This window comes from Hemitrygon akajei, chromosome 16, assembly GCF_048418815.1.
Source record: "Hemitrygon akajei chromosome 16, sHemAka1.3, whole genome shotgun sequence".
NCBI lineage: Eukaryota > Metazoa > Chordata > Chondrichthyes > Myliobatiformes > Dasyatidae > Hemitrygon > Hemitrygon akajei.
In genome coordinates this window covers 33338607-33446508 of record NC_133139.1, presented here as the reverse complement: position 1 = coordinate 33446508, position 107902 = coordinate 33338607, and the positions used below count along the sequence as shown (strand labels likewise).

Here is a 107902-nt window from a genome sequence, read left to right as displayed (position 1 = left end):
TGTTGCGACAGCATTCAACCAGCTGATCTATCTCACTCCTGTACTCCTCGTCGCCATCTGAAATTTTGCCAAAAAGTAGTTGTCATCAGCAAATCTATAAATGGCGTTTTAGCCGTGCCTGGCTACACAGTCGTAGCTGTAGTGAGAGTAGAGCAGTGGGCTGAACACGCAACCTTGAGATGCACCAGTTTTGATGATCAGCGAAGAGATGTTATTTCTGATTCCCACTGACAGTGGTCTCCTAATGAGGAAGTCAAGGATCCAGTTGCAGAAGAAGCTACACTGGCCCAGGTTTTGGAGCTTGTTGATTAGTGCTGAGGATTTGATGGTGTTGAACGCTGAGCTGTTATCAATAAATGGCAGCCGGTCATAGGCGTTGCTGTTGTCCAGGTGCACTAAGTCCAAATGAGATTGCATCCACTGTAGACCTATTGTGGCGTTAAGTAAATTGCAGTGGGTCCAGGTCCTTGCTTAGGCAGGAGTTGATATTTTGGAAATATATTTACAAACTTTATCAAGCTTTGCCATGACTGATAAGAAATCATTGTGATTTTGTTGGGAGTAAAACTGCACAAAGTCCAACGTTGTTGAGTAGGTACTCTGTCATTATGAATATGAAGGATCCAAAACTGAAAATTTAATCAGACATTTCTTAATACTGCAAACAACAGTTCTATATATAAAGCAAACATGCCTTCCTCCTTTCTTCTTGCATTAGCATCATGTCTACCTGAAGTATTTTGTATCCTCCCGTTCATTTATTAAGAATATTTGTCTTAATATTGAATTGCGACAAACATTGCCACAAACTTCCCTCTGCTCATTTGTTTCTATTCACCTTTCCATTTCCTAGTTTTTGAACACACTCACTAATTATGAATCCATTGTTCATTCATTCTAACTAAATTTTGAGTTTGAACTTTAAAGGGCTTCACCCCTCACTGTTGCAATAACTACTGTATATCATTTTAACTAAATGAAAACTTTCACTGTAAATTTCTTTGAAATATCCTGAGGATTCTATAAGACATGGGATTCAAAAGGTAAATGGAAGTCTTTCCTTTTCACTACAGTTTTATAATTGATCATTCATGTGCTCTGTTTATACCATTGCTGTGCTCACTACAATAGCAAAATCCATAGTAATCACTATAAGTCCTACTAACTATGCTTATTATGAGACCATTAGTCATCTTTTTATTGCACTGCTTAAAAGGAGGGACAGTCATTCACTCCTGACCTTGGATGCTGTCTGTGTGAAGTTTACACGTTCTCACCGTAACGGTATGTGTCTCCCCAGGGTGTTTTGGTTTCCTCCTATGTTCCAATCATTTACAGGTTGGTGGGTTAAATGCCCATTGTATATTGTCCCTATTGTGTTGGTGAGTGGTAGAATGAGAGGAAAGTTGATGAGAGCATGGGGAAAATGAAAATGGGATTAAGATAGGAAAACTGTAAAAATGTACAGAGCTGATGGTCAGCGTGGACTCAGCTTGCCAAAGTGCCTTTTCCATACTGTAAACACAAGGGGTTCTGCAGATGCTGGAAATCTAGAGCAACACACAAAGTGCTGGAGGATCTCAGCAGGCCAGGCAGAATCCATGGTGAATAAACAATCAATATTTTGGGCTGAGATCCATCAACAGGACTGGAAAGAAAGTGGGAAGAAATCAGAATTAAGAAGTGGGGGGGGGAGAGAACAAACTGGCAGATGATAGATGAAGTCAGGTGAGGGGTAAGTGGGTGGAGGAATGGGGGATGGAGTGAGAAGCTGAGTGGTGATAGATGGAAAAGGTAAAGCGTTGAAGAAGAAAAGTATCTTAAAAAAGAGGGGAGTGGACCATGGGAGAACAGAAAGGAGAAGGCGCACCAGAGGGAGGTGATGGGCAAGTGAGGAAAAGGGAATGGGTAAAAGGGGAGCCAGAATGGGGAATGGAAAAAGAGAGATGGGGGGGGGGGGAGAAGTCAATGTCCTCCAGATTGGAGGGAGCCCAGATAGAATATGAGGTATTGTTCCTCCAACCTAAGAGTAGCCTCATCATGGCAGTAAAGGAGGCCATGAACCAATATGTCAGAATGGAAATGGAAAATAGAATTTAAACTATGAAATCAAGGTCGAATACCTTTGTTCTGTCCTCCACAACAGACTTAATTTCCCGGTGGCCTCCCATTTTAATTGTTTAACTTACAGTAATTTCTCCCCCTTCCTCTTCTCTCTTTCCATTCCCCATTCCAGCTCCCCTCTTAACCCTTCCCTTCTCCTAACCTGCCCATCACCTCCCTCTGGTGCTCCCCTCCTTCCCTTTCTCCTATGGTCCATTCTCCACTCCTATCAGATTATTTTACCTTCCCCTTTTCCACCTATCTTCTCCCAGCTTCTCACTTTATCCCCTTTCCTCTACCACCTGGTTTCACCTATTAACAACAACCTTTGTGCTCTTTCCCCTCCGCAAACCTTCTTATTCTGTCTTCTTCCCCTTTCCTTTCCAGTCCTAATGAAGGGAGTTGGACCAAAATGATGACAGTTTATTCCTCTCCATAGCTGCTGCCTGACCTGCTGAGTTCCTCCAGAACTTTGTGTGTTTTCCATATTGTACAACTTGTGACTCTGTTAATACTTCATAGCCCACCACCATGTGGCCATTGTGCTCACTACATGGTTAGTATTTGTACAGGAAATTGTGGAGCAAAAGCATACCTTTTTTCCACTTTATCAAACTGTCTCAGTTGATATACTGTGTCCCTTTTCCCCTCCTTTCTTTCCCTGGCTTTATATTAAAATAGAAGTTAAGTGACTTCTTCCAGCTTTGTATAAAGACATTAATTCAGTTTTTTTCTCACCACTGCATATCCTGTCTTTTTAAATTTCATATTTTCAGGATCTGCTGTATTTGTTTAGTTCTGTTTTGGGGTTAAGTGACCACACTCCGAATGTCATTTATATTATGCATATTACAGCCACATGGTTTAAAGGAGGTAAAGTTTCTGAGGCAAATGAAGAATCACCTGTATAACAACAATGCTGATGGTACATAAATAAAGGTATTATGTGGAATGATTGTTTGTTTTTTCTGCTTTTTTTCTGCTGAAGGATTTGACATGTGGGGTATTGGTCCACGGGTGTAGTTGTTATTCACTAATTTATTCAAAACACCATTCTTCATTTATATATCCACACAGTGACTGTCAGAATATTTGATCAATAGAAATATCTGATCATGCACAACTTTTCGCTGTCATTAATGGTTAAAAACTAAAGGACAAAAGGGTAATATTTATTTCTTCATGTGTGATCAGATAACAGTGCATTCACACACCAGTAATTTACCTAATGTGAATCACTGTGAATCTCACCATGTGGATCAAAAACTTAGTGTTGAACACGTATAAGGTTTTTCCCCCTTTAAGTGTTTGATTTATTGTGGATATTTAAAGAAAGAGAAATAATCCTACCTCACCAACAGAATACTAAGGACTATCTCCACCATGGTCTTCTTTCTGATTTTATTTTTGCACTAATGTCATGTTTTGCACAGAACTGCTTCTTATATTTCTGCAGTACTAGGCCATGCACTTTTCCTGTTGCTGCTCTCAGGTAGATGACATTGACCATTTATTAAATTCCATAAATGCTTGACCTGCGAAGTTCCTCCAGCATTTTGCGTGTGTTGATACTGTCTACAATCACATTTTCATTCCATAATAAATAGAAGAGCAACCCAAAGTTGTAATTAATGTGTAATTTTAATTCTGTTTATTCTTCCTTTCTAAATGTGCTATTAAACTGGTTTGTAATTTCCCTACTCTGTTTAAAATTATTTCTATTTTTTATTCAAAAAGTAATTTTTGGACATTCTCTAGTTAAACTTAAATCTCTGTTTTCTACTACTAAAACATCTTAAGATCCAAAACAATCTCCTTTAATTGGTTCTGAAGCAGAGGAGGTATGAGACCAAACAGCCATGAACAAAGAGAGACTGAAAATCTGAGAAGGTCCTGTGTGCTTTGGTACCCTCTGGCATTGCTACCACAGCATCGCTATCTCAATCACAGCATGAAACGAGGCAAAGGGACAATGTTGGAGAAGACAATGAGTTTGAGAATAGGATCATGACAGAAGAAAAAAAAAACTGCACCATGATGGAAACAGAAATAGGAATTCAATTTTGTAACAGAAATGCTCCAAATGGTACGTTTATGCTAAGTTACTTCGAATTGATTTTGCAATATAATAGAAATATTCTAAATGATATTTGGAAGAGTAATGAAATTAAGAACAGGTTACTTTCTCAAATAGTGATAATACGATAGAATGAATAACACAGAAACAGAACCTTTGGCTTACCATGTCTGTGCTGACCAGCAAATACTCATCCATACTAATATCACCTGCCAGTGCTTGGTCTACAACCTTCTCTGCCTTGGCGATTCAAGCACTTATTTGGATGCAGTTTATGTGTAGTAAGGGTTACCTGCCTCTACCATCCATATGGCAGTGCAGTCCAAATTCCAAATAACCTTTGGTTGAAAAATATTCTTCAGATCGCCTTTCATTCTTCTAACCCTTTAGCCTAAACTTTGCCCTCTAATTTTAGACCCTTCTGTGAAAAGGGAAGTTGGCCTTAGTGGAAACAGAAAAACAACCTAAAAATCCTTTTCGAATGATGAAAGATGAGATGGTGCAAACATAGTGAGGGTGTCAGAAATAATGAAAGGTGAATCATTGAATGTGGTAGCTGGTGTGATGGTAGATGAGAAACACATTTATTTCCAGGGTGGGAGGAATATGTCTACCAAAGATAAAGAGAAAAAAATGAATATAAAAAGGAGTAAGAGAATATGGAAATAGGAATTAAACCTTCAGAGGAACCGTCAAAATTCACATGCAAATGTATACATTGATAATCAAAAGCTAAATAGATTTGTTTACACATAAATTATTACAGTACAAAATTCTAGGGAGTAAATTGGGAATGGAGAGGATAAGGAATATAACATTCAGCGAAATCCGAAAGCTCTCAAATATTTTTACAGCCAGCTATTGTAACGCACTCAGCGGCAATATTCAAATAAATCGTTTGCTAATAATTAGACACACTTTTGACCAGGACAAACAATCTATGGTTTATGCCATTCTGAAAATTCTTAATTTGTAACTTTTGTTAATTAATAATGTTAATTTTAAAGATGGGCAGACATTTAATAACGACACAGTGTAATTTGAACATATAAATATCCATTAAAATCGAGCACGTCGAAATAAACTAAAACCTATCACTTGTAAAACATGTTGCTAAGGAGATATCTTGCTAAAATTTTAAGAAATACCAGTAATGTAAAATAAATAATGAATCTAAGAGCCGGAAAATATCAAAAAAAAGTAAATTTGGAGCTATAAGGATTTACACTTATCACATTATTCTGCTTTTATTTTCATACATTGTTCTAAACGCCCATTTTCAAACTGAAGTTACAGACGCATCCCTTTAATTGGGCAACTGAAGGACCCAATGTCAAAAAGGAGAAGCTTAAATCAACCGCCTGGAATAAAAAAAATAAACCTGCGTTATCTGACGAAACATTTAGTAATAATTTAAATGGCCGAAGCACCTGGCAAGTTGGTGAATTTTTAATTTCATTCGGATTTCAGGCAGCTCTTGGACAGACAGAGTGAGACACATGCGCCCTGCGCTAAGGCGCCTGTGCTCCGGGCGTAAGCGGAATCGCGCTAGTCGCGAACATGGAGGTGGCGTATATCTGTGAATGGGATAAGTGGCCGAAGAGCAATTACTGTCCCTCTGTGCCACTAGTATGCGCCTGGTCCTGTAGGAACCTAGTTGCTTTCACAACCGACCTGAAGAATGAGGAAGAGCAAGGTAGGTGTTGGGCCTGTTACCAGGTGTGCCCAATGTTTGCATTGTCTTGGTGTGATACTGGGGAAGTTTCACATTCAGACTGCTAGACTTCATACGGCATTCTTTGTACAGCCAGGGATACTTGCAACCCATTTTCACAGAACAAGATTCCAAATACATGTTTGATAATATTTGAGTAACTATAGTTTTATAACGGATAGCGTGTATCATTGAATAGGAAATTTGCAGATTCAAGTTCAGTTCCTAAACATGACAAAATCTAGGTGTCACTGATGGAGATGCCTTGTTTCCGTTCAGATGAATTGCCTTCTCTGAGGTGGATGTGATAACCTTTCTTTGCAGAAAAAATTGGGTCTTTGGTCAGATGTAAGAGTTGAGAGGGGAAGGAGAAATGCTTCGGGCCTCCAAAATATGCTGTGATTTTAAGCTTTGTCTTGTGCTTATTTTAAGTTGGTGTTTTTATTAATCAGGACTGCCAGCAGACGTGCAAGACACTTATGCCTCAGGCACAGGTACCACCAAGATTTTATGGGCTCCCTAAGAAACACAAGGAGGCTTTCCCCTTGAGGCCTATTGTGAGCATTTAGTGACCGCACTGCCTCCCTTTGTTGAAGGCTGTGAGCATCACATCACAAACTTGACTGACTTTGTAAAAGCAATAACCAGCATCCAGCTGAATCCGGAGAACATAATGGTCAGTTTCATTGTGTTGGCCCCATTCACAAGAGTTTCCATTAAGAACAGCTTCAAGGTTTGATAAGGATACCTTTGCCCTTTTTGAACACACCCATACATCAACATACTTCCTCCATAAGGGGAACTACTGCGAACAAATGGACAGGGTGGCTTTGTCACTGGTTATTGCTAATTTCTACATGGAAGACTTTGAGAAGAGGGCTCTGAGTTAATCGCCCTTGCGCCCCAAATGTTTTTTCAGATACATTGATGACACCTTCGTAGTGTGGTCTCATGGACTCCAGGCATTCCAACAGTTCCATGACCATCTAAGCAGTATACATCCAAACATTCAATTTACAGTGGAGATGAAGAAGAATGTTTGCCTCCTGTTCCTGGACATTCTAATACGACAGAAACCAGACAGTAGCCTCAGACACGGCGTCTGTTGGAATTCCACTCACACGGACTTGTACCTCAACAGTAACAGCCCCATCATGCCTCCAAACGTAGAGCAGTTCTTTCCACTTCGATTAACTGTGTGAAAACTATTTTGGACCTGGAAACTCTCCCAGAGGAAATAAGACAAATACGCATGACGTTCCTACAGGATGGCTGTAGGTGAAGCAAATCAATCAGGCCCTTAAAAGGACTGATGGAAAAACCAGGAAACCTAACAATGAGGAGGAAGCCGTCACTACTGCCTATCTTCCCTATATTTCTACAGTTTCTGGAAGGATTCCTGAAGAAATAATGGATTAGTACCATCCACAAACCTGTAAGGAAGCTCAAATCATAATTTATGCAGGTCAAAGATGACCTGGGACCCTAGTTGGCTGCCATTTTCAGGATTCCTTGTGAATGTGGAGCAGTGCATATCAGCCAGACGGGATGCACAGTGGAACCCTGCATCAAGGAACACAGGAAGTGTATCTATTTGGGTTACCCGGAGAAATCCATGGTAGCAGAATGCTGCATTCTCAATGACAATTGGATTGACTTTGGCACAAACTACTGGGCCGTGCCAGTGGCTTTTGGGACTGTCTGGTAAAGGAAGCCTTTGAAATAAAACTAGAGGAAAAGAATGTTAATAAAGATAAAGGTTTCACTCTAAGTAAGAACTGGAATTTGATTGTAAGCAAGGTGGGACAGCAGAAACTGGATGAGGACTAACCAATCAGAATGGACGGATGATGGGGGTATAAATACCACCAGACTCGACATGCCCAGGCATCATCCCTGATGAAGATGGCAGAGTTTGTCATCGAAACGTTGCTACCCGGCTGGAAGCCCATGAAGAGTTTATTTGCCATACATGCTGGGAAAGAAAGCATTAGATCCTTTTTCAACATCCACAGACTTTCCAACAGACTTGTCAGGCAAGGGTTCCCTTTTAGAAAACCATGCTGACTTAGACCTGTTTTATCATGTGCCTCCAAGAACTCTTGAATAAATCACACATTTTTCCAACCACTGATGTCAGGCTAGCTAGCTAGCCTGCGGCGACCCATTTTTTGTGCAGGTGAACCGGCTCACAAATAGCCAGCGAGCGGGGGGAGACTTTGGTAATGCACCTCTGACGTCATTTCCGCCCGGAGAGGGCGGGCACTAGGGATTAAATGCCAGCACCGCGAAGTTTGAATAAACTAGTCTAGAAACGACTTACCGACTGCGTGTCATTATTTCAGCGCTGTGTGTAGCACATCGCTACAAGCCTATAATTTCCTTTAGTAAACACAAAGTACACTGAAGATGCTGTGGTCAAATCAACACATACAAAAGCTGGATAAACTCAGCAGGTCGGGATCCATTTCAACCGATGCTGCCCGACCTGCTGAGTTCATCCAGTTTTTGTATGTGTATAATTTCCTTTGTTCTGCGTCCCTCCCTTCCTAAAGAGTATCTGACAGGTGTGAGATATTTACAATATTAAGAAAGACATTAGGAAGAGTGAGCCATCTGACCACAACAGTAGGATCTCGGAGACCGTTAAAGTTGGAGATGTGAAAAGGAATGCAATGCAAGTAGAGGACTGTACAGTTGGGTGATAGTTTTCTGCAGACTTGACAAGAGGTCTACATTGCCTGCTTGGGATGTTGACACATTCCCATCAGCGGGAGAAGTTGGATCAAACTGCCAGGGTTCACCTAGGATCTACTGACATGGTAGATCCAAAAACAAGGTTCTGTTCATCAGTTGTATAACAGATTGAAAGGAAATAGGGATGAGATAGGGACTAAATTAAAATTGAACATTACAGGTAATATCAGTATTGTTTCCTGATCCACATGTAAACTGGATTTGGTTTGAACAAATCAGAGATCTTCATGCCTTTGCAGAAAGTTGTAACCTCACATCTCATGTACTAACATCATTGGCAGACTTACCCAGAGAAATCCACGGTAGCAGAACACTGTATTCTCAATGACCATAGGATTGACTTCGGCACAAAACTACTGTGCCGTGCCAATGGCTTTTTGGACTGTCTGGTAAAGGAAGCCTTTGAAATAAAACTAGAGGAAAAGAATGTTAACAAAGATAAAGGTCTTGCTCTTAAGTAAGAACTGGAATTTGATTGTAGGTAAGGTGGGACAGCGGAAACCTGATTGGATGAATCTTTTTAGCAATGTCATTAAGAATAAAAATAGCAGAAGATCTAAGAATGTTGTGGCATGAGGGCAGTTTGAGTGGAAAAGAAGTTATTAGAATACACAAATGAAGTTGTGTATTTTGGGAAGAAGCGTAGAAAATAAAATCAGTTTAAATGATGAGTATCTAATTATTAGTAAATAGAGAAGTGTTAATGTTTTGACCGGGTTCATAGTGTACTACAGTGCAGAAATAGGCCCTTCGACCTGTCTAGTCTGTGTCGACCAGCTGTTTCTGTCTTTCCCATCTACCCACACTAGGACCATAGCTCCCTATCCATGTACCTATCCAAACTTCTCTTAAATGTTGCAATTGAATCTGCATCCACACCTCCGCTGGCTGCTCATTCCACACTTGCATGAAATTCCCTCTCAGGTTCATGGGATGCAGAAATTCATTTTGGTAATTAGGAAAGCAAATGTTCTGTTAGCCTTTATTGCAAAGGGTTGGAGGACAAAGGTAAGAAAGTTTTCTGAGATTGTACTAAGCTTTGATGATACTTCATTTGGAGTGCTGTTAACTGTTTTGGTCTCGATCCTTAAAGGGCAAGGTTCCATTCCCAAGTGGTTCTCCTATAGAGAGGGATTACTGTTGGGCTATGCTGACAGGAGTGTGTAAGTAGATCTCATTGGATAAGTAAAGGTTCTGTGAGGTTTATTATTGGACACCCAAGATTAAGGGATTTAGTTTCAGGAAAAGGATGGCAAGGAGGGCAAATTTTCTAACGAATACTCTTAAATATTTTGGGAAGTTTCTACATGTGGAATGTACATATTCATTGAGTATATTCAAACCTGAAGCTGTCTTTTCAATATTAAGGAAACAATGTATATGTGAATCGTGCAGGAGGGTGAATAAAGCACAAGATCATCTATATTTTTAATGAAAGAACATTCAAGAAACTGTTTGATTGACTGTTTCAGTCTAAATTATGGATGGTGTTTTGACCAGTATTTGCCTCAGCCAACATCAAACTACAGATTATTTGATTATTATTTGCTTCTTCTGGATACTTTATTTACCACATTGCAAAGTAATGGGCAAATATTCCAACAGAAGGTCACTAAGTCATTGATTTAGTATGTTTTTTAGGTCATGACTTTTGAGCAATTTGCTTTCAAAATAAAAGTTTCTGAAAGCTTTTTTTTTAGGAATTTTTCTTTTGTTGTTGGTTCTGCAATAGAATGCCATCTGGGGCTGTAGATAATCCAGTGACTGCAAAAGAACTATTTTCCTAAAAATTAACTGTAATACTGTCAGCAAGAGAAAAATCAACTAGTTAAGGATCATACATAAAATTAAACGAGGAACGTTATGTTATTGAGAACCAGGAGATGTCAACTGATTATAATAAAATAATGCAGAATAATAAAAATGTTAGTGGGAAATATTGGGCACAGTATCTAAAATCTATAGCATTTAAATATTGGGGTTAAAGCAATAGAAACCAGAAATTCCTCAAAATGGGAGAGATAAGAATAAAATATTTTTTAGTATAAATTAAATGTTGAGACTACATACTATTTGAAATACATTTTCATCTTTAATTTGTTTGTCCTAAATTCTAATTTCTATTTGTGGATTTGAATTTCTCAAAAGCTAGCAGTCTTGTGAGCTGAAGCTGAGTACCAATTGAACTGACATATAGTACATTTGTAATAAACAAAGGAATATTCATTGTGTTACCATCCTGCTAAATGATCACTGGTTAGAATTCTAATGAATTCTGTCATCTGAATACTTCCGTTTCATGGGCTTGCTGGCCTTGATGCTTACTAAGTGGTATTTACAAAGTGAAGATTTTTTTGGATTTTAAATATTTGTGGATTTATTTTTTCCCTTTCCAATAAAGTTTTCTCAGTCCTATCTGAAATGCATTCTCCTTATACTTGCAGACTGACATGCCAACTACTCCCGCTTGCCATTTTTTTTGACAGAGTTTGATTAAATTGAAAATAATTTAGAACATGAACTTTGTGACTAAAAATGTTTTCTGAAAACCTTTGATTTTTCTTTCAGATCTCACTTATATGATACACATTTTGGACACTGAACATCCTTGGGATGTCTACTCTATAAACTCTGGACACCATGAAGTGATCACCTCTCTGGAATGGGACCAATCTGGTAATGTGTTGGTGTGTCAATAAATAATGTCACATGATAGTGACACATGATTTTAAAATAATTAAATCTATTGCCCTCCCACGAGATTGTGGCCATTATGCCACTGAAGGTCTCAGGGCTAAGAAATGAATCATTAAAAGGTTTTCACAATATTTGCAACTGCCCCTTCATTTCTCAGTGTGTCTGGAGTTAACATTTCAACACTCTGATATCTCTGCTATATGTTATAAGTAGTGAAGTTTTAAAATTCTTTGAAGAACATGTTTGATTTTCACTACCATATCGTAGAGGGGAAATATTTTTTCTGTATTTAAACTCTCACTTTGGATGATACTTTTTTAAACAAATGTACATATTTCCTGTGGATAACTGGTGTATATTTTTTATTTTTATTTTGGAATGTTACATAGAAAATATCTACTAACTGAGTGAAGTTTTTCCATAATTATTGGGTACTAAAATGTATAGTTTTGAAGTGACATGTTTTCTAAAATGAAATTTTTGCTCCATCTCTCTATGTAAGGTTCCCGGCTGTTATCAGCTGATGCTGATGGTCAGGTGAAATGTTGGAGTATGACGGATCACCTAGTGAATAGCTGGGACAGCACAGTCGGGAGTTCGGTAGACGGCGACCCTATTGTGGCCTTGTCGTGGCTGCACAATGGTGTCAAGTTGGCCTTGCATGTAGACAAGGTCTGTGTTGTAATCAAAACCCTGAATAATATTCCTGTTACCTCCCAATAACAAAGTATATTGATAATTACATTTGATACCTTGGTCATTAACAGTAGGATGCAACTCTTAATAGTCTGTGCTGTTGAAGATACATATAATTAAGAGAGGTCAGAATTGTTTTGATTTTAACTTGTATGTAATAATTCAAAGTGATTTCATACTCATTTGCTTAAAATATTGTGCAATTATAGAAAAATGTATTGTAACAAAATAGCATGTTATAGTTTTATTTATATTGGTGCTAAGTGGTTACACTTAATTGTTGAGACTGGGTTTTCTGTAAATAATGATGCAATGGCAAACTTGCCTTTCTGTCACTCTAGGAAGAAATTCATTTGGGCAGCCCAGTGATGCCATTAGTAGAGCTGCTGCCACACAGCTCCAGAGACTCGAGTTTAATTCTGATCTCTGGTGTTATCGGAGTGGAGTTTACATGTCCTCCCTCTGACCATGTGAATTTCCCCTGAGTGTTCTGATTTCTCTCGCACCCCAAAGATGTGTGGGTTGGTGGGTTTATTGGATTTGGAATAAATGGAAACTAAAATGCAGATGCATTTCTTGCATCTGATTTCGCAGTTGCGGTGATTATCAATAATATGGTCCAAATAATTAACTGGCCATCTTCACAGGCTCTTTTAATTTACAGCCACAAAACCATTTTAAATTACTGGATGGTGTGCCTTGGGTAGATCAAAGCTAATTTGATCTACCCAGGCTTTTTAGAGCATTTTTACTGCTCTTGTGTTTAATAAACAAAATGTGTTGCTGTCCAATTACTTGACTTGGCACAGCATTACAATTTTAATTTTATTTTCTGTGCTGGTTAGTATCTTTTATCACAGTTATCTTTACAAGTGGTTTAACAGATTTAGAGATGACATGTTTTTCTGTTTTATTTCCCTGCCAATCAGTCTGGTGTAACCAATTTTGGCGAGAAATTTTCACGGGTGAAATTCTCCCCGTCCTTGACGCTCTTTGGAGGAAAACCAATGGAAGGTTGGATCGCTGTAACCATTAGTGGTCTAGTGACTGTGTCATTATTGAAACCCAGTGGACAGGTTCTCACTGCTACAGAAAGCTTATCGCGGCTGAGGAGCAGAGTTGCGCTAGCAGACATTGCATTCACTGGTGGTGGAAACATTGTGGTGACCACATCAGACGGCAGCAGCTCATCACCTGTTCAGTTTTATAAAGTCTGCGTGAGTGTTGTTAATGAGAAGTGCAAAATTGATACTGAGTTGCTTCCCTCGCTCTTCATGCGCTGTACGACTGACGTTGCTCGAAAGGAGAAATACCCCGTCGTCACTCACCTGAAATTTTTAACAAGAGAAACCTCTGAGCAGGTAAGATGTCAGTGTTGCTGTACTCATTAAGTGGCTCTGCAGCCACTTCTAAATACCACCTATGTGTAGGCATAAATAGTTCCCTTTTGAAGTCATTAATTTTGGTGGTTTGCCTGATTTTTGAGGCGGCAGCATTGTCCTGTGTTCCTGGTTTTTTTCAATTAAAACATACAGTTGCAGAAAAAGTTGGCAAACCCTTTGTAATTAGATAGATAGATACTTTATTCATCCCCATGGGGAAATTCAACTTTTTTCCAATGTCCCATACACTTGTTGTAGCAAAACTAATTACATACAATACTTAACTCAGTAAAAAAATATGATATGCATCTAAATCACTATCTCAAAAAGCATTAATAATAGCTTTTAAAAAGTTCTTAAGTCCTGGCGGTAGAATTGCTTGGTTTTCTGCATTAATTACTCATAAAATGTGGCTTGATCTTCATCTAAGTCACAATAATAGACAAACACAATCTGCCTAAACTGATAACATACAAACAATTGTTCTTCTTGTCAATACCATTTAAACAATCACAGTCTAGGTCCCAGCCCTGCAAAAGGGTCTCAGCCTGAAATGTGGGCTGTAGCCTTTTGCATAGATACTGCCTGGCCTGTTGAGTTTCTCCAGCATTGTGTGTGTGTGTTGCGTATAGTTATGGTGTTAGTTTTGTCATACAAAATGTGTGGGCTTCCAGTTATCTATTCACCTATCCATTTCACCTTCCATGGTATAAACTTCCTATCTGCAGTACATTGAATTTTAAGATTTTCATCAAATCTGAGACAAAGCTCCTCCACTCTTTCAGTCCTCCCTGCTTGTGTATCCTCTATTTTTTTGGAGCTGCAGTCCTTAACAATAAATGAATAATCAAGTTAATAAATTATCTCCCAAAGTTAATTGCCTCCGCTTATTTTGCTTTTTCTACAAATATTGATCTATATTTTTCATTCAAGCTTTCAGTCTCCTGAGATAGCAGGATGCCACTTTTTTATTATTAATTTTTCTTTATGAGAACTTTCAAGGTCAGTAGTTACTACATACATGCAAACAGCCTAGAACAGTTCACTTCTACCTGCTGACATGATGTGGCACTTGAAACAGTGCTTGAAGAACAATAGGAAAACATAAGATTTATGATAATAAGTTAATCTGGATAATGAGCAGTGAACTTCTGAGTTGAGGTTGGTGAAATTTGATTAGTCTAGAGTTTGAACATTATAGCTGAGTGTATGAGTAACTGCCATACTCTTACTTCCTGCAGGTGTTGCTATGTGCTTCCAGTCTGACGGGTAGCATTGTAGAATGTTGGTCGTTACGGAAAGAAGGGTTGCCAGTAAGCAATAGTTTTCAAACAATATCCCCAGTGGGTGAGTACGGAGATTGCTGCTCTAAGCAGGGCTTATAATTACAGATTGCGAACAATTCGAGTTAAGGTTTAAACTAGGGTTTCAGAGAAGTTGCAATCAATAAACTAGAAAATTTGCATCTTTTTCCTGTGTCTTGGTGGCTTACTTTTTGCCCTATATGGTGTGTTATAAATGAACTGAATGAAGTGAGCTCTTTATGAGGCAGATGGTGAGTTCAAAACTGTTTTATCTCCTTTGATAGACTAGCTACAGCTGTGCATGCTTACAATTTTATTGCCTGTATGTCAGTATTGACTAAATGGTTCATGTGACTTGATAGACATTAGGTTATTGAAATGCCATCAAATGTGCATGTTATTTTCCCTTCAATAAAAATCGTAAAGTTTAGTTTAAATAGAAACATAGAAACATAGAAAATGGGTGCAGGAGAAGGCCATTCGGCCCTTTGAGCCTGCACTGCCATTCAATATGATCATGGCTGATCATCCAACTCAGAACCCTGTACCTGCTTTCTCTCCATACCCCTTGATCCCTTTAGCCACAAGGGCCATATCTAACTTCCTCTTAAATATAGGCAGTGAACCGGCCTCAACTGTTTCCTGTGGCAGAGAATTCCACAGATTCACCACACTCTGTGTGAAGAAGTTTTTCCTCATCTTGGTCCTAAAAGGCTTCCCCATTATCCTTAAACTGTGACCCCTCGTTCTGGACTTCCCCAACATCGGAAACAATCTTCCTGCATCTAGCCTGTCCAATCCCTTTAGAATTTTATACGTTTCAATAAGATCCCCCCTCAATCTTCTAAATTCCAGTGAGTATAAGCCTAGTCAATCCAGTCTTTCTTCATATGAAAGTCCTGCCATCCCAGGAATCAATCTGGTGAACCTTCTCTGTACTCCCTCTATGTCAAGAATGTCTTTCCTCAGATTAGGAAATTATGGAATTAAATCCTAAACTTCTAAGGTCAATTAGACCCTGAAGTAAGATGAATTTCTGAATGTAATATTACACTTAATCATTGAGACCTCATAGCATACTTGCTTTCTGAATTTCAAAGATTCATTACCCATTGGGTGAAGAAGTTACTTCTTAGCTCTGCAGGGAATGGCCAACCTTTGGGCTTCTGGTACCAGAACCCAGCCAAGAGAAGCCCCTAGCCTGTCAAACCCTTAAAAATGTTGTATATCTATTATTCTAATTTCTAGAGAGCATAGACAGAGTGTGTTTAATCTTTCCTGCCATCCCAGGAAACCTTCATTGCACTGCTTTTGCAAATCCCTCAGGGTCAGGTGCCAACTCTTGCACTTTGAATCCTCTTACAATGAACATTAATGTATTGTTTGCTGCCTTTTTGCTGTAACTTGCAGTGATTTATGTAAAAAAAATCTTACAGATCTGATTTAGTTTTTTACTAATTATGTAACATTTGATTCAAATGATTCTTAAACTTTGCCCTTTCATTATAACCAGTTGTTTTTCACTGTCTTGTATTTGCCAGTTTTAATGATTCAGGCCTAATTAGAGTAACGTGATAGAAGTTTTGACTTATGAACTATTCTGCTCAGAATCTAGTTTTTTCGAAAGCACAGACTCAATAGATTGACTTGTATCTTTGTGTTTATGATTCTATTATATTTCAGTTTTATCATACCTGAAGATTAAAGGCAATAGAGTTTATGACAGTTACTGAATTAATTAGTTATAAGCCTTCACTTCAATAATTTTCATTGCTTTCCAGTTTAGTATTCTGAAGTTATTCTTCTGTTTTAAGTGAATTATTGAAAGGTGCTGGTGTTCTGAGGGGCCTGGAATCCTTGTACATAAATCATTGCAAGAAATGTAGAGAAATTTTTAAGAAGTAAAATTGTTCAATGAAATGGGTCAATAATTCATTATGGTAAAATATTTATTTTGTTCCTAAATTGCTATTGAAGGTAACATACCTTTCATTAGTTTTCTATTCACTCTACTGTTTTCTTACTCGCCCAGGTGATAAGCAGCCAAGCATCCTCAAATGGAGGATTCTATCTGCAACCAATGATCTGGATCGTGTAACAGCTGTGGCTTTACCCAAACTTCCCATCTCACTTACCAGCACTGACCTAAAGGTGGCAACAGACACCAAATTCTTTCCAGGCCTTGGTTAGTATTACAACTTGCATGGTCCAAAACGAAAAAAAAAGTTCTTAATATTATCCAGTGTAGATCCTTATGAAAGATCTTGTTTAGGGATTTACTTCATTGTTAAGTCGTATTTGATTTCAATGTCTGCACAAGAGGACCATGTAAATTGAATTATCTTTGATTTGGATGGGATGCTAGTCTGGGCACTCAAAGTAATTCTATTTTGGAAGTTTTAATCAATAAACAAATGACAAGTTAGAGTTTGTGTTGGCTTCATTACTACTCTCCTTATTGATCTGACTTCCTGGTTGATTTGGAGAACATATTCTAATGCAAAGCATTATTGAGAAGAAAATCTTTAAATGGTTCCTTGCATCACAATAGAAAGGATACTCCATTGTCATGTTTCTTTTACCTCTACCATTAATGAGTTTACAGTTCTTATATGGAGTTACTTTATAGTTTATTTTCATAACCTCTATCTCATGATTGCTTAATGCTGTTGCTCACTGTTTACCCAATATATTGACTTAAGTAAACATTATGCATAATAAACACTAACTATAGTTGTGATAAGTGGGTCATGAGAATGCATTTGTGTTTGTTGTGGAGAATTGACTAAATTCCACTTTCCTTCCTATTTCCAGGCCTTGCACTAGCATTCCATGATGGAACTATTCACATTGTTCACAGGCTTTCACTACAAACTATGGGAGTCTTCTACAACATGCCCTCCCAACGGTCAACAGATGACCAGTCTATTAAACGTCAGCGCACAACTGCATCTTCTGTGCACTTCAAAGCACTGCAGCTATCCTGGACTTCATTGGCACTAGTAGGAATAGACAGCCAAGGAAAGGTGAAAATACTGTTGAATTATGTTCAATATCTAAAGAGATATTTCAGTTTCTGAAGTTCAGTGATTGCACATGAAATGCTGAAACACAACAAAAATATTTCTTCCCACACATCAGTTGTGGACTGTTTCCATGTTTATATTCAATTTTCCTTCTGCATTTGAACAGATTTTTGTATCAAGCAGCTTGTAAATAAAGTAACTTTGGGGTTGGGATAGATTAACTGCTTAAATATGGTTTGCTTGGAAAATGTCACTACATGAGTGTTACTGGTCTCCCAACACTCTCCACTTCCTCCCCGTTCCATCCTCCCAGACTTCCCTCTAAGGAGTCTGATTTAGGAAATTTCTTCCAAATACGCTGTGCTAGGAATTAGGCCAGTAACATTTTTGCAGTAATGTAAATTACTGGAAGAGCAGCCAGAGATTTGGACAGATTATTCAGGGTGGTGAGTTCATGGCTGCTGCAGAATTTAACTTCCAAGTAGTTCAATAAATCTGAAATAAATTAATTTCAGCAACTGAAACCTTGCAAATACCATATTGTAATTTTTAACAAACATCCGGTTTATTAGTGACCTTTAGTGAAAGAAGTTGCCATCCTCGTACATGGCATCGGGCCCACATATATGGTTAATTATTAACTGCTTCTCAGTTCATGGGTGATATGGGGTTGTGTATATATGTGGAATTTCTGGCATCATCAATTTTCCTGAAATGAATTTTAAAAGATCTCCAACTGATTGGTGTCTTCTATTATCTTCTTTACAGTTTGAATATTTATGTTACTTAAAAATCATTGCAATTTCAACACAGCCAATCTATGCAAGTACTAATTAGTTTCCATGTAAGATAATGCAATTTTTTTTTTGAAGTGCAATTTTACGTTCTTGGTGAAATCTTGAAAGTTGATGTTATTCTTATTCCCTCATAGCTGAGCATGCTAAGAATCTCTCCTTCAATGGGTCACACATTAGACATGAACACCTCACTGCGTCATCTCCTTTTCCTATTGGAATACTCTATGGTGACTGGTTATGACTGGTGGGATATCCTTTTACATGTACAGCCTAACATGGTGCAAAACCTAGTAGAGAAGCTACATGAGGAATATACACGTCAGAATCAGGCTTTGCAACAGGTAAGAGTTCAGTAGAGTGGTAAGTTATGCAGTTTGGGTCTGTGATGTCTGCTCATTTTTGGGAAGTTTGCTTTTCTTTTTTGGTAATTAGTCCTGTAAATGTAAACTGAGCACCACAGAACAGAAATAGGCCCTTTGGCCCATGTAGTCTAAGCCAAGATGTTATTTTGCCTAGTCCAATCAACCAACATCTGAAACATAGCTCTCCCTACCCCTCCCTTCCATGTATTTATTCCAACTTCTCCTAAACGTTGCAACCGAACCTACATCCACCACTTCTTCTGGCAGCTCGTTCCACACTTGCACCATCCTCCGAATGAAGTTCTCCCTCAGGTTCCCCTCAAGTACTTCATCTTTCATCCTTAACTTATAACCTCCAGTCTCAGCCAACCTTAGGGTAAGTGCAAGCAGCCTTTTTCCCCTATCTATACCCCTCATAATTTTGTATAACTCTGTCAAATCTTCCTGCATTCACCGACTCAAGACGGTTGAGGAAGTTTGATATGGGCCCCCAAATCCTACGAACTTTCTACAGGGTCACAATTGAGAGCATCCTGACTGGCTGCATCACTGCCTGGTATGGGAACTGTACCTCCCTTAATCACAGGACTCTACAGTGAGTGGTATGGACAGCCCAGCACATCTGTAGTTGTGAACTTCCCACGGTTCAGGACATTTACAAAGACAGGTGTGAGAAATGGGTCTGAAGGATCACTGGGGACCTGAATCAGCCCAACCACAATCTATTCCAGCTGCTACCTTCCAGGAAACGGTACTGCAGTATAAAAACCAGGACCAACAGGCTCCAGGACAGCTTCTTCCACCAGGCCATCAGACTGATTAACTCGTGCTGATTTGAGTGTATTTCTATGTTACATTGACTGTTATATAGTCGGCCCTCCTTATCCGCAGGGGATTGGTTCCGGGACACCTCGCGGATCCCAAAATCCATGGATGCTCAAGTCCCTTATTCAACCTGTCTCAATGCGGTGGGCCTTAGGACCCAGCAGAGCCCCAGACCTTATTTAACCTATCTCAGTGTGGTGGACATTAGGACCCAGCGGCAGAGATCTAAATCCGCAGTGTTTCTGTTCACAAAATTAATCACGGCCACGATTGAAAATAAAGTGGAAATAATAGAGCGATCAGAAAGAGGTGAAACGCCATCGGTCATTGGAAAAACATTAAGCTATGTCGGTCAACGATCGGAACAATTTTAAAGGATAAAGTGAGAAAGGCTCTGCCCCGATGAAAGCTACAATTATTACTAAGCAATGCAGTGGTTTAATTATTGGGTTTTGGGTTTTTGATCCTCCACATCAACCCGGCACAGTAAAGAGTGCACTCGGGAGCGATCTGTCCTGAGTCCTGAGAACTTCTGTTCCTGAGCCCGGCGCTGAAACATATGTCCTTAAATGTTTTATATGCATAGAAAGGTAAAAGATATACTATATACTAAGACAAACGTTTGACTAACTGACGCTAAATAATACCGGATGTACCTGTTCTGACTTACTTAGTAAGAGAACTTACAATTTTTTTGATCCCGATGCATGATAACTCATGAACATTGTCCCGTATACTTTAAATCATCTCTAGATTACTTATAATACCTAATACAATGTAAATGCTATGTAAAATGGTTGTTATATTGCATTTTCTAGGGAATAATGACAAGTAAAAAAAATCTGCACATGCTCGAACAACAAGTGCTGGAAGAGCACTTCCAGGTTTTCACGATTTGTGGTTGGTGGAATCTGCGGATAAGGAGGGTCGACTGTACATGACTGATTGCACATTTAGACAGAGACATAACATAAAGATTTTTACTACATATATCTAAAGGAATGAAGAAATAAAGTCAATTCAATTCCCTCCAGGGAATGAAGTCCGAACCTATTCAACCTTTCCTTTAGCTCTGGTCCTCAAGTTCCGACAATATCCTTATAAATTTTTTCAGTAATCTTTCAATCTTATTAACGTTCTTCCTGCAGCTAAGTAACCAAAATTGCACAGTATTCCAGATTTGGGCCCATCTGCATATTGTACATCATCAACATAACATTCCAACTCCTGTACTCCTGATTTATGAAGACATGACTCATACCATAAAATGGACATATTTATGTCACTATGTTTTTGCTAGCAATATATGAGCTATTTGGAATTGAACCTGACCAGTGGAAACTCTTACTAAATGAACAGAACAAGCAGCATCATTGTTTCCTACAGAGCATCAAATTCATGGGCAAGAATTGCCTTCAGCAGCCTGAAGGAAAGAGAAGGGAGCACAATTTCCAAACTGTCCATTTATGATACAAGTATTACAATCTCTGCTGTAATCATGCAAGTTTTAGTCTGGGGTAATTTGGTCAGATGAGAGACTGCAAGCCATCTGTACTTTAGGTTGCAATATCCATTACTCTCAGCAGACTCTGTGCATGTGTGTTTATTGGCATCATTAGCAATGCAAGTTTTAAAATAAAATGAGCTTGCTGCCATGTGCGAAGGTGTCCTCAGAGTTGGGTAGGAATTCAAGGATTCTGACATGAATGATGAAGGAAATGTATTTCCAAGTTGCAGTGATGTGTGAATTGGAAGGAAAACTTGCTGAGTATTTGCATTTTCTCAGTGGTAGATGACACAGATTTAGAGAGATGCTGTTGAAGGAGTTCTGGTATTTTATGGGTGTTGCTAGTCCAACAGTGTTGTGGCAGGAATGCAGAAGGGATTAGCTATGGGAAAAGATTAATAAGCTTGACTTATTTTGTAAAGGGTCGAGGGGGATCACTGGCAAGGCCTCTATATATTGCCCAGACCCATCTTCCTTTGGGAAGTGTTGGTAAGCCATTGCCTTGAACTGCTGAAGTCCTTCTGATGATTATGCTCCCATGGTACTATTGGGTATGGAATTGCTGCAGTGCCATCTTGGTAAACTCCAAATCCACAACCATCCCTTGATCTCCATTGACTTCAGTTTTTCCAGGGCTCTTTGATGGCATTCAGAACCTCCCTTGATATCAGCAGCAGTCAGTTTTGCCTCTTCATTCTTGTTCAAAATATTAAATAAGTAAGTATGGAGTTGAACAGTTCTGGTGAAACTCAAACTGAGCATGGGTGAGCAAGTGATTAGTATGCTAGCACTATTGATAACACCTTCCATTACTTAATTGGTGGTTGGTAGTGTACTGATTGGAAATAGACTGATTGGACTGTAATGCCAGATTCAATTTGATTTGCTTTTCATGGACTTTGGCCATTTTTCCACATTGTCTTGTAGATGTGTGTGTTAATGTGCTGGAGTAGGTTGGTCAGAGATGTGGAATAAATTTAGCTGTGGACTGGAGGGATCTGAGGTGGCAGGTGAGGTCATCTATTCTGCAAAGCTAGCAATCCTGAACATTTAAAATTGTTATGTTTGGGTGGAGTAAATAAGAAGGATCTAATTGCCTTAGTGAGAATTTTAGATACGCAGTGGGTCTATAATTTTAAGTTCAAGTTTAATTATCATTCAACAATACATGAATATAGCAAGACAAAACAGCATTCCTGTGGGCAAAAGGTGCAAACCACGTTACCGCCAGCACATAGCACATGTGAGTATAATAGCAGAAGAACATACAGTCACAAAAAGTATAGCCTAATTCCCTGAATGGCAATTGATAGTACATTGGGTGTTGTCCTGGTCCAGCTTGTTCTTCCATGGAGCAGACACCAGAGGGCAGCACCGACAGGAGGTGCCATCTTCCCCCACCCCACCAACCCATCCTGAGGTTGTTGAAGGCCCCATATATAGTATACAAGTACAAACTGCTGCTTCCACTTTGTTTTTAAAGCTCTTCCTGAGAAATGACTATTCTTTAGATCTACTGAATGCTTCTTTGCATGTCAAGTGGTAGTTCAACAATGCATTTTATATGATCTGGTATCTGGCCCAGTCCAAAATCCTCAATGTCATCCTATTTGCCTTGATTAATGACATGGGAAAGCTGTAGTTTTGCACTATCTATTGCGTCCACCCTTGCGGTCTCAACTGTGTTTTGTGTGCACATGTTTAATTTACTTTCTATCTTTCCCTTTACTGAGGTTCTAGCCACACGAATAGTGGCTATGAAAGCATCTTTGTGCAAGCTGTCAACAAATACACTGGCAAGAGCCTGTGATTTCCATGCAAAGCTGTTGTTGATTGCAATCGGTTCCACACTTAAATCACTTCTTCGACCACACTTGCTAAACACGCCAGATAAAAGCCCTGGAGAGCGACTGACCGAAATCTGCTGTAAGAACACTGACACTGGTACGTACCCAATTTGTGCGTGTGGACCAAATACTTAATGGCTGATAAAAGCCTTCCAATTCTTCAAATGAAGTGTTCTTCAGACAGATTGTGGGCATTCTTAAATGCAGAAATTATTGTCAAACTTCTTTCAACATTCAAGCAATCACTGTTCCCTCTAAGCTGCGTGGGTGCGTGGCTACGCAGTAATTGAAAAGCTCCCACACACACAGCCTTTGTTGCTGCGCAGCTGGGATTTTTTTATCATTTAAAGTGCCGCACAGTTTTCAGGTCCTGTTAAAATTTCCTGCTGGGAGAGCAATGGTTGGTGCATGTGGTGTGTTTTTTTTTAAGTTGCAAGTAATGTATTTTTATAAAATTTGTACACCATGTTTTTCCCATTATGCATTTTTTAATTTTCGAATTTGGATGTCTAGGATTTATGCAGTCTCAATATTGCCTTTTATTGTTTTGGTGGCCAGAGTAAAACATTTTAGATGGGAGTATCAACAGATGCTAACCTTTAACTGGTTATTATTGTTGAACTTTGAACTTAAAACAGTTTTCGAGTAATGTTTTCTATGTGTCAAGTTGTTTAAAGAATGTAACTGATGCTTTCTTTCAGATATTGATAAGGTTATGATAAATTTAAAAACTGAAGAGTTTGTTCTGGATGCTTGGGTGTTGCAGTCTCTACAGCAGCTCATTCAGTGGGTTGGAGACTTTGTTCTGTATCTGTTGGCTAGTCTGCCCAATCAGGTGAGTAATAGCATGCTTCTGAATTTCCTTTTTAACTAAAGTGGGTACATGTATGTGTAACAAGATTGAGATGTTTTCTCCAAGCTCTATGGATGTCATTCCCTTTAAAGAATGAGTACGTCAAATGGCTTTGGTGACATTTTTCAGTCTATCACCATTGATATTGTAGAGCTATTTCAGTTTATGAGATGCTCAGACTCTTAAATCTCTTTTCACACAATTGAGTGGTTTTAAGATCTAAGCCCACATTCCAACAATTTTGCATTACCATTACAAAGGAAATGGCCTGTACTAACCATTTGAAAGTATAACTGAGATTGTGTCAAACTGTGATTTATTTGTAAGATGTTGAAGTACATTCTGTAATAGATTCTGTATTAATTTCACCCACAGTATCCATACTTTTACTCTATTCCAAATCTTATGCCCCTTTGCTTTTTATAAAGATGTCATTCTTTTACTCTGTTTTAAAAGGTCTGGTGAATCCACTGGATAAAATATTTATCCCCTCTTATTGGGAGAGGACATTCTTTAGAGAAATGTTAACCTTCTTGACAGCAAATATAGTACAGAGGAAAGTACTGTAATTTCCGGTGTATAAGCGGACCCCCCCCCCCCCCCCCGCCACTTTCAAGGTTAAAAAAGTGACTTTTTCATGTTACCTTTGTATAAACTGACCCCTTTTGTAGAGGTTTTTGATTTAACCAGAAAAGATCACAAGATCTGACATGCCGGTACTCAGCTTTGCTGGATCCGGAACTTGGAAATTTTGTGAACCAGTACCTGCTAAGAAAACAGGCCTACACATTGTAGAGCGTTATAAGCAAATTCTTAATATGTAAGTAAATCAGGGAGGGAAGTTTTGGATTAGGTTCCCAATGGTAAAGAATCCTCTGAAATGTAACCCCCGTCAAACCATTTAGCGCCCATTGTAATCTCGTTAAAACATAACACGGTGACGGGATCAGTACGTGTACTCAGTATTGAGTTTGCAACCACCATGTACAAAAGATTAAAACAAATGCGATATGATGCTAGCTTTAAGCTGAAGGTTGTTGATTTTGCTAAAGGAACAAATAATTCTGCAGCTGCTAAGGAGTTTAGTGTAAACGAGAAACAAGTGAGAGTGGAAAAAGGCAGAGGACACGCTGCGAGAAATGCCAAAGACGAAATGTGCAAACCGCGGGAAAACATGCCCTTGGCCAGAACTGGAAGAAAAAGTTTTAGAGTGGGTGAATCACCAGTGATCATCTGGATACATTGTTACCAGAGAAATGATTTGAGTTCAAGCGTTGAAATGGGACGAAAAACGCCGTGAGGTCAGTGAAATTTTCAAAGCTACGCAAAGTTGGTGCACCCGATTTATGAATAGACATGATCTTGGGTTGAGACAAAAAACAAAGATTGCTCAGAAAATTCCCGCGGGGTGTTGTTTACATTCAAGAACACTGTTGGATGGACGAAGAGGATTGCTTGAAATGGGTTAAAGAAGTGTGGCGTCAACATCCCGAAGATTTCAGGAAGGAAAAGTTGCTACTTGTCTGGGACATATTCAAAGCGTACTTGTCAGGTGAGACAAAAGCAGCATTGAAAGCTGAAAATACGGACATTGCAGTCATCCCCGGTGGTTTGACGTCCGTGCTCCAGCCATGAGATGTGAGTTTAAACAAACCTTTCAAAGAATTCATGCGTTGACAGTGGAACAAATTTGACTCAAAAACAGCCAATAAATATGACCTGTCTTCCGTGTATTTGCTTTTCCAAAGTTGGCGTCCTCTTATAAGCCGACCCCCTAATTTTAGGACCAAAATTTAGGGCCAAATTCAGTTTATACACCGGAATTTACAGTAAGCAGCATAATAAACCAAGCACCTTCTATAATTTATTGCATGGCATTTGTTTTAGCTCCTATGTTGCTTGAATTCTATAAGATGTCAGTGAAAAAGCCATACAAGTGCAGGAATAGACCATATCCCCTTTGAGCCTGCAGGGTAATTCATTATGTCATGGCTAATCTGCTCTTGGCCCCAAATACATTTTTCTGCTCAATCTTCATAACTCTTGATTTTCAAAAGGTCCAAAAATGTATTCATCACCCTGAATACATTTCAAAAACACAGGGTCCATAATCCAAGGATAGAGAGTTACAATAAATAATCCTCTGAGAAATGATTCTGTCGCCTCTGTCATATCTGGATAACCCCTTATTCTGAAGCCCTTTGTTGGAACTCAGAGCAAGAGGAAACTTGTTTGCTTTAAGTTGCTGAGAGAGCAAGGGAGGAATGGATAGAATAAAGGGATATCTTTGATAAGGTAAGGCCAGGATCACCATGACCATTGGTGAAGGCATACAGTTGATAGGTTAATGAAGTAAGTTGAGAGAAAACAAAGGACTCTCAAAGAGCCATGAAATCCAGAACTCCAGGAAATAGCAAGCAGGTCAGGTTCTTTGAGAGAAGAGAGGAAAATATTATAGATGTCACACCCAGTCTCTGGTTCCTTGGCAGGAAGACATGGCTGTGGCGTGGTCTAGGCCCTCATACCACAAGGTCACATGTTGCAGTCTCCCATGGAGCCATACTATAGATGGATGACCTATAGTAGAATTGGACAGTTCTGATTCATAAAAAGAAAACTAGTTACCTGAAATCATTGAATTCTACACACGTAGCGTTCACAAGGTTGCCGCATGTCCTGATGGAAGCTCACACTGGGCCACATTATAAAAATGTAATTGATCATTAACAGGTCAGACTGGGGTAGTGACTAAAGTAACAGTTAAATAGAAATTCAGAGTCATTGCTCCAGACACTCTGTAAGGTGGACACCAAGTCTGTAGAAGAGATCATATTTATGGACATCAAATGCATCACACGAGATTGGAAGAATTGCTTCACCTAACGGGACTATTTTGCTCCCTGGATGTTGTGAATGGAAAAGCTAAAAGGACAAAATGTTGAAAAGAGTAGTTGGTACAGGTAGAAGTTGAGATCAGAAAAGCCCTATGGAATGGTTTGTTCAAATATTGAAATGAGTGGAAGGTCTGTCAGTAGAATCTTGTAAGTTGGCAGCAACTACAAACTTTTGTCCTCCTCACCATCCTTCTGCCTGTAATACTCTTATCCCCTCATGTACATCATTAAGTAGTTTGTAATAATCCAAGACATTGCACTTCACAAATGTGAAAAGGAACCCAAAGCAATCCAGTTGGAAGAGTGAATATTTGGGTCATCAAGGCAACATAAATATTTACAATATCAAAAAGTGCTGACAGAATGTATTTTGAACAAATTGTCTTCCCATTGTGCTCTCTCTTTTTAACACCACTCAGTGAATTTGTGTCTTGCTGATGGTCAATCCTTCTTTACAGAGTTCTCCTGTTCGACCAGGATTTAGTTTCCTTAGAGATGGTACTTCACTCGGCATGCTGAGAGAACTCATGGTAGTGATCCGAATTTGGGGTCTGCTTAAACCTGGCTGTTTGCCAATATACACTGCTACATCAGACACGCAGGATAGTATGTCCCTGCTCTTTCGACTTCTCACCAAGCTCTGGCTCTGCTGTAAGTTCAACATAATGAAGTGATGTGGGTATGAGAGTAAAAATGGGCATCATTTGGCACTAAGCTCATGATTGTGAGGTCTTCAGATTCCTACCTAGTTCCCATGCCTCTTGGCTCTCTGTCTCCTAGGCTTTAATATTCAATGAGTGTGCAACCTAAAACCCCTTGGATCAGAGAAATCTAAAGAGTGACAATCCCTATTATGCTAGTGATCTCAGTGAGATATATAAAATTGTTATAGGGAAAGGTAGATGCAGAGTTGATTTCCCTCCCCGCCCCAGTTTAGTGTACAGGTGTCCCCCCCCCCCCCCCCCCCTTTACAAAGGTAGAGCGTTCCTATGAAACCTTTCTTAAGCTGAAATGGCCTAAAGCGAAGAACCATTAATTTGTATGGGAAAATTTTTCGCAAAAGCGAAAATCCTCTTTGTAATGCGAAAACGGGTTACTAATGTTAGGTCCTTTGTAAAAGTGAAGTGGCATAAAGCGAGGATTCGTAAAGCGGGGGACGCCTGTATAGAATCAAAGGTCACACTTTAAAAAAATAATAATCAGCTGTTAAAGACGGGTGAGAAGAAATTTCTTCACATACGTAGTAATAAATTAAAGCAGACTCTGGAGGTTCAATTGCTAAGTATATTTAAGATAGAGCAATAGATTTTTGGATGTTAAAGAAATCAAGAGATGTGACCATCACTGTAATAAGAGAAAATAAAATACAAGAGTAGACCAGAAAGAAACATAGATGATTTATCAAAAGGGAAATAAACGCCAAGATTAATAGGAGTCTTTAACAGACTGAGACAGGAGATTTATAATGAGGAATGAGGAAATAACGAAAATTAACCAAATACTTAAATTCTGTCTTCTTAGAAGGCATGGAAGAACTTCCAGAAATAGAACAGGATTGAGTATAAGCTAAATGCTCAAGAAATTAGAATTTGTTTTTTTTTAAAAAACTAGATGAAATGAATGTGACTGAAAGCCTATCAACTTGATGAACAGCAATTTTTTAAGGTGGCTATGGTGATTGTGGCTGTCATCTTCCAAAATTTTGTTCTAGAATAGTATCCACAGATTGGAAATAAAACGTTGAGCAAAGTCAACGTGAATTTGTGAAAGGGGACTGATATTTGACAAATATGTTAAAATTTTGAGGCTATAGATAGCAGTATAGGCAAGAGCAATAGTTGATGTGTATATGTGCTTACAGAAGACCTTGCATATGGTGCCATACAAGAGATTATTAAACAAAATTAGAATACTCAGTGTTCTGGTATGGATTGAGAGCTGACTGATTGATAGAAAACAGTCGGAATAATGGGATGATTTTTTTTGGTTCGGAAGCTGCTGCTGATGGGATGCTTCAGGAATCAGTATGGGCATCCTAGCTGTTTGCAGACTTTAATCAGTTGGCAAGTGTAGCACATCTATGATTGAAGATGGGTAGCACACCAGTGCTGCAGCGAGTACAGTCGTCTCACAATTCCAGCAGCCAAGTTTAATTCTGTTTGTGGTGCTGTCCATGCGGAGTTAATATATCCTGTAACCACGGTGATTTCCCTGGGTGCTCCACTTTCTTCCCTCATCCCAAATGCATGTTTGCTTAGGTGATTGGCTGCTGTAAATTGACCCATGAGGAGATGGGTGTGGGAGAATTGGGATGTTCATGTGCATATGCGCTAAAACTAGGTAATAAATAGGGGGGGGGGGGAACAATGGAATGGCTTAAGAGTTGGCGTAGATTTGATGGACCTAGTGATGTTTCATATTGTATGGAAGTACAAAGCTAAGAGGCAGTGTGGCACATGAGGGGGATTCAGAAGAGTATAGATAGTCTAGTAAGTGTGCAAGGTTTGCAAATGAATAAACATTGAAAAATATGATATCCATTTGCAAGAAATTTGAAAGGCAGAATATTTTTTTGAATGGTATTGGTGTTTAGAAGGACCTGAGTGTTTCTGTTCATAAATCACTGAACATTAACAAGTAGGTTCAAGCATTTATGAAAGCAGATGATATTTTGGACTATATTGGAAGAGAATTTAAGTATAAGAATAGTGACATTTTGTTCCAGTTACGTTCAGCTGCAGTATGTATTTAGCATATTTTTCCATATATTACTGTTAAGAAATGTATTGCTGAATAAATAAAACTAAACGCATTCTCCCTTGTTAAAATATGAGAATGCTTGCATAGTTCTCAGTCTAACAGGATACTCAGTTTATCAGGCAGGTATTAATTTTCACAGCCCTCTGGAATTCATTAAGACTGTAACTCAGCACGGAAATGTGATCTGATCACTTCAGAATGGGAGAGTACTGATGTCTGAAGTCTTGCAATAGTTTTACCTTCTGAGTATTTCTTGTAGCATATTTCTAGTATGCTAAATGACTAATTCTTGAAAGGTTCTTAAGTTTGGTTATTACAGAACAGCAAATTTAAAGCTGTTTGGAATAATTTGGAGCAGTGTCTTCTGGCTATCATTTTGAGTTCTCCCAAAACTGATGTGTTGTAAAAGTGATATGTGATCTGACTCCGAGCTGTATGAATGCAGCTAATGAATACAGAGCCACAGCATAAACTAAATTGATGTGAACATGAGAAACGTTTACAGAGCAGTAACTGATGGATGCCGGAGAGTGATAAGACACATAATGGGATAGAGTAGGAAATGTAATGCAATGATGTGCTGGAATGATATGAAACAGTTAATTAACTTTTTGTGATTTTATTTATGGGGTATGTTGCTATCAACTAGGATTGTCCATTCCTCATTTGTCCTTTTAAAAATTGGTGGAGAGTCACTATCTGGGACTGTCACATTTTCAGCTGGGTGTATGTGGTCAAACATGTTAATCAGTGACCCAGGTTTTTGACAGCAACTTGTTAATGACCCGGCTTTGCATTTACACTAGTCAAAAGAAAATGCTTCTTTTTCTGGCCACTTATGTTAAATTCCAAGACTACCTACTTGAATCCCAGAACCATACATAACTTGGAGCTCCATTTACTTATTGTAGATTATCGAAGAACCTTTTCAGTTGGAATTCACCATTGACTAATGCCCTTTTGCAAATGTTTTATGGAGCTACCGTGACTAATATCAGATTGTAGCCTGCCCTGCTATGATTCAGCTGATAGGATCTGCATTGATAGTCACAAGCAAAATAAAATGTATTTCTTTCTCTTCCATAGTTCTTCGCTTGGATTATAAATTTCTAATGCCAAGTTCACAATATAAGTTGGTTGAATTCTTTGAGGAAATGGCAGAATATTGATGGAGGTAGAGCAGTAGATGTGTATACGGATTTTAGTATGGCATTTGACAAGGTTCATTGTGGTAAACTCATTCAGAATGTCAGGAGGTATGGGATCCAGGGAAACGGCTGTGTGGATTCAGAAGTAGCTTGCCCACAGAAGGTAGAGGGTAGTATTAGATGGAGCATATTCTGTCTGAAAGTCATTGTTCTGTAGTGATGTGTTCTGGGAGCTCTGCTCTTTAGGATTTTTTAAAATGATTTGGATGAGGAAGTGGAAGGCTGGGTTACTAAGTTTGCAGATGACATTAAGGTTGGTGGTGTTAAAGTGTTAAGGTTGTCAAAGGTTACAACAGGATATAGATAGGATACAGAGTTGAATGGAGAAGTGGCAAATCTAGTTCAATCCAGAAAAGTGTGAGGTGAGACACTTGGGAAGATCAAGCTCTAAGGCAGTAAACGGGAAATAGTAGGATTCTTAACAGTGTGGTGGAACAGAGGGATCTTGAGCTTCTTGTCTATAGATTCCTCAGTTATGCCGCATACGGTGTTTTGACCTTCATTAGTCAGGAGATTGAGTTCAAGAGCCATAAGGTCATGTTGCTGCTGTATAAAACTTTGATTAGATCACACTTGGAGTATTGTTTTCAGTTCTTGTCACCTCATTATAGGAAGGATATAGAAGTTTAGAGACAGTGCAAAGGACATTTATCATGATGCTGCCTGGATTAGAGACATGTCTAATGAGAATAGGTTGAACAAGCTAGGAGGGAAAGATGATGAGAATGTCTTGATAGAAATGTACAAGATGAAAAGATGCATAGAGGGGGCAGCCAGAGACATTTTCCCAGAGCAGAAATGACTAATGCATGTCTTTAAGGTGTCTGAAGGAAAGTATAGGTGGCCAATCAATGGTAGTTTTTTTTTCCCCACACAGAATTATAGGTGTGTGGAATGTGCTGCCAGGTGTGATGGTAGAGGATATTTGAGAGACTCCTAGGCACATGAATGAAAAAAAATGGAGTGCTATGTGGGAGAGAAGGGTTAGATTGGTCTTGCAGTAAATTTAAGGATAGACTCAACATTTGGGGCTGAAGGGCCTATACTGTGCGGTACGGTTCCATGTTCTGTAGCTACTTTTGGATGTTTTGAATGCATAGAAACCCCAGTGGGCTTAGTATGTTCATAAGTAGCTGCCACCTTTATAAATTTTAACATTTCTTGTCCAACATTTTTCCAGGTAGAGATGAGAACCATATGACTGAACCTGATGACAATCTGATTGACGAATGTTGTCTGCTTCCCAGCCAGCTCCTTGTTCCCAGCATAGACTGGCTGCCAGTGAATGATGGAATTATTGGCAAGTTACAGAGTAAACAGCCATTAAAGCTGCAGTTTGGAAAGCCAGTCAGCATACCGAGCCACTTTGCAACCTCTCAGCTTGATATCTTTGCAAGGTATTTGGAATGTCTTGGCTTGCTAAGAGAATCATAGCCCCTTCTGAATCTGGCTTTTGGAAGCTTCCATATTAAATAATCACTACTAATTATATCTCATTAAAATGTTAGTTCAATAATGACTTTGATTATAAATTGGCTTGTAAGTTATTTTCTTACTGTTATAGCAATTTCCGATTGGGAAAGCAGTGGCTACAGGTAGCATTGATATTAATGCAGATCTTTGCAATGTAAGCATTGCTCTTAATTCCACTTTAGTTCATTAAAGTCTGGAACGAATCATGTCATTTGGAATGATTTCCATTACTCTGTTGTACAATGTGACATTCTGTCTCTCAATTTTGCCTGTCTACAAAAGTTCGTTCATAATGTTGTGGAGTTGATAGGAAGAGGTGGATATGAGGGTCCACTACAAGGTAAGTGCTGCAGTCAGTATTAATAACTGAATGTTCCTGTACCTAGGATTCTGACAAACATATCATGGCAGAAGTTCAGTCATCTTTGGTAAACCTTGTACTGTTTGCTAATCTAATCAGAATTATTTTCCTGTCAGCCTGGCCAATGGGGTGTAATATATTTCCATCCTATTTAATTGTGATGTGTAAGTACTGATAGAGTAAGTTGTATTTTACTATCAATGCCACACTAAGCATTAATTCAATTATAGTGCTGTCAATTTATATAATGTTCAGGTCACCGGGGTATCAAAAGATGGACAATTTGAGACGACTTAATTTAGGAGTATGCCCAACAGAAGAAACCAAATCCTGTACTAGGTAAGCAATAAATAAGGACAATAACTTCATTATTCGTGGAAGACTTTAACTTAATCAGAGGCAAATGGCCAAATTATCAATGTGGTATTAAATATGTGCACTAGTGCCTGGTTAATGCACCTGATCCCAACAGGATCAGGCATATGTTCTGATAAAATATTGGGATTAGGGTGTGTCAACCTGGCTAAACAATAGTTTGGTCTTCTGCACAAGTATGAAACTAGTACTTGCTCGTAAATATGTACTATAACTTGTCCAGTATATTTAAATCATTCTAAATGAAAGCGGGATCAGTGTAACCTTCTGTGAGAACTACTGTGAGTGGATTGAGTTGCTTAAGTTTCTAAAATTTGAACTTTATTTAAAAAACTATCTTTTGTCATGTACATATACGTTTTATATGTTAATCTAGCTACTACATAGCTGTCAGGTTACAATGCCAGTATAGTTAAATGAGTTCACTCTTGTTGGTATTCCTTTCTGTACAACATCAGAACAAGAGTAGTGTGTGTTATTGATATCAAGTATAGACAGTAATCTATTTACATAAACTTGGGTATTTTAAAATCTTCAAATACATTATCTCATTATTTAAATTCCGAAGAAATGCTGCAAGGTTATGTAATTTCTCCAGTAATACACAAAATGCTGGAGGAACTCAGCAGGTCAGGAAGCATCAGTGGCAGCAAATGGATAGTCATTGACCAAGTTTCTAGCACCTACAGTCTCGTGTCTTTATGTAACTTCAACTTGCTAATCTGATAAATCTTTTTTTTTGTGTTCACTGCAAGGCCAATATTGCCTTTTAAGGTTTGGATTATATACTACAGTATATTGAATGAGGTGTTTTTGATACAATTTTCTGTTGCATCATTTCCCATTCATTGTATTTGCATGTGGTATGAGGTTTTTTTGTTTGGTCATAATTTTTTATGCCAGTCCACATCCACCTAATGTACGTGTGTGGAGCTTTGGAGTTTGCTTTTAGCAATTCAGTATCCAAAGTAGATGAACATATTCTTGACAAACTTACAGCAATATTTGTCACAGTTCCTCCTCATTCTGTTAATATCTTTGCATTGTTTTCCTTCCATCTACACAGGTTACAATGCCACCTTTCATCATGTAATATATTAAATACAGTACTGGTTGCAACTGAAACCCTAATGTGAATGAAAGCTGTCAGAGTACCTCTTCATTATTCCCATTTTTTATGGATTTTGGTAACTCTTGTTAAATTATGCAGTAATTAAAACTTCCATCTTTTAAACAGGTGTGGATGCAACACCATGCTGAAATCACCAAACAAGTCGACTGCAGTTAAGCAGTGGGAGCAGCGGTGGATAAAGAACTGTCTGTGTGGGGGGCTGTGGCGTAAATTCCCCATTAGTCCAACCTGAATAACATCAGTTACTTAGTACTTTAATAAAGAAATACACCCTTGAAAAATTTCATTTGAAATTTATTGATGTTCAAAAGATATTTGTATATTGTTTGTACTTCTCATAATTAAATGTTTCCTACATTTTTTAAATAGAGTTTTGAGTAAATTGAGAATTTTTTCATTGATGGCTTGAATTGTTTTAATTTTTGCTTTGGTCTTCTCCTGAGGTAATTGACTGCAAAGCTTTTGATGGGTGCAGCGAGCTTTTCTTCCCTTGCCCAAGTTGTCCATTATTGATGTGCAGCCTTTACAATGTCACTCTCCTAGCCATCTTTCTCCAGATAGCATTTCATCAGTTTAATTTCTTGTTCAAAGCTGCAGTTAGACTTTAGCAAGTTTACACTTGGGAACTAAAAAGTTCTGAATTGGTGCTATTTGTAGGATTGTCAAGAGCAAAGATTTAACACTTCACGTTTAACACAAGTATTTGAGAATGGCTTTGTGAATTTCATAACCTAATATATTTTGAGCAGTACGAAATTTAATCTGTCTTTCTCCTTCACCTCCTTCAGAAGTCCCTCGACCATGTTAAACTCTGCTGTATTAATGATTGTTACAGCTGCTGCTGTTTTATTTAAACATGCTGGTTTTCCTTTTCACTAACAAGCCTCCAGTGAAATAACCCTGATGCTGATCTTTCATTCAAAGATTGGACTTCACTTTCTAGTTGCAGGCTAGAGGTGTATTCAGGAATTCTGTAAGGGCTTTCAGTGAATGCTAATGCTGTCTGTCCATTAGCAGAAAAGAGTAAAGGTCTTGGTTATGGAAGCCACGCGCGTGTGTGTGTATATCTCAGATCTGCTCAATTTATACTACTGGAAAAGTAATCAGGCAATTTGATTTAGTTACTTTGAATAATTGTATAAATCATGAAAATCTGAAGTTATTTGTTCCAGACTGTACCATTCTCTGCCGATTGCCATTAGCTCAGGTTAAGCTTCTGTATTATCTGCAAGACCCATTCATACATGCAGAAAACACAAAATTCCCTCGAGTAAGGGAGTCAAAGATAATGGGGAGAAGGCAGGACAGTGGTGTTGATGGGGATAATAAATCAGCCATGATTGAATAATGGAGCAGACTCAAAGGACCGAATTCTTCTATGTGTTATCGTCTAAATCTATTGCCTTTAAGTACTGCACACATTTAAAAAAATACTTTAAAAGCCCATTTCCAGTGCAGTTATGCAGGTAAGTATCCCCCCACCACCAAAACAGCTACACTTAATTACAGTGCTTTCAATTCACATACAGAATTCTACAGGCTGTTTGAATTGAGTCAGACATGTTTAAATCCTGAGAGCCAAGATCTTTACAATTACAAGTCAAAAAACAACATAAAGAACAGTTATTAACTGTTAAACCTTTTGCAGTCTTCTCCCCAAGATCTCTTTCCAACTGAAGAGAAAAAGGGTATTTTGGTAACACACTCTGGTGTGTTAATTTTGAATGTTATTCATCCCATGGGTCTTGTGAATATACTTTTAAAAAGCCTACAAATAAAATAAGCAACTTTGTATAAAGTTGGAGGTAGAATGGGTTGAATTCAGCATTTGCCTGGATACGTTTCAGCACTGGTGATTGAGAAGTAGAGTGTTTTAATGATAAACATGATGACGACTCAGAACAATGATGTACAACTCAGAACTAGCTGATAGTCTGTGAGGTATTGAATAGTTCCAGTGCCTTTTGCTGATAACCACTCTAAAGATCTGAAATGTGTTGCATTGCTGGGGCTAGTACATTCAAAACCAAGTTTTCAGTAATGACTGGCTTACAACAAATATTGGCCACTTGTATCTTGCCATTGCTTGATAGATTATAGCACTGGTATTTTTGGATTTCAGGGGTTTTTAATCCTCATGTTACACTAACTTTCTGTACAAAGCAGTTACTCCATACTCTTCAAAATCTTGCTGAGTTATACACATCTGGTGGAAAGTAGAAAGACCTGCCAAAATGGATGCTCCTTTCCATGAAAGATAGTTCCTGTTGGAAGGTGCAAGAACCTTCACCTAAGCGGGGGTGGGGGGGGGGGGAGGAGAAATAAAAATTTATCTTTAAATTACAATAAAATTAACAAGTAATATTGCAAACTGAATTGTGAATTGAAGTAAAAAATACTATGCTGGGCAGATAAAATACCAGTGTAAGTACAAGTCTTCAATCACTAAATATATATGAATTTTTTTTAAAATGAGAAGTAACTAGAACACCCTTAAGCATGTTTGGAATCACCAGAATAGACAGTGTGACGAATGGGTGACAAACTTCCCTTTGGTTTCCTAAATTTAGACTGCATTTATTCTGATTTTCTTTCTAGAACAAATTGCCAGGAAAAGTAGTTACTTCTGGATTAATTACTGTTTGTTTATTGTTATCTCTAACAGTATTTGTTGTTAAAGATAGGATGAGCAATATCTATAAACAAATGTTCAAAAGTAAAATGGAACAAGGTGATTCCTTTACGGCTATGGCAATGAAATAAGTTGAGCTACTGTTGCTACCATTTTGTAATGCGAAAGGAAGCCAGTCATATCTAAGTGTACTCTCAAACATCTGTTTAAAGTAAGCCCCCCTCCCTTCAATTATTTTAATAGGGGAGTAACATTCCTGAAGATAAGTCTGTCTAAAGAATATAGAATGTTCCTGGTTCTTAAGAAAAATGAATAGATTTTTCCCAAGCTAACAAATATTGTCTAAATTGAGATCTAAAGTTTTGATGATCCAACTTAGTATCACACATGGAATGCATAATGAACTCAGCAGGTCAGGCAGCATTTATGGAAAAGAGTGAACAGTCGACGTTTTGGGCTGAGACCCTTCAGGACCGAAAGAAGGGGGAAGATGCCAGAATAAAGAGGTGAGGGAAGGATTTTGCTATCTTTTCCCCCTTCCTTCTCAGGCCTGATGAAGGGTCTCAGCCCAAAACGTTAACTGTTTACTGTTTTCCATTGATGCTGCTTAAACTGAATTCCTCCAGCTTTCTGTGCAAGTTGCTTTGGATTTCCAGCATCTGCAGACTTCCTCGTGTTTGTGATTCCCAGCTTAGTATTTTTAAATAACAACTGAGTTGTTAGATCTATAGAGGGTTAAGAAATTAAAAGACAGGTAAGGTTAAGAAGATGTAAGATTTAATTTTATGAGATGATATTTGTACCAATGTTTGCTCCACAGCAGTAAGTTGGTGGTTTGGGCTGATTTGAAAAAGGGAAAAGGTTTGTTCAATCTATGTGGACAGTCTATTTAACATCCAACTTAACTATATGAATTTGCATAATATACAGTGCCTATAAAAAGTATTCACCCCCCCCCCCTTTCCCCTTTGGAACTTTTCATGATATATTGTTTTACAACATTGAATCACAAATGGATTTAATTTGGCTTTTTTGACACTGATCAACTGAAAAAGATTCTTTTTTGTGTCAAAGTGAAAACATCTCTACAAAGTGATCTAAACTAATTACAAATGTAAAACACAAAATAATTGATTGCATAAGTATTCATCCCCTGCAAGTCAGAATTTAGTAGATGCACTTTTGTGCAATTACAGCCTTGAGTCTGTGTGAATAGGTCTCTATCAGCTTTGCACATCTGGACACTGCAATTTTTCCCCATTCTTCTTTACAAAAACTGGCCTGCTATAGGCAGATTTACAGCTGAGCCATATTCTTTCCATTTCTTGATGATTGATTTGACTGTACTTCAAGGGATATTCAGTGACTTGGAAATTTTCTTGTATCCATCTCCTGACTTGTACTTTTCAATAACCTTTTTGTGGAGTTGCTTGGAGCGTTCTTTTGTCTTCATGGTTTAGTTTTTGCCAGGATACTGACTCACCAGCAGTTGGGACTACCAGTTACAGGTGTATTTTTATTACGATAAATTGAACCACCTTGACTGCACACTAGTTAAATCTCCATTTAACTGATTGTGTGACTTCTAAAACCAGTTGGCTGCACCAGTGATGATTTGGTGTGTCATACTAAAGGGGTGAATACTTATGCAATCAATTATTTTGTGTTTTATTTTTGTAATGAATTTAGATCACTTTGTAGAGATCTATTTTCATTTTGACATGAAAGGGAAAAAAGCCAAATTAAATCAACTGTGATTCAATTTTCTAAAATGATAAAACATGAACATTTCCAAGGGGGGTGGGGGTGAATACTTTTTATAGGCACTGTAAGTAACTTCAACAGATAAAAAAGTTTTGATGTTATTAAATAGTATGCAGTAACTAATTCTCAGCCCTTACAAGAATAATAATATAAACCATGTATGAGATGGTCCAGGAACCAAACACATTAAGGCACCAAACATTGTATGTTTAGATTGGGGAAAGATACCTTTTTTTCTGATTTTACAAGGTCTGTCATCTCCTGTTGAATTCGCTCTCCCATGTTTCTAAACATAGTGTTACCACCAGCTAGAACAATGTTTGTGTACATCTCATTGCAGATCTCTTCATTGCAACGCTCAATCACAGAATGTGCCAATGCAGGTAAGTTCTGAATGTCCTTGCCTGAAAGTCAAATGAACTTTAACAATAGTATATTCTTTATGTACTAATGCAAACAATTAAAACAAGCAGAAAAAGCTGGAAATACCCAGGTTAATCCACATCTGTGGGAAGAGAAAAGAGTCAACATTTCAAATTAAAGACTTCTTGTCATTTTATTTTAGACACAACTAGAAATATATTGTATTTGCAAACCTGTAGTATATTAGAAGATAGATTAATTGATGTCTTAATAGAAATGAATGGAAGTTATCTGATCACTATTACAGAGATATGGTTGCACAGTGACCAGTGCTGATTTGATACTCCACAGGAGAGGCAAAAGAAAAAAGGAGCTTAGGGTATCTGTGCAGAAAAAGGATCTTAACATTGGGAGATACAGAATCAATTTGGGTGGGTTTTTTAAAAATATAGTAAAAGAGGTCATTGGTGAATAGGAAATGTGCATCTTAGCGTCTTAATGTTGGAAACACTCAAGTTGATCTGCATCAATGAAAAGAGAAACTTAACATTTCAGGTAGAAGATCTTTGTAAGAACTGCAATTTCTGCTGTTTTCCTATTTATTTAGACTTAAAACAACTCTACTTTTGTACCTGTCAAGTGGAGAGGAGAAACAGATCAAAAAGTAAATAAGTCATGGCAAGCCAGAATACTACAAACATTTTGGAAATTAGCAAAGCATGACTATAAGATAGAAAATAGACTGAGGGGGGAAATAATAGGAAATACAACAACATGACATAACTCCAATATAATACATATATTGGCGATTAGGTGGGGAGACAACATAACCTGGTTAGTTTCATATTTTTCATTAAAAATGCTGAAATCTATTAAAGCAGGAATTTTTGTTTTAAAAAGTTACCCATCATGGGCACTAGCCTCCTCAACATCCAGGACACCTTCAAAAAAAAATGATGCCTCAAAAAGATAGCATCCATCAAGGACCCCCATCACCCAGGACATGCCTCCTTTCTTATTCCTGCCATGAGGGAGGAGGTATCAGAGCCTGAAGACACAGGCTCAATGTTTCAGGAGCCACCTTTTTAGATAGAGTGGACAGCCAGCACCTCTTCCCCAGGGCACCACTGTTCAATACAAGAGGACATGGCTTTAAGGTAAGGGGTGGGAAGTTCAAGGGGGATATTAGAGGAAGGTTTTTCACTCAGAGAGTGGTTGGTGTGTGAAATGCACTGCCTGAGTCTGTGGTGGCGGTAGATACACTAGTGAAGTTTAAGAGACTACTAGACAGGTATATGGAGGAATTTAAGGTGGAGGGATATATGGGAGGTGGGGTTTAAGGGTTGGCAAAACATTGTGGGCCAAAGGGCCTGTACTGTGCTGTAATGTTCTATGTAACCTCTTCCCCCTCAGATTTCTGAATGGGCAATGAACCCATGAACACTACCTCAGCATCTCTTCCCTCTCTTTTTGCACTATTTATTTTTATATATATTTACTGTAATTTACAGTTATGTGTTGCAATGTACTGTTGCTGCATACCAACAAATTCCATGACTTGTCTGTAATATTGAATCTGATTCTGAAATTAGAACTCATTGACAATGTAACAGTAATACAGTTAAAGAAAAACAAGTAAATGCATTGTTTGAAATCCTGATGATCCAGCACACAGAGAATCTGGCACACAGAGACCTGCTTGATAAGCTGCCTTGAAGCTCATTGCTTCTGTTTCTCACTCTCCATTAGAACATGTTATTCTACCATATAACATCATTTTTAAACATTCAATTACAATTGGCTTTGTCATTTTAAAAAAGTCAGTTAAGATTGGCTTTGTCATGGTTTCCCGTCTGACCAATTTTATTGAATTCTTTGAGGAGGTACATCGATGAGGCAGAGTAGTAGATGTGATTTACGTGGCCTTTAGTAAAACATTTAAGGTCTCACATGGAAGATTGATTCAAAGGATTAGGATAATTTGAACCAGGAAAAGTGGCATACTAGAGCCAAAGTTGGCAGCAATAAGGTGACAGTGGAGTTTTTGTGATTGGATACTTTGACAGGTGACGTCCTTCAAGGATCAGTGCTATTATTTAACAAATAACCTTTATTATTTGTAATATGTGAATGGCTTGGATAGGGGAGGCAAGATCAGCAAGTTCATGGATGCCACATGACGTGAAATTATAAATTTTGGGAATATTATCATAGGGTCTTGAGATATATTAAGAAAAAGAGTCCTTGGAGTAAATGTCCAGAGCTTCTTTAAGATAGCAATGCAGGTAGACAATGTAATTAGGAACACATACAGGATATTGACCTTTATTAGAACACTGAATATAGAAGTCGGTAGGTTATACTCCAACTTGATAAAATCTCAGCTGGAATGTTACATGCATTTTTCATCATCCACACTATAATGTGGATATCATTGTGCCAGAGAAGGTGCAGAGATGTTTCACAGGATGCAGCAGTTCAATTATGAGAAGATACTGGAGAAGCTAGGTCTTTTTTTTCCCTGGAGCAGAAGAAGTTAAGAGAGGACATATTCAAGGTATATAAGATTTATGAGGGGTATAGATGGTCTAGACTGTAGGAATCTAGACACTCATTCTCCCCACATTGTGGGTCAATAAAACTGGAGGACATAGGTTTAGGCTAAGAAGAGAGGAGATGGAGATAGAGACTCTGAAAGGGACCTTTTTATTTACTCAGGTGAGTAGCTGGAATGCTCTGCCTGAGAAAATGGTTGAAACTGGGTCACTGACAGCCTTTTAAGTGTCTCAATGAACACTTGAATCACATGGTCATAGCCCTCTATACCCAGGTGCTGGGAGATAAGGCTAATACAGAGGGATACAAAGATGAGTTAGGCCAAATAGCCCACCTCCATGCTATATGATTCTAAGAAATAAGCTATATCTCTATTTCTATCGGAATAAGGTAGCACGTATGATGTAGTATGGATCACTGAATCATGGCTGAAAGAAGATTATAGCTGGGAGTTTAATGTCCAAGGACACGCATTGTATCAAAAGGACAGGCAGGAAGGCAGAGGGAGGTGGTGTTACTCTATTGGTTAAAAAATGAAATCAAATCATTAGAAATAGGTGACATAGGGTTGGAAGGTGTTGAATCATTGTGAACAGAGGTAAAGAACTACAAAGGTATAAAGACAACGGGAGATAAAAAACGTATGCCAGAAGGGCAATGTTACAATAGTCATGGGGGACTTCAATATGCAGATAGATTGGGGAAATCAGGTTGGTGCTGGATTCCAAGAGGGGGAGTTTCTAGAATGCCTACGAGATGGCTTTCTAGAGCAGCTCGTGGTTGAGCCCACTAGTGCATCAGCTATTCTGGATTGGGTTCTGTGCAATGAGACCTTAAAGTAAAAGAACCCTTAGGGGAAAGCAATCATTGTGTGGTTTGGAGCCGCCACCAAGCAGGATAGAACCAGACTACAGCGCACAGTGAGGACTGCCGAGCGCATCATTGGAGCCTCCCTGCCCTCTATTGTGGACCTGTACTCTTCCAGGTTGAAGAAGAGGGCGGGGAACATCATAGAGGACTCCTCCCATCCTGCACATGGACTGTTTGATCTGCTTCCGTCTGGTAGGCGCTTCAGATCCCTCCAGACTAAGACTAATAGGCATTAGAGAAGTTTTTTCCCTACTGCGGTCACTTTGCTGAACAGTTAACTGCCGGTTAACTGTCGGCTAACTATTACTTGGATTGCACTACCTGTATGTATAATCTATATTTTCATTTATATTTATCATTATTATTGTTATGAGCAGAGAGACAACATCTGCCGGAAGTAAATTCCTTGTATGTGCATAGGTACTTGGCGATTAAAGTCTGATTCTGATTCTGATGCTGGACCCAAGCTTGCTGGATTAATGGAAGCTTACTGCGAACATTTCAGACCCTGCCACTGGTCTAAAATCTCACTTTAAGTCCATGTTGTTTCAAATGATAAACAACTACCTAATGTTAAAAGAACATGGGTGAACTAATCAAGGACAAGAGCACAGTCAATGCTCATTGGAGGGAACACTCTGAAAACCTCTTCTCCTGTGAATGTCCTTTATTTCATCCCACACCAGCACATTCATGCCAACCTATTGTCCCTTCTGCCTGACAAGTAGGCAAAAGTCATTTCCCAACTATTTCAAAAGGCCTTGTCTGACTATGGTATTATAAGAAACATACTGGCATGGATAGAAGTTTGGCTAACTGGCAAGAGGCAAAGAACAGGAGCAAATGGTGCCTTTTCTAGTTGCCTCTGGTGACTAGTGGTGTTTTACAGGGGTCAGTGTTGGGACTGCTTCTTTTCACATTATATGTGAATGATCTGGATGACAGAATTGATGTCTTTGTGGCCAAGTTTGCAAACAATATGAAGACCGGTGGAGTGATGCCTATCCCACGTGAAATATAGTGTAGTAAGTGTATGGCCATGCACTTTGGTAGAAGACATAGACTATTTTCTAAATGAGGAGAAAATTCAGACATCAGCAAAGGGACTTGGGAGTCCTTGTGCATGATTCTGTAAAGGTTAACTTGCAGGTGTTTTGGTGGTAAGGAAGGCAAATGCAATGTTAGAATTTATTTCTAGAGGATTAGAAAATCGAAGCAAGAATGTAATGCTGAAGCTCTATAAGGCATTGGTCAAACCGCACTTTTCGTATTGTGAGTACTTTTTGGCCTCTTATATAAGAAAGGATGTGCTGGTATTGGATAGAATCTATAGGAATGATCCTGGGAATGAAACAGTTAATGCAAAAGGAGCATTTGATGGCTCTGGGCCTGTACTTGCTGGAGTTTAGAAGAATTGGGGGGGGGGGGTGGATTTCATTGAAACCTATCAAATATTGAAAGGCCCAGACAGAGTGGGCTTGGAGGAGATGTTTCCTATGGTGGATATGTCTAGGACCAGAAGGCACAGCCTCAGAATAGGATGTTCCTTTAAAAGAAAGATGAGGAATTTCTTTATCCTGAGGGTGGTGGAATCCAAGTCAGTTCGGATGAGCAACAACATCTCCTCCACAATCTCCATCAGCACAAGTACACTACAAGGCTGTGTGCAATACCCCCTGCTCTAATCACATTACACTATTGACCCTGCGGCAAAGCATAGCTCCTGGCTTTACTGAAGTTTGTTGATGACACCACTATCATTGGCCAATTCAAAGGTGGTGACAAATCAGCATATAGGAGAGAGATTTAAAATCTAGCCGAGTGGTGCCACAACAACAACAACCTCTTACTCAATGTCAACAAGACCAAGGAGCTGATTATTGATTTCAGGAAGGAGGGAGCCAGAGGTCTATGAGCCAGTCCTCATTGGGGGATCCGAGGTGGAGGGGGTCAGCAACATCAAATTTCTAAGTGTTACCATTTCAAAGGACCTGCCTGGGCCCAGCACGTAAGTGTATTACAAGGAAAGCACAGCAGTGCCACTGCTTCCTTAAAAGTTTGCAAAGATTCATCATGACATTTAAAACTTTGACAAACTTGTATAGATATGTGGAGGGGAGTATATTCACTGTCTGTGTCAAAGCCCAGTATGGAAACACTAATGCCCTTGAACGGTGTTTCCATACCAGACTGTGACAGTGCCCTTGAATGTTTCTATGTAACACGATAAAGCTCTCCCCACCACTGAGCACATCTACACAGAGCATTGTTGCAAGAAAGCAGCATCCATTATCAGGGATCCCTACCACTCAGATCATGTTCTCTTTCTACTGCTGCCATCAGGAAGGTGGTTCAGGAGCCTCAAGACTCACACCACCAGGTTTGGGAACAGTTATTACCCCTCAACAACCATCAGGCTCTTGAACCAGAAGGGATAACTTCATTCATCCATTCACTGAATTGTTCCCACAACCTATGTACTCACTTTTAAGGACTCCTCATCTCAAGTTCTCAATATTTATTACTTATTTATTTACAATTATTATTTCCTTTTTTTCTTTTGTATTTGCACAGTTTGTCATCTTTTACACACCAGTTGTCCACCCTGTTGGGTGTGGCCTTTCACTGATTCTATTACTGTTATTGGATTTACTAGGTACATCAAGAAAACAAATCTCAGGTGACATATGTACTTTGATGATACATTGACTTTGAACTTTGCATTCATTGCCACAGACTGTGGAGGCCGAGTCATTGGATATACTTAAAGTGGAGGTTGATAGGTTCTTGATTAATAAAGTCATGCAAGGCTAGGTGGAAAAGGCAAGAGAATGGGGTCAAGAGGGATACTGAATCAGCCATGACAGAATGGCCGAGCAGAATCAATGAGCCAAATGACCTAATTCTACTCCTATGTCATATGGCCTCAGGAGCATAAAGTATCCCTGCTGAAGGTCAAAGATTTTGTAGATTTGTGCCAGAAACTCTTCACTATTTGCCTGTATGTTCAAGGAGACAGACCTGACTCATAACTCTAGAAGGGCCTACCTGCTGTCTGCCACAGCAAAAGTCATGACCAGCATCTAACTCAACTCCACACAGAAACTGAAGAACTACTCCCAACATCCATGTTGATTCTGTCCATCTAAAAGCACAAAAGACTGTTTCACCACACTATTCAGAAATCTGCATGGAATGGAATTGATCATTATACACAGTCTTCACTAAAGCCTTTGATTTCTCAACCGGTAAGTATTGTGGAGCACTCTTCTCAAGTTCAGCCGCCAATAGATGCTCTCTGTCATTTATTTGCTTAATAGTGTCATGCACTGCATGATCCTAACCAACACGTCTAAGCAAAGCCAATCTCAATGGGCAAGTGTCGAACAGCTACGTACATTATTGCCCTGATACTTTTTAAATCTTTCTCACCATAATGCTGCAGCTTACCTCTCATCAAGTGGAATTAGTCTTTAGAATCATCAAAATGCTAAACCACCGCAATGCATAATGGCTCATGGGAGTCAGAGATATCTAGGTGACTCTGTTTTAAGGTAACTACACTGACTACACACCTGAACCAAGGTAATTTGAATTTAAGGAGCTACTACAGATGACAATGATGATGTTTCAATACACTCACAGCCTAAACTCCAAACCATCAAAGACTTCTCATTCACCAAAGCACACAGAGTGGACCTTCAACTAAACAACACCAAGACTTTGGCCCTTTGCTAGCCTGCCCCCAAAAAACACCATCTTGCTTTAACAATAAAGATTCACAGCAAGATCCTCATGTCTTGGTTTTAGGAGCAAACGCTTAGGGAGGCAAACCCCAATTCACCATCACCTTTCATGTATCAGCAGTCTTTCATCAACTATGAGAACATGTTCCAGAGCAAAACCTCAAATTTGACACAAAACCCATGGCCTACCTAAAGCAGCATTGATCTGTACCCATATGCTTTTAAGATGCAAACTGTCTACAGCAAATGGTTCAGAGCAATGGAAAGATACCACCAGTGCTGTTTTCAGAAAATCTTCCATATTCACTGGAAGGATAAGCGGACCAATATTAGTGTCCTTCCCAAGTCATCATCCCCATCAGTGAGTCTCTAGTAACATTTATCGTTCCTTTCTGTGCCTTGTGCTGCATTGGGCGGCAATCTTTCCCTTTCTTTAACATTTAAATTGCTTAACCCCCCCATGACCTGCACTGGGATCATAGCCAATCCTCTACCATCCATGTACCTATCCAAACTTCTTTTAAACATTAAAATCAAGCTGCATGCACCACCTGCACTGGCAACTTGTTCCACACTCTCATCACCCTCTGAATGAAGAAGTTTCCCTTCATGTTCCCCTTAAACCTTTCGCCTTTCACCCTTAGCCCATGGCTTCTAGTTGCAGTTCCATCCAATCTCAGTGGAAAAAAGCTTGCATTTATCATATCCATACCCCTCATAATTTTGAATTCCCCTATCAAATCTCCCCTCAGACATCTACATTCTAAGGAATGACATCCTAACCTATTCAATCTTTCCTTATAACTCAGGTCCTCCAGTCCCAGCAACATGCTTGTAGATTTTCTCTGTACTCTTTCAACCTTACTTACATCTTTCCTGTAGGTCAGTGATCAAAACTGCAGACAATACTCCAAATTAGGCCTCACCAGTGTCTTACACAACTTCAACATTATATCCCATCTCCTGTACTTAATACTTGGATTTATGAAAGCCAATGAGCCAAAAGCTTTCTTTACAACCCTATCTAGCTGTGCCACCAATTCCAATGAACTATGGACTCATATTCCCAGATCCCTTTGTTCTACCACACTCTTCAATGCCGTACCAGTCACTGTGTAAGATTTACCAATTGGTCCTATCAAAGTGTAACATTTCATGCTTGTCTGCATTAAAATTTCATCTGCCATTTTTCAACCCATTTTTCCAGCTGGTCCAGATCCTGATGCAAGTTCTTTCATGTGAAGAGGTGACCACATGTGTATCTGCATATTCAAGTATGTACTCAAAACCCTCAAGGAAATATAATATTTCTACTGATGCCTGGGAATCTGGATGCTTTCCTGATTAAAGTTGAGTAGATGATTGGTGATGTGAATCTAAAGATCTTGCACTGGGAGCGCAGAAAACCCAACATTCATGGTGAAAGGGTCACACTATTTCAAAGCTCTGCACCCAATTAGGGATCCCCTGCACTTAGCAGAATCTTTGATTCTTACATTGGCCTCATCAATCACCTCAGAATCTATAAAATCAGAATCATTCTTGATCCGGAGGGAGGGCCAAAGATGCAAAAAAGAACAATAGAAGTTACTCCATCATAAATTTGCAGATATTAAACACTTGTGTCAATAGAAGGTTGAGTAACTAGCAGAAGACAGTTGGCATAAAACCAGGCTAGTAAACTGCAACTAGTTGAATGCTACAGGGTACAATGCTAGGGCCTCAGGTATTTACAATCGATGAGGGTACTGAGTGACAGCCATATTTGATGAGGATGCAATGACAGCTAAGGGAGGACACAAAGTTTGCAAAACTGTCATAAACACATACTTAGCAAATGGAGTGATTAAACAGGTTACACATATTTGTTAGAGGCTAGAAGATTGAGCAGTGACCTATAGAGTGATTGACAGTAGATAATGAGAATATGTTTCCACTCTTGGGGAATCTAGAACTAGGACACGGTTTCAGAGTAAGGTGTTACCGATTCATGATTGCAATGATGAGGAACTTGTATCAGAGGGCCACAAACCTATGGAATGTGTTGATCTAGAAAGGTGTGGAGATAGACATTGAGTACATTCACTTCCGAGACAGACTTGTGGACATTGAAAGTGTTTACACATAGAATGAAATAAGATGTGAGACTTAAGGATATATAAAGGTATCTTGTATTCCTATTTCATAATGTAGGCAAATTATGAAGACTTGGCAGAGACATCTTGGTCTATTGTTTTGGGACCGTTCCCTATAATAAAGCTGAACCAAGAGTATTCAAGGGCTGCTGGCCATTCCTGGAGGCCAACACCTGAGAGATTTGAGCTTAAATGTTGTTCTATGGTCAGAAGTTCCATGAACAGAAAAACAATGGAAAAATTCTTAACCAGGTTACCTATTAAAAATGGCTTAAACATGACTTCTGCGCAACTGAATTTCTGGTTTGTGATGATCATATTTTGTCCATCTGGAAGCACATATTCTTCTTTTATTCCATCTGGATTATTCTTGAAGTTCTGCAGCTCTGCTTCAAAGTCTAGTGCAACATAGCAAAATTTTTCCTTGATATTTCTGATAATATCTAACCCAGCTGGGGAAAAAAAGAAAATCACACAAAATAAGAAAATTTGAAAAGCAAACCCTCTATGGGCTTTATATATCTCAAAATCAACGAGACACATCTGGAGGTGGGATTGGGAATTCCTCTGCGACTCAATCTTCCTTTAGGCAGTAGCTAAGTAAATTTGGAATTAATTCCCAAAACCTTAATTGTATTCATACTTTGTGTGAACATTGAAATACAATATTTTATTGTTCATTAGTTTTAAGCAAACTGTCTTCTTGAATCACAGATGTCCATGCTTAAAGTACTTTCCCAGTGTTTGCAGTTCTAGCATTTTGATCAAGTGATGCTTAAGGAATGATGACTGTAAACCCAAATTAGTGTGTTGCCTGTGATAGTGCTGCAAGTAAGTTTTTTTTGCACCTGTGTATACATATACGGTACTTGTGGTGCATAGGACAATAAACTTGACTTTGACTCGCTGCGGAGCTTTAGGCGAGCGACAGTGTTTTATGATTACCGCCAAATCTGATACAAAGGAAGATGATTACTATTGTTGAATAATAGTCATGACAGCTTCAAGACATTGCCCTTAGGAACTCCTGCAACATTGTCTACTTCAGTCAACAACTTTCTTTCTGTCACAAGGCTAGAAATAGGGATGTTCATTAATGATTACACAGTACTCAATTCTGTTTGCAATTCTGCAAAGAGAAGAACAACTTCATGCCTCCATGCAACGTTTAGATCAAACAAGGCAATAGTCATCCACAGCAAGGGAGGGTCTAACCACCTATTCATCGGTCTTGAGTTATCATTGACAACGTCAGGTTGGAGACGGAGTAACACCCTGACAATGGACTTGCCACTTGCCACCCAAAGCCTTTTCAGCATCCACAAGACACAAGTCAGGAGAGTAATAGAACACTTTTTTGATGAGCACAGATCCAATAAAATAGAAGCAATCTAACCCAATTTAGCACCTCATACAACGTAAATATTCATTTCCTCTACTCCTGGCGCATTGTGGTTGTAATGTGAACCATCAAAATAATGTTACAATGACTCAACTAGACGATTTGTACAACGCCTCCCCAAGTTTCCACCATCAAGAAGATCAAGTCAGCTGGTTCACAGAAACATTACCACGTTTTCTCCAAGTTGCACAACAAATTGACTTATTCCTTTATCATCACGAGTACCAAATCCTGAAACACATCACTCTGCAGCACTATCAGGGCACCTTTGTCAGAAAGACTGCAGTGATTCAAATAATTGGCTCACCAACACTTTCTCAGGCCATCAGGATCCTACATCCCAAAAAAAAACAAATAAAAAGAACTTACCTCTTTCCAATGCACCACTGTAGTTTGCCTTTTTAATTCTAATGTTTATATCAGTTTAATTACAGGTATTTCTGTAGCCTCCCTAAATTTACTTTCTCATCCATCATTCTATTGTCAATAAATCTGAGTACAATATTTCTATATTTCCATATGAAATAGGAACCTCTGACAGTCTATCCCAGCTGAGATTGCAATGCGATTCCCAAGTTAATTTTCCTTGTAATCTATTCTCCCAACATTCCCATCAACATTTTACTGCCTCGTTATACACTGGGGACCATCTAGATTAGCCAATTAACCTACGTCTTTGGGATGTGAAAGGAAATCATAGCACCCAGACAAAACTCACACGGTTGCACAGGAACAAACAAACTTCACAGAGACAGAATCAGAGATCAGGAGTGAAACAGGATCACTGACACTGAAACACTGGCTCTACTAACTGCCCAGATAAACCAATTCCTTCATCTAAATTAATAACATAGAATATGTATTATTGTGACTCCAACATTAGTCCCAGTGGAACCCCTGTAGTTACACCTTATCCACCTGAATTTTATCCGTTTATCTGTTCTCTCAGCTTTCCATTAATTTACTGATCCTCTGTCTCTGTTAGTTATCACCTCAAAGCTCTGAATCCTTACATTGAGCAGTAGCTTTGTACCATTTACAAATGCAGATGCACCACACCCACTGATTTTCCCATTATCCTTTCTGCTAATTGAATCTGCAATGCAGTGTGCTTAAGTAATTACCCCCAACTTCCTTTGTATGAACCATGTTAGTACAGTATTTTCTAAATAGCTTTCTCCTACTCCTACTCCTACACAAACTAACGGAGATGGGAGTAGACTCTCACATGGTGGATTGGATAGTGGACTACTTGACAGATAGACCTCAGTATGTGCGGTTGGGAGACTGTAGGTCTGACACGGTGGTCAGCAGCACAGGAGCGCCGCAGGGAACCGTACTCTCTCTGGTCCTGTTCACCCTGTACACATCAGACTTCCAATATAACTCGGAGTCCTGCCATGTGCAGAAGTTCGCTGATGACACGGCCATAGTGGGGTGTGTCAGGAATGGACAGGAGGAGGAGTATAGGAAACTGATACAGGACTTTGTGATATGATGCAACTCAAACTACCTGCGTCTCAATATCACCAAGACCAAGGAGATGGTGGTGGACTTTAGGAGATCTAGGCCTCATATGGAGCCAGTAATCATTAATGGAAAATGTGTGGAGCAAGTTAAGACCTACAAGTATCTGGGAGTACAGTTAGACGAGAAGCTAGACTGGACTGCCAACACAGATGCCTTGTGCAGGAAGGCACAGAGTCGACTGTACTTCCTTAGAAGGTTGGCGTCATTCAATGTCTGTAGTGAGATGCTGAAGACGTTCTATAGGTCAGTTGTGGAGAGCGCCCTCTTCTTTGTGGTGGCGTGTTGGGGAGGAAGCATTAAGAAGAGGGACGCCTCACGTCTTAATAAGCTGGTAAGGAAGGCGGGCTCTGTCGTGGGCAAAGTACTGGAGAGTTTAACATCGGTAGCTGAGCGAAGGGCGCTGAGTAGGCTACGGTCAATTATGGAAAACTCTGAACATCCTCTACATAGCACTATCCAGAGACAGAGAAGCAGTTTCAGCGACAGGTTACTATCGATGCAATGCTCCTCTGACAGGATGAAGAGGTCAATACTCCCCAATGCCATTAGGCTTTACAATTCAACTGCCAGGACTTAAGAACTTTTTAAAAGCTATTATTAATGCTGTCTGAGATAGTGATTTAGATGCATATCATATTTTTTTAACTGAGTTAAGTATTGTATGTTATTAGTTTTTGCTACAACAAGTGTATGGGACATTGGAAAAAAAAGTTGAATTTCCCCATGGGGATGAATAAAGTATCTATCTATCTATCTACTTACTCCAGTATTTCTCAAAAGCAGATGATGGACAATATGGCCCATAGTTGCCTGCTTTCTACATTTCTTTCCATTTGTGGCTTTCATATTCACTGGGAGCTTTCCCACTTGTGACAAATTTTGGATGAACGCAACCAATATACCTACCATTTGCACAGCACTTCTCTAAAAATTCTCAGGGATATAGATAGTCAGATCCAGGAGATCTGTTATTCAGCAGTCCCATTAGTTTGCCTTATACATTTTGGTTAATCATAGTAATTGATTTAAACTCCTCTCATCCTTTTGATCTCTAGTTACATGCCTCATCGTAATTTATTTCCCCTCTGAGAATATGAAAGAGTGTCGAGCTAGCAACTCGGCCTCATAGAAACAAGAATAGCTTGCTATGGAAACACCGTCATGACGGTGCCCCGATAACTCCACAGCCGAGTTAAGGGCTATTTTTCTTCTTCTGAGAATATGAAAGGGGGAACAGAGTTAATATTACAGATCAACCTGTTCAGGTCATTAACCCTAATTTTTCCTCTTCACAGATCTGTTGAGTGTTTCTGGTATTTTCTGTTTTATTTCTGGATTCCAGTTCTAACAGTTTTAGGAAAGCTCAAAATTCAACTGAAAAACTGTATAATGTCAGCCACTGAGGTCTCAGTCTGCAAATAGCAGATTGTAAGGAGGGAGGAAGCCTTACATTTAGAAGAAAATTAAAGCCAAACACAAAAATTGGGCCTTTTGGATTGTTTATTTACAAGAATAATCTTGTTTTATGTAATACAAGAAACTCCAATTAAAATTAAACAAGCTATCCTGTACCAAATTAATATCTTCAGCTAAACCAATATTTATCTTCACAAACAAGAGAAAATCTGCAGATGCTGGAAATCCATGCAACACGCACAAAATGCTGGAGGAACTCAGCAGGTTAGGCAGCATCTATGGAAAACAGTTCAGTCAACGTTTCGGCCCAAAACATCGACTGTATTTTTTTTTTCCATAGATGCTGTCTGACCTGCTGAGTTCCTCCAGCATTTTGTGTTTGTTGCAATATTTCTCTTAACCATTTGTTTTTTTATAAAGGAAACAAAACAATTAATTAAATATCATGAGAATATGACCTATTATTATTGCCCCATTGTGGATGTAGATGTGTGATTGTACCTGACAGAGGATCACACCCGCCAATACACAAGGATGAAGTTTTATGTGTAAGAAATAAATTGTGGTACGGTCACATACAGCATTATCCAATGTTGTTACATGATGCTATGTTGCTTTTACCTTTGGACGTGAAGGACCAGCTATTGTTTTCGGCCAGGGATCTCATCATGTACTCTGTCAGGTCCTCTCCTCCCAGGTACACGCGCTTAGTGAGGTTATTCAAGGCACCTCCTTCAAGAACAGGAACCACATGTGTCACAGATGATCCTGCAATCAGAAAGAAGGGAAATCTGTATGTTCTGTGAAATAATTGTTTTATTTATCATAAGAAACAGAACATAAAATTGTACAGCTCAGTATAGGCCATTCAGCCCATGATGTTGAGCTGATCCTTCAACCTACATAAGATCAATCTAACCCTTCCCTCCTTGTTTCTTTCATCAGTGTGCCTAGCTAAGAGTCTCTAATGTATCTGCCTCTACCTCCAACCATGTCAGAGCATTTCACGCACCTACAACCCTGTGTGAAAAACCAGCCTCTGGCATTTTCCCCTATACTTTCCTCCAAACAACTTAAAAGTTATGGCCCCTTGTACGAGCCCTGAGAAACGGTCTCTGGCTGCCCACTTGATCTACCTGTACACCTCTATCAGGTCACCTCTCAACCTCCTCTCCAAAAGCCCTATAGGTGGGTCAATATACCACCTAACCCCAAAAACATTGCAAAAAAAAAAACGTTTTATGATTGTTTATTGTACTATTTGATGTGGAGAACAACATATCAAAAGTTGGACAATTTTGATACAGGGGAAAATCTCCAAAAATGACATCAAAAGACAAGGTGGCCACCAGCAGAAAAACGTCAAAAATCTGACTGTAACCATTAAACTGCAAGTTTTTTAAACCTGGTGTTTTAACGAATGCACTTTTTACCAATGTTTTTCAAATAACAGTAGTTCCTGGAATGAAAGTTGTATTTGTACTGACATCATGATGTCATCAATGATGCAATCAAGGGACAACTCTGGTAATAAGTACTGACGTCATGACACATAACATGCTACCTAGGCTTGTCAGACACTGTCTTGTTCATCATCTTCTTCTATCACTGGCTCATTTGTCGTATTTTCACAGTTGCCATCTTGGCAACGCCCACATGCACTGGTGCATTCCAGCCCACGCTTTCTGCAAGTACACTTTAGCATGCTGCAGCCTCCTGAACAGTTGCAGTGAATCATCTGAATGAGTACCTCTGGAGCAGGCCTTTTGTCTGTCATCACTGGAACGGGTTGTTCCCCTTCTAACCTCCATCCCCACTGAGACGGCTCCATTTCATCAGTACAGCCCATCCATTCCATAACCCGGTAGTAAGTCCGCAGGGAGTGAAATTTACAGGCCGAGGTGGTTGGTGGCAGTCTTTCAGGCGTGACGAAAGTCTTAGCTCTCGCAACTTTCTTGCAGAACATATTGTATCTGATAGATGCCAGGGAGTCGTTCTGATTTCAATTGAACAATGCCACCATTGCCCTACAGCCATTGGTTTCTACAACATCCTGCTTTGCTTTGGTGCACAGAATGCTTTCGAACAGTCCCTGATTCCCTTTTCTTTCTTGATGATTCTTTGGAACCCCGACTTCTTTCTGATCCCAAATACTCTGGACGTTCAGTCGCATCCGGTAAAGGCATGGCAAAACTATAAATCATTACAAGCTGCTTCTCCGAGTATCTGCTTAAGGACCTTGATATTACAGGCATTTGATTTTGCCTTTTCTGAGTGGAAATAGAGTTCAGTGCAGTTTGTTACCACTACATGGTAGAGCAAGAGTACGAGGAGATCTGTGTCTTCTCCAACAAGGGTGGTAGATTTGAAAGCAGACATTGTGATGGCTGCTTTTGTGATCTCAATGTCGACATCTCTTTCAGCTTGAATCACTTTGCAGCCTCTCTGTCGCAAACGTTCTATGATGGGCTGGATAATTACCTGCTTGTTTGCCTCATTCAACAAGAAGTCCTCCTTTTTTCCCAACAAATTTGTCGCCCCTGTAATGTTCACCTTGTTCACATTCAAATTTCCACTTCGATGCTGATGTGTACTATCCTTTATGCTTGGCCCAACCCCATAACCATCAAACACTACAGTGGCTCTGGCATAGTGTTTGACAGTGAATGGGGCGTAGTCATCTGCAATTGAACTGTAGGTGCACCCCTCCGTCCATCTTAAGCGGTGCAGAAGTGATCTGTCACTGGTACCGTCTGTGTGACAGCATCGTCCAATTTGGAGGTGACATAGTTCTTTATCGCTTCTGACAGTTGTGGCTTATACGGCTGGAGATGTTCTTTACTTCAAACAAAGACATCGGATATGGACAGAGTTCATAGTTCATCACTTTGTATAGCCGGAGATCACCTGTCTGTGATACAACTAGGAACCTCTGGAATAACAACCCTGGATCTATGATACGGTCTTCAGCAACTTTGACACTGGATGCTAGTGTCCTGACCTTCGAACTCCTTTTGTGCGAATACAAGAAAACAGAGTGTCCGTCCATCTTCCTAACTACGTCATTTCCTATTGCGAACAGGTCACGTACATTGACATCCTCATTTACATAAACCCCTGTGATGATGTTCTGCAATGATTTATCATCCGAAAATGGCATGAAACAGTCCAGTTTTGGTGCGACTTTTTCAAGGTCAGCCTCATCTCCACTCACTCTGGAGGTGGACAACTCCTTATGTTGTTCACCTGTTGTGTAACTATTCGCGGTCAGTTCTTACATGGCAAGGTTGTAAGAGGATGACACAGTGGAAGACATAGTCCAAACTGCTCTCTGGTGCTCTGACATCTCACTTCCTCGTGCTAGGCCCCCTTGGCTTTTTAGTGAGCATACTAGTGTCTGTTCTATCACAAGATCAGAGCCAAGGCCAGCCCGGTATTGGCTGCTGCGTCTGATTACATGGAACCCAGACTGGAACTTCTGATGAACCTCAGGGTTGTCATCCTCCAATGCGTGCATCTTCTGGAGATAAAGGCAAGCCAATTTCAGATAATTCGGATGGCCAGCGGCCGCGAATATTGGCAAGCAAGCTGAGATGGCACTGAGATGCATCTTCTATGACCCCATTCGATTGGCTGCAGCGTGCCCTAGCAATCCCTACCGTGCGCTGGTAGTTGACCCACAGTGTGACGTCATGAAATAATAGTTCATAGTTCTGGCGATAAAACACACCCTGCGGGTATTCCCATACACATCTTATACCACAATTATGGCACTATCATTGTTAAAAACAGTGAAATATAGCAAAATAAGGCAGGTACGGGTCCGATTCTTTTCATTGGCAGCCATTTTTTTTAGCGTCAGATTTTTTTTTACTTCCCGTGCTCTATTTCTGTCCAACTTTTGATATGTTGTTCAGTATGTCTGAAAGTACAAGAAATTACCATAAAAGTTTTTTTGCAATTTTTTTGGGGTAGTGGTATTTTGGTGCTATGTTGACAGCATTACTAGCACACTCAACCAATTCTCATAAGATATGCTTTTTAATTTAGACAATATCCTGGTAAATCTCCTCTGTCCATTCTCTAAAGCTTCCATATCCTTTCTATAATGAAAGCAAAACTGAACACGAGAATGAACATAAAACTCCAAGTGTGATCTAACCAGAGTTTTATAGAGCAGCAATATTATCTCACAGCTCTTGAATGCCAACACACCATACATCATCTTAATTTTATTTAACATCGGCACATTGCGTTTTTTTTAAACAAAATTTTCCTTCAAAGATGCAGAACACATTTCAGCTTTGCACAGATGGTTTATGGACTAAGTGTGAATCTTGGAAACTAATCAAATCAGTAACAATAAAGTTAAATCTGATCTTTCCAGTCACTCTTCTTTCTGATCAGTTTAAATTCACAACTCCAAAAGATTATGGGCACAGTTACACCATTCACTGAAGCTAGCAGCACATGATTGTAAAACCAAAGTTATAGAAATGTTGGGTTACAGAACAGTTAGGTTGCTTAGTGAGAAGATGCTACCGGAATCAATGACAGTTCCTGTAACTTTGCCAGTAGAGTATAATGCCAGCACCGCCTGGATTCCCAGAAGAAGAGATGGAACTTGGAATGCTTCAAAAAGAATCTGTTTTAGATAAACACAAATACAACTGGTTGTTAGTTTTAACCCTGGTTAAAATTAACTCAAAGTAACTGCAATGTTTTAAATATGATGGCTAAAGTGTTTCACTTTTAGTGTGAAGAGTTAATCAGCTCCAAAGCACCACTCTGAGAGTGATGAGATTGTCTGCATTACATTACAATCTAGGTAAAGATTTTAGAGAAAGAGGGACAAATGTAGGAATAGACAGTCGCCTTGAACTAGTGTTGCGCACTGTCTCGCATAAATATTTTAACACTGGATGCAGGAACAGGAAATTCCTAACTTACAAATAACAGGATGGAGATGCAACAGGTTGTGAGGATGAGTGTAGGAACTTAAAAGGAGTTAAACAACATGGATATAATAAAAACCAATTAAGTCTCTAGCAAGTTATTCCAGTTTGATTTTTTTTAAACTGTCAATAAAAGATCATAGAAGAAGAAAATGATTTGTGTCTTGTTTATCAATCACTTTAAACTCTAATCATAGGTTGAGCCACCTTGCACTACAATTGACATTTTTTTATTCTAATTTGTTTTTAGTACACATGTTTACATTTTTTCTTGTGAATGCTGCTTATATACTACAAGTCTTTTTTTTCATTTCACCTGTGCATACTTTAACAGATGCAAGAAGTAATCAAAGTGGGGTTGGAAGTAAAAAGTAAAAAGGTAGTTGTGCTGTTGTACATAGCCTTGGTTTAAGTGCATTTGAAATGTGGTGAGATTGCATCTCAACCCTTCTGTGTGGCACTGGTCTACATACCCAAAGGATGTTCACCGGATTGATTCCTGGAATGGGGCAATTTATCCTCAAGAGCAATATGGGGCTTGAAACAACAGACACAAGGGTGAAGTGCCCAGGCTGGGGTATCTAAAATCAAGGGTCACAGTTACAATATAAGGAGATAGCTATTCTGTCTGATTTGAGGATTTTTTTTTTCACCCATAAAGTCTTTTGAGTTCTCCACTCAAAAGGGCTGTGTGGGGTTATCCAACACACAGACTGATAAATTGATATTAAGGGAACCAGGGGAAATGGAGTCAGCACGAGTTGAAAAATCAGCCATGATTGGCACGGTAGTGTAGAGGTTAGTACAATGCTTTATAGTACAGACCACCTGGGTTCAATTCCTGCTGCTGCTTGTAAGGAGTTTGTACGTTCTCCCCATGACCGTGTGGGTTTCCTCTGGGTGCTCTGGTTCCCTCTCACAGTCCATAGACATACCGGTTGGTAGGTTAATGTATAAATTGTCCCATCATTAGGCTAGGATTAAATCGGGGGATTGTTGGGCAGCGTGGCTCAAAGGGCCGGAAGGGCCCATTCTGAGTTGTTTCACAACAAAGAAGTAAAACCTTATTGAATGGGGGAGCAAGTGTGGGAACAATAATGGCCTATTATTGTGTCTACTTCTAATGTTCTTGTACTATGTTCTGTTTTAGTGTTGAACCTTAGAGGTCTGAGCATACTTAGAGCACTGATTCACCGAAGTGATAGGAGAACTTAAATTATGAAAACAGACTGCATGTTCTCCTACTTCAAATATATTTAGAGGGAGATTCTAATGAGGTTGTTATATTTTAAATGTTAAGTAAACAAACCCTTCTGTTAATTGTAAATTGAACAGATTCCAGATTTAGAGGATATAAATGGTCTGAAATGAAGAAGTGATTTTCAGACAGAAAAAATTAGAAATCTTATATTTACTTTCCCAAAAGAATTTAGGTGTTGAGTTAATCAATCAAAGGATTTATGACAGATCAATCAATCTGTATTAGTTTGTGGTGCCAAAGGTTAGGACACTAAAGGCATGTAAATGAAGTAATAATCAGCTATAATCTAACTGAAGGGCAGAATGTCTCACTCTGTATCTGTTGTCCAAGGGTGGTGCTTGACAGGAGCTTAAAGGGAAAGTCTGATGGAAAATGAGTAAAAGATACTTTATTATGTACCAGTTTATTGCACAGAGCTAAATTTCATAAATTTTATTTAAATTGTCTTCTGGATTATATTCTATTCATTGGAACCTAATTTCACTACTCATGTGTGTTTAAGTTCTTTACTAAGTACTAAAGAAGAAAGCTTTTCTGGATTGTATCTCCTTATAGGTCTGAGGGGAAAGGAATAGCCTGTACATTCACTACATCAGCATTCATATCAAGTTTTTAAGGATCTATTTCAAAAGCTTTAGAGATGACATGCTTTTACCCAGCACATCTCAAAGGTTGTGGGTTTGTTACCTCGACTGTTTTCTCCCTGTTCCTTTGCGGATTGTTTGTTGGTTCCGTCATAACAATTGGGTGTTCTTGGACATCAATACGCAGTTCGTTTTCAAACGTGTGCTTCCAGAGTGCTTCCATTTCTGTCCAATGTGTAATCAGTCCATGCTGAATTGGATACTTCAAACACAGTCAAACATTTGAACAGACATTCACCACCAGCAATAGTATACAATCCCCTAAAGCAACAGGCCAGCACTTCAATTGATCGTACTTCACTAGTGAATTTAATATTTTTGATAAACTTTTAACTTTACATGTTGAGAATTATAGGAGGTGAATAGTGAAGCCTCATCATTTTCATCCTCCAACCATTACTGCCTCATTCCCATAGATTAAGCTTTATTGAAATGTTACAGTTTGGGAAATTCTCACTTGGCACAAGTCTACACAAACCATTTGCACAGCGATTCAGACAACACATTGTGTAAATGTTTTTTCACCTCATCACTAGATCTCGCACCAAGGGCTTAGGGCCTGTATCCTCTGGCAGTTTAGCCCCTGCTAATGGAAATAGTTTCTCTATATTTGAACTAGCAAGGTTTTGTAAACCTACTTTGTTCTGAGAATCATAACCACTTCTCTTGGTTACCTTGGTAACTAAAATTTCACACCCCTGAAATTATATTAAACTTTTTCTATACTGCCCCTTGGGCCTTTATGTCCTTCTTAAGGTTGTGTCCAGAATCAAACATACAAGGACACAGGGAAATAGGAGCAGGAGTAGGCCACTCAGCGCTTCAAGCTTGCTCCACCATTCAGTATGGTCATGGATGATCAAAACTGATGGACTTCTCTGTGCCAGTGTTTAATCTTTCACATAGTCCATCTCCACTTTAAATATCTAATGATCTGGCTCCACCACTTCCAGGAGCAGAGAACTGGAGAGGTTCACACTCTCTGAGAGAAATTTCTATGCATCTCAACTTTAAATAACTGGGGCCTTATTTTGTATCCATATCCCCTTGTTCAAGAACTTGCACTCATGGAAAAAAAAGTCAACAACTACCTTGACATGCCCTCTTAATATCATGTGTTGTATGTTTAAATAAGATCATCCCCCATTCATCTAAACCCCAATTATCAAGTCAAGTCAACTTTTATTGTCATTTTGACCATTACTGCTCGTATAGTGCATAGTAAAAATGAGACAACGTTTTTCAGGACCATGGTGTTACATGACACAGTACAAAAAACTAGACTGAACTACGTAATAAAAAAAACAACACAGAGAAAGCTACACTAGACCTTTCCTGGTAGGACAAATTTCTCATCACAATAATTAGCCTTTAAACAGCCTCCAGTGCTTTTATATCATTTTATAGTTCAGATGGTCAAAACTTGGTGCAGTATTCCACATGAGGCCCTGCACAATGGTAACAAAACCTCCCTTTTCTTAAACTCCAATCCCTTTGAAATAAAGGCCAATATGTCCTTTGCCTTGTTAACTACTGTACATGGTGATTCTTTGCCTTTAAATTTAGTGATTCATACATTATAACTCTGAGAGCCCTTGGAACTTCAATCAGTGGGACTCTCCATGTAGATAATAATCTGGCTTTTGATTTCTCTTACTGAAGTACATGTCCTCACCCTTCACATATTAAACTCTATTTATCAGGTTTCCTCCCCAATTGTTCAGTATATATTTCATTGCAGAGACATAATGTGCTTATTAGAATGTGGCCTTCAACCTAGTATATCATCGACAACCCTGGAAACCTTGCATTTTGTTCCCTTCTCTGCGTCATTAGTGTAAATTATAAATAATTGCAGGCCAAAGACTGATCCCTGGGGTACTCCACAAGTTATAGCCCTCCAGCCTGAAAAGGACCCATTTATATTAACTCTCCCCTTTCTATCCCTGCTAACACACTTTCTCCATTGTCTTTGGATCTTAGTTTATGCACCAGCCTCTTATGCGGCACTTTGACAAATTTCTTTTGGAAATCTAAATACATTACATCCACTATCAACTTCCCCATTACATCTTCAAAGAATTCAAGCTATTTTGTCATGCATGATTTATATTTCATTAAACCTAATGAAATTAGGCTTAATTATAGTTTTCCTAAATGATTAGTTAATTGTTCTTTGATTGTTGATTCTAACCCCTTGCCAGATTTTAAAGTAACTGGCCTAAATTTTCTTTCCTTTTGTCTCCTTCCCTTCTCGAATAAGGGACTCGCATTTGTTGTCTAATCTTCCGGAACATATTCAAATTTAGTGAACTGAAAATGTTCAGCCAATGGCTCCACTATCTCTGCAGTCACAGCCTTTGAAACTCTTCTGTGCATGCCATCAGGTCCCAGTGATTTGTCCACCAAGTTTCTCTAATACTTTATCCCTTACGATTGGAATTTTTAAATGTTCATCCCAGTTTGAAGGCTGTTGCAAAAAAAAATCATTGTTTATATATCTATCAGTTCTTTGTTTCCATGTAATTAGTTCACCAGGATTCTCATCTAGAAATCCTTCACACCAATCTTAGCCACCTTCTTCCTATTTACATATCCACAGAAACTCATTGTTTTTTTATATACTATATGCATCTCCTCTCAAAAAAAGTGATTTCCCCCTTTCTTAAGAGCTTTTTTTTAGCGTTTTGCTGCTGGATCCTAAACTTCCCAGGCCTTGTCACTTTGTTTGACCTACTGTAATTTTCAATATAACATTATATCTGACTTCCTTTGCTAACCATAAATAGTATCTCTTTCTCATTGAATTCCCCCTTTCTAATTGGGACAAGTTCCTTCTGAGTGTTTTGACCAGCTGTTTGACTATCTGACACTGTTCATCCACTGACACATCTCTTATTTTCCCATTTCTTCATCATACCAATTTAATTGACCTTATTCAAGTTGGAAGCAGTAGTTTTGGTCTGTAATGTTCATCTTCAAACCGCATCTGGATTCTATCATATTGTGGTGACTACCTCGAGGGGTGGCGAACCTATGGCTCACCTGTACAAGGAGGCATGCACAAAAATTTTGTTGGCATGCAGGGTGCAGTGCCACTGCTCAATTCTTTAAACCCCATCACGATGATTATTTTTATTGCCAAATGCAACAACAAATGATTTTTTACAAACTGAGAGAAGTGAGATGTTTCCTGTGAAAACATCTCACACCAGCTTGGCACCAGCTAGATGGTTGTGAGAATACGTAACATTGGATGATACATTTTGAAAACCCTCACAAACTTATCAGTATTTGGATAGTAAATGGTTGAGCCAGTTGGCATTGGCTTAGCTCTGCTTATATTTTTTCTTCTGTTGTTTGTGATTGAAAACTGGATATTCAGTGATATTAACAGTAAGTACTGTATGTAGTTCAATGCCTCCACAAATATTCATGCAAGTTGTTTTCAGTGATGAACTTGGTCAAATCTAATTATGGGAGATTAAACTAGTGTTTAGCTCTCAAAACAACCAAATACAAGCTGGATTGACAAGCTGATACTTGTCATCATTATTGCAGCAACAAAAGTCTCACTGAGTTGAAAAACTAATAAAAAAATTTTTTTAAAAAGTCTCACTGAGAGTAAAGTGTGTTTATTTTCATTCCCTTGATCTTTTATGAATATGCACAAGAACTTATAACACCACATTCACAATTCTTATGTTATACATGAGGTACAATAACAATACCATTTATAAAATGTTGTTATTTTTCAAATGTCTTTAAAAGATTACTATTAATAATTTTGAACAGATTTGCTAAATCGCTTCATTTATTTCAATCTGTCTCTGTTATAATTCTAGTAATAGTAAAATGATGAATGCATTTAATAACCAACTGGGCTCATCCTTTTTCCTTAAAAAAAGTCCATAATTAATGTTACTAATTCATTAATCAATGATAATCTCTGCTCAAAATTACCACAACATGCATGATAATATTTATTTAGAAAATCATCACCAAGTTGAGCTTGCCCTTTCAAAAAGGTTCACCACCCCTGTCCTGGGGATCTTTTATCACAAGATTGTTTATTACTGCTTCCTACTGTTCATCACCCATTCAAAATAGCCAATCCCTGAGTAGATTCTGTATCTGTTCTAGGAAGCAATCTCTGATGGATTCCACACTGTAGACTGTGTAGACTAACACTGAAAAACTAATGAAAGTAATCTGTATTTTCATACAAAAGTTTTCCACTTACAATCAAGTGAAGAATGCTGCGTTTTCTTTGAGCTTCATCTCCAACGTAAGTGTCTCTTCCTGATGATCCAAAAACATTCATTGATGTGTTCTTTGGCTTTCCAACCACACTTGGGAAAACGAAAGCTGGAGACTGATTTCCTGAGAGTCCAGCTTTTATCAGTCCACTGCCATTATCGATTACAACTGGGGGACAGAGGTCACTGGGCAAACTGGAACAGTTGGTCACCCTAGAAAATGAACTGTCTGGCAAGGAATTTGGATGATAAGGTAAATATGACAAGTAACATCTCTGAATATCTGTGGAAGAATCTGATTGGCTAATGCAATCAGATTTTCCATTTGAAACATCAAATTCCACTATGCTGATTGCAGTACATTAATAAAAATTCTACATGCAAGCGTAGAAAAGGAGAAGATAAAAACCCATCACCTTGGTTCAAAATAAGAGGAAAGTAATTAGCCAAGCCTTGGTTCACCATACTGCCAAGTCTATAGTTGAAAACATGCTTAGAGCTAGATATAATGCTTCCATTGATATTCTGGATATACATCATATCAGTGTAGAAACACTGGCCACAGGAATGATGCATGTAAGAAGACAATATCTGAAACATTTCTGTGACAGTCATCTTCAGACCTTCAGTGGAGGATCAGAGTAGCTTTGGATAAAGGATATTGCACAGAAAAAAAGCTAAAAAGCACCCTTCATGTCCAAATTGATAAAATGAACATATTTCTCACCTTCATGTCTCATCAGTAGATCTCCCTCACAAAGTAGCATATTGTGCTGTTCAGAATCTGGGGCTCTGGTAGTTTCTGGCCATGTTAGGTTACTTCCATTCTCCAGAATAACCATTGTAACCTTGCTGACTGATTGCTCCTGAACTACAGAAACTGAATCAATCTCCTTCAAAGCACACTGCTCCTCACCCATGGCCTTTTTATTAATGTTGTTGTATTCCTCCATAGTTACAGAATTATTCAAATCTATTAATGAAAGAATAGATTTGAATGAAAAAATACTTATACATATGAAAAAATACTTGCAATAAACTTATTGATTTAGGGTCTTTATGATCCAAGACAGATTGTAAACTTCATCCAATATCAAGTGTTAATTACTCTTCTTGGAAACATCTGTCTTAGATAGGTTGCATGAAATACTTTCACATTATTAGAAGAGATTATTTAACATTAGATACTGAAGTTGATCAGAAACATTGTAAATTACGTCTCCCCCCGCCCCCCCCCCCCACTTCCCATTCTAATATGGCTAGTTGTTTTAATTCTAACTGGGGCTTTTGAGGAATGTCATCTCATTAGGGAAAAAGATAAAAAGTTAAGAAAAACTTCAGATGCTTGAAAGCTGAAAAAAGAGAAAATTTTGGAGTCCTGGGAGGTGTGGCTGAAATGGTAATTCTTATCCCTCCATAGATACGCCTGACCTGCTTAGTAATTCTCACATTTTATGCTCTTATTTTGAACAGACTCAGAATTGAATGTTTTATTTACACAATTTGGCCCATCAAATCCAAACTGGCTCTTGGATCAATTGCACCAATCCCTTTCCCACACCTGTTTCCCTATAACCTATTCTATCACACATGCCCACAGCACATTGCTGATTCTCCGAATCGTTTAAATGTAGGAAGAAACCAAGAAAGATCTATATAGTCACAGGGAAAACATTAAACTCCCATATGGAGAACTGACGTAGGTAAGCAGGTCTGTGAAACAAGTGCCTTCCGTGGTGCCACTGTGTCCGGCATGAAGGGAATGGAGAGTTGAATTTAGTAAGCTCTGGTATGTATGTGAAAGATGCAGAATGGCTTCAGGTACAATCTGCTGGACGGCGCGCATGAAAATAAGATTCTGTACACTCGACAAAATTAACCTGAGTATTTCCGGCAGTTTTTTGTTTGGTTTTCCGCATCCACAATATTTAGCTTTGACTATTTCACTTTTTAGCGCTGATTATAACTCAGTTGTTTTGGAAATTTCAGATTTTTTTCCTGTCTAGGGGCAAGTTTGATTAGTTCTCTGACTCTACTAGAGGCACTTACCATTAGAGCTGGGACCTGCGATCCCATGGGTCAACTGAGACCAGGACTGACGGTACACTTCCCCAGTCTCCTCGTCTGCCTTCAAGTCGTCCCTCGCTAAGTCGAGCTCACCCTTTGGGCTCCGGTTATGCTCAGCAGGAAACAGGCGGTCGGCTGTAGCGAGCGCTCCTTGCACGAGTGGCTGTGTTTGGGCATCTCCCACGGTCAGTGGCGGGGAGACGGCCTCTGCTGTCTTCACACTGGAGGCGCAACCCATCGCCCTCACCCCCTCGGTCTTCACGGCTCAATGCTTTCAGAAGTTTTTGATTCTAGAACCCAGGGCCCCGAGATGGTACACGAATGCATTTCCAAACCCCAGTTGGACACCTCGAAGGGCAATTCGCGAGGCAGACCGAGGCTTGGTCGTTGCTAGGCTACATGCCATTAACGCCGTTGCGGAGCAGTGTGTGCAAGACACCAAAAAAAATTAAAGGAGCAACGCTCGTCAATAACTCTACAATTAAAAATATAACGCTACATTTCACTATGTCGATCAACCAGATTTAAACTCAAATATAAGCAAGGAAACAAAAAGCGAAACGTGAAAATGATCTTAGGTCAGAGTTCATTGATGCATTTTATAAATTGACTTTTATAAATCATAACTCATTTATGCGATTTGACATTTCCGTTCAATATATTTTTCTATACAACACGACGAAATCGTTTGTTGCTAGAATTAACTGTTAGCAAGAGATAGGTGATTTACGAATAAGTTTTTCAAATAATGGAGCTTCCATATAAAGTGTCACTCTAAATAAATTCAAAGCTCTTTATCATTTCCGGTATCCATGAAAGAAAACAGCTGAAGACTTAATTAGATTATTGAAAAGCAGATTGAAAGATTACTCGAATTGGGTGGGCCCACTTTAGGAAATGCCGCCTTTATATGTATTGTTCTATGGGGTTGAGCTCCGCAGCTCTGGCAGCGTCATCCGTGTACTAATGCTTACGATTCTATTTAGTATACGAAACACATTATCCCACTCCTTCAATAAACTGTTTTCAGTCTCTAGAAATACGATTTTATTTCAAACTTAGAATACATGCAAATCTACTGCACTGTCTTTAAAGTTCAGAAAAATTGTTCAATGACGTGAGTATTTGACATGTGATTAAGAACATAATTGCTAATTTGAAACAATATTAAACAAATAACTGGTTTACAAACATCTGCCAAGGTTTACATGTCAGGTAGGATGAGTTCAGCACGTCAAGCTGGGTTCAGACACGAGTGGGAGGGAGGCGGCAGAGATAAACAGCATGAATGTGCCAGGCCAGAAATCATTAGAACTGTAAGTTTGTCAGAACCCTCGGAATTCAGAACAACCTGCTTCCACTCCATATCTATGCTTTCTGGGCAGGCCGACTCTGCCAGGAGGTGCTGGCCCAGGGAAACACGCGGTTTGGGAGGTGGAGTTTTCCTTCCTGCCAGGGCAGCTTTAATGGCATGCTCATGCAGTTTCCTCTATCCACCCGCTACTTCGTGCCACCACACAGCTTGGAGTACTCTGCCTGTCTGAGGTCCGGAGCCCAGCCCAGTGAATGTAATTAAGATCGTAAATTGGGAATGAAGTAAAACTGTTCTACAGGACAAATGGGGAGCTGTTCAATTTGTGTTAACTTTATTTAAAAACCGAGGTTACCCATCCTCCTGTCATCAGGCTGAATATTTGTGCCTTCAGGGGATGACTGCCAAGCCATCATCAAAACTTTATTCACCCATCCCATCGTTCTCGATGACTGTGGGGGCAGTATTTCAAATGGAAAAGCAAGACAGTATCATTTTAATTATCAAACTTTAACTGGAGTTACAGATTTTGTTTAATATATTCAAGAGGTGGGGGTTTCAAAGGAAGAACTACCAGTTAATTGCCCGTCCCTGGTTGCTGTTGAGAGGTGGTAGTGAGTTGCCTTCTTGAATTACTGCAGTTCCTGATATTTCCAAAACAGTGATGCTAAAGGAACGGTGATATATTTCCAAGACAGGGCGGTGTGTGGCTTGAAGCAACTTCTGGGTGACAGTCCTATGTTCTTGCTGTCCCTGTCGTTCCAGCTGCCACAGGTTGTGGGTTTGACCTGATGAAGGGTCTCAGCCCAAAATGTCCATTGTACTCTTTTCCATGGAGGCTGCCTGGCCTGCTGAGTTCCTCCGGCATTTTGAGTGTGTTGCTTGGATTTCCAATATCTGCAGATTTTCTCTTGTTTGTCACTGACAATAATTTCCTTGTTTTAGGTCATGTGTTCATCTAAAATAAAACATTCAAAAAGTTAAATAAATAATGTGTGAGATTTGTCGAAATTACACAGCAAGGTTATTTTAGTGAACAATTTGGTGTAGTTTCCATTTTCTTGCATATTTTGATAAAATGAATGAATTGAGTCTTTTATACTGTGCAGCAGAAATCCCTCAAGAGCATGTGGGAGTCCAGTGGTGTGATCTGTAAAATATTGCTAATGAATATAGAAACAATTTTCCATAAAAGTGAAAATTTATAAAGTTATTCTAAGACAATCAAATAAATGTTTTTAAGTGATAAACACAAGAGATTCTGCAGATGCTGGCAATCTTGAGGGCTTTTAAATGGGCACAATTCATCACCTTGAAAACTCTAATATTAAGGAATGTCAAGGAGCTGCCAGCACCAGGTGTTTATCAAAAACCACAGCCAAGAGCAAAAGGACATAACAGAACACCAACCACTATAGTGTGTCTTAAAGTGATAACCACTAGAGTGAGAAGCTTTCCAATACAGAAAAAAAGTTTATCATTATCTTTATTAATGAATGAAGCATGATTTAAAAGGAGGAGAGGGTTAAGTGCTTTATAGTTTCGGATTCAAGGTATTCAGAAAAGATAGGCATGGAAAAAAAAGGGTAAAAAGCTGGAGGAACTCGGCAGACCAGGCAGCATCTATGGAAAAAAGTACAGACAATGTTTCAGGCGGAGACCCTTCCAAAGGCTAGGATTTCCAGCATCTGCAGATTTTCTCTTGTTTATGGGAAAAAAAGGAGTCAGCATGACAAAAATGATCAAGGAAGATTTAGTGTGCTTGAGAGAAATGCTATCCTTGACAGCCAAAGAAAAAATCAATTTGGTTAAGAATAGGAAGTAAGGATGTAATCAAATTATTGATGATATTCTGTACAGTAATATAGTGATAGGAAAATATAATCACAAGCCTACAAAGGAATTACAGAGGTGTGAGGGAATTTTAGAGCAGTGTTATTTGGGTTCCCATTACACTAATCTTAAGCAATTTAAATAACAAAGCAGGACTAGAATTTCTGAAATGCATTTAGGAGAATTTTCTTGATCAGTTTAGTAGTTTTGGTCTAACAATGAAGAATCTTTTCTGGAGAAAAGGTCGGCTAAGTAAACCAACTGTGAACGACAGAACACTCGGGAAACAGTGTTCATTGTATCACATAGCACAGGACAAGTTACAGCAGAATATCTTGGAGGAAATCCAACTACAGTGGTAAGAGAAGGATCTGATGAAGATAAAATGGAGTGAAATATTGAAATTAGTCAGTAGGTGGCTATTAAAAAGACAATCCTTGCCTTGTGTTCATTTGATATACTTTGGCAACAGGTGTATAACTGTGCACCATCATCACATATCACCATTGGTTTGGAAACACCCCATCTTCTCCCAAAGGTACTGTCATCTACCAATACAGTTCCAGACTAATTTCTCAAAAATCAATGAATATTCTATTTTAAAAATCGCTGCTAGAGTGCAGTGTTTGCACCAGGATTATCTTCCACTTTTGAATTGTGTCTATTTCAGCTACTTGCCTAAATATTTGCAAACAACTGTCTAACCTGCATTTGTAGTAAATCTTATATCATAGAAACAATGGCACAGGAGAATACCATTTAACCCATTGTGCCCCTGCCAGTAAAACAAGAGCTACTCATCTTTCAGGGCAAGGTCTGCAAACATATAAGGTTATTCTTAAAGTGCATGTCCAATTACAGTTTAAATGTGACCAGGACTTCTGCTTTTACTACACTGTCAGACAGGGATGCATCAGACCCCTCATATCCTCTGGTACATCTATTTCCCTCCTTTTCCTTCCAATCCTTCTACCAATTACTTTAAGTTTATGCCCACTGCTCTTGATCCGCTCTGCTAAGGGAAATAAATCTCTTCCTAATAAATCCATTCATGCCCCTCATAATTTTAAGAACTTTTTTGATTCCTGTGCTACATCATGATTACAATTTTCCAGTGCTGGTTATATACTTGTAAGTTTCTACAAATTCTCCAGTACAGTTACATTTTAAAAAAAAACCGTCAGACGAAAAGAGCTACTTGAATCAATGATCGCGGTTAAGGCATCTCAATATCAAATTATACACTAATGGAATATTTAAAACACATTTAACCTTTGCTTGACGTTTCATTCTCTGCATTTTACAAAGATTTGATTATGATCCAGCAAATTCTGTTAATTGTTGAATAAGAGAATTTTCAATCAGTGCTTAGAACGTATCGGTTCTCTTTTAGAACATGTAAATTGTTCGTATTCCGAACATCTCGTTATATTTTGGAACATTGTCTCCCTGGAGACATTTACACAAACATTGGCTCTACCGTAAGTTATTAACACGTTAAAGTGTCTTTCTCGCTGAATAAGCAAGTGGATTTAAAATGCAGCGTTCAACAAGATTTCAGAACGAGGGATTTTCACAGAGGTCCAGTATCCCTCTCTCAGGACAACCTGTAGCCCAATTCCTATCAGCTTCAGCCACAAGATATGTTCTACAAGAACATCAAGGTCGGATTTCTTTGGATTAAGATCTTATATTTTCACAAGTCAACCCCTTTTACATAGATACAGTTCCATTTGATTCCCCGAAATCGCCCGTTTCTAATATTGTTCATAAAAACTCATTAACTTTCGCTCTTCTTCACCTCATCTGCGGGTGATCCGATTTCGTTTCCTTTCTCTTGCTATTTCAAAGCAAAGTGGAAAATATTTTCATCTTTATAATACAGAGATCATCACTCCTCTAAGGAGTGTCAAAATCCTTAAGTCAATTAGACGCTTTCGAATTGTACTCACGGTGATAACGCTTCCGCAAATAGTATACGAGATTTTTTTTGCGTAGATTGTTGGAGGAATACATATTGTTCAAGAGGTCAAGAAAAAAAAACAGAAAACAGGAGAGGGAGTAAGCCATCTATTGCTTGTAGCCTGCTGACCCTTTCATTTTAATCGCTGATCCTGTTCTTGCTTTCTCCCCACAACTTTTCACCTCTATGGCTATAAAAATATATATCTAACTGCTTTAACTGCTTCAACTGTTTCCTCTAGCACAGAGTTCCACCTCTTCGGATAAGGGAGCGAGTGGGTATGTTAGAAGCTGGGAGGTAATGGAAAATTATAGGAGGGGACGGCGGAGCATGGAATGAATGGGGCGGGCTGGGGAGAAGAGCCAGTAGGAGTGTGTTGGTGATGAGCAGATAGAGAGGGTGATGGGGAAAAGTGATAGAATGGTGGGGGACAGTTGGAACAGGATAGGGGATAAAAAGATTGGAGCGAGCAATAGAGGGGAACAGTTAGCAGATGTTTGAGAATTCGATGTTCCTACCGCTAGATTGGAGATTGTTCAGGCAGAATAGGTGTTGTTCCTCCAATCTGCACTTAGCCTCGACCTGGCAGTGGAGGTGACCGGGGACAAACACGTCAGTATAGGCTTATGAAATGGAATTAAAATGATTGGCTACCTGGGAGATCCCACCTGGCAAAAGCCGACGGAGAGAAGTTGCTCGGCGAGGCGGTCTCACGATGTAGAGGAAGAAGCAACGAGAGCGCCGTATTCAAAAGCTATGCCGTAGGATTCACCTGCGACGTGCTGCCTCACCTGGAAGGGCAGTTTGGGGCCGTGGGTGGTAGCGATGGATATGTTGTAGAGGCAATTTTTGTTGTTTCGGGGGCGGAGACTTCTGTGGAGGGACGAGCGAACAGGGAAGTCATATACGAGGAAATCTGCAGATGCTGGAAATTAAAGCAACACACACAAAATGCCGGTGGAACACAGCAGGCCAGGCGGCATCTATAGGAAGAAGCACTGTCGACGTATCGGGCCGAGACCCTTCGTTAGGACTCATATAGATGGAAGTCATATAAAGAGAGCGATCCCAGCGGAAAGAGGAGAGGTTCCTCTTGCGTTGTAGATGGAGGATGTGAAGAATAATATGTTGATTACCGAGGTGCTAGGGTGGTAGGCGAGGACCCGGGGGGAGGGAAGGGTGCTCTATCTGTGTTTTGTCTGGGGGGTGGCGCGATCTGTGCTAAGGACAGAAGTGCTGGAAACGGAGGAAAAGCGGGCGAGAAAACCCTATTTTCTATAAAATTAGTGCTTGTATTGTCGTGCAAGTAATGTCCTTCAACACTTACATTTCCAAGAGAGCAAAGAGGGTCTTGTTTCAATACTTAATATAAAAGACACTTGCTCTGAACTCCGTCTCTAATGCCGGGGCGCTTCCTTAGACCTGCACCAACTAACAGCTGGATTTGTGCTCTATGGCGTTTAAGGAAACAATCTCTCGACTCAGTATTACAAATGCTGACAATTGAGCTGCAGTTGACAGAGTAATACTGAGGGCGTCCTACCGTGAAGGAACTGATACTAGACAGCAACCTACAGCACTGTCCCACTAACAGGATGTACTTACTGCTCGTTACGCCGCTGGCATTGAGGGCAGCAATGAACGTCCTCCATCTCAGGCAGTGTTCAGGACCTCCTTCGTAGTGTCAGTAGCTTCCTCTCGGTTTTCACTACTGTCAGCCACACAAGCCCCGGATGGAGACTCAGGAATACTATCGCACTCAGATTTAGAATGATTCTTCATTGCTGTTTCCGTAACAATTTTGTTGTATCTGTCAGGGTTGTTAGCCCTGAGCTGAACCCCTGAACCTAGAGGACTGGTAGACCACTCTAAGTCTGAACTTTACCTTTTGGCCTATTTGGCAAGGGTGACCCTGACTCCTCTGGGTCATTGAGGCACGTAGTCCTTCAAACCTGAAAACAAGGTTGTGGATCTCTTGGAGGACTTATAGATGAATAATATTTAGTTTGTTGGGAATTGAATGTGAACAAGGATGCTATTAGAATTTCTTGCTTTGCAAATGGTGTCATATTTATTTTTAGGACCTAATGAATGAGTAGACTGAACCTCCTTAGAACATCTCATTCAAAATGTTGTACATTTGACAATCCTGCAACCTTTCAGCATTGTACTGAAGTATTAGCCTAGATTAGCTACTGACAACCATAATGAGATTCAAGTCTACAGCTTTCAGGCAAGTTGATCATACTAAATAAATCAAGTCAACATAACTGAATAACATGTGAAAAAGAGAATTAAACTAGAGGAGGATAAGATTTGGGAGTAGGTTAGGCCATCTGTCCCTCAAACCAACTCAGTATTTGATCAAGATCATGGCTGGTCTTTTGCTTACAGGCTTTTTCCAGGACAATTACCATGTACTTCAATGCCTTTAATATCCAAAGATCCATTGAATCAGAATCAGGTTTGTTATCACCGGCATGTGTCATGAAATCTGTTAACTTAGCAGCAGCAGTTCAATGCAATACATAATCTAGAACAAAAATAATGAATAAATAAACTGATCAATGACAGTATACATATAGTGAATAGATTAAAAATTGTGCAAAAACAAATAATATATAGTTAGGAAGTGAGGTAGTGCTCATAGATAGGTTCAATGTCCATTTAGGAATCAGATGGCAGAGGGGAAGAAGCTGTTCCTGAATCACTGAGTGTGTGCCTTCAGGTTTCTGTATCTCCTACCTGATGGTAACAGTGAGAAAAGGGCATGCCCTGGGTACTGGGGTCCTTAATAATAGATACTGCCTTTCTGAGTTTTGAGTGGATTCACTAACAGCCCTCTCTAGTAGAGAACTCCAAAAGTTGAGTCCAATGGGAAGAAATTGGCCTCTGTCCTAAATGGCCTACCTCACTGGTCAGTGCTCATCAAGCTGAAAAATCCATTTATTCCCAATTTTGCCCTACAACCAATTTTGAGTTGTGATACTGCCTGATTCCATGTGCTCTAATCTTGTGTGGTAGTTACCGAAAGTCCTCTGAAACTCCAAATACTGTATACCACAGCCACTGTTTCCCTAATCAATTCTACAAGTCATATACCAAAAGTAAACTTTATTCAAACACAGTTGCAGTATTCTAATTAAGATGTACAGCTGTTGCATTTCCTCTAACGCTGAAGTTAGAACTAATAAATTAGTTCCACATTTTCACTTCTTTCTTAAATAGGTGGGTAACATTGGCTGTGCTTCAATCCACATGAACAATTCTAGAGTTTATAAAACTCTGAAAGATGATGACCAGGGCACTCATTATCTCTAAAGCCACCACATTCAAAAATCCAGTGCATCCAGGTCCTTGAAAATTTTCATCTGAAGTTCACCAACTTTCTTGCACCATTATTGGAATTATCTACAAGGTTCTTAAAGAGCAAATTTTCAATTGACAGATTTGAAGAATATATTAAGTAACATATGGTTTAAAAGTGACAAACTTGTAAATTTGCAACAGTTAAAAAAAAACTTTATCAGCAGTACCAACTCAAATAGAACAGGAGCAACACCAGCTTAATTCCTCTGATATGCTGGATCAATCAGCTTCACCATTGCAGAAAAAAGGTTAAATTCTAATAAAATAAGGAAATCCAATTTAATTAGTTTATATTATCAACTATTTTCTATGAATTAATCACGTCAACATAAATTATTTAAATTTTACTTAAAAGATCAGACTATTTACATGGAGGATGACAAAGTACAAAGTGGCCTAAGGTAGAAGGAGATGAGTTATACAGCTCTCGTTACATGCACATGCAGGTCAACTCTGAGTGATTATGCAGAAAGTTTGAAGTTAATAACTCATCTCCTTCTACCTTGGGCCACGAACTTATCAATCACCCGTCCTATATATGGATTACTGTGCCAAAGGAGTAGCTTTATTTATATTTCTATTTAGGAAATAGACAAGTTTGTTAATCCTGAAAACAGAGATGATAGACACATTTAAACTACCATATACTTTCTGACAAAGTTGGAAATCTGAAATAAGGTCCCATATATTTAAAAAGAATTATAACACAAGGTATTGCGACATTCAGCAAAGTGGGGACAGTGCCCATAGTGATTCTAAACAGAAGTTTGGATAATTGGAGCTCAAGAGCAATCACAGCACAATTCAGTAATGCTTTACAAATCAAAAAGCCTATAGTTGCAAGCTTTGCACATAAATCTGCCTTCTGATCCGACAAAAGTAAGTGGACCCATCACTGGGACTCAAATGCTCCATCCATCCTGACTTCAAAGTGATGAGTTCTGGCTTTACTGCAATTCTTTTTTTAAAACTTTATTTTTATTATTTTGCCGATAACAGAACGAACAGGATAAAAACAAACAGTGGTCTCAGGGATTCTTGACCAAGCTCATTCATTGCCTATCAAATACATGAAACAAAGCCAGACTACAAAAATCTGTGAAACGTGTACAAGCATTGTGAAATGTGCCATAACTGATAATCATTACATAGTCATGTCCATAATGGAACTAAAATATGACGTACCTACACACAAGTACCAGGAAGCGATTAAACACATAGGTTCACAAATGTATTTCTGAGATAAAAATTATTCTATTGAAAGGTAAAAATAGATGTGTTTTTTTTAAAACAGGATTCCACGTAGCACCATGCGGTTGTCTGTATGACTCCAGAATACAAAATCTTGGAAGTAACAGAACCCACTGTGAATTGCCACTTAGATTTGCTTCATCATTCTACAATCAAAACTTCATTTTAAACACAGCAGCAACGCCTGGCCATCTTGACCATCAGTACCTTTCTCGCCTTTACTGTTCACCATCTGATCAGAACAATAGCATCTACCAACCACCCCCTGTCTACTATCAAACTCCAATTTTACTTCCAGGAAGAAACCAAGTTGCTTATTCTACTCAATTATTTCCCATCAATAGTAAAACTCATGTGTCGAATGTTCCTGCAAGATTTCATACTGAGTTGCTAAATCCTCAAATTCAATTGCAACAGCGTCATAACCTGAGACAAAACCAAAATACTGAGCTGCCAAAGGCTTCGAAGTCTGAAGATGCTATGAGTAAGACAACCCCATTGCCTGTGGATACCCCAGTTCAGGAAAGTCCTTCTGATCAACTGACCTCAAAATTCAGCCCTACCTCTAACAGTGAACAGAAAAAACAAAAATGTGTAATTGCTTCAACCAGTAATGAAACCCGATTAACGGATGATGAAGAAGAAATGCTTGCTGCACTTGATGCAGTAAGTGAAGAGTTAAATGAACTCATTTCCAATGTAGAAACAGCAAAAAACCAAGACTCCACAAGCCCAACTAATCATGTGTCAGATACACTACCTGATGAGGTATCATTAGAAGATGCCATGAAGATGTTTGATTGCACCCCATTCCACAATGCATTATTGAACAATTCACCCATTGCAATATCAGGAAAACTTTCAGATAGTATAGACCTAGATGAATTCAGTAATAATATTGAGATCACCCAGGAAAAATCAGAAGAAAAAACCATAGCTGAAAGCATCTCAAATATCAGGAATCAAATGTCAAATCTACCTCTAACAGATGAAAATAGTTCTGAAGACAGCATGGGTTTCCTTGCACTGCCCAAGGAGCTTATGTCCTCTGATTATGAAGTCTCTGAGCTTGAAGACATAATTACTACCATGGACTTCTTTTATAGTGTTAGCATTTATGGTCTGTTCAATGCTGAGTCATCTGACTGTAACCCTTTGTACAATTCAATAAAAGACAGCAGTTGCAACCTAGGTTTGAATACCTTACCAAAGCCTGGAGAGGTATCTCTAGTAACTGATAGTTCCCCAAAAAATCTTGACCTCGCCAGAAAGGAAAAAAGGCATTCCACAGATACAATCACACATTCTGTATCCAAGAAGAGTAGGATTGCAGATTCTGCAGCTCTGGAAGCAGTTCAGGAGTTCTGTGTGGTCTCAATGTCTACTACAATGAAAAAACGCTTAGGGATTGAAGACTAATGAACTTGGGATCAAACTGACTTTGATTTCATCCCATTATTTTAATTGCGTATTTTCAAATAAAAGTTATCACAAATAAGGTTGGTTAATTAATTGCGAGAAATGAACGGCTTCTCCAGACACAAGAGCTGGAAAATAATGGCAAGATCTTCTGTTGAGAACTGAAAGACAGAAGGATGTCAGGGATATCTTCCATATTTATATTAGCTGTTTTGGTAAATTTACAAAAATATTTTTGATTAAATCACCAGAGGATTCATCATCCAAGCATTCAGAATTTCAAAGATAGGCCACTGAGAATTTTCAGAAACAGAGAACACCAGTGTGTCCATTTGTCCCTTAGGATTGATCTGTAATTCAGTAAGATCATGGCTGATCCAATCTCAACTGCAATGCCACCTTTCCAGTCTCTCTCCATCTGCTTTCACACCTGTGTGGGGTAGGGAATGCCAAAGAGACATGACCTACTGAAGAAATTCATTCCTGAAGAGGGTAACCCCATATCCTGAAAGCATACTCCTAAGTTCTACACACCACCACTAGAGAAAACATGCTCTCAAACCTCCTCAAAATCTTTTGGTTAAATAGATTATTTCTTATTCTTCCAGATTTCATTGAGTATAGTCCAATATCTCTTCATAAAAATACCCCTTCATCTCAGAACTCAATCTATTGTACCCTCTCTGTACTGCCTCCATGACACATCTTTCCTTAATTATGGAGACCAAAAAACTACACAGTATTCCAACTTCATTTCACCAACACCCAGCAGAGCTGCATTAAAACTTCCCTGTTTTTCTACTCCAAAGCCCTTGGAATAAAGACTAACATTCCATTACTCTTGATCACATGTTTCATACCCATTCACAACTAGCCAACTCAAATAATTTTGTATCAGCAAGTTCAGCTATAGTTCATTTAGTCTTTTCATCCAAATATAGATTATAATTGAGGCCTTGACCCCAATCACTGCAGTACCCTGCTAGTTACTGATTGCCAATCTGAAGATGACCTATTTATCCTGACTCTCAGTTTTTTTGTTAAATGGTCAATATACTGTTCTCACCCATGCCCGCTCATATTTTGTAGCAACCTTTTGTGCTTCTTATTAAATGTCTTTCTGTAAATCCACATTTACTGGTTTCTCTTTATCCACTTGTTATGTCTTCACTACTCTAGTACATTTGTCAAAATGATTTCCCTTTGATAAAAATCACTTGTTAATATATTTTAAATAAAGGATTCCAACATCTTCCTAATGACAGTAGTTGGACAAAGTAGCCTATAGCTTCCCATTTTACCTCCATTTAATAAACTGCAGTTTTCTAGTCTCCAGAATGTAGGGAATTGTGAATAGATAACAATTGTGCAGGCATCCACTTAAATCAAAATTCACAATATTAGCAAAACATTTATGGAAAAACTATCTTTGAGCAATAATTTTTAAAAGTTATGTTCTGTTACTTATTATGCAGGGAAAAAAGTGTAGATAGATTTTTACACCAAAGGAAGCAATATTGAGATCATGTAGACAACTGCAGAGAAAATTCTACTGCACAGAAAATGATAGGGAATTCTACACAAAGCCAGTAATTGAATTTGTACTCCAAGTCATTCAATTTTGCATTATATTTTCTGGTATTGATCATGTGTAAACAGCAACAATAAGGTACTTGTATATGCTATTTCTTCAAGAGTGGAGGTAAACTTAGCATCACATGGCTTCTTTAAAAATACCAACGGAGATCCTCACAATGGAGGCAAAACACACAAAGTACTGGAGGAACTCAGGAACTCAGCAGGTCAGGCAGCATCTATGGAAGTGAATAAACACTCAACATTTGAGAAGTCAAAACAAGAAGGTGTGGGGAGAGGAAGAAGAAGCACAAGGTGGCAGGTGATGGGTGAAACTGGAAGAGGGGGAGGGGTTGAAGTAAAGCGCTGGGAAGCTGATTGGTGAAAGAAATAAAGAGCTGGAGGAGGAGGAATCTGATAGGAGAGGGTAGAAGATCAGAAAGAAAGGGAAGGAGGAGGAGAACCAGAGGGAGGTGATGGGCAGGTAATGAGATAGAGAGATGTAAACAAGAATGGGGAATGGTTAAAGGGGGGCAATTACAGGAAGTTTGAGAAATCAATGTTCATGCCATCAGGTTGGAGGCTATCCAGATGGAATATAAGGTGTTGCTCATCCAACCTGAGTGTGGGTCTGATTGCAGCAGTAAAGGAGGACATGGACTGACATGTCAGGATGAGAATGGGAAGCGGAATTTAAATGGATGGCTACTGGGAGATCCCATTTTTTCTGGTGGAAGAAGCGTAGGTGCTCAGCGAAACAGTCTACCAATCTATGTCAGGTCTCACCAATATACAGGAGGCCACATGAGCAGCATGAGATACAGTAATCCCCATGATGGAGGATTGCTATGATCTCAACAAGACACTTTCTAAATTGCAGGATGAACTTTAAAGAAAGTGGCCTATCACAAAATTGTTTACTTTTTGTAGCAGCAATACCAAACCAAAGCATTGCTGCCAGTCAAGCTAAGAAACTACAAAGGTTAAAAGGCCCTGGTGGGAGTTATATGGAATACAGAGTCAGGAAGTGTATGGTCATACACTTTGGTAGAAGAAATAAATGTGTAGACTATTTTCTAAATGGAGAGAAAATTCCAAATTCTGAGGTGCAAAGGGACTTGGGTGTCCTTGTGCGAGATTCCCTAAAGGTTAATTTGCAGGTTAAGTTGGTGGTGAGAAAGGCAATTGCAATGTTAGCATTAATTTTGAGGGCTAGACTATAAAGGGAAGGATGTAATGTTGAGGCTTTATAGAGCACTCGTGAGGCCTCACTTGGAGTATTGTGAGCAATTTAGGGCCTCTTATCTAAGAAAAGATGTACTTACATTGAAGAGGGTTCAAAGTAAGTTCACAAAAATGATTCCAGGATTGAAAGGCTTATCATATGAAGATCACTTGATGGCTCTGGGCCTGTGGTTACTGGAGTTCAGAAGAATGAGGAGGGATCCCACTGAAATCTATCGAACGTTGAGAGGCCTCGATAAAGTAGATTTGGTGTGGATGTTTCCTTTGGCAGAGAAGTCTAAGACAAGAGGACACAGACTCAGAATAGAGGGACGCCACTTAGAATGGAGATGAGGAGGAATTTCATTAGCCAGACAGTGGTGAATCTGTGGAATTTGTTGCCACGTACGGCTGTGGAGGCCAAGCCTCTGGGTATATTTAAGGCAGAGGTTGATAGATTCTTGATTAGTCAGGGCATGAAGAGATACGGGGAGAAGGCATGAGATTGGGGCTGAGAGGGAAATGGATTAGCCATGATAAAACGGTGGATTGGACTCAATGGGTCAAATGGTCTAATTCTGCTCCTATATCGTATGGTCTTATGAAATGCTGATGTTTGATGTAACTGTCGAAAACTTTGCTGACAAAATTTAGCAGCAAAACCAAACTAAAACAAGACCAAAACAATTGCTGCCAGCTTGCTACTTCAGATGGAGTTGTTGTACCTGCATGACCCTCAGCTCCAATGAAAGTGATTGTTCCAAAGTGCTGAATTCCTTATTTCAATCTTTTATTTGCAATTAGCAAGCATACAATCTTGAAGCGATATTAAGTAGTATGAAGTGATCACCAAAGATGTGACCTTTGTGGTCCCAAACTACAAACTGCCACAAAATAAGGAAGAATACAAAACTTACTCCCTGTACTTTTAGCATGCCCCCACTAATAACATAATACACATTATCCTCATAATCCTCAGTATGTGCGGTTGGGAGACTGTAGGTCTGACACGGTGGTCAGCAGCACAGGAGCGCCGCAGGGAACCGTACTCTCTCCAGTCCTGTTCACCCTGTACACATCAGACTTCCAATATAACTCGGAGTCCTGCCATGTGCAGAAGTTCGCTGATGACACGGCCATAGTGGGGTGTGTCAGGAATGGACAGGAGGAGGAGTATAGGAAACTGATACAGGACTTTGTGATATGGTGCAACTCAAACTACCTGCGTCTCAATATCACCAAGACCAAGGAGATGGTGGTGGACTTTAGGAGATCTAGGCCTCATATGGAGCCAGTGATCATTAATGGAAAATGTGTGGAGCAGGTTAAGACCTACAAGTATCTGGGAGTACAGTTAGACGAGAAGCTAGACTGGACTGCCAACACAGATGCCTTGTGCAGGAAGGCTCAGAGTCGACTGTACTTCCTTAGAAGGTTGGCGTCATTCAATGTCTGTAGTGAGATGCTGAAGATGTTCTATAGGTCAGTTGTGGAGAGCGCCCTCTTCTTTGTGGTGGCATGTTGGGGAGGAAGCATTAAGAAGAGGGTCGCCTCACGTCTTAATAAGCTGGTAAGGAAGGCGGGCTCTGTCGTGGGCAAAGTACTGGAGAGTTTAACATCGGTAGCTGAGCGAAGGGCGCTGAGTAGGCTATGGTCAATTATGGAAAACTCTGAACATCCTCTACATAGCACCATCCAGAGACAGAGAAGCAGTTTCAGCGACAGGTTACTATCGAGGCAATGCTCCTCAGACAGGATGAAGAGGTCAATACTCCCCAATGCCATTAGGCTTTACAATTCTACCGCCAGGACTTAAGAACTTTTTAAAAGCTATTATTAATGCTTTTTGAGATAGTGATTTAGATGCATATCATATTTTTTACTGAGTTAAGTATTGTATGTAATTAGTTTTGCTACAACAAGTGTATGGGACATTGGAAAAAAGTTGAATTTCCCCATGGGGATGAATAAAGTATCTATCTATCTATCATCTATCTATCTATCTAATATTTACTGCCAAGAAAGCAGGACTGCTTTCCACCCTCATACACTCTATCTGAAGTTCAAATGTCTAGTCTAGGGATCTGATTTGATTTGATGCAAATGATACATTTCACTGTATGTTTCAATGTACTGTACGTGTGACAAGTAAAGCTAACCTAATCAGGGATATGCTGAGATATCATCATCAGATAAAGAATAACATTGGGATTGATTTTCTGGTCTGAATGGCAATTTTAAAAAGGTGCAGTATGCAAATCTATAGTATTAGGCATATTTTTACATGTATAATAAAACCATAAGACATACCAGCAGAATTAGATCAGTCGGCTCATTGAGTGTGCTCTGCCAGATAAGATCACAATTGGTAAATTTAATCTTTTCTCCAGTTACTTCAAGACAATATATTTTTTAAAATATATTTTAATTCCATTATATAAAATTAGAGTCAGCTTATTAAGCTTTAAAGCGCTCTTTTTAAATAACAAACTCCTGGTGTTGGTCACAATTCAGGAGGTTGTAGTTAGAACTGTATAGTAGCACAGCAGAAGTGAAAACCATACACCACCTTTAGATTACCTACCATCTGGGCCTGAAGGAAGATGGATCAATCCAGGTGGTAGGCTCATAACACTGTGGGGCCTGACAAGCAGCTAGATTACGTCATTGCACCCAGAGACTTCCAGAACAGTTCCCACTATCAGGCGAGGAGTCATGGAATGCTTTTGTAAGCTTTGGAATTGTATTAGAGTTTGACCAAAACGCTTGCCCAACAAGATCAGTTAGGGGTGATGGGTTATGGTAAGTTGAGTTTCTATGAGGGATGCATGTACTGTAATGATCACTCCATGATGGAGCCCTTGAAGCCATGCATGGACTCAGCTTCTGATGATTGCAATCATAGGCATCACATATTTGATGCTGTAAATACCTCTGGACAAAGATAGGTGAAGTGGCACCATTAGACTCTGAGGAACTGTACAAAGACTCTTCCATAACAGATTGAAGCTGTCCTCTCTTTGGTTGTCTTGGAGGTTTTTTTATAGTTTGATTTTAAGTCCTCCAATTCCTCTGTATGTATGTCTGTGACATTTTAGTACCTGTTCCTGTTAGTATGACAACCTTTACATTCTCGCCAGTATACCAATGCCTTCGACCACACCCTTCACAGGCTTTTCTGACTCCTTCACAGTTTTCATATTCAATCAAAACACAAACCTTACTTTTAATCTCTGAATATTTCAATGTACATTTTTTCAATAAAACAGGAATTTCCTTACCTGGCTGCAAGAGGTGGATTGAACTGATCACACCATAAATAGAGAAAAAAAACATTGCTGTTTCCTTGATATTTATTTGGACAAGTTTTTCACAACTATTCTCTGGAGAATCCTTGCGAAAGTTCCATGCCAATATATGTTTATTTGGCAGCATTTTCAGAAGGGATTCTAGCAGAGGATTTCTTCGATGAACCTTTGACCCTTCTGATTTATTTCCAGCAATTCAAAATAATTCAGAGCACAGGACCAATACTTTCCAATCTTTAGTCAAACACTTATCATATAAGGAAAATAACTCATAAATTTAAATCTTAAAATTATTGCAATGGACATATGAATTGAATTCACAGTCAAGGCTAAGATGGTTTGGTTTACATTCCTATAATTGTATTGTAATTGTAAATGCAATAATAACAGGGATGTTGTGGTGGGAAATTTTAATTTCCCCAATATTGATTGGCATCTCCCTAGAACAAAGGGTTTAGATGGGGTTGAGTTGGTTAGGTGTGTTCAGGAAGGTTTCCTGACACAATATGTAGACAAGCCTACAAGAGGAGAGGCTATACTTGGATCTGGTATTGGGAAATGAACCTGGTCAGATGACAGATCTCTCAGTGGGAGAGCATTTTGGAGATAGTGATCACAACTCTATCTCCTTTATCATAGCATTGGAGAGGGATAGGAACAGACAAGTTAGGAAAGTGTTTAATTGGAGTAAGGGGAAATATGAACCTATCGGGAAGGAACTTAGAAGCATAAATTGGGAACAGATGTTCTCAGGGAAATGTATGGCAAAAATGTGGCAAATGTGCAGGAGATATTTGAGTGATGTTCCAATGAGACAGGGAAAGGATGGTAGGGTACAGGAACCATGGTGTACAAAGGCTGCTGAAAATCTAGTCAAGAAGACAAGAAAAGCTTACAAAAGGTTCAAAAAACTAGGTAATGATAGAGATCTAGAAAATTATAGGGCTAGCAGGAAGGAGCCTAAGAATGAAATTAGGAGAGCCAGAAGGGGCCATGAGAAGGCCTAGGTGGGCAGAATTAAGGAAAATCCCAAGGCATTCTACAAGTATGTGAAGAGCAAGAGGATAAGATGTGAGAGAATAGGACCAATCAAGTGTGACAGTGGAAAAGTCTGTATGGAACCGGAGGAGACAGCAGAGCTACTTAATGAATACTTTGCTTCAGTATTCACTGCAGAAAAGGACCTTGGTGATTGTAGGGATGACTTACAGCGGACTGAAAAGCTTGAGCATATAGACATTAAGAAAGAGGATGTGCTGGAGTTTTTGGAAAGCATCAAGTTGGATAAGTCACCAGGACCGAACGAGATGTACCCCAGGCTACTGTGCGAGGTGAGGGAGGAGATTGCTGATCCTCTGGCAATGAATTTGCATCATCAGTGGTGACAGGAGAGATTCTGGAGGATTGGAAGGTTGCAGATGTTGTTCCCTCATTCAAGAAAGGGATTAGAGATAGCCCAGGTAATTATAGACCAGTGAGTCTTACTTCAGTGTTTGTTAAGTTGATGGAGAAGATCCTGAGAGACAGGATTTATGAACATTTGGAGAGGCATAAAATGATTAAGAATAGTCAGCATGGCTTTGTCAAAGCCAGGTCGTGCCTTACGAACCTGATTGAATTTTTTGAGTTTGTAACAAAACACATTGATGAAGAAAGAGCAGTAGATATAGTGTATATGGATTTCAGCAAGGCATTTGATAAGGTACCACATGCAAGGCTTATTGAGAAAGTAAGGAGGCATGGGATCCAAGGGGACATTGGTTGTAGACCCAGAACTGGCTTGCCCACAGAAGGCAAAATGTGGTTGTAGACGTGTCATATCCTGCATGGAGGTCAGTCACCAGTGGTGTGCCTCAGGGATCTGTTCTGGGACCCCTTCTCTTTGTGATTTTTATAAATGACCTGGATGAGGAAGTGGAGGGATGGGTTAGTAAATTTGCTGATGACACAAAGGTTGGGGGTGCTGTGGATAGTGTGGAGAGCTGTCAGAGGTTACAGCGGGACATTGATAGGATGCAAAACTGGGCTGAGAAGTGGCAGATGGAGTTCAACACAGATAAGTGTGAGGTGGTTCATTTTGGTAGGTCAAATATGATGACAGAACATAGTATTAATGGTAAGACTCTTGGCAGTGTGGAGGATCAGAGGGATCTTGGGGTCCGAGTCCATAGGACACTCAAAGCTGCTGTGCAGGTTGACTCTGTGGTTAAGAAGGCATATGGTGCATTTGCCTTCATCAACCGTGGGATTGAGTTCAAGAGCCGAGAGGTAATGTTACAGCTGTACAGGACCCTGGTCAGACCCCACATGGAGTACTGTGCTCAGTTCTAGTCACCTCACTACAGGAAGGATGTAGAACCTATAGAAAGGGTGCAGAAGAGATTGACAAGGATGTTGCCTAGATTGGGGAGCATGCCTTACGAGAATAGGTTGAGTGAACTTGGCCTTTTCTCCTTGGAGCAACGGAGGATGAGAGGTGACCTGATAGAGGTGTATAAGATGATGAGAGGCATTAATCGTGTGTGATTGACAAAGATTTTTTCCCAGGGCTGAAATGGCTAACACGAGAGGGCACAGTTTTAAGGTGTTTGGAAGTAGGTACAGAGGGGATGTCAGGGGTAAGTTTTTTACTCAGAGAGTGGTGAGTGTGTGGAATGGGATGCTGGCAACTGTGGTGGAGGTGGATACAGTAGGGTCTTTTAAGAGGCTCCTGGATAGGTACATGGAGCTTAGAAAAATAGAGGGCCATGGGTAGCTTAAGGTAGTTTCTAAACTAAGTACATATTCGGCACAGTATTGTGGGCTGAAGGGCCTGTATTGTGCTGTAGGTTTTCTATGTTTCTACGTTCCTTAAAAATGCAAAGCTTTCACAACATGACTGTAGCTGCATAATTGAACTGAAAATCAAAACCAATGTTCAAAAGACAAAATCAAGTACTGTATTTCCTACATTGAAACAAAAGTTGTTTTACATTCTTACTTTTAGTTACATGTACAGTGGATTCTGGTTAATCAGGGCAGCCACTTATTTGGGACAACTCTTAAAGAACAAAAACAATTCAAAAATAATAGCTGAGATTCTCTTTGATTATTTGGGACACTATACCAGTAATTGGGACAGGACACGGTGAGTCACATACACTTGTGTGGCCATTAGACACAACACCGTGATTAGAGGGAATAGTTGCATGTGCTTGTGTCATGTTAACCATTTGGACCAATGGATGCTGATTTTTTTTAAAATTTTGACTTCAAAAAGTTTCTTTTAAGATCCTTGCCACGGAAAGATGTGACACCAGCCAAAAAAAAAAATTACCCTACTGGACCAAATCAAAAGCCTCCCACCTAACACCACTCATCGTCAGTAGAACTGGAGGGCCGAAATCTACAATTGCATGCTTGATATATCAGCAAGGTAAACTGCGAGAATGATGGGCATTATGCAAGAGGACAACAGGGAAGATCCCAAAAATGAAAGTGTGGAGGTCAGGATCCAGATGTTGAAGGGGCCCTCAGTCAGTGGTTTTCCATTGTAACTGGACGAGCTGTGCATGTCAGTAGGTCAATGTTAAAAAAACAAGTCGGAGGAGCTAGCCAAGAAGCTGAGGCATGAAGATTTTAAGGCAACAGATGGATGGTTGTCTCAATGGAAATGTAGGCACCATATTAAATTCAAGAAAGCACACAGCTAGAAAAGTAGTGCTGATGCAGTAAGTACAGAAACATGGAAATCTACAAAACTTCACAATCTGCTTCAAAAATTTTGTGCAGATGAAACAGGCCATTTTATCATACCATGCTAGGTGATTCCCTTTACTGTAAGCACACAAGAATATCAGGTTCAAAGAAAGGAATGGATCACATAAGTGTGTTGTATTGTTCAAAACTGTCAGGATCTGATAAAAAGAAATTGTTGGTTATTGGCAAAAGCATTAAGCCTCAATGCCTTAAGGATTAAGAATGAATAATTTACGAATGAGTGCTATGCCAGAGTACACTTGATTAATTCCTCTTGTCAGTAACCATTACGAACTAATAACACATTTTTATAGGACTGTAGTAATATTGGTAGTGTTCTAATTTGTTCTGTATTTCATTTAAATAGATAGTATTGCTCATTTAAATGGTAGTTTGTCTTCTTTTATTCCTTTCTAACTATTTCCATGAAATTTTGGATAATTGGGCCAGCCGACAATTGGGCCAAAATGTACTGGGCCCAATCAGTCCCAATTAACTGGAATCCATTGTATTTATTAACCAATTCCATGGTGCAAATGCATCTCTCAACTATATTTGGCCACAAATTCTGATTTATTGCTGGGTAGATACACAGAAAACAGCTTCAGTGGACTATAGCTGAAATTGACTGTCGTGGTCACAAGATAAGCATGCATGGGAATTGCAAGGGGTGGTGTTTAAAAAAAGAACATGGCAACATCCCACATGGGAGGCGGGTCCAGAAGGTTAAGTCGCTTTGTCAATTGGATCTGATATTGAATGGGAGAAGCCAGAGAGTAGTAGTAGATGGTTGTGTCTGACTGGAAGTTGGTAACCAGTGGTGTGCCACAGGGACCAATGCTGGGTCCATTGTTATTTCCTATCAATATTAATGATTTATAGATGACACCAAGATTGGGGGCATAGTGGACAGTAAGGAAGGCAATCAAAGCTTGCAGCATGACCTTGAACAGCTGGGAAGTTGGGATGGAAATTAGTAAATTAAATATAATGCAGGCATATGTGAGGTGTTGGACTTAGGGAGGACAAACTAAGGCAAGATTTAGAAAGTGAACAGTAGGGTACTGAGCAATGTAGTAAAACAAAGGGATCTGGCAGGCAGGTCCATAATTTCTTGAAAGGGGAATCACAGGAAGGCAGGGTTATAAACAGAGCTTTTAGCACATTGTCCTTCATAAATCAGGACACTGAGTACAAGAGCTGGAATGTTACATTGAAGTTATACAAGATTTTGGAGAGTATAATATGCAGATCTTGTCACCTACTTACAGGAACGTTATCAATATGCATGAAAGAGTTCAAAGAAAATTTACAAGGATGTTGCCTGAGTTTTGGGGAAGGTTGAATAGGTTCAGGCATTATTACCTGGAGTGCAGGAGAATGAATAAAGATCTTAGAGAGCTATACAAAATTATGAGGTGTATAGATAGTGTGAATGCATGCAGGCTCCCCACCCCCACCCCAGGGAATCCAAGGGAAAATGTGGTGTGAGTGTGGAACAAACTGCCAGAAGAAGTGGTAGATGTGGGTTCAACTGTAACACTCGAGTTATTACAAGTATTGATCCTCAACAATTGCGGTGAACTACATATGCCTGTCTGGACTGCTCCTGTGGCTCCTCCCACAGACCCCCTGCTGACTGCTTCTGTGGCTCCTCCCACAGACCCCTGCTGACTGCTCCTGTGGCTCCTCCCACAGACCCCTGCTGACTGCTCCTGTGGCTCCTCCCCCCGCTGACTGCTCCTGTGGCTCCTCCCACAGACCCCTGCTGACTCCTCCCACAGACCCCCTGCTGACTGCTCCTGTGGCTCCTCCCACAGACCCCCTGCTGACTGCTCCTGTGGCTCCTCCCACAGACCCCCTGCTGACTGCTCCTGTGGCTCCTCCCCCCGCTGACTGCTCCTGTGGCTCCTCCCACAGACCCCTGCTGACTCCTCCCACAGACCCCCTGCTGACTGCTCCTGTGGCTCCTCCCACAGACCCCCTGCTGACTGCTCCTGTGGCTCCTCCCACAGACCCCTGCTGACTGCTCCTGTGGCTCCTCCCACAGACCCCCTGCTGACTGCTCCTGTGGCTCCTCCCACAGACCCCTGCTGACTGCTCCTGTGGCTCCTCCCACAGACCCCTGTATAAAGGCGATTGAGGCCTGAGCCCGGCCTCATTCTCCAGGATGTAGTGTTGTTCATTCTTCCAGTCAATAAAAGCTGATATCTCGCTTCTTACGTCTCAGAGTGAGTTATTGATGGTGCATCAACAATAATCATCATTTAGGCACAGAGAGAATCTGTAATCAGTTAACAAACAGTGAATTTATGAAACTAAGTACCAGAGTGCATATCCACTAGGTTTCCCTGACCTTCCATGAACAGCCAAAGAATAGAAGAGGTAATATCCAGGAAAAGGAGTCTATGCAGGCCAGGAGTTTTTCTTGATCCCTGTAATCTCCACATTCCTGACATGGACTCATTCACTTCTGTGATGGTTCGTCTTCAGACATGACGCTGCTTGACCTCCCAAAATCCTCCAGCCTTATCCTCATTAAATTAATCTGTAATGTTTCGATTTTCTTTGCTCACGTTCATGTGACCGACCTATGTCAGCTTCTCATTGGAAGCGGCTCAAGGCTACAAACAGATTGGCTTTACGGTTCTTTCCCCCAGACTTATGCACCAGGTGAACTATTTTGTTTTTTCCAACTCAGACAGGTTCAAACCAGTTCAACCAGGTCAGCTAAACACTGAACCTAGACAACCAGACCACAGGCTGTTCCTTCTACAAGCCTGCCATTTTACATAATAAACAGCTCATCTGAAAGCGGACTCAGGTTTATCAGATCATCAGCAGAAACTCCTTGTGTCCACATTCAATTGCTCTGATTAAGCTATGCCTGAGCAAGAGCCAGTTCACAAAATGGTGACTGGAAGAACAGTCTCATAAAATGGCCACCTCTACTCCTGCAACCACATGGGAAGAACAAAGGTTTTTGCTTTATCTCCACTGCCCTTGCCTCATTCCTGTTTGCTGATTTGTAGATTGTTGTTCTTTCTGGCCAACAAAATGAAGTTTGGATGAAATGGGTTTGGTGGGATATTGTCTGGGTGCAGGTAGATGGGACTAGTGAAAAGATCAGGTCTGCATTAGGTGGGCCAAAAGGTCTGTTTCTGTGCTATGGTACTCTATGTCTCACCAATGTCCAAAATGGATCCTTTATTTAAGTGCATATTGATTGTTTATTTGTTAATGCCTTTCCAAATTACAGAATTTTACGATAATTACTTGGCTGATAAAAAGTCTGATGATTTTTGTTTTGTTTATCAGTTCTTATGCATTTTAAGACTACAGCTCATTAGGAGGCTAAAAGACAAGCTGTATATAGAGCTGGAAATGAGCATCATTTTAAATGAATGCTGTGCTTCTGTATTCATTAAGAAGTTGGTTAGGAGAGAGGTCAGGGGTGGTGCAATTAGGCAAGAGTATATAAAGAGAAGGAAAATCTTAACAGGTTTGCATATTTAAGAGAAACATACAAAAGGGATTAATAAATGATCTGTTAAGAAAAGTAGTAGCAATGACTGCTATTTTCCATTCCTCTCTAGCTGGTCTGATGTTAGAGGGTCGAAAGATTCTTAGTCTATTCAAGCAATTGTAGCCAAGCCAGAATAACTTCATCAGTGATCAAATTATTATGATAAGAATTTTTTTTGTGTGTGTGCCATACTCTGCCAGAGCCTCAGCGACCACTTTTTTTTTTCAAGTTGTTGTCTTGAAGGAAAGATTCTGTGAGTGGTCCCCCACGTCCTTCTCACAGAGCAGTTGTTTTTTATTTACGAGGCCGAGTTGCGAACTCGACACTCAATCCGGCACAGATGGAAAGCATACCCAGAAGCAGCCCAACTGGATTCGAACTTGGGAGCCTTCGCTCCAGAGTCTGGCATTGAGGTCACTGCGCCACCAGCCGGCCAGGATAAGAATAGAAGTCCAAAATAATTTAGAATGGCACTGAATAAGTTTGAAGTAAATTTATTATCAAAATTCATCCTATATATGTTACCATATACAACCCTGAGATCCAGTTTCTTGTAGGCATTCACAGTAAATACAAAAAACACAATAGAATAAATGAAAGACCACATCTAACAAGAGAAATAACCAATGTGCAAAAGACAACAAATGGTGCAAATACAAAAAGAAAGAAAAATAAATAAAACTATTAATATTCATTTGAGGAGAGAAATAATGATTGAGATCATGAAAAGGCAACGTAACTTCATTGGACCTGTGATTAGGAAAGAGGAGTTATAAAGCATGATAATTATGGGAAAGATTGAATGGAAGAAAGCAAGAGGAAGGCAAAGACAAATGATGATGGAGACAGCAGCCAGAGAACTGGAAATGAATACCAATGAATTGATCCACTTGACCCGAAACAGGAGTGTGTGGGCCATGGCAGTCCAAGCTCAATCTGGGCTTAGGACACAGCCCTAAGGGGCTTTTGTATTGAAGCACCAATATAACACTTTATGATGTAATTTTGGGAGCATAATGGAACAAAAATATTTTGATTAAAGATGACAGCTTATTTCAGTAAAATGAATTGGGTAGATGAAAGACAATGATTTTAAGACCAAATTTTAGTCATTATCAGAAAACAATGCCTCTGTCTGTCCAACTTATCTGGCAGGAGGTATTTTAAACAAACTTAAGAGTGAACAATGAAATAAAAAAATAATCAAGATTCCAGACTGGCAGAGAACTTACCATTGGTCACTGCTGCAATGGAGCACTTCAGCATCCTCACTGATTTGTTGATTCTTCTCCAAAAATACTGAACTCCCCCCTTTTCCTTCCACTGGAAAACTGCATGAAGGAACTGAAGTATCTAAGGAGGACATGGCAAAATCCTTAAAGAAAAGAAAATCTGTAGAAGAAAAATAAACCAATAAGGTTCAAAGTTAACAAAAAGAGTTCAGAGTGAATGCAAATCATTTTCTGTTATTGAAGCACTAGCGCAATGGACACATGCAAAGCACGATGCTCAAAAGTGGGAAGGATGTGATGTAACTGCAGGGATTCAACAGAACAATATATTACTTCAGTATCTTACAAACTGATAAGAGTAAATTTATACAAACACCCAGGCAATAAGGGATATTGTCTGAAGATAATCCAAACTAAAGCATACCAAATGGATGATATCTGCTTACATAAAGGAACAAGGAAAATAGCAAAGCATACAAATTCAAGGGAAAGGGAGGTATATCAAAACAAATGGATGGAAAGAAACAATATCATTCTCAAATTCAAACCTAGCCTACACATTTTCTAGGTCAGTCATTTCTTGAACAAAATCACCACTGATTTAAACAATATATAGAGAAAAAAGCTGCCTGGTACATTCATAGGCTACAGTCATGGCTTACTAGAAAAGGAAAACTTGTGATTAAGTGATGAACTTCCTTTCTGAAATATAAACAATAGAAAATTAACAAGTAGTAAAAATACTTAGAATATTTAAACAAAGACTCACCATAAAATGTATCCCTAGAAATAATGTGACAAAGCATATAATAAACGGTTAAAGAAAATAAACCAGGGCCAGTAATTAAGTAAAATTGTATGCAAAATGAACACAGGTGTGAAAAAGTATTTCCCCCACATTGAACTTAACTTCATACAATTAATGATTTTCTGAAATTTCTGAGTAAGTGAAAAAGAAAAAAAGTAATATGTAATAAAATCAAGTAATATTACTAATAATACACAAGATGAAAGTCATTTTAAAATAAATGAATAATTCTTAAGAAATCATGAAAATAATCTTTAAACTACAGGATTAAAATAAAAGACTAATCAGTTCTGGAGTCTTAATTATGGAAGCAAAGGGGACAATAAAGCATAGCATCAACAAAGTTATGAACATCAAGCAATGGAATCTAATTAGGGCATGTCTGAAAACTAAACCAGGAGAGTTCAAGTGTAAGCAATAAAATAAGTTGCTATCATCCTAGTTGTACGATTTAAAAAAAATATGATAAAGACTAAGACTAGTTACACTGATTAAATCCTAATCAGCTTGCAGCCTATTTTATGTGGTTACACATGTTTAAATTATTTAGCATATTCATTGGTACTATATTGAAAAATGTTTACCTCATAACTGTAAGGTAGCAGCAACCTTTCACTTTGTCTGAATCAACTTGTGTCTGGTTCCGATAGTAGTCTTCTCAGATGGTCAGCTGTAAGGATCTCGTAAGAAATTGCCCATCCTATTCTACAGGTTGCAGATAGTCAATGTACAAAATAGAACTAGTGCACTGTTGCAGTATCAAGTTGATGTTGCCAGGGTAACGGGATCTTTAATGTTGATTATTGCAATTATGTTACTAATTAAAATTGTTAAGGTTATTTTGAAAATAAGTTAAGTACCTACCTTGTGGATGATTCTTCATTCTTCAGAAATATTATTTTCCATATTCAAAAGAACTAGTCATAACTGAAAAAAAACTATCCAATAAACATATTATTTCCCTTTCTAAGATATTTCTCTATGGATTTTTTGCTTGTACACAGGGCACATAATATTGTCACTGAAAAGAAATATGATAAATGCCCTCTGCATTCTTGAAAAAGCCATAGGAATTGATCAGATGGGTTAATGTTATTTTCAAATCAACATTTAGTTTAAAGAAGATTTAAATTTTTGCTACATTTTCCTATCTTCTGGCATCTATATCATGCTGGAGAAAGTCTAAGTAGTTTTCAGGATGAGGAAGTCAATAGAGTCATAGAACCAGAGAGCTTTGAAACAGGCCTTTGGCCCAACTTATTTATGGTGACCAAGTTGCCTACCTGAGCTAGTTCAATTTGACAGAATTTGACCCATATCCCGCTGAATATTTTCTATCCATGTACCTGTCCAAATATTGTTTTAAACATTGCAATTGTACCCACCTTCACCATTTCATCTACTGGCCCATTCCACATTCTCACAAATCTCTGTGCCTTGCCAGGACAGATTATCATATAAAGTTCAATTCATCATTACTAAAGCTGATATTTAATGGCGATGTATGGGTCCCTTTTTGCAATTGCTTTGCACATATATAATGATGCCCACCGAAACAGATAAACAGATAAAAAAAATTATTATGGACTCAACATGAGCTAACCAAGACTCAAACACATAGTTTACAAATGAAATGTTGCACTGATGGAAGCAACTGAAATAATGCCAATAAAGATGACAGGAATGTACTAAGGAACTTAAAAGTGATGAATTTTGGATGGTCTTTTAATGACTTTAGGAATATAAAACTGATGACTTTGTGATATAGCCATACTTGTCCTTAATGTGTTTAATGAATACTGGGCTCTCTGTGACTCTACTGTGCAAGTTCTAGCTTATGGGTATCAACAAACAAGAGGAAATATTTCTAGCTGCATTGTGAAGGGAGGAGTTCACCACTCTATTTTTGCCCTGAGGTCAGTTTTAAAGGAGAGTGTGGATCGAGGCCTACCTGAATTAAGAAATAGCTGTTATTAAGGAAGAAATAGCAAAACATTTAGAAAGGAGTGGTTCCATTAGACAGACGCAGCATGGATTCAGAAAGGGCAGGTCCTGTTTGACAAACTTACTGGAGTTCTTTGAGGAAATAATGAGTGCAGTGGATAGAGGGGAACAGGTGGATGTCATATACTTGGATTTCCAGAAGGCGTTCTGGATAAGGTGCCGCACAAGAGATTTATAAATAAGATACGAATGCATGGAGTCGGAGGAAGTGTATTGGCATGGATAATGGATTGGTTAACCAATAGAAGGCAGAGAGTTGGTATAAATGGCTGTTTCTCTGGTTGGCTGTTGGTGGTGAGTGTGGTGCCGCGGGGGTCGGTGCAGAGCCCATTTACATTGATGATTTGGAAGAGAGGACTGAGTATAACGTAGCAAAATTTGCTTGTGACACTAAACTGAATGGAAAAGCAATTGTACAGAGGATGTGGAGAGTCTGCAGAGGGATATAGATAGGTTAAGTGAGTGGGCCAAGGTCTGGCAGATGGAATACAACATTGGTAAATGTAAGATCATCCACTTTGGAAGGAATAATAGAAGAGCAGATTATTATTTAAATGGTGAAAGATTGCAGCATGCTGTTGTGCAGAGGGACTTGAGAGTGCTTGTTCATGAATCACAAAAAGTTGGCTTGCAGGTACAACAGGTTATTAAGAAGGCAAACAGAATGTTGGCCTTCATTGCTAGAGGGATTGAATTCAAGAGCAGGGAGGTCATGCTGCAACTATACAGGGTACTGGTGAGGCTGCACCTGGAGTACTGTGTGCAGTTTTGGTCTTCATACTTGAGGAAAGATATACTGGCTTTGGAGGCAGTGCAGAGGAGGTTCACCAGGTTGATTCCAGAGATGAAGGGGTTAACCTATTAGGAGAGATTGATTCGTCTGGGACTCTGCTCTCTGGAGTTCATAAGAATGAGAGGGGAGCTTATAGAAACATACAATATTTTGAAAGGGTTAGATAAGATAGAAGTAGGAAAGTTGTTTCCATTGGTAGGTAAGACTAGAACTAGGGACATTGCCTCAAAATTCAGGGGAGAAGATTTAGGACGGAGATGAGGACAAACTTTTTCCCAGAGAGTGGTGAATCTGTGGAATTCTCTACCCAGGGAAGCAGTTGAGGCTTCCTCACTAAGTATATTTAAGAAACAGATAGGTTTTTACATAGCAAAGGAATTAAGGGTTATGGGGAAAAGGCAGGTAGATGGAGCTTAGCTTACGGACAGATCAGCCATGATCTTATTGAATGGCAGGGCAGGCTCGATGGGCTGGATGGCCTGCTCCTGCTCCTATTTCTTATGCTCTTATGTAAGAACTATCGGCATCAACCCACGGCAAGCCTGAAGGGCAAATAGAATATTTTTACCTCCTCCCCCATCTCCAAAAGATATGTACTAATGCAATTTTTGTTGGAATCCCTCTGAGCTCAACAAGAATAGTGTGGATCTCCATCTCTATCCTCCTTTATCAAATGTAACCACTACAAGCCCATGAATGCACAGTTCCCTTGACCACATATTCTCTTGATATGGTTTATGTTGGAACTCTATTCCATTCTCCCACTTTCTCCATCTCTGTTATTCTCTTCTGTGTTAGCCATCCATACCTCTTCATTTTTGTTTTCCTTACATCCGACTGGATTGCCCAACGTTGTACTAATGACTGGCTGTTATTAAGCATATGGTTCAATAAGGCATTGATAAGATCACATTTGGAGTCCTTTTTGCAACACTGGTCACCTTATTTAAGAATAGATGTACTGAAACTGATACTAGGGCAAGTTCTCTCATAAAGAAAGAATCAACAAACTTTTATCTGTTGAAGAATTAGAGTGGATTTGATTGAAAATGTAAAATTCTGAGGGATCATAAGTGAGTGACTGTAGAAAGGATGGTTTCTCTTCTGGAGAATAGAGATCTTGATATCACCTGTTTAAGACAAATAGAGTGTTTTTTTCTTTCAGAGGGTCTTTGGAATTCACTTTCTCAAAAACTAGTGGAAGCAGAGTCTTTGAATATTTTCTAACATAGTTAATTAGATTCTAGATAAGTAAAGGAATGAAAAGTTAAATCAGATCAGCCATGATGTTATTGACTGGCAGAGCAACTTCAACGAGCTTGTCTTGGTTTAATTTATTGAGGTGCAAGTAAAATCTACAGTGATCTATCTTGATTTAGCTTCCAAATTAATTTCATAAATTAGAACATAGAACACAACAGCACAGTATAGGCACTTCTTCCTACAATACAGGTACAGTAACCCTTCCCTCCCACATAGCACTCCATTTTTCTATTATCCATGTGCCTACCTAAGAGTGTTTTATATATCACTAATGCATCTACCTCTATCATAACCCCTAACAACATATTCTACATTCAACCATATGCATGTACACAGCTAAATTAAACCCCGTTCCTTTGGGGTCAAGGTGCAAAACATAATACATTCTTTCACATACATCCCTGTGAAAAAGGCTCTGGCTGTCTATGATCTATACCACTTACCAATTTGTATACCTATGCTAAGTTATCTCTCATCCTCCTTTGCTCCAAAGAGAAAAGCCCTAGCTTGCTCAACCTATCTTTATAAGACATGCGCTCCAGTCAAAGCAGCATCCTGGCAAATTTCCTCTGCACCTTTTCTAAAGCTTCCACATCCTTCCTATAATGAGGCAGCCAGAACTGAACACAATATCCTAAGTGTGGTCTAATCAGGGTTCTGCAGTATATAGCTGCAACATTGCCTCATCGGTCTTGAACTCATTCCCCTGACTAATGAAAGCCAACACACCATACACCTTCTTAACAACCTTATCAACGAGTGTGGCAACTTTGAGGGACATGAACCCCAAGATAGTCTGTTCCTCCACAATGCTAAGAATCCTGCCATTAACCCTGTATTTTGCCTTCAAATTTGACCTCCCAAATTGAATTACTTCACATTTTCCCTGGTTGACTTCACCTACCACTTTTCAGCCCAGTTCAGCATCCTATCAATGTCCTAGTATAACCTACAACAACCTTGTACACTATCTACAAAACTACCAACCTTCACATAATCTGCAAACTTACTAATCCACCCTTCCACTTCCTCATCCAAGCCATTTATAAATATCACAATGATCAGAGGTCCCAGAACAGATCCCTGTGAAACACGACTGGTCACTGATCTCCAAGCAGAATACACTCCATTTACAAACACCCTCTGCTTCAATGTACAAGCCAATTCTGAATCCACACAGCCAAGTTTTCCTGCATCCCATATCTCATGACTTTCTGACTGTGAAGAACCTTATCAACTGCCTTACTAAAGTCTGTATATACCACATCAACTGTTCTGTCTTCATTAATGTGTTTTGTCACAACCTCAAAGAACTAAATCAGGTTTCTGAGGCTGATTGTGATTATGAAGAAAAAAAGTGGTTGCAAATAAGCTGAAGAAATTAAGCATCTACAAGATAAAAGGTACACTTCGAAATAGGGAAACAGTTTCTGAATACTTTGCGATTACTCATATTTATCCTAATCTATATTTATTTATTTTCAATAAAATGTTATCAGTTGGAAACTGATGAGCCATCTACAGTATTTGTAAGTTCGTAAGACATAGGAGCAGAACAAGGTCAATCGGTCCATCAAGTCTACTCTCCCACTCCATCATGGCTGATTTATTATCCCTCTCAACCCTATTCTTCTGATTTTCCCCATACTCTTCAATACCCTTACTAATCAACAACCTGCATTTTAAATATATCTAATGATCTCATCTCCACAGCCACCCATGGCAATTAATTCCACAGATTCATCACCCTCTGGCTAAAGAAATTCCTCATCATCTCTGTTCTAAATGGACAACCTTCTATTATGAGGCTGTGCCCTCTGGTCCTAGACTCCTCCATTATAGAAAATATCCTCTCCATATCCATAGTGTTGCCCTTTCAATATTCAATAAGTTTTAATGAAGTGCCCCTCTAACCTCCAGTGAGTATGGGCCCAGGGCCATCAAACACTCCTCATACATTAACACTTTCATTCCTGGAACGATTCTTGTGAACCTCCTCTGAACCCTCTCCAATGGCAGCTCATCTTTTCGTAGATAAGGGAAAACTGCTCACAATACTCCAAATGCAGCCTGACCAACAACTTATAAAGCCTCAGCATTACACAATTGCTTTTATATTCTAGTCATCCTGAAATGTATGCTACTACTGCATTTGCCTTCCTCACCACTGACACAACCTGCAAGTTAACCTTTAAGGAACCCTGCACAAGGATTCCCAAGACCTTTTATGCCTCTGATTTTTGAGTTTTCTCCCTGTTTAGAAAATAGTCCATGCCTTTATTCCTTCTACCAAAGTGCATTCCTATACATTTTCCTACACAATATTCCATCTGCTACTTCTTTGTCCATTCTCCTAATCTGTCTAAATTATTCTAGAATTTCCCTGCTTCCTCAGCACTACCTGGCCCTCCACCTATCTTTATATCATCCACAAACTTGGACACAAAGCCATCAATTCTGCCAAACAAATCATTGACATATAATGTGAAAAGAAGAAGACCCAACATCAACCCATGTGAAAGACCACTAATCACTGGCAGCCCAACAGAAAAGACCTCTTTTATTACCACTCTTTGCCTCCTGTCAGCCAGCCAATCTTCTATCCTTCCTAGTATCTTTCCTGTAACACCATGGGCTCTTATCTTGTCGACAGCCTCATTTGCTGCACCTTGTTAAAGGCCTTCTGAAAATCCAACTATACACTCTCGATTGACTCACCTTTGTCCATCCTGCCTGTTATTTCCTCAAAGCATTCCAACAAGATTTCCCAGTAAGGAAAACATGTTGATTTTGGCCTATTTTATTGCGTGTCTCCAAGTACCCTGAAACCTTATCTTAATAATGGACTCCAACATCTTCCCAATCACTGAAGTCAGGCTAACTGACCTATCATTTCCTTCCTTCCATCTTCCTTCCTTCTTAAAGAGTGGAATGACATTTGCAATTTTGCAATCCTCATGAACCAATTCAGAATCTAATGATTGTTGAAAGATCATTACTAATGCCTCTATAATCTCTTCAGCTACCTCTTTCAGAACCCTGGGGTCCATCTGGTCCTGGTGACATATCTACCTTCAGACTTTTCAGATTTCCAAACACACCTTCTCCATGGTAATAGCAAGAACCCCTTCACTCCCCCTCACACATTCATCATTTAATTTTTATTAAATTAGGAAACTGATACAGGACTTTGTGATATGGTGCAACTCAAACTACCTGCGTCTCAGTATCACCAAGACCAAGGAGATGGTGGTGGACTTTAGGAGATCTAGGCCTCATATGGAGCCAGTGATCATTAATGGAGAATGTGTGGAGCAGGTTAAGACCTACAAGTATCTGGGAGTACAGTTAGACGAGAAGCTAGACTGGACTGCCAACACAGATGCCTTGTGCAGGAAGGCACAGAGTCGACTGTACTTCCTTAGAAGGTTGGCGTCATTCAATGTCTGTAGTGAGATGCTGAAGATGTTCTATAGGTCAGTTGTGGAGAGCGCCCTCTTCTTTGTGGTGGCGTGTTGGGGAGGAAGCATTAAGAAGAGGGACGCCTCACGTCTTAATAAGCTGGTAAGGAAGGCGGGCTCTGTCGTGGGCAAAGTACTGGAGAGTTTAACATCGGTAGCTGAGCGAAGGGCGCTGAGTAGGCTACGGTCAATTATGGAAAACTCTGAACATCCTCTACACAGCACCATCCAGAGACAGAGAAGCAGTTTCAGCGACAGGTTACTATCGATGCAATGCTCCTCAGACAGGATGAAGAGGTCAATACTCCCCAATGCCATTAGGCTTTACAATTCAACCGCCAGGACTTAAGAACTTTTTAAAAGCTATTATTAATGCTTTTTGAGATAGTGATTTAGATGCATATCATATTTTTTACTGAGTTAAGTATTGTATGTAATTAGTTTTGCTACAACAAGTGTATGGGACATTGGAAAAAAAGTTGAATTTCCCCATGGGGATGAATAAAGTATCTATCTATCTATCTATCTATTTATTTAGAGATACAGTGTGGAATAGGCCCTTCGAGCTGTGCCACCAACAACCCACAATTTAACCATAATCTAACCATGAAACAATTTACAATGACCAACAAACCTACTAATCGGTACATCTTGAACTGTAGGAGGAAAATGGAGCACCCAGAAGAAACTCATGCATTCCACAGCGAGAACATTCAAATTGCTTACAGAGGATACTGGGAGGGAAGTCCAAACTCTGTTGCCCCGAGCTGTAATAGAGCCAAGCTAACCTCTATGCTACAATGGTGCCCCATTATTATGATAACTGAAAGAAGTGGGAACCTCCTGTGGAGCTGTGAGATAGCGAGGAAATGTAAGTAACACCGGAAACAAAGATTTTGTTTCCTGAGTACTTTTGGGTGTGTCTTATGGAATTTGGACTGCTGATCATGAAAATCACAATGAAATTTTCCTATCACACACCATTTATTTTTAAATTTTTTAATTAGTTTTTCAAAACATTTTACAAAATTAAAAACCCCAAATCCCAATGAGGAGCATTAATACAGAGCAAGGTTAAGCATACAATATCAATATGCTACAGAGGAAGAGAATTTAACAAAAAAGCACCTAAATTAAAGACAAGTGAGCTTAGTGTCCTCCCCAAACCCCACAACACAAGAAAAAAAAACAACAATTCCAGACCAACCACCACACAATATAGAGAGTATAAGTCCGGACAGTCAAACTCCCAGACTGTGAATACGCTTAGCAACAGAGGATAATAATGCCTACTACCAGAAAAGAAAGGGAGCTGAAAGCAAGGGACCGAAAAGAAAAGAAAAGAAAAAAAAAAACCCTAGTCAAGAGGAAGGTTATGAAAGTACTCGATAAAAGGCCCCCAGATCTTATGGAACTTTAAATCCGAATTGAGAACTGAATAATGAACGAATATGAGTTTCTTGGAGGAAAGCAATGTCAGCTTTGAGTTGTTTAATATGTGAGAATACCTTCCTCCTTTTAACAGGGTGGTTCAGTCCCTTTACATTCCAGCTCACAAATTTAAGTGCACTAGCCATTATCAATTACTAATGCATAAAAGGCAGCAGGCATATAAAAAATCAAGCGGTACAATAGCAGTCTGGGAGCAGAGATGTAAACATAGATTCGTAAGGTCAAAATATAAACATGTCCTAACCAATAAAGAAATGTTGGAACTGGAAAATCCACCCCACCCACACAACCCAAAACTAGACGGCTACCAAAACAAGTAGCTAGCTCTACCAAAGAAATTAACCCAAATACAACTTCCAGATCTGTGTCATTGACAGCAGTTCCGTATAAATGCTATAACAAACAGTAACTAGTTTATGCACTAGGAAACATAACTACAGATTAGAACACCTTCTGCCGAGATATACAACTTAATACAGAGAAAATCGGAAGAAAACCAAAACTAATCTACCCGCGAAATATTATAGAAGGATAAAATAAGAGAAAGGGAAAAAAAAAGGTAAGAAGGAAAAAGAAAAAAAAGAGGAAGGGGAAAATTGTACATTCAAGATGAGTATTTATCAACCTTTTACCGAGACGGGAGAAAAAAACATTCAGAGAATGGAAAAAAAAGGGGGTGAAGAAAAGAAAAAGATAAAATAAATAAGTATTTAAAACAGAGGAAAAATAAATCAGCAGTTGAACTGTGAACCGACAAACAGGGAGGCCTTCACTAAAGACTTCAAACCTCCAAAACAAGTTAGATTTAGTTGTAGATCTCTGTAGGTAAAGTTATACAGAGGTGAAAATAGATTACACACACACCAAATCCCGGGAGAGATTGTCAACAGCCTTTAGAGTTTCAGTGAATAATGTCTGAGTGATTCAAGTGAATTCCGAGTCCAGAGAAAGTGATTTTACTATGAGGAGTACTTATCCACCATTTTAGGAAGTCCAATCAGATTCCGAAGACTGGATAGCCGGAACTTGCCACAAACGCTTCGGCTTCCCTCGCTGATTTGAACCACTTGAATTCCCCGGTATTAAACTTGATTCTTAGGTCAGCAAGATTACGAAAGGAAGGTTTGAAACCACGATCAAAAAGCACTTTCATTACGCCTTTATACTCAGCGCGCATCTTTAAAGTCTGGGGTGCAAAATCTTCTACAAAGCGAATGGTTGTATCCTGGAAAGAAAAAGAGCCTCTGCGACGTGCCTCCACAATCAGACTGTGTTTTACCTGGTATTGATGGAAACACAAGATTACTGGTCGCGGACGGGTGCCCAGAATTCCAGGAGGTACATTAACTCTGTGTGCCCGTTCGAGCTCAGGCGGGTTTGGAAGCAGATCCTTCCCGAATATCTCACAGAGAAACTCGGCGAAAAACTTCACGGTTGACCCCTTCTCAGTTGCCTCTGGTAATCCCAGAATTCTGATGTTGCAGCATCTGCTGCGATTTTCGAGGTCCACCATTTTGGAAAGAAGTTTATTAGATTTTTCCTCTAAGCTGGAACAGAGAGTCTCCAAGTATCGAACCCGACTTTCTAAAGCTTCAGAAGTCGAATCGATGCGAGATAAGTGTTCAGCATGTTTGTCCACTTTATCGTTGATCCGATCTAGTTTCTCTTCTAACTGTTTGAAAGCTGTTTTAATTTGCTTTAAGATTTCGTCTCGGAGATTTGCAAGAGCCTCCATCGTCACGCCCGACGAAGTCGTAGTTTCTTTTCTCCCGGATTTCGAACTCTTGCTAGACATTGTAGGTTAGATATATTCACAGGCAAGTAAGAGATACCGAAATAATTCCTATCTAAGCTTTATAAAATGGAGACATTTAGTGCAAAGGTAGCGACAGTAACGGAACAAAAGTTCGGAGCACTAAGCGATCGCCATCTTACCGGAAGTGGCACCATTTTTTAAAAATTGTCTATATTTGTTACTTCAATTCATAATTCAAGTCAATTAAAATGTTGCCTGAAAACTGAAAAGTTTTCTATCTTGTCCAGGCATGCCTGAGCAAGCTCAGGCAAGGCAAATGTTGTACGGCAGGACAGGTTTTAGAAAAGCTACAAACTTCTGAGAAGGATTTCAAAATTTGAGACAGATTTTTCCCAGAATAACTGATGCCAAGATTAAGCAATGCATTTTTGTTGATCCACAGATCAAGCAGGTAATCAATGATAGGCTATTCGAAGCACTTCTAGTAGGAGCAGAGAAAATCACGTGGAATTGTTGAAAATTTTCTTGGCAACTACAGAGCACCAAATGACTTGCAGCTGGTAGATATTATGCTTCAAGCATTCAAGACTGTTAAGTGCAACATGTCACTAAAAGATTCATTTTTTGCATTCCCATTTAGACTTCTTCCCTGTAAATCTTGGCGCTGTTAAGCATTGAGCATGGTGAAAGGTTTTACCAGGACATTGCAATCATGGAGAAACAGTATCAGGGCAATTGGAATTATCAATGTTGGCTGATTATTGTTAGTGGCTTTAGCAAGAAGCCTAAGGCACTGACTAGAAATGAAAATCATCAACAAAACATTTTAGCTTAGGTGAACCTTTGCAAAGTGTCAGCACTGTTATGCAATTAAATATTTTATTAATATTCAATCAAAGTTAACTTCTTGTTTTTCCAAATTCCTACATGATACAAGTAATCTGAAATTATATTTGTGTTCAGCGTCAAGCGTCTATCATAAACAAAATAAAAATTCCAAGGAAGCAACACTTTTGAAAAAATTTGTTGTCTAATGTAAAACATGAATTTAATGTAAATGCCATGTAAAATCACAAACCTATGGTTGCATCTTAATAAAAACACACATTGATATAGGACACACAAAATGTTATCCAACCATTTCGTTTAAGAAAGAAACAACAAAATCATTATTGCTGCAAAATGATTATATACCCATAAGTATAATTTTTATTGAGTTGTTATACTCTCATTCAGGCATATTCAGTGCATTTTATAGTTTTCGAAGTTTGATAAGAGCAAAACATAAAATTCTTTTGGTTAGATGTTTTATTTATTTGCATTCCCTTCTATACATTCAAAATGTACTCGAAAATTATTCAGTCATAACATTTTTAGTTATTTTATATATGACATTTTTTAATATTAAGGATTCATTGTATAACAGTCAATATAACAGAATTATGCACCACTTTTTCTCTGATGACAATAGCTCCATGCATATTAAGAATTACTACCTATTAGACTAGAACAACTTTTTCTAAAGCTATATGGAAAGTTCAGTTTGAGCTATAGAGATTTATACAAAAACTTTATGTACTTAAACTTCTTGCCACAATAGGTATCAACAAAAATTCAAAACGGATGTAATTTCATGTTTGATTAACTAAAATACATTGTATTATTCATTCAATAAAACAAAAAACCTAACCAAATAATGAAAATTAATATCGAAATAAATATTCCTAGCAACATTTCTGAAGAAAATTGAGTCTCTGTTTGGGCTCCATATACATACACACTAAATGTGGTAGTAAGGTTACAGAAACTGCAAAAGAAATGGAAGAAGAATAAAAAATAAAATGTACTCTGCACAGTTCTTAAGTATACATATGTATACATAGGCTTTATAAATAACCAACATCTATTAATAAGGGAGAAGCGCTGTCAACGTTTCGGGCCGAGACCCTTCGTCAGGACTAACCGGAAGGAAAGATAGTATGAGATTTGAAAGTAGTGGGGGGAGGGTGAAATGTGAAATGATAGGAGAAGACTGGAGGGGGTGGGATGAAGCTAAGAGCTGGAAAGGTGATTGGCGAAAGTGATACAGAGCTGGAGAAGGGAAAGGATCATGGGACGGGAGGCCTCAGGAGAAAGAAGGGAGTGGGCGGGAGCACCAGAGGGAGATGGAGAACAGGCAAACGACTAAATATGTCAGGGATGGGGTAAGAAGGGGAGGAGGGGCATGGCCTCCCCTATTGTCAAAATGAATCCAAACTCAGGTTGGAGGAACAACACCTTATATACTGGCTGGGTAGCCTCCAACCTGATGGCATGAACATTGACTTCTCTAACTTCCGTTAATGCCCCTCCTCCCCTTCTTACCCCATCCCTGACATATTTAGTCGTTTGCCTGTTCTCCATCTCCCTCTGGTGCTCCCGCCCACTCCCTTCTTTCTCCTGAGGTCTCCCGTCCCATGATCCTTTCCCTTCTCCAACTCTGTATCACTTTCGCTAATCACCTTTCCAGCTCTTAGCTTCATCCCACCCCCTCCGGTCTTCTCCTATCATTTCACATTTCCCCCTCCCCCCACTACTTTCAAATTTCTTACTATCTTTCCTTTCGGTTAGTCCTGACGAAGGGTCTCGGCCCGAAACGTCGACAGCGCTTCACCCTATAGATGCTGCCTGGCCTGCTGTGTTCCACCAGCATTTTGTGTGTGTTGTTGTTTGAATTTCCAGCATCTGCAGGTTTCCTCGTGTTTGATCTATTAATAAGCATAGTTTGCATATTTCTAATAATTAATCTGAGGAAAATTTATTGTTGAAGAAGTCATTGTTATATGTGTAAAGAGAAAAGTTCATGGGCATGTTTTACATGGATTAGTAGAAATAAAGACACTGTACAATTACTCTTCATGAGAGATGGACATTGCAATATATACATAACTAATGGAATCATGATCTGCAAGGAGTTCCTGTTGAAATATGCACTTACACAAGTTATTCTCAGGAATTTCCTGACCTCATCATCAACCAATAATAATTAGCAAATCACCTCAATAATAAGCAAATGCTTTGAGAGGCTGGACTACATCTGCAGCATGCTGCCACCCACACTGGACCCCCTACAATTTGCCTACTGACACATCCGATCGACAAATGACTCATTAGCCACAGCTCTACACATTGTCCTTACACATCTGGAGAAGAAGGATGCTTATGTGCGAATGCTGTTCTTGGACTACAGTTCAGCATTCAACACCATAGTTCCATCCAGGCTCAACAAGAAGCTCAGACACCTTGTCCTTCACCCTGCCTTGTGTACATGGATCTTGGACTTCCTGTCAGATCGCTGGCAGGTGGTAAGAGTGGGCTCCCTCAACTCTTACCCTCTGACCCTCAATACAGGTACCCCTCAGGGCTGTGTCCTAAGCCCCTTCCTTTACTCTCTGTATACCCATGACTGCGTCGCCATCCATAGCTCCAAAATGCAAATTAAATTTGCTGATGATAGTACACTGATTGGCCTAATCTCAAAAAAAAAAAATGAGGCAGCCTACAGAGAAGAAGTCATCACCCTAACATGGTAGTGTCAAGAAAACAACCTCTCTCTCAATGTCGCAAAAACAAAGGAGCTGGTTGTGGACTACAGGAGGAATGGAGACAGGCTAACCACTATTGACATCAATGGATCTAGGGTTGACAGGGTGAACTGCTTTAAGTTCCTCGGCATACACATTATCAAGGATCTCACGTGGTCTGTACATATTAGCTGTGTGGTGAAAAAAGCACAATAGCATATTTTTCACCTCAGACGGTTGAAGAAGTTTTGTATGGGCCCCAAATCCTAAGGACATTCTGCAGAAGCACAATTGAGAACATTTTGACTAGCTGTATTACTGCCTTGTATGAGAACTGTACTTCCCTTAATTGCAGGACTCTACAGAGAGTGGTGTGGACAGCACAGCACATCTGTAGATGTAAACTTCCCACTACTCAGGACATTTACAAAGACAGGTGTGTAAAAAGGGCCCAAAGGATCATTGGGAACCCGAGTCACCCCAACCACAAACTGCTCCAGCTGCTACCATCCAGGAAATGGTACCACAGCATAAAAGCCTGAACCAACAAACTCCGGGACAGCTTCTTTCACCAGGCTATCATACTGATTAATTCATGCTGATACAATTGTATTTCTATGTTATATTGACTGTCCTGTTGTGCATACTATTTATTACAAATGACTATAAAATTGCACCCATTGCACATTTAGACAGATACGTAACATAAAGATTTTTACTCCTCGTGTATATAAAGTATGTAAGTAATAAATTTAATTCTATTCAATACTCAATTTGTGTAAAAGAGAAGTAATATTAATTACAATTTAATAATTAGAAGCAGTCAGCAATACTTCCAACATGTTTTACCTTTTCTTCAATTGAGAATTCACCACAGCTTTGATTGCAGGGTAACTGATAACATCCATTCAATCCATTCATTTTGGGCTCATTACTTTTCTTGTTTTTTATAAGAGTGTTTTGGATACCATGATTTTCAGCTTCTAACCCATGTGCCTTCATCAAGAACTAATCATTCCCAGCATGTGATCAAATATGCAGGCAAATTGCAAAGAGGTGTAAGATGAATAGGACTGTGCAAAAAAGGAATTCAACTTCCCCAACATTAATTCAGATCATCTTAGTGTGAAAAGTTTAGATAAGGTGTAATTTTTAAAGTGCATCAATGAAAACTTTTCTTGTCAGTGTGTAAATAGCTGTACAAGGACAGGGCCACACTAAACCTAATCCTAGGAAATGAAATTGATGAATTGTCATTGTTTGGCTGAGCACTTTGGTGATAGTGACCATCATTAATAAACG

General features: G+C 39.2%; 2 protein-coding genes across 5 annotated transcripts; one reads left to right on the top strand and one right to left on the bottom strand.

The window, feature by feature from the left end:
• Positions 1–5693: 5693 nt before the first annotated feature.
• Positions 5694–34520, top strand: med16 (mediator complex subunit 16). 3 transcript variants are annotated; one of them, XM_073068654.1, is made up of 14 exons: positions 5694–5876; positions 11220–11327; positions 11851–12020; positions 12974–13405; positions 14668–14773; positions 16763–16915; positions 17545–17756; positions 18688–18894; positions 22981–23191; positions 23796–23929; positions 27300–27492; positions 31990–32206; positions 32899–32982; positions 34256–34520. In XM_073068654.1, exons 1-14 carry the CDS (start codon positions 5741–5743, stop codon positions 34380–34382), a joined length of 2490 nt encoding a protein of 829 aa, XP_072924755.1. In that variant the 5' UTR covers positions 5694–5740; the 3' UTR covers positions 34383–34520. The 3 variants fall into 3 exon arrangements, with proteins under 3 accessions (XP_072924755.1, XP_072924757.1, XP_072924756.1); XM_073068655.1 differs by lacking the exon at positions 5694–5876 and having other exon boundaries at positions 11268–11338; XM_073068656.1 differs by lacking the exons at positions 32899–32982; positions 34256–34520 and having other exon boundaries at positions 31994–32130.
• A 1738-nt stretch (positions 34521–36258) lies between these two features.
• LOC140739952 (uncharacterized) lies at positions 36259–66110 on the bottom strand. 2 transcript variants are annotated; one of them, XM_073068657.1, is made up of 9 exons: positions 65733–66110; positions 64411–64656; positions 63668–63912; positions 59468–59626; positions 57107–57209; positions 53186–53332; positions 48474–48668; positions 38775–38950; positions 36259–36440 (listed from the first exon to the last, which is right to left on the bottom strand). In XM_073068657.1, exons 1-9 carry the CDS (start codon positions 65986–65988, stop codon positions 36291–36293), a joined length of 1677 nt encoding a protein of 558 aa, XP_072924758.1. In that variant the 5' UTR covers positions 65989–66110; the 3' UTR covers positions 36259–36290. The 2 variants fall into 2 exon arrangements, with proteins under 2 accessions (XP_072924758.1, XP_072924759.1); XM_073068658.1 differs by lacking the exon at positions 48474–48668.
• Positions 66111–107902: the final 41792 nt, after the last annotated feature.

What these genes read in the sequence shown, in the direction of transcription:
- med16 (XM_073068654.1), top strand. Translation starts at nt 5,741, where the DNA reads ATGGAGGTGGCGTATATCTGTGAATGGGATAAGTGGCCGAAGAGCAAT. An exon ending in TGGCCTTGCATGTAGACAAG is followed by an intron (nt 12,021 to 12,973) that starts GTCTGTGTTGTA and finishes CCTGCCAATCAG; the next exon opens with TCTGGTGTAACCAATTTTGG. An exon ending in CAAGAGAAACCTCTGAGCAG is followed by an intron (nt 13,406 to 14,667) that starts GTAAGATGTCAG and finishes TACTTCCTGCAG; the next exon opens with GTGTTGCTATGTGCTTCCAG.
- LOC140739952 (XM_073068657.1), bottom strand. Translation starts at nt 65,988, where the DNA reads ATGGGTTGCGCCTCCAGTGTGAAGACAGCAGAGGCCGTCTCCCCGCCA. An exon ending in TCTACTGATGAGACATGAAG is followed by an intron (nt 63,913 to 64,410) that starts GTGAGAAATATG and finishes ATTCCTTGCCAG; the next exon opens with ACAGTTCATTTTCTAGGGTG. An exon ending in GCAGCATTCTTCACTTGATT is followed by an intron (nt 59,627 to 63,667) that starts GTAAGTGGAAAA and finishes CTGTGTTTGAAG; the next exon opens with TATCCAATTCAGCATGGACT.